Here is a 144,179-nt window from a genome sequence, read left to right as displayed (position 1 = left end):
CATAAAACCTTCTCTCATAAAATGCCTGAATAACTTTCCAAGTGGTGAGAAAGAAGAAAAAAAAATAAGACTTTATGACAAAAATTATAAAGGAGGTTCTGCTTCGAAGGCCTGCCTATACCGGAACACCAATAGCATGCATCAAAGTAGAAACAATCTTGATGAAGCTGCCTATCTAATATTACTGTTCTTTCCTCTTACTTGATTTGTGGCATAGCATCCACACAGATGTGGGTTTCCCAACATCATTTTCGACATGATTATAGGCTTTTGTGTCTTGGCTCTAAATCATTATAGTTACTGGACAACTCATAGAACAGATTATTTTACACATAAAGTTTTTTATGATTTTAATTTATATTTTAGCCCTTAAAATGATATACTCAAATATCAAACATATGTTAAAACAAAGATACAATAATTAACATGCATTTTATCGGTAAATAGAAATGCTATGATAAGTAACTGATATTATTCTATGTGGGTTTACAATAGGATTTCTCAACCTGGGTTCCTGGTTTAGGTGCGGTATGTTTGTGGGTAGTGTGAATGGTCACATACAAAAAGGAAATATTTTTGCACCTTGTGTGAGATCTTAGCCCTCACAGTGATGGAGCAGCCCCATTATCAGATTGTTCAGAGGTTTTTTTCATTCCCAGATAGCAGTGTGCAGAAGCACCGTGCTCATTTGGTTGCGCTCATTCTCAGTTTTGAGGCCACGTAGGAGAGGCTGTTATAATTGATGAGTGCTGATTACACGAAGGGGAGGAGAAGAGGCCAACGATATCAGACTCTCCCTCCCAAATCATTTACCCTAACCTCCTGTTAGGCAGCGCCGGCTGATTTAGGAAAACACGAGAGCAAACATGCTATACCGTCCTAAAAGAAAGTCAGAAAGCTAAGAGTTTCTATATGTTGCAACTGGCCACTCCCTTTCATACTCTGCTATTGTTGCGACTATCGTGTAATGTGGACCGTGTATGTTAGCAGTGAATTGTATCGTGAGGTTTTCGTATTTTATTTTTTGCAATTTTCTCTTTTATTTATGATATACTTTTGTTTTATATCTTATTAGCCTCTTTTTTTTTTTAAAACAAAGATGTCTTAGTGTTAAGTGCAATGGTTTTTGAAGATGAGGTGTGAAAGAGGAGGATTCTATGTCTAAGCCAGTGAACAATTCTGAAAAGGTTGGCGATGAACAATTACAATTTTCTGAATCATTTCAGAAATATAACAAGGACACACACACCAAAAAAGCCTGCTGTTACAATGAAAGTTTCTTATTCTTGGGCTTTTCCTGGGCAAAAAAACATGTTTGCTATTCCACTGTATGGTAAATAAACTAAAAATGCAGGAATGGCTCCAGCAAAATTGAAAATATACTTCTTTACAAGGTAGAGCCTTTAGACACTTAAGGATGCTGATTATTTTAAACAGATATTAGAATCACAAAACTAAAGTTTTCATTTAAAAAAGTCACATTAGTGAAAGCACTCAGGAAGCAAGTTGTTTAGTAACCCAGCTTATTGCCCTGAGAAGGAAAAGTCACACAGTTGGTGAGAACCTAATAATGTCAGTACGTAAAATGAAAGTGATGAAAATGCTACGACAAGGTGAAGTATGAGGATATGGAAATGTTCCACTCTCAAACAGTATAATACACATGTTAATGTCATGCCACAGCATGCTGAAGAAGTTTTGTGTAATAATCTGAAAAACAACAGCTTCTTTACCAGGTTGACGAGTCTTGAGATTTCCCCAGTAAATGTCATGCTATAGCATTTGTAAGATTTGTGAATGATGGTGAGATTCAAGAATTTTTTTTTTTCTACTGCAAAGAGCAGACTGAAGCAAAGGCCAAGATGTTTTTAATGTTTTCCCTCTTATCTGCAAACATAGAGTTTGTTTTGGAGGAAATGTGTTGACATTTGTGCTGATGGTGCCCCAAAAATGCTTGGTTCCACGAGAGCTTTTATATCTCTTTAAATGAAAGAAAATCCTGAGGTAGTCACAACAATGCTTTCTTCATTGAGAAATGCTGGTGACAAAAACACTTGAAGGTGAAATTTTAAAACAGTTTTGAACGATGTTACAAAAATACTTTATTAAACAAAGACCAGTTTTACTTGAGACTTGTTTTAAAAATGGGGGTACAAATGGGTGTCAAAGAGCACATAAATTTGCTGCACACAGAACTCCAGTGGGTGAACAGAGGAGCAGTGCTCAACAAGGTGTTTCAGCAGAGAGGTGAATTGGAGGATGCGCTCAAGAAAACAGTAGACTTGATTCAGTGGAGAATTTCAAGATAAACTATTGCTGCCAAAACTGGTCTGCTTAGCAGATGTCTTCCCACACAAGGACCAGTCTAACAGGTCTTTGTGAGGTCTTGCAGAAAGCGTTCTAAAAGGTAACAGAATCTTTTTTAAAAATGATCTTCAAAAGGAAATTGAAGTGTTTCTACTCCTGCTTGGACTTAAGTACGTGAAAGGGAATCAGTAAGCCTCAGGAGTTGTTGAAAACCCCCTGCAAGACCTATAGGAAAGAACTGAACAGGGTGTGCCTTCTCTTTTGAATACAAGGGTATCAATAAATGAAGGACCATTTTTCTGAATCTTCTGCTCAGGCTGAGATCTCAACTCAGTCAACAGGAAGAATTTTGTGAGCTGCAGTCTGAACATAGACTAAAGGTGAGACTTGCTAGTCTGCCCCTACACAAATTCTGGGATTCTGTCGAAGAAGTGTGTTTGACATTCACAGGAATGAAACGAATCTTTTGCTGTCGTTTTCAACATCTTACATATGTGAACAGGCATTTTCTTGCTTAACAAGCATCACGAGCAAGGAGAAAAATGACCTTATTTCAGTTTTCTGTGCTTAAGTTCTACCTAGAATCAGATATTTGTGGAAAAAAAGAAAAGAAAAGACAGGTTTCATAGTAAAAAGGTAAATTTCATTTTAAAATAATACTTTTTATACATATAGTGACCTATTAAGAAATCAAGAAACCAACTTGTATGCATAATAATTTAGTAGCTGCTACAATTTTATTTGAAACTGATCATGTTACTCAGTAAGAAAATGTTTTTTCAAAGTCTTATATAAATTATGTCTTAGGTTATATTTCTATTGATATTGCCTTGCCTTTGTTTGTTGTTGTAGTTTTACTACTTAACATGTAAATAAAATTTCATGTTGTAAATAAAATTGATTAAAATAAATTCCAGCCTATATTTACATGAAACCTATCAAGTCTATGTTTAGAAAAATATAAGTCCTATTTTGGCTTAAGTATGCTATTTAATTTGTATTATATATATATATATAAAATATAATATTTGTATTATATATTTATATTATTATATATTATAATATTAATATATTATTATATATTATTATAATACTAATACATTATTGTATACTATTATAATATTAATTTATTATATATTATTATAATACTAATATATTATTAGTATTTCCATGAGTTTTTAAAAATTAATTTTATTTTTGGCTGCATTGAGTCTTCGTTGCTGCATGTGGGCTTTGTCTAGTTGCGGCGAGCAGGTGCTACTTTTCGTTGCGGTGCAAGGGCTTCTCATTGCAGTGGCTTCTCTAGGTGCGTGGGCTTCAGTAGTTGTGGCACACGGGCTCAGTAGTTGTGGCTCGTGGGCTCTAGAGCGCAGGCTCAGTAGCTGTGGGGCACGGGCTTAGTTGCTCCGTGGCATGTGGGATCTTCCTGCACCAGGGCTTGAACCCGTGTCCCCTGCATTGGCAGGCAGATTCTCAACCACTGTGCCACCAGGGAAACCCCATGAGTTTTTAAAATTTATGAAAAGAAAGAGTAGTTTCAAGAAAGTGAGCTATGCTTAATTACATTTTTTTTTCTGTAAAGCTTGGCTAAAAATTTATTTTTTAGTTCTAAATAGGGGAAAAAATAGTCTACCACATACTATATACCACATATCCCATACCTTATCACTACCATATACTACATCATCAAAATTTTATAAAGTAGGAATTTGTGACAATACTTTAAGGCCTACTTGGATAAGTTTTAAAAACAAGGAATTCAAGTAGGAAATTAAGAGGAAAAAAAAAAAGAAATTGAAACTAAAGTTTTCTTTCATGGCACTACTGCTATATATATCATGGGGAGGAATAATCATACAAAGAGATAAATCTAACACATTGGCCGAAGTTGTATTTATTTTCTATTGTGGTGTAACACATGACTACAACCTTAGTGGTTTAACAACCATCTATTTATAAGCTCACAGTTCTTTAAGTCAGAAGCCTACTATGGTGGGGCTGGATTTTCTGCTCAGGGTCTTACAAGGCCAAAATTAAGGTGTCTGCGAGACTCTTGTCTATAGGTTCTGGAGAATAATCCTCTTCTAGATTCATTCTTGTTGGCAGAATTCATTTCTGTGAGGCTGCATGTCTGAGGTTTTCATTTCTTGCTAGCTGCTACCCCATCAGCACCTAGAGACAGATCTCCAGTTCTTGCATGTGGCCCTCGCATCTCCAAGTCAGCAACCGTGCACTGACTCCCCCATGTGCTTTGAAGATCTAACTCCCTCTTCTGCTCATGTCTGGAGAAAACGCTTTACTTTTAAAGGGTTCACCTGATTGGGCCAGACCCACCCAAATAGTCTCCATATTCATTTATTTATTTATTTAGGCCTCACCATGTGGCATGCGGGATCTTAGTTCTCCAACCAGGGATCGAACCCATGCCCCCTGCAGTGGAAGCGTGGAGTCTTAACCACTGGACCGCCAGGGAAGTCCAAAGATTGATTTATTTTATTTTTATTTGGGATCTTAGTTCCCCAACCAGGGATTGAACCCAGGCCCTGGGCAGTGAAAGTGTGGAGTCTTAAGTACTGGACCACCAGGGCATTCCCAGCCTCCATATTTTAAATTCAAGTGACTTGACACTTTAATTCCATCTGCAAAATTCTTTCATACCAATAGTTCGATTAGTGTTTGATTGAATAGTCACAGGATGGGAATCTAAAATGTTATATGTGGAATAATAGGTATGAAATTTATGCTTTTAATGTGAGTTATTTGAAATCTGGGTTAAAAAGAGGTCATATTGGCATAGGGTGGACTTATAATATTGTATGACTGATGTCCTTATAAAAGTGAAATTCGGACACACAGACACACAGGAAAGATGCTAATGTGAGCACCAAGGATTTCAGGTCATCACCAGAAGCAAAGAGAGAGGAATGGACCAGATGCTCCCGCAGAGCCCTCAGAAAGAATGAACCCCATTGACACCTTGATTTTGAACTTCTGGCTTTCAGAACTGTGAAAGAATATATTTCTGTTCTTTTAAACCACACAGTTTTTGATATTTTTGTTACAGCAGCTCTAGGAAACTGATACAAATTCAAAATAATCCCACACTTTTTATGATGGGCTTTATGATCTGACCCTACCTTATCTTACTTTGGTTTTCAAATAAACTCAGCCATTTTGCACCTGAAGGCTTCTGATACTCTGCTTTCTCTTCCTAGAAAGTTATTTTTCTCGCTCTCCAAATGGCTAGCTTTTGTTCATGGATTTTATCAATTACTTACTACAATATTAATCTTATTTCAAAGTAATTAAATGTCAGGTCCTATGCTAGGATGAAGACTATTTTAGTTTATGCCAAAGGTCTATTGTTGAAAATTTTACTAAAAACAGGTTTTTATTAGAGGTATAAAGAACATGGAATGATTTAGAGGAAAGCTAAATCTTGAAGGGTAAATGTAATTTGGCTTGAGAGCATTTCCTATTTTATTTTGTGATCTAATAAATAAACTTTCTACTCATTCAAGTACAATGTCTTTGAGGAAAGAACCATTTTTTATTCCCTAGTATGTAGCACATATATGATATATATGCCATATCTTCAGCATATGTTATATTCTCATATATGATTTTTAAAATTGAAAATTACGTAAGTGAATAAATTAATACGTGATAACTGCCTTCTATATATGCATGCTTTTCCTTGTCATTGGGAAATAACATTATTTTAAATAATTATATTAATTTGAATGATATGATTATTTTCATTAAAAACACATAAAAATACCTCAGTTACATGACCAAAAAGCTTTATTAAAATGCGTATTTAATAAGCAAAAACATGTTTAAATGTCTTTAATTATTAAATGCAAATATTCATTTATTTCTGGGCTTAAGAAACATAGGTGATATATTAAATGTTTTATTAATAACTTTGTCAAGTACTACAAATAGTATTCAAATATTCAAACTATCAATCCATGCTACAAATGTAAAAATATAAAACATGAAAATAAGCTACAATTGGCATAGTGATTTCTGCTTCATGTTTCTTTCCCGTGGATTTAGAATGAAATTTGATAATATTTGGAACACTGGCAAAGTTTCCAACAGATCACACGTAATTGAATGATTCTATATATTTTAAAAATTATTTTCCTATTCTTGCAATTTTCTATCACTTGCACTTGCTAAACTTTCTCTAGATATCTGCACTTACCAGCAATTTTTTTGCAAATTGTTGTCATATCTTTGGACAGATCCATCTTTGCTAACTGATGGAACACTAGGTTCTGAAATTTCCAATTATCATATACAAATTGAAGCTCATCTTAACGTCTTCTGAGACATATAGTAGTTTGGCAGCCAGTCAATGTCCTGTATATTGATAAATTGACTAAGGACCACCCTGTACTACGTTTAACTATTTACTTTCTGGCTTGTTAGGAATAACCTGAATGTATTGCTTAAAAGAGATATATTAATTGAAATCAAAACACCTCTTTGGCTCTCTGTATTTCAAAATTAATGAACATTTCAGTAAAGCAACCTCTATCACAACAGTATTTATGTTAGCTTTATTGTTACATTTATTACTTTTCATTGAGAGGCAAATTAACTGCACTAAATATTTATGAAAATTGCATTGTACTTTAGATTTAAATTTAGTATAAATTGATTTGAAATATTTTTAGTAAAGATACATTTGGCAAGCTTTAAAGTACTTTAAAGTACCTAGAATAGTCAAAAGAAAATTAGAAAAAGAAAACAAGTTTGGAGGCTTTATACTATCTGATTCAAGACTTTGTTAAAAAGCTATAGCAATCAAAATGATAAGATACTGACTTGAGAATAGAAAAAAAATTAATAAAACAAATAGAAAATTTGTAAAGAGACCCACACATATGTGATCAAGGGATTTTCAACAAAGGTGCCAAGGTACGTGATGATGGAAAGAAATTCTTTTCAATAAACTGTGCTAGAAAAATGAATATACCAATTGGGAAAATAAAGGGAAAAGACACTGATTCCTGTCTTACACTGCAAATGAAGTTTATTTTGAGATTGATCGAGATTAATCATATATGTAAACAAAAAAGTAAGAACCATTAAAACCTGGGAGAATATCAAATGGTTCAACATCTTTGTGTTTTGGAGGAAGTATTTCCTAGATTGGGACACAAAAAACATGAAGCATAAAAAAAACAAACAAACCATGAAGCATAAAAGGAAATGTCAAGTTTCCGTCCAACATATTAAAAGGAAATCTCAATGTCTTTCACTCACTAAAATTAAATATTATTGCCAATCTTGATATAATCTTTGGGGAATACTGTGTTTACTTTCAGCATTATTTTCAATTAACCATGATACCTTAATTCAGTTTCAATCTGTTTACTGTCTGGATCAACTCAATTTGTTGGAGTAAACAACAAATTGGAGACAGCTATGTGATATATTTTGCATGGATTTTCACATCTTCTTCTACTCAAAAGAGCTTTTCCTATTGACTTCCATAGGAATTCACATTCCTAAACTTTGTCTAAAGTTTGTATTAGTAATGTACTATACATAAATTAAATTAAAAGCTAAAGAATTGTTCTGGGAGAGTCTGGATCACTTCACTTGAGAAAAGATGAAGGAACCTGTATAGGGAAGGAACCATAGGAATACCACAAGTAGTTAATGTGAGAAGAGGTAAATTGCCTACTTTTATCTGTATTTGAGATTGTTTATTCGTTTGTTTCTGCTTTGTTATTTTTTATTGATGTATTAGAGAAGGATTATTTGAGTTTGGGTTTAACAAGATGAGTTTATTTTGTCATTACAAAATTAAAGAGACTGGATAAAATAAAGAAGAATGTAATAGAAGTGTGGGATGGGAACTAGGTGCCTTATGGGGCCAAGGAAAAAAACAAAACAAATTTAAAAAGGGAATCAGGCTGAAGGAAAAAAAAAAAATCTAAAGAGCTGGAAGATGAGGTAAACTGGAGAAACACACACTCTCCCCTAGATGGAGATGATTGTTTACATTGTTTTTGAGCATGCCAAAAGAACCTAGAAATCCACACTTCTGGCTGAATAAATTTGATTTTTTAAAATTAACTCAATTTTTAAAAATTCTGCATGATCTAAAGAAAATATTCCTTGGTGCCCGATCACCTGGCAACATTAGATCTGAATGAAGGCAAAAGAGCACAAAGCATTATTTATATTGAATAAATAACACAGTTGTGTGTATTGCAGTTTTTTCAAATGTTTACAGAAGCTATTGGATTTAATCAAAAACAAATTTATTAAATGTATTATTGAATGCATAAGAGCTCTTGTCAGTGAGTGTCAATCAACTTCCATTAAGTGTGAGTTTCTTTTTTTTTTAATGTAAAAGGGAGAATTTTTCTTATATTCATAGAATTCCATTGTTATGTATATATATATCAATTCCATTGATATATATATAATTTTATATATATATATAAAATTATAAGCCTTTCGAACTGGAAACATTCATGCGTTGATCTTACATCAGAGCAGATTGAGGCCTATTAAAGTTCAGAGAACCAAAGACCTGAATGAGGTCATTTTACAGGTAATTTTACAGAGCTGGGATTAGAAACTGACTTTTCCAACACTTTAGTAAAGGCAGTTTCTTTTGTCTTACCCCAACTTTCCACTGAGTGATAGAGGAAACAGACTATAAGACGACAAAAGACTTATGTGTAGAGTACTTGTGTCGTACGGTCTGTGTAGTCATAAGTTATTAAAGCAAAAGTTATGTTATTAAACTTACAAGTTATTAAAGCAAAAAAATAAGTTATTAAAGCAAAAAAATACTTCCTAGTATCTATATATTATTTAGATAGGTAAGAATTCATATTTGTTTGAATTATTTGTAGCAATTTCAGGATTACTATTCATAATTAACTGCTAAAAATCGAAGAGTGATGAGAGTAGAGGAAGAATGCTTCTAGATTTGTTTTGATACTATTATTCCTATTTATTATGGGACACATACCTACTCGTTTTCCCTTTACATAGAGAAGCCAGGATGAGTTTTGCTTCCTTCAAGCTCAAGTTATTATATAGCTTTTATCCTGGGTAGATATTATGCCCTGCATTTTACACACATAGATTTGCAAAAATATATAGCAATATAAATCGATGTTCCCCGAGTTTCTTAGAAAAGAGGTTTTCAAGATGAATTCCATAAAACAGAAATAGCTATAAGTTGGAATTCTTGTGTTTTCTCCACACATCATGGGAAGTGATGGAAGAAGAATGTATAAATTCTCAAGGACCTGAAAGAGTGAATTCAAGTTCATAATGAGGTACTTGTCCTACCGATCATCACTATAGCTATCAGAGTATTACGTGAGTATCTCAAAAGAAAAAGGAAGGAGGGAAAGAAGGAAGGATGGAAGGAAATTAAAATAAATAGACCCCTTGAATTCTCCAGTATGACTCAGTCCCTCCTCCATCTCTCCATGCAGAGAGACGTGGCAGTATACATATCTTCCCGACATTTGCTCTTTTTACCTCTTCTTATAACTTGAAGTAATAAAAATGGAGAATCTGTATTATATGCACGGGGAACTTGCTCATACATGTTTACAATATTGGCCTTCATTTCTTCTTTTCTTTTTTTCTCATCAGTGGGAGAAATGGCACGGGCTTTAGTTATGCAGTCAAAAGGCGTGTGCTGACTCCGTTAACTTCAGATCCTCTCGGCTCCCTTTCCAGTGTTTCTCAACAGGCTCTATCTCTTTTTTCTTTTTTTAAAAATTTATTTATTTTATTTATTTATTTTTGGCTGCGCTGGGTCTTTCTTGCTGCGCGCAGGCTTTCTCTAGTTGCCGCGAGCGGGGGATTCTCTTGTTGCGGGGCACGGGCTCTAGGCACGCAGGCTTCCGTAGTTGTGGCTCGTGGGCTTCCGTAGTTGTAGCTCACGGGCTCTAGAGCGCAGGCTCAGTAGCTGTGGCGCACGGGCTTAGCTGCTCCGCGGCATGTGGGATCTTCCCAGACCAGGGCTCGAACCCATGTACCCTGCCTTGGCAGGCGGATTCTTAACCACTGCGCCACCAGGGAAGCCCTCAACAGGCTCTATTGACCTTTGGGGCTGCACAAGGCTATCTTATGCAATATTGTAATGAACAATCAAGAATATTTAACCAATATTAAGATAAAAAATGCCACTACACATTTACAAAGCATCTAATTAAGAAGTACTGCTTTGATAATATTACTCTCAAAAAGCCAGAAATTTACCCCAATTCGTTTTCCATTGTTTATTCATCATGTGTCTTTTACTTTCAATATTTAAACAATTTTACAAAGTTATTTTTAACATCGTCTACCTTGAGTTTTAACCATTTTATGCATTTATTACTCTCTGTTGAAAGTAGCACTTTCTTATGCTTATCCTAACGATACATGTTCAACAACTACAACAATGTAACTAGCATTTATTTTCCTCTTCGCCATTACAAAGTGATTTCACCTCATTTTCTCATTTAAGCTTCATTATAACCTGTGAGATAGAGATTTTTTTTATCTCTATTTAATAGATTAAAATGTGCTTCTGGGCTTCCCTGGTGGCGCAGTGGTTGAGAATCTGCCTGCCAATGCAGGGGACACGGGTTCGAGCCCTGGTCTGGGAAGATCCCACATGCCACGGAGCACCTGGGCCCGTGAGCCACAGTTGCTGAGCCTGCGCGTCTGGAGCCTGTGCCCCGCAACGGGAGGGGCCGCGATGGAGAAAGGCCCGCGCACCGCGATGAAGAGCGGTCCCCGCACCGCGATGAAGAGTGGCCCCCACTTGCCGCAACTAGAGAAAGCCCTCGCACGAACCGAAGACCCAGCACAGCCAAAAATAAATAAATAAATAAATAAATAAATAATAAATAAAAATTAAAAAAAAAAAAAAAATGTGCTTCTAAGTTTCAGTTAATTGACAAGATCTCACAGGTATTAATGCAGAAGCTGAATTGGAAAACAAATCCTCCTCTTTAGTGGAGCTTTTCACTGCAAGTGTTACACCCATTCAAAATATTTTAATAGCATAAAATTTAGTTGTCAATTTGTATAAAATTTACATTTTTATTGTCTACTTAACTGTTGAATTGTTAAAAACTGCTGCCATAATCTAAAATACAGGCCATATAATATCACTATTTATCATCCTAAGTACTTTAGACAAGTCACTTCAACTTTAACTTTCACTTTCTTCCCTTGATAAATAAAGAATTTGCGCTTACTCCAAAAGGTGGTAAAGGAGACTAACCTCTAAACATATGCAGGCTAAACATATTCAGACACTGCTAAATACTGATATTATCTCATGCCTTTCAATTAAGAACCTACAGATAATGCAGGGGAAGCAAATGAAACTACATGATGTCTATTACTCTACTAACAAAAAGCTACTCTTTAAATTAATCAATTAACATTTTTTATGGCAAGTATTAGTCTAACAGAACCAGTTCTCTATGTGCAATGTGAAGAAGGGAGCAAGAAATTTCCCATTCCAGAGGGAATGATTTCTCAGCACCTCCCAAGGCAGATTGCTATAATGCCACTTTGTAATGTTGGTGTGACAAACTCTGAATTCCCACAATGCCTAATCTATACCAATTAAAATGTAAAAATAAACATAACAGGTATTTCCTTCAGCCACGAACCTAGAGGTACAATTATGGTACAAATTAATAGCATAGCAATTATTCTGCGCCTCAATCACCCAAATTCTTTCTTTCAGCATTGAAAAGTGGAAGGAGCCACTATTAAGGCTAATTTCGACTAGGTTCTGCCCACCCCTTACTCCCCATAATCCCTGAAGTTATTTCTATTTCCAAGTAGCTGCATTGATTCTTGATTGATTTTGCTGATGTCCCTCAGAGAATTGACATACTTCCCAGACAATTTTTGCAAAGAATCTGTGCCTCCATTGCTAACTGCATTACTACCGTATCTGTATTCAAGGAGGGCCTCTTTCAACTCTGGCCCGGGACCCTGGCACCAGGAAAGAGCCATAATAAGCCAGTACAAGCATTCGCCCTAGGCTCAACCAGGGAGCCTTACTACCACAGGTCTCTTCCTTTGCTGGTGTTCCTCATAGTCACTGAAACCATGACTCACTGACTTTGTGTTATCCAGGCCTTTTCATGGCAGAGCTTCCTTTTGAAACCATTACCATTTTTCTGTGCTAGACACTAATGTGATTTACAATTTCTTTTTCCTTCTTTGCTTTTTTTTCCCCCGCTCCATTCCGTTTACAGACATCAGAATCTAGGTACAATACAGGGTCAAAAACTTTGCTTCCTATGTTGGAGTATTTATTTATTTATTTCTGACTTATAGTTGATGTATAATAATATATAAATTATAGGTGTATAATACAGTGATTCATAATTTTTAAAGGTTATACTCCATTTGTAGTTATTATAAAATATTTGCTATATTCCTCATGTTGTACAATATATCCTTGTAGCCTATTTTATATTTAATAGTTTGCATCTCTTAATCCCTTACCCATATATTGCCCCTCCCACCTTGGAGTATATTTTTAAAAATATCTTATTGATGAATTGCTTTGTCTAAGCGTTAACCTCTGAGCAACTTCTGAGGACTTATCCCATCCCATTTATATTTGTCAAAGAGAAAGATAATTTTCTGGATTACCTTTTATTTTATTTTTAAAGTTGTATATGTATGAATGTGTGTGTGTCTTTGGGTAATGTGTTACATGAAAAATTTTTTTTAAGGTAATTAACATTAAACTTTAAAACAGGATTTCAAACTATATTCAGTTCTATTAAAATTAGTTTTTTCTTTCTTTGAAAAATGTAGAAAATAAGATTGATCTTTGTGTTTACTACTAGTATTTAACTACATGTGTACATGTGCTTTTACAGACAACCTAATACTCTTAACTAGAAGTGGGAGGGACCGGTACAAGGGACACAGACCGTGTTTTTCCTTCTGACTTTGCAGTGTAGCAGTGGAGAAAATGAATGGGTTAAAATTATTTGAGATTAATATCGACAGCATATACACACACGACAAACTTTCTGCAGGAGGGTAGACAGGTGAAACTAGGGCATTGAGGGTGGCTGTGAAGTCACCTGCAAAGAAAGGCATGCAGGCCAGCAAGGAAGAAGTCAATTTCACATAGAGGAAAGTATTTGAATTTGGTTGAAGCCAGGAAAACACTTGCTTTAGTATTTTCCACAACCAGTAATTAGAGGACAGGATAAGGCAGTGAGTTTAGGAAAAAGAGATGAAAAGGGGCTTTGTAAGTTTAGATGAAAGCAATGAACACTAAAATACAGAGAGGGAGACTTTTGAGTAAATGAATATATTGAAAGAGTTTTTTGAGAAAAAAAATAGTTAAACCATATCTGTGTGTAAGGTGCATTGAGTATGAATTCACTAGTGTCTGGAAAGAGCAAGAAAATGATTGCAGTAAATGAAGTGTGATGATGAGAGCTCTGGAGATGGAGAGAGAGTGTGGATATAAAACTTTTCAGAGAAGTAAATAGCAAAACTTAAGAGATACAAAATGGAGATAGTTTTAGGGGAACAGTGAGTCTATGAATTGAAAGCAAAATGTTGTGTATGTGTGCATATATTCCCAAATACATATTTCTATGGGATAAAGATCAATGGATTTTTATCAGGCTCTCAAAGGGATTCATGCCTTTATTATTTGAACATAAAGATGAGTGAAGGAGCAGATGTCAAAGAAGGAAACACTGGAGAAAGCTGGTAACATTGAAAGTGATGATAAAATACGGGAAAGTGTGAATTAGGGGTGAAGTTAATTGAGTTTATCTTTAACATGTGCATTTCATTAAATCCTTTGGCAAACTGAAACTAACAAAAGGAAAAGAAAGGGGGGCAATTCTGAGAATATGTGAAAATTTTGTAATATAATAGCTAAATTATTTTAACTATTATTGCATACTGAAACCTTCAATATTTCAAGTTAATCATATTCACAGAAGCACCATAAGTATCATTTTTTTCCATCATAAGTTTTTGTATTCTCCCCACCTGTTTAAGTGACCTTTTTAAACAAGGCATTGTATTTGGGATTTATTTTTGCAAATACACAGCATTTGAGTAACTAGTAATCAAATTTTGGTGTAAGTGGGGAGATAATGGAGTAGGGAAAATTGAACCTAGGACAGTTAAGCAAATTGTAATTGTCAGGGATGAGGTGGTAACTGACCATTTCAAGAGGGATTCAGAAGCTGACCACTCTTTGGTTGATTCATCAAATTATAGATTCAGAAAAAATAATTTATCAGTTTAATCACTTCAGATTCAAAGGCCCTAATTACAAAACATGAATGATAATTAATTGCTGTACCTAAAATATACCTGGCATGATCATTGAAAATACTCTTCTAAAGTGGGTAAATGTGTAAAACTTGTTTAAGAGATCAATTTATAGGCCAAAAGTAATTAGGTGGATGTGTTAGAATTCTAAGATTTCCCCAAAGACCTCCTGCTCTTTCTGGTATATATGTCCTGAATAATCCCCTCGCTGAATATGATGGATTTTTCTCCCAGGATTAGGCTATGTTCTATGACACAGTTGACTTTAAGATAGAGAGATTTTTCTTGGTAGGCCTGATCTGATCATATCAGCCTTTAAAAGGAGAGTTTTTCTCGAATAGTTGCAGAAGAGCAAGTCAGAGATTTGAAGCATGAAGCATGATTCATTGAGCTGTTGCTGGCTTGGAGTTGGAAGGGACCATGAGAAAAGGAACTTAGAGTTGCCTCTAGAAGCTTAGAATGACCTCCAGCCTGCAGTCAGCAAGAAAACGGGATTTGCATTGTGTAACCACAAAGAAATGAATTCTGTCAACACACAGGAATGATTTGTGAGCAGATTTTTCCCAGGAGACTCCAGAGGAAAAGTCAGCCTGGTCAACACTTGATTTTGATTTCAGTCATGTGTTATTCTAAGCAGAATGGCAAACTAGACTTCAGACTACAGAAGAGGGAGGGGTTAAAAACCAAGACTACAGTCCCAAAATGGAATCGCTTATGTTAAACCCTACATCACCAAACTGAGATTTAACTTAATTACAGTTTCAGCTTTCCCAGACATGGAATCTTAAACAGTCAGTCAGGAATTGCCTGATCAGCACTAGTTAGATAATCTGCCTGATAGACTCTTGCCATTAAAGAAAAGTAACTTTGCAATAACCAACCCACTTTTTTTGCCTCGTTCCTTGTTCCCTCTTCCTTTTGCTTATAAAAGTCTTTCATTTTGTATAAGTCCTCAGAGCTCTTTTCTGTCTGCTAGCTTGGATGCTGCCCGATTGGAATCGATTTTTGCTCAAACTCTTAAAAATTTTAATATGCCTTAGTATATCTTTTAACAGAGATAGTAAATAGGTGTTGTTTTAGGCTACAAAATTGCTGGTGAGAAGGTAGACAAAGAATCAGGATAAACAGTTTCTGTTCTTTAAATGTTAACGTTGTTTCATTCAGTGAATATTTGCAGATTTAAGTGACAAACGTCAACTTCCCACCAATCCCCATCTTTTGGAAGGCAGCACAAGTTTTGTTTGGGAAACTATCTTTCCTTACCATTTAAAGATACTTTAATTTGCAAGCAACTGATCAAACCCCAGCTCTAAGGTTGAAGGCATAATGAATGTAAATGGTATTAATCTTGTCCAGTGCAGTTATTTCAGATTCTTGCACACGTCCTAGGTGAATCTCAGGGCAAGCATCAGGACTTCTCCTGAAAGTCTTTGAAAACAAATGACCCCTTTTTAGCTGTACACGAACACAGAAACGTATTGCCTTAGTGGCGGCTCATAACCTTTTTAATAATAGGAGGAAAGATCTTGTCCAGTGGAAGTGAAACCATGGAACTCAGATTGGAACTTGAACCCATGGTCCTTTAATTGATACCACACACCTGGTCTCAGGACTTAATGAAACAGGTTCTTGATGTCTTGTCCCAGAAAGAATTCAGTGAGAGACAAAGTGACAGGTCAGAAGTGCATTTACTTAGAGAGAAACAAACTCCACAGACAGAGTGTGGGCCATCTCAGAAGGCGAGAGGCCCCAAAATATGGCGTGGTTAGTTTTTATGGGCTGGGTAATTTCATAGGCTAATGAGTGGGAGGATTATTCCAACTATTTCGTGGAAGGGGTGGAGATTTCCAGGAATTGGGCCACCACCCACTTTTTGATCTTTGATGGTGGGCCTCGGAACTGTCAAGGCGCTGATAGGTGTGTCACTTAGCATGCCAGTGTATTACAGTGAATGTATAATGAGGCTCAAGGTCCACTGGAAGTCAAATCTTCCTCCATCTTGGATCTAGTTGGTTCTAACCAGTTTTTGTCATGTCCTATGGCTATGTCATTCTTTTAAAGGTTGTGCCCTGCCCCCTTCCCTCCTGTTTCAGAAGTAAACCCAGGAAGTAGGGGAAGTAAATGGAGGTTAAGGAAAATTTTTTAAATCACAGACAAACCCTTGCCAAGAACACTGCTAGGCAATTACTTTAGCCAATAATTCCCTTTATTAAGTCCACTTGGCTCTCCTTTCTGCTATTTACAACCCAAATCCTCCTACAATAGTCAATGACCTTCACTCTGACACTCTTTCTATCTAACTTACAATGCATACTCCCGAGAATTTTCCCTAAAGTGACACTGATTTTTTCCTCTTCGTTTCCTCTTTCTTGGTTTCAATCACCAAATGCTTCTGTCATTCAGCATTACCTTATCTTAAAACTGTGAGTATGAGTTCATTTTATAGAAAGAGCATTTTAGATTGATTTCTTCCTGATGAATCAAGAAGAGACATTTCATCCTCGATATATTTTAAAAGTGTGTCTTAGAATGGACACTAGAAGGATCCCCACAGGTGACAATTTCTTTCATTTATTTTCACTGTTGTAATCCCAGACAGAAAATATTTTATTACAAAGCAAATAATCTGCAAAATCTCAGCTTGAATTGTGGACCGTTGTCTCCTAGGCTATATTGCAAGTAGTGTTAGTTTGATAAGTACAAAACAATCTAAGTGCACAAGCAGTTATATAGTCGTTTGAAGTTGCAGTGTATCCCTTTAGTATCAACTGGGATGGAGGATCCCAATCTCCAAAGAAACATGACTTATTCCCATATTCTGATTTATTGTTTTTCATGCAGCTATTTTTTTCTTTTAAACTTGTCTTGCTATTTCTTTTTTCATCTGGTTTTAGATCATAACAAAGAGAATGCCAAACCTCTGCTCCTTACTGACACCTAGAAAATAAACTCCCACAAAGCAATAAGCTTTAAAATATACAGAATATACTTATTCAAGCAAAGATACATGGGAAAGTCAATCGACTTGTAATTGACAGATTTAATGGCCATGAATTTGAGAAAGGGAGGTCTGAGCAGGCTGCGTATTATTTGCTTATCTACATTTGGAACATTGTATTGCATTTGTTTTTCTGAATTTGCAGCAAAGTTAAACAGGAAGGATTTTCCTATTCACCATATACACCTGAGCTGTGAACCACAGCTGTAGCTGTAAATCCCCTACATATGAACGAGTTCTATTCTGAGAGCGCGTTCGTAAGTCCAGTTTGTTCGTGTAAGTCCAACAAAGTTAGCCTAGGTACGGTACCCAACTAACACAATCAGCTATATGGTACTGTACTGTAATAGGTTTATAACACTTCTCACACAAGTAATACATAAAAAACAAACACAAAAAATAAACATTTTTAATCTTACAGTACAATACTTTGAAAAGTACAGTACAGTACCAGCTACATCACCACTGCTTTTACGCTTGCTTCCAGACATCCTGGGCTTGAAATAAAGATACTGTACTACTGTACTCTATACAGTACTGTACAGTAAAGTACACAAAAGCACAGCCACTTGTAGAGGACACATGCACGTGACAATGTACACCAGACACGTGAACTAACTTACATGATTGGACATGCAAACGGACATTCACATCTTTGAGAGTTCGTGACTTGAAGGTTCATATGTAGGAGACTCACTGTATAGTAAAATGAAAAATTATCTCTATTATTTATGATTCTGAGTGAAAATGATAAATCAACTTCATGTACCCTTTGCAATATTATTTATAAAATTAACTGGAATCCATGAGAACCTGCGTGTGTTTGAACCAAATAAAATAAAGTTGGAAAGGGTACAGTTTTACCTTTGCCTCTATCACAAATGTATCCTAGTACTATATGAGACACTGGATGAAAGATCTAGGATTGAGGTGAGAAGGATATATGCCCCAAAGGCTTAGATCACCTCTTGAGGTATGGCTTGCTTATCTGGCAAAGACCCTGGGTAGTATACTGCACCGTGCAACTCATTTGTGAGTTGCAGAAGCACTTTCACCTAACAGACAAGTTTTGAAAACGTAAATTGCTCCTATAGATACACTCTCCACTAACCCCTGAAGAAGCCTTTAGCCATTTATGCTGATAGCAACAGACATTGCTTCCTCCCGTTCCCGCTATGTATTACATTTATACTGCCAACATAAAAGAGTGGGAATAAATTTTGTTTAAAAACATAAAACTTTAACAGAGTTTTTAGCTTCTTCACATGCCTGAAAATTCTCAGCTAAACCAACTACAAGGAAATATATTTATTAGTATTTACTACATATAGGATTTAGTACATTTTTGTGATTACTAAAAATTAGTAGTATTGATCAACATAAATCCACACATGTTCTGGTAGTTTCTGTGCTGAACATATGGTTAAGGCTGTTCTCTGCTCACTGGTTTTTGTGTGCATAGTTCAGCATATATCTGGAAAAAATATTGCCAAAGACAGAAAATCAAATTATCTTAATTATTTTTACGTTCTACTGGTAAATCCAAAGCCATGTAATATGGTTATCTTTTTCCTGGATTTGTTATGTTAATCCCTTTAATTAAACCTTAAAGCCACAATATGCTGGCATTTAAAAAGCTGCTGACTGAATCAAAGCCAAAGAATTTACAGAGAACAGATGATACTATTCCCCCCAGGCCAGTCTCAACATCCAAACCTCAGCTTTAAGAGGCCAAGGCAACTGAAGTGGTTATAGGCCCCCTCATCTAGGAGCTCAATGCTGCCAGGCTTTGACTGTCCCCCTAGGAGATCTTTCCATTTAACAATGCTTCCCACTGACCCTGGGAGGCAAAGACCAGCAGGGTTGGGTTGCTATTCTCTATGACACACTGGGATACTTGGACAAGGATATAATCTTGTTTTTAGCTAATGTGTATATCGATTTTTTTAAATTGAAATATAGTTGATGTCCAATATTATGTTAGTTTCAGGTATACTACATAATGATTTGATGTTTGCATATACTGTGAAATGATCACTGTAAGTCTAGTAACCATCTCTCTCATACAAAGTTATTACATTATTATTGACAATATTCTTTATGCTATGTCTATATCTATGCATATAAACATATATATACTCATGACTTAATATATAACTGAAGGTTTCTACCTCTTAATCTCTGTCACCTTTTTTGCCTACCCTCCTCAAACCCCCTCTCTCTGGCAACTACCAGTTTGTTCTGTCTATGAGCCTGCTTTCCTTTGGTTTTGTTTGTTTTGTTTCTTAGATTTAACATATAAGTGAGATCATATGGTATTTGTCTTTGTATAATTTCACTTAGCATAATACCCTCTAGATCCATTCACGCTGTCAAAAAATGGCAAGATTTCATTTTTTTAATGGCTGAGTAAAATTCCATTTTGTGTGTGTATATGTATATACATATGTATATATATATATATGTGTATATACATATACATATACACATGACATCTTCTTTATCCATTTGTCTGTCGCTGGACACTTAGGTTCCTTCTGTATCTTGGCTATTGTAAATAATGCTACAATAAACATTGGAAAGCATATGTCTTATCCAATGAGTGTTTTTTGTTTTTTTGGATAAATACTGAGAAGTAGAATTGCTAGATCATATGGTAGTTCTATTTTTAATTTTTTGAGGAAACTTCATACTGTTTTCCATAGAGGCTGCGCCAATTATATTCCCACCAACAGTGCAAGAGAGTACTCCCTTTTCTCCACATCCTCGTCAACACTTATTTGTCATCTTTTTGATGGTAGCCATTCTGACAGGTGTGAGGTGGTATCTCACTGAAATTTTGATTTGCATTTCCCTGAAGATTAGTGATCAGAAAACTGAACATCTTTTCATGTGCCTGTTGACCATCTGTAGGTGTTCTTGAGAAAAATGTCTATCCAGTTCCTCTCCCCATTTTTTAACTGGGTTGTTTGTTTTTATGATGTTGAGTTGTATAACTTATTTGTATATGTTGGATATTAACCTCTTATTGGCTATATTGTTTGCAAATATATTGTTGGTCTTTTCATCAGCCAACTGAATGTTGATAGTTTCCTTTGCTGTGCAAAAGCTTTTTAGTTTGATTTAGTCCCATTGATTTGTTTTTGTTTTTGTTTTTCTTGCCCATGTAGACATATCCAAAAAAATATTGCTAAGACTAATGTCAAAGAGCATACTGCCCCTGTTTTCATTTAAGAGTTTTATGGTTTCAGGTCTTACATCTTAAGTCTTTAATCCATTTTGAGGTTACAAGGTGTAAGAAAGTAGTCCAGGTTGATTCTTTTGCATGTAGTTGACTAGTTTTTCCAGTGCCATTTACTAAAAAGGCTGTCTTTTCCCCATTGTATATTCTTGCCTCCTTTGTCATAGATTAATTGACTGTATAAGTGTGGGTTTATTTCTGGGCTCTCTATTCTCTTCTGTTGGTCTATGTGTCTGTTTTTGTGCTCATACCATACTGTTTTAATTACTATAACTTCATAGTATAGTTTAAAATCAGGGAGTGTGATACCTTCAGCTTTGTTCTTCTCTCTTAAGATAATTTGGCTATTTGGGGTCTTCTGTGTTTCCATACAAATTTTAGAATTACTTGTTCTAGTTCTGTGAAAAATACCTCTGGTATTTTTTTTTTAAAAGATTTATTTTTTTTTATTGATTGATTGATTGATGGATTGATTGCTATGTTGGGTCTTCGTTTCTGTGCTAGGGCTTTCTCTAGTTGTGGCAAGCGGGGGCCACTCTTCATCACGGTGCACGGGCCTCTCACTATCGTGGCCTCTCTCGCTGCGGAGCACAGGCTCCAGACGCGCAGGCTCAGTAATTGTGGCTCACGGGCCCAGTTGCTCTGCGGCATGTGGGATCTTCCCAGACCAGGGCGCGAACCTGTGTCGCCTGCATTAGCAGGCATACTCTCAACCACTGCACCACCAGGGAAGCCCACCTCTGGTATTTTGATAGGGGTCACATTGAATCTTTAGATTGCCTCAGGTAGTATGATCATTTTAACAGTATTAATTCTTCCAATCCATGAGCATGGTATATCTTGCCATTTGTTTGTATTATCTTCAGTTTCTGTCATCAATGTCTTATAGTTTTCTGAGTCCAGGTCTTCACCTCTTTGGTTAGATTTATTCCTAGGTATTATATTCTTTTTGATGTAATTGTGAATGGGATTATTTTCTTAATTCTCTTTCTGATAGTTATTAGTGTATAAAAATGCAACACATTTCTGTATATTAGTTTTTTACCCTGCAATGTTACTGAATTCATATTTTACTTCTAATAGATTTTTTGGTGGCAGATTTAAGATTTTCTCCGTATAGATTCATGTCCTCTGACCTACAGTGACAATTTTACCTCTTCCTTTCCAATTGAATTCTTTTTATTTCTTTTTATTATCTGATTGTGTGGCTAGGACTTTTAATACTATATTGAGTAAAAGTGGTGAATGTGGGCATCCTTGTCTTGTTCTTGATCTGTCCCTTTCTCTCTTCTCCTTCTCATACCCCTATAATGTGAATGTTAGTATGCTTGCTGTCCTGGAAGTCTCTTAAACCAACCACATTTAAAAAATTTTTTTATCTTTTCTGTTCAGCTTCAGTGATTTCCACTACTCTGTCTTTCAGTTCACTGATCCATTCCTCTGTATCATCAAATCAACTGTTGATTCCTTCTAGTGTAATTTTAATTTTAGTTATTAAATTTGTATTCTTCAGCTGTTTGGTTCTTCTTTATATTTTCTAATACTTTGTTAAAATTCTCACTGTTGTCATCTGCTTTTCTCCTGAGTTCATTGAGCATCTTTGTGATCATTACCTTGAACTCTTTATTGGGTAGATTGTTTATCTCCACTTTGGTTTTTTTTTCCTGAGGATTTTTTTCTTGTCCCTTTGTTTGGAATATATTCCTCTGTCTCCTCCTTTTGCCTAATTCTCTGTATTTATTTCTATATATTAGGTAAGATGGTCATGTTTCCCAATCTTAGAGAAGTGGCCTTATGTAGGAGATGTCCTATGGGTCCAAGCAGCTCACTCCCCTCTGTTTATCATAACTGTGTTTTAGGGGTTCCCCCTATGTGAGCTGTGTGGGCCCTTCTGTTGTGGTGGGGCCAACAATTGTGGGTATGCTCGTAGACAGGGCTGCCCCGGCCCTGTGTGATCCCTGGACCAGCCTTGTGCAACGGCTGCTGACCCACTGGTGGGTGGGGCCAGGTCCTGGAGCAGCTGGCTGCAAAGTCAAGGGGGTCCTGAGGCTGGGACAGGCCCTCTGTTGAGCAGGACCAGGTCCTGTTTGCTGCTGGCTGTGGGGCTCATGGGGGTCCCAAGGCTGGTGCTGGTTTTTGGTGGGTAGGTAAGCCTTGGATAATAGACTAAAGGGAGGACACCAAAATGTCATTTGCTGGCACCAGTCTTTTTGGGGTACATCCAGCTTCCAAAAATGGCTGCCATCAGCATCTGTGTCCCCTGGGGGAGTCTCAGTTGCCTACTGCAGGGAGACTCTCCAAGATCAACAGTTGGGTCTGAATCAAGCTCCTTTCAAATTACTGCCTCTGCACGCACCCTTAAGAGAAGACTCCCTGTTTTCTACAGCCCAATGGCTTTCCCATATGCAAGCTTCTCTGGCCTTCAATGCCAGACGTTCTGGTGGCTTGTCTTCCTGGTGCAGGATCCCCGGGCTGGGAAGCCTGATGTGGGGGGCAGATCCCTTGCTTCTTGGGGAGAACATCTGCAATTGTGATTATCTTCCCATTTGTGGGTCACTTACCTAGGAGTGTGGGTCTTGACTATACTGTGTCTCCACCTCTCCTATTCATCTTTTTGTGGTTCCTTCTTTATATCTTTATAAAGACTTCGTAGAAAATCTTTTTTGCTAGTCTTCAGATCATTCCCATAGATAGTTGCTCTGTAAATAGAGCAATTTCAGTGTGCCCATGGGAGGCGGTGAACTCTTTCTTCTCCACAATCTTGGCCACATCCTCCATTGATTTTTATTTGCTCATCTCAAATAGAGAGCCAAAAAAGAATTCTTAGTAGGAAGAAAATTTTTTCTGTATACACACACACACACACACACACACACACACACACAGTTATAGAAAGAATTGTGTGTTCCCCCAAATTCCTATGTTGAAGCCATAACACCCAGTGTTTAGAGATGGGGCCTTTGAGAGATAATTAGGTTTAGTTGAGGTCATGAGGTTTTGATGATAGGATTAAGGCTCTTACAAGAAAAGACACCAGACAACTTGCTTTCTCTGCTGTTTTTTCATGGGTCAGACCAGTGAAATTAATGGCTGGGGATCGCCACACTACATCCTTTAGATTTATAGGGATATCCCTAATTTTAACATTCATCCCAGTATGCAATATTGTTTTTTATTTATGACCTCAACCAGGGAATATCACTATCAGAGGCTTCCACCCTATGATTTGTCTTACCTCACAGGCCAAGGTCCTAGTGAACTGACCTCACTTTTAGGCAGAAGCTTCCAGGTTCCAAACTGGATCTTATCTGGAAACTTGGCAAGAAATCATGACTTATGTTTTGATAACTTCTTTCAACTTCCTGAGGATCTATTCTTAATTTCCTTTGATTGTGCAGAATAAATGCTTTTGCTGCCTGCCTATCTAGTCTGTCCCTAATGTCATCATGTTATGCTAACCTTCTCATACCTTTTTGCAGGTCAAGTTTCTCCTGGCTGCCTCTCTGATCTTACTATACATTATAATATTTGTCTTCCCTTGACTCTCAAAGACCTTTATTTTTATCAATTTCTATTATCATGATTGCTGTCAATCAGTCCAGTTCTTTAATACCATCTTCTATACCAGGAGTATTGGCCTGCTAGACCTTTCATAATCACTCCCTTACATTAGTAGTAACCTCATATTTTTTTTTATCCCTCAAATGTATTTTCTTCATTAAATACGTTCATAATTTACAGTTCTCTGAATATGATGATTAAATTGACTTATATTTCTTCTCACATGGTGTGCCCTTTATCTATATTGTTCTTCCACTGTCAACAAAAGGCTAAATTCTACACCTTTCCCTAGCATGCCTTCTTTTGGAAATCTATTGTTGATACCTCACTCCAAATACTTTTATTCCATCTCTCTTCCTTTCTGAGTTAGATGTCTTTTCTATGAATTCCTATAGTTTGCAATATTATGATCTTATTATTTACTTGTGTTCTTCCCTATATGTTTACAGCCATAGAATTAGAGACCTAGTCATGTTTGGCCTTGCACCTAACTTGTTGTAGTTGCTTAGCACATGTTTCTTGAATAAAAGACAGTAACTATAATAATTAAAGATAATGTGCCAGCCATTGACTTAACAAATAACCACTTTCCGAAGCCAAAAGATTTGATTGAATTGTGTTGCAATATGCTAACTCAATGTGGCACAAAATTAGGGAAACTGTGTCGTTAAGAAGAATTCTACATTTTTTTAACGTGCATAGTACTAACTATATTTTATGCCAGAAACAGCTGTCAAATGCATGGACACAGTCTGAGAAGATTGTTCAGACATGCATTAGCATAGTAAACTTGTTCTAGATCACAGTTTCTCCACTTTGGCACTATTGACATTTTGTGCTTGTAATTCTTAGCGGGGAATCTGTCCTGTTCATTATAGAATGTTTTGTAGTATCCCTAAACTCTACCCAATAGATACCAGTGGCACTGCTTCAATTATGACAACCTAAAATGTTTACAAATTTTGGTACATATCCCTTAGAGGATAAAATCAGCCTGGTGAAGAGTCACTGGTCAAGAAGTATTTACACAAATTTTTCAAGTGAGCCAAAGTAGGAACTTATTTTTATTCGAATCTATCATTGTGCCTTTATCATATCTAACATACAGTAATAAGCTACAGAAGGAGAGAGCTTCTCAGGGGGAAAATGGCAAAAAATATCCATGGAGATTAGATTTCTCATTCCAGAAGGGAATAGCACTCTGTTTTCTGAAAACATTTAAATTATTTTAACTCTTGGTCATTCATTACATGTTACCCACTATCTATTTCTCTACGGAGACTTGTTGACTACCCTTTAACCTTGAAAAACTGTATAAAATATTTTATTTAAAAAATGGAAAATGCCTGTGTGTTGGTTCAGATCCTCTGAGTAGCATTTGCCAAGATGGGTTTAGATGTGCAAGGGCTTTGTAGGGTGAAAAGCCTGCGAAGAAAAAAGAGGAGGGAGTTGGAATTTTTAAAGAGAACCGTAAGACTAAGATACAGATCTGACTACTGTGAAGGGGAGAAGAAATAAAGGACAGTTGATAGGCAGATTCTCAAACAATAGTATAGGCCTAAGAAGGTTTCTGCCAGGCCAAGGGTGTCTCCTCAAGTCAAAGTCATCCTTCAGAGGCATCTTGCATCTTGCAGAAATGGACCCACCTCAGTATCCCTATTATGCACATTCACTGGCTGACAGTAGCGTTTGGGAAGAGTGGGCTCCGCACCACTTGGCGGTGGATTCAGGACGCAGCACCAGGCGCCATCGTCAGTTGTGCTCCCTGCAGCAGCTGTACCTCACACTGTTGGTCAGTTTTTCTCTTCAGATCCTCAAAGCAGGAGATCTCAGTATTACATTTTTCCTGCCAAAGTCTGTTTTGAGGGCAAAGAGGAACAGAAGAGTTGAGGAACTAAATATGTATTTTATTATTATACAGGTAAATGCCTCCAGTTTCACTGTCCAATGCATTAGACACTAGTGACATGTGGTAAGTTAAATTAATTAGAATTAAATATGATTAAAAATGCAGTTCTGTAGTTGCAGTAGCCATATATCAAATGCTGAGCAACTACATGTGGCTAGTGGATACTGTATTGGAAAGTGATGATTTATAATATTTCCACCATGGTAGAATGTTCTATTGGATAGCAATGGTCTAGAGAAAGGGAAACAAGAATAGATGGGCTCTTTGTATGGCCTATTAGGCTTTCTCTTTCATAAAAATTTCATTAAAAGTAAACATAAGTTAATATAAATTTGGAACTGACAGTAGAAATTTAAGTGTGAATTGTTCATTATCACTTTGGGGAGAATCTCCCTAAAAGCCATAGCGTTAAGATTCTTATATCTATTTACTAACAGTTTAAACATATTTTTAACTTTGCTGATTATAAGAAGAATGTTCAAAAACAGGATTTAAAAAAATCTATACAGTAATCTACACTAAAACACATTAGGTGGAAGATGAGGTACTTATAGAGATAATTTAGAAAAGTCATCACATTTGCCCCAATTATCATATAGCTTCAAGGAAATTATTAATTGTACATAATAATTTTCAAGTGTTCTATTTTCTAATGTATTTGTGTTCAATGAAAGTATAACATTTGTTGAGAAAAAATTGTGTGTTTTCACATTGTGTTCTAAATGCCCATTGGAGGAATTCTGTTCTGTAATTATAGCATTCACCAATCATACTATGATATGCTATCTATATTTTGGTGTCATCTACACCTTAACTCAGTAACCCTTGGATAGGGTCCAGAGCTTCTCACAGTGCCAGGCACATAATAAACAAAATGCAAATATTTATTGACCACAGTTGAACTAAGCAAATGAAGTGCTTGTGATTTCCAATTGTACGTTAGTAAATACAATTTCTCAATTATGTCTTTTCATGTCAGAAATATTTATGCTTGTCTTACTCAAATTTGCTACCTAGTCAAAACCAGAGACCTGAATTGATTCTTGAACATTCGAAACATAACTGAAGCTACGTACGATTTTTAGAGATCTATACCTATCTTAAAACTATCTATCCATCCATCTTTCTATGCTAATCTCCAATCTTTTGGGGTCATCCGAAATTAGATTCTAGAATTGGATAGATTGGAAATCTGCATTAATGTGTTGTTTGCATATTACACATTAGGGAGCAAGGAATAAAGCAACCTAACAGTGCAAACTCTGACACTTAATAAACTGAAGCCTGTGGAATTGCATTTAAGACGGGGTGACCCAAATTCACTTCTGTTTTGAATATGGTGGCAAAAACTCTGATTGAAGTTACACAGACATCTCACTTAGGCAAAAAGTCCTTTTCAGACAAAGCAGATGAGGATACCTTCATAATTGAATGAATATTAAAAATGCAAACATCCTGCTGGTATACTACTTAATTAAATTCACCTGAATTATTCAATAAATTATATTCAGGATAGAATTAAATACTATAAGCTTGACTTTTAAAAATATTTGTGGCACAACAGAATATTCAGATGTCACATAACAATGGCCTTTAAAATCAGATAAATTTTTCACATAACAAAGAGACAGTAACATTTCTTTTACAAACAGTCATTTTATAAAGTATTGTAGAGTATAATTATGGAGACATCTACTTTTTAATTTAATTTTACCAGCTGTCACCGATGGCATGAATCTTTCAACATCATTCTAAAGGAGTACGGGTTCTGGAAGACAACAGAATAAAAATTTGGGACATGAATATTGAGTGTTACACTATAAGGAAAGGTTGTCAAGTTTTAGTGGGACAATGAAATGAGCTGGATGCAACAGAGATAGACACAATGAGAACAGAAACATGATATTCTGGCCATTAAATGAAAAAGTAAAATCAAGAAGAAAGAGAGCGGTAAATTAGACATGACTTTAAAACATGAATAAATGATAATGAAGTTAGAAATTTAGAAAAAGAGGAGCACAAAAGGGATTAAAATACAGAGAAATAATGTAAATAATGTGTGAAGTATAAGGATTTATTTTAAAATGCTGAAATAATAATCAAGATGGGCGAATTGTGCCCACTTTCATTACAATAATATCACAAGTTAGAAATCACATAAAAATACTTTCTATCAATATCTAGAAGGGAGGAAATGTGCTTTCTTTAATGAGGAGGAAAACAACTTCATGAAAAGTATTACTTCAGGAAGTGTGCAAAAATGTCTAGGTTCAAAAACTTGATGTAGATATCTTTTAAGGCATAGAGGGAGGAAATCAGAACTTATTACTTCATAGGAGGGTTTGCTATGGGAAAGATCCATTCTAAAACTCTATTAAATGATATAGCTCAAGTTCATTTAGAAAACAATGAAACACCTATTGAAGAAAAATATTTTCAAGAAGCAAAATTACATAATTATTTTGGTTTAAGTAAAAAAAGAATCATGCAAATATTTTGCTTTCTCTAATTTTATATTTATGCAGAAGTTAGAAAAATGGTCCTTATAAAAAAGCATTTACCGATCATAAATCTTTGAGTTTAAAATACAGGGAAATTTTACCTTTATGACTGCATTTAAAGTGCTTAAGAAAAATGTAGTGAATAAATAAATGAAATAATTTATTTTTCTAATTACAAATTATTAAGCTCCCAGTAAGGCAAAACTTTATATTAGGAACTTATGGTATATATTGAAATAATTAAACCTTAGGCCCTGGCCTCCAGTAATGTGAGACCCATAATTACAAAATAAAATGAAATAAATGCCATTTAACTTCTAAGAAGGCTTTCATGGTGAGAGAGGAAAAATTACAGATAGGTTAATTTTATTTATTTTTAATTGAATTATAATTAGCATATAATATTATATTAGTTTCAGGTGTATAACATAGTGGCTAGATATTTTTATACATTATGAAATAACCTTTGCAGTAAGTCTACTCACCATCTGTCACCAAAATTGTTACAATATTATTCACTATATTCCCTATGGTGTATATTATATCCCCATAACTTATTTATTTTTTAGCTGGAAGTTTGTACTTCTTACTCTCCTTCACTTACTTTGTCTGTCTCCCCACCCCCTCACTTCTGTCGACCACCAGTTTGTTCTCTATTTATGAGTCTGTTCCTGTTCTGTTCTATTTGTTCATTTGTTTTTTAGATTCCACATGAAGTGAAATCATTCAGTATTTCTTTTTTCTCTGTCTGACTTATTTCACATAGCATAATACCCTCCAGGTCCATCCATGTTGCCACAGATGGCAAGATTTGATTCCTTTTTTTTATGGCTGAGTAATAATCAGTTGTGCATAAATACCACATCTTCTTTATCTATTCATCTATTGATGGATAGGTAACTTCCATAACTTGGCAATTGTAAATAATGCTGCTATGAATATTGGGGTGCATATATCTTTTTTGAATTAGTGTTTTTGTTATCTTCAGATAAATACCCAGAAGTGCAATTTCTGGATTGTATGGTAGTTCTAGTTTTGGTTTTTGAGGAACCTTCATGCTGTTTTCTGTAGTAGCTGCACCAATTTACATTCCCAACAACAGTACACTAGGGTTCCCTTTTCTCCCAACACTTGTTGTTTCTTGTCTTTTTGATAGTAGCCATTCTGGCAATTGTGAGGTGGTATCTCGTTGAAATTTTGATTTGCATTTTCCTAATGATTTAGTGATGATGAACGTCTCTTCATGTGCTGTTGGCCATCTGTATGTCTTCTTTGGAAAAATGTCTATTCATTTCCTCTGCCCATTAATCAAATAGTTTCTTTTTTTGATATTGAGTTGCATGAGTTCTTTATATATTTTGGATATCAATCCCTTATTGGATATATCACTTGCAAATATCTTCTCCCATTCTGTAGGTTGCCTTTTCATTTTGTTAGTTGTTTCCTTCACTGTGTAAAAGCTTTTAAGTTTGACGTAGTCCCATTTGTTTATTTTTGCTTTTGTTGCCTTTGCCTGAAGAGACATATCCAAAAAAACACTGCTAAGACTGACATCAAAGAGGGTACTGCCTATGTGTTCTTCTAGTTTTATTGTTTCAGGATTTACCTTTAAGTCTTTATTCCATTTGAGTTTATTTTTGTATATGGTGTAAGAAAATGGTCCAGTTTAATTCTTTTTTTTTTTTTAATGGGAATTATTTATTTATTTATTTATTTATTTATTTATTTATTTATTTATGGCTGTGTTGGGTCTTCGTTTCTGTGTGAGGGCTTTCTCTATTTGTGGCAAGCGGGGGCCACTCTTCATCACGGTGCGCGGGCCTCTCACTATCGCGGCCTCTCTTGTTGCAGAGCACAGGCTCCAGATGTGCAGACTCAGTAATTGTGGCCCACGGGCCCAGCCGCTCCGCGGCATGTGGGATCCTCCCAGACCAGGACTCGATCGAACCCGTGTCCCCTGCATTGGCAGGCAGATTCTCAACCACTGCGCCACCAGGTAAGCCCACAGTTTAATTCTTTTGCATATAGCTGTCCCGTTTTCCCAGCATTATTTATTGAAGAGACTTTTTTCCCATTGTATATTCTTGCCTCCTTTGTTGTAGATTAATTGACCATATGAGCATGGGTTTAGTTCTGGGCTTTCTATTCTGTTCCATTGATCTATGTGTCTGTTTTTGTGCCAGTGCCCTGCTATTTTGATTACTGTACCTTTGTAGTATTGTTTCAAGTTGGGAGCATGATTTATCCATCTTTGTTATCATTTCTTAAGGTTGCCTTGGCTATTTGGGGTCTTTTATGTTTCCATACAAAGTTTAGTATTATTTGTTCTAGTTCTGGGGAAAATGCCCTGGGTATTCTGAGAGGGATTACATTGAATCTGTAGATTACTTTGTGTAGAATGTAAATTTTAATGATATTGATTCTGCTAAACATATATGAGCACCATATATGTTTTCATTTATTGTGTCATCTTCCATTTCTTTCCTCAATGCCTTACAGTTTTTCAAGGATAGGTCTTTCACCTCCTTGGTTAAATTTATTCTGTGAATTTTGTTATTTTTGATGCAACTGTAAATGGAGTTGTTTTCTTAATTTATCTTCCTGATAGTTCGTTATTAGTGTATAGAAATGGAACAGATTTCTGTATATAAATTTTGTGCCCTGTAACTTTACTGAATTCATTTTTTAGTTCTAAATAGTTATATCATAGAGTCTTTGGTGGGGGGTGGTTCTAAACAGTATTATGTCATCTGCAAATGGTGACAGTTTTACTTCTTCCATTCCAAGTTGGATCCCTTTCAATTATTTAATTTTTTCATGCCTAATTGCTGTGGCTAAGACTTTTAATACTATGCTGAATAAACATAGTGAGAGTGGGTATTCTTGTTTTATTCTGAATCTTGGAGGAAAAGCTTTCAACTTTTCACCGCTGAGTATGATGTTAGCTGGGGGTTAGTCATATATGGCTGATCCACTGCTTTTACCCTATATTTGCCTTTATCATGGAGAATTTTTCATTCATATATATTCTTATTTTTAGCTGTGGCCTTTTCTTTTTTGCCGAAAGAAGGCCCTTTAACATTTCTTGTAAGGCCTGTTTAGTGGTGATGAACTCCTTCGCTTTTGCTTGTCTGGAAAACTATCTTTCCTTCAATTCTGAATAACAACCTTGCCAGACAGAGTATTCTATGTTGTAATTTTTTTCTTTCAGCACTTTAAATATATTCTTCCACTCCCTTCTGGCCTGTCAAGTGTCCTCTGAAGAGTCAGCTGATAGACTTATAGGGTTTTTATTGCATGTGATTAGTTGTTTTTCTCTTGCTGGCTTTAAGATTCTCTCTTTATCTTTAACTCATGTCATTTTAATTATAATATGTCATGGTGTATATCTCTTTGGATTCATCTTGTTTGGGTCTCTCTGTGCTTCCTGGACCTAGATGTCTGTTTCCTTACCCAGGCTAAGGAAATTTTCAACAATTATTTCTTCAAATAAGTTTTCTGTCTTTTTCTCTCTCTTCTCCTTCTGGAACCCCTGTAATGAGAATGTTGGTTTGTTTGATGTTGTATCAGAAATCCCTGAAACTATCCTCATTTTTTTTTAATTCTTTTTTTCTTTTTGTTGTTCTGATTGTGTGATTTTTCACTATTCTAGTTTCCAGATCGCTTATCTGTTTTTCTGCATAATTTAATCTGCTGTTGATTTCCTTTAGTGTATTTTTCATTTCATTTATTGTTTTCTTCAGCTCTAATTGGCTCCTTCTTACATTTTCTGTTTGTTGAAGTTCTTACTTAGTTCATCCATTCTTCTCCCAAGTTCAGTGAGCACATTTATTACCATTGTTTTGAATTCTTTATCAGGTAAATTACTTATCTCCATTTCATTAGGATTTTTTCCTGGTGTTTTATCTTGTTCTTCATTTAGAACATATTTCTCTGTTTCTTCATTTTGTTTGACTTTGTGTTTGTTTCTATAAATTAGGCAAAACAGCTCTCTCTCCTGGTCTTGAAGGAGTGATGTTGTGTGTAAACATTCCCTGTATAGACTTCATGCACTGAGTGGGTGGCTTTGGCAGGCTGGCTGGAGCAGGAGCAGGCATGACCAGGGGGAACTCTATGGTACTCCTCACCAGGGCTGCCTTGGTCGGATGGCTGGAGCTGGAGCTGACTCAGGCAAGGTGGAGTCCTGGAGCAAGCTGTGCCTGAGACAACCTTGGCATGTCAGCTGGAGGCTGGAGTGGTTGCAAGCTGGGGAGAGTCCCAGGGGGACTCATACGTTTTTTTAATTAGCTGACAAATAAAATCCAGAAATGGGAAATTTTTTTAATGAAAAAAATCAGAATATATGGCAACAGTGACTGGATTTTAACATGACAAAAACTAGCTAGAGTCAAGCTGTCACTAGTTCAGTTAAATGAGGCATGCACTTGCCAGTTTGTCATGGTCCCTCCACTAGCTGTTGTCTCATAACAACAACAAACCACCTACTTTACACAGCAGTGTTAATGGCCTGGCTCTATGCACACTTAATGCCAGAGAGAGATATATTTTAGTAGCTTAATTGAAATTTTTTTTGTTCAGGTTTTTGACATCATAAACAAAAATATCCAAAGAGTTTTCAAAAAAACTGTTTCTTTCTCATAAAATAATTTAGAAAAAGATCTATCAACAAAAATGAAATAATATAAAATTTAATTCATAATACTGTAACCTAGAAATAGACATCAGAGAGAATCCTGGATCCACCAGTTCCTAGTTTTGTAACCACAGGTAATTTAATTTACTTTTCTTATTCTTTATTTCCTCCCCTACAAAAGGATTCTTTAATAATGTCAACCACATACATTTGTTCTCCATATTAAATGAAAGAAGTGCTTAGCTTTTTGCCTGGCAAACATTAAACATTTGCATTAGAGCACTATTAAGTAACTCTTTTTTAAAAATGTTTCTGTTAATTTGTGTATCATATTTCCAAGAACTTTAGCAGTAAATTGAAAACAGTTAGGGCAGCCCTGACTGTTAATGGTATCTTACCTCTAGGGATATTTTCTCATCCTCTTCGAAGAACTGAGGCACATGTTACTCAGTGTGAGACCATTGACATTCCACACTTTTTGTTAAATGGAAGAAGGACATTCCAATGAGCAGATGCTTCACTCTGAAAAGAAAAACAAAGACCATTCTCTTTGATCTTTCTAAGAGCATTTCAGGAGGAAATAAATAGATTTCTTGATGGAAGGAAAATGTTAAACTTTTAGATCATAAAGAGATTATTTTAAATCCCTCTTATATATAGCACAGTAGAGTCTTTAGTGTGAAGACATAGGACCTAGTGGCAGAATCTCACAGTTTGTGCAGAAATTATGGGAGAGGTTCTGTGGGATCTCTGTTCACTAGAATTGGGCAGTAAATTCATTGCTGTATGAAACAGACTACCTCTGTGAACTTAATATGGCAAATTCTGGGATTATACATGAAGGGGAGAAACTTTGATAGCTCTGGTTATCTTGCAACACAGGGTCTTGCCAGTGCTTCATTGAGCTCATACAGGGACCAAAACATATACACACCAAGCAAAAATCTTAATTTTGAAGAAAAACATAATTTAAAAATTAAGTGGGAAGTAATTACTCCAGAAAAGAACTTGGTTGGACTTCTTTGTACTAGTATTGGAGTTGATCTTATTTTTTAATATGTGGAAGTAACAGAGCATTAGAATGCTTTCAGCTTTGTATCCAGCCCTCTGTTGTCCCTGGGGATATCAGATCTCTGACTTTATGAATCTTAGCCCTAGTCTTCACTCTGGTACTCTCAGATCTCTCCAGGACTTTATGCAAACAACCTCAGCTTGAGCGTGTTTTCCAATTTGAGCGTGTTTACTGTATCAACTGAGGCTGCTTCTGATTTCTACCAGAGATCTCTGCCTACCCAACTAGAGCAGAATAAACTAATGCTGCTTGGTATTTTCTCCCAACTGTCTCCATAAGTGAGTCACTGGTAAATCATTCCACTGTTTTACTGGGGAACTGCTTCTGGATAATGGAGTATACAGCAAAATCATGAAAACCCGTAGGTACAAAGCCACTTTTTTGCATTCTTTTGCAGTGAAACAAGCTTCTTGGTGCAAAGTAACCATTCTTAGGTGAATAAGAACCTAAGAATGTTAAGGCTGGTAGGAGTTCTATAAGCAAGGAAAACAAATTCATATATAGGAGAGTGGTGTATTCCATGGATACCCACAGATGGGCCATCTTACCCATATGATTATTGAGACCCCTCTCAAGTGGGAGAACTTTTGTGAGTATTTATATGGAACAGAAAAATTCTCTTGATCCACGCACATATTAAGAAGTCTGTCCGTGTGTGTCTCCCTCAAGCATTGTTGTCATCAGTATTTGAATATTTTCTTTCTAAACTCTTATTTGATGCCATAAATCAGAGTACATCTGTACCACAGGCCATCATGTCTTCCAGGAAAAGTCAATATCAAATAGACAAGTAGAAGCTCAGCCCAGTGTGAGGATTTTCACAGTTTTGCTCCAGAATCCTGGAGCGAGGCATTGTAATTTCCCTATTTTGCCAGAGGCTCCATAAGGCATCTTTACATGCAACAAACATGTCGATCCTCAGTTGATACACAAGACCCAAGTGTCAGAGTGGCTTGAACTTTAGCCAGACTGCAACATAGCCTTTTATTTGTGAATCCTGATAAAAGCTAGCAGCTTCACATTTTCTCAATCAGTGGATTTTAGAGGCAACTTTTATCACCAATACAAAGAGATGCATCACACTTTTGGCTTCATTCTTATTGGTAGACTGCGCAAGGGGTAGTCATTTACTTTTGCCTGCCCCAGACCACTGGACACTTGCAATGTAGCAGGCCCTGATTTTTTCAGAGTTTTTCACTAACATTCTGTCATGTATATATGTACTTACTGAGCCATCTAAAGTACCTGCTACTTTTTTCCTCTTTAAGTTATTAAGCTTGATATCATCAAGATGAACCAGAATGATGCGCTGTGGAATTCAAGACTATCCGTGTCCCTGGGCACTGTATTATAATAGACAACTGAAAGTTGCCACAGAGCTTAGTTAAGACAGTGGTCTGTACTGCTACACTGCCAGGTAAAGGTAAACTCCTTCTTATTTTTCTTATTCATTAGTAGAAAGGTTTAGCAGTATCCAGATCAATAGCTACATAGCAGACAACACAGTGTACAGAAGTTTGCTCCAAAATGTCTGGTTTGGGAAATGCAGTTCACTTATCATCTGATGGCAATTATGAAAATTCACAATCATTCTTCAAGAGCTTCTGGTTTTTGCACAAAGAAAACATTCAAGGTAAATAACCATGTGATAGGAATCACCGCTGCCTACCTCGTTTAAGTATTTGAGAGTGATAGTAATCTCTCTAATTCCCACAGGGATCAGAGATTGGGTATTGCTTCTGTTTTTTTTTTAAATTAATTTATTATTTTTTTATATATATGCTTCTGCTTTTTAAAATTTGGATGTCAGAGCAGTCATAAAGCTTTCATTTGTCCATTCTCATCATAACAACCTTTACTACACAGCTCAGGAGCCAGTTCAGGAATTCTGCCAGTTGCCAAATATGTATTACAATTATGTATTTTGAAATTGGGGAAATATACTTAAGGTGAAACCACAGATACACTGATCTCAGTGTATGACAGATTTTGCAATAATCTTTATTTAGCACCTGACATAATCCTCATTCCCTACGCAAGGGCCACAGTGCTGAATTGGATCTCCAGAGATTATCTTCAAAACATTAATACTATCTAATAGTCACTGGAATATCATAATATTTTCCTTTCCCTAGAGCACAGTCACCCTGGTAAGTGGCCTCAAGTTCCACTTGAGAAGAAGGCTTATAAGGTGCCTTATAGTATATACTTGTGGCATTATTGAAGGGTATTTATTCAAGGGAATCCAATTTCCTTGGGCAAGAGGCTCTGTCAAGTGTGTCTTGGAATTGAGTTTGCACTTTCACATTACGGAGATTTAAGCTAAATTTCTTCTCAATAGCTGTAGAGTTTTCCCAGTTATATAGATCAAATAATATTTTACTAACCTAAGGATTATTTTATATCTAAATATCCAGTAATCAATTAACCACCATTAAAGATGCTTGAATGTCAAAACATCCTATTTGTCAATCCACCCCAGCTGCTGAATTGACAAGCACTTTTATTTTGATGATTAAATTTTAGTACCTGGGCTGTGTCACCTCAGGATCCCATCAGTCCCCTGGAAATCAATGAGTTCGTTTCAGTGGAGGCATTTTCCAACATTAACCACCCGAGAGATTTCACAGATGCTGGTGTCTCCCTCTTTAAGACAGTTAATGATGCTTTGGTAAAGGAACTGTAATTTGGGTCTTCCCAGTGTAGTTAGTGTTAGTCATCATAAATCTATTCTAACATTTATATCTCTTAAATCTTTGGATTTCTTCTTCCTCCTCCTGCCCAGGACCTTCTGGCACCTCAGTCTGTGCCAGAAAATTGAATGTGGTTGAATGTGGTCCACTTCTGTGTATAGCTTTTAGTGAATTAATCAAACAGTGTCAGAGCCACTTGCAGCTGCTGAAAACTAGCACATTGAAGTAAATCTTAAGAAAATACACACATATGGATAAATTTGACTCAATCCGTGTTACAGAGTGCCTGACACACTTAAGATCTATTTCTACTTATGTCCTTCAGGTTCCTGCCACAATAAATGATCAAATCTTGCAATTCTTTTTGTGTATATGACATATGATCTGGGATCAGACTTGGCCTTATTTCCCAGAGGCATGCTGAGGTGTGTCCTGTTCCGGGCCTGGGGGCAAAGAGGAGTGATGAGGGTGGGTCCTGAGAAGAATAGATATCCCATTGCAAAGTGAGATTATTACAGGGGCTTGAAGAAGGGAGAGATGTCTCCTCAGAAAAGGAAGGAAGAAGCTTCTTCCACTGGTAGCCAGGGGAGGCTCAGGGGAACATAATGGCTCAAGTTTCTCAGAGTCTTCTGAGAATAACCACCATTGGTGATAGTTTAAGTAATAATGATGTAAGTTTATGCCATGGGTATTTAGTATCCCTTTTCCCACTGGCAGTGAAATCATCACTATGTTTTAGCTCAAATAGGTGTGTAATACAATTCCAGAATCCCAATGTAAGGTCTGTTTCTTGAGACCACTTCTACTAATAAGAACTGTATTTAGCCAGGTTCATGTTGGGAAAATAGAATCTATACTAGATAATTCAATATAGTGAGTGTAGTATAGGGAACTAGTTAGAGAGTCACACAAAGAGCTGAGAAAAGGGGAATATGAGGCAACTAGAAAGCCCCTTAGTGCAGGAGGGACTGGAGAAAATGATAATGTTACCAGGGTCCAGGAGCCATGAACACCAGGCAGGATATGAACCTACAAGACGGAGAGTCTCCCAAGCTGGCCTGTAGGAGCTGGGTCGTGGAGGCAGGGGGCGCGCAAGGTAAAAGTTGAACTATGAGCCCTTGCTGGAGATGATCACTGGAGGCTGGAGAGGAGTTGCCCTGGCTTTTCTCTTCTTCCTGTTCACTAGTCACCCCCACTGACTGCACCTAACAAACCAGTGGGTACAGAGCATCAGGAATATCATTTGCAGGTGTCGACCCCCCCGCGGAGTAGGGGTGGATCTGAGAGCAAACAGGGAAGTGACTGGCAAAACATTCCCATGCATTCATGTCCAAAATATGTCATGGGTTCTAAATGGAAAACAAATTTTAATTCGTAACAGTTGTATTTAAGCTACTTACCTAATATTTGGGAAAAGATAAGAAAGAGGCATTCTTTTTCTCAGGTTACTTACCAGGCTAGATAAAGAGACTCTCTCCAGCATAACAAAGAACACACATTCTACTTTTAGTTTTCTATTGCTGCTATAACAAATTAACACAAATTTAGCATTTACAATGCACATTTAACCCTGGGTGAGGCTAATTTTTTTTTTTACCATTGTTTCTTTACCCTGCCTTGAGCAGTGTTTTATTGTTACATGGCAAATAATCACAAATTTAGCGGCTTAAAACCAGATTCATTTATTACGTCACAATTCCGTAAGTGAGAAGAAGTTGGAGCCAGTCGGTTGGCTCACAGGCCTGGGTGTCTCCTAGGTTGGACTCTGGGGAATAATCTACTACCAGCCTCATTCGCTGTTGGCTGAATTCATTTCCTTGTCATTGTAGGTGCTTATTTTCTTGCCATCTTTCAGGTGGAGGCGTCCCCTTTCCTTGACACATGGTTCTTTCCATATTCAGGCTATCAGTATGGCGTATCAAACCCGTCTCGAACTTTGAATCTCTTCCCCTTCTGTTACCGGAGAAAAGTCTCTGCTTTTAAGGGCTCGTATGATTAGATCAGGCTCATCTAGTTAATCTCCCTATCTTACTGTCAATTGTGTCATATAATATAACGTAATTAAAGAAGTGACATCTCATTATAGTCATAGGTTCCAGGGATTAGGGTGAGACATCACTTTGGAGGGGGGAGTGGATTTCAGCAATTCTGCCCGGCACCGTGGCACACGACAATAAGGGGTAGTGACAAAGCGCATTCTTATGTCAACATCTGCTTTGTGCCTCAAGAGTAATAGCCTTGATTACCTTTGACACTTGATAATAATAGAAGAAATATTTTAAAATAATATGGGAATTTTTATTTGAGGACAACATTTTAAATTAGTCCCTGAAATAGAAGAACACTGACATTTGTGAAAATATGAGAAAAGTTCTGTCTGTTTATAGTAAAAAAAATATTTCCTCTTTTTGAACAAAGATGATTTTTTGAAGCTGTATAAAAAAAGAAATAGGATTATAAAAATATCTAAGTCCCAAGGTTCCAATAGATTCTGCTAGGTGTGTGACTTTCTGGATAGTTTCCTTTTTCCTAAGAAAGGAGCCATTTGAGCATCATGTAACTTTCCACCATTAATTCTCTTGGAGCACGGAATTGTCGCCTCTGTGTATCCTCTGCACTGCATACAGGGCAACCACACTCACATATTAAGGTAGCAGGCCCAGCATTTATCTATGAATTTAGAGCCTTTCTTACTGTGAAAACATCATGGACTAATAAAAAGCATCTAGGAGTTGTTATGAGTTGCCTGAGAGACTTCCCCATAAATTTTTAAATTATTACTTAATTTTGACATTTCTTTCTTTGGAAATAGATTCTCTGTTGATTTTACAAGAAACCATAAATTCTTAAGGAGTGATCAGCCAACTATTAGCTTTGCACTATTTCAAGCAAACGACAATATTACGTGGTAGTAAAGTAGTGAACTTCTTAAATTAGACATGTGCATTAAAACAAACCCTTCCTGGTTGGAAACCCAAGTGATTGTCATTAGCCACTTCAGTATCACAGCAGGTTACACAAATTATTATTACATTTAATTAGCATTCTGACAAGTTGAGGAATTCTTTACCGGCATTCAGATTACACACAGAAAATGATTTGAAAGCATTTCCTGCCTTGAAAACACCAAAGCAAATCAAAGAAATCAGCTCCAATCTTATCTTTATTATCAAATACTTGGGGATCATTAAACCAAATGACAGAAGACAAAATGCCAATTATAAATGTTGTTTTAAGGTGACATTTGGTTTTCCATGTAAGGAGATTATTATAAGCAGAATGATATAATTCAACAAAACTATTTTACTGTGATATAATGCTAATGCTACCATTCTTCACCTCCTTTTCTTAGTTAAAGAAATGATGTAAAATATAACATCGTTTAATATTTAGAGCAACATTCAACTTCTATTTAATTCTACTCCAGTTATAATACATGTTAAATAATTAGTTTTGAATTATTGACTATCATATTAAAACTTTTAGCAAAACTGAGAGTTTCAGTGGCAGAAGAACATATAGATTTATATACTTGAAAAAGTTTCTGTGCTAAAATATCAATACAATGCTCTAAGATGAAACAGACTAATAAAAAATAGTAAGAGTATGAAAATACATTTAATGTAACACTAAATAAAATTATTTTCATAATTTGAAATATTTACAAATGATATTACTATTTATTAATGATGATTTACTAATGATATTTAGAAGAACTTTCTCACACTCAACTACTTTCTTTGTGCAAAATCTCTAATGCGATGAAAAGAGTAAAACCTGCATGAGAATATATTCATTTCGAAAAATTTCTCCTTTTTGTTACATTGGAACTAAAATCAAATGTGTCTATACAGTAAGTATAGTTTTATTTCCCATAAAAATGTCCATTTCAAATATGAAGTTTCCCAGAAAAACTACAGGAATAATAAATAGATAAGCCTATAAAAAATGGAAACTGTTATCTAGACTTGGATAGCTCAAAGATGCAGTATACTTTGACATGTTGAAATTCACAGTAGATATTCTTTTCTATTGGAATGATGTAAGACAACATTTTTCTACACCTTACTTTAAGTTATATGTGTAAATAGCATTGATGATTTCCCATATAATGGGAGAAACAGGAATTGTTACTGAGAAATCCAGAACATTGAATTCAATATTAGAAAATCTTCTCCTTTAACTCATCATAAATGGGTATTACTTCTTAGTATGATTACAGAATTCTATAAAAGGGAATTGTTTTTCTTTTTTGAGGGAAAAAATACATGAACTAAGGAGATTTTTATATAAGGTCCCTAGAGATTATTCCAAGTCTATTGAACATTAAACCCTACTAATCATGAAGATTTTAGAATTTATTATCTAGTTTATATAAAAATAAATGTTATTTACCAGAAATCCCATATTTTTTTTTCTTATATTATCTTGGCTATCTACATACTACCCAGTCTGTAGTCAGTCACTTAGGTACAGATTATTCCATCTGAAAGCTAGGTGATATTGGGCAACTTAATTGATCTGGTTGTGACCAAGTTTTCCCATCTCTAAAGTGGGGATAAATAGTAGTATTTATATCATGAATTGTTTTGAGGATCAGATGAGTAGTACAAGTAAAGATAATAGAAAAAAATGGTATCCCATAAAACAAGCCCTCAATAAATATCAGACAACATTATAAATAAAACAATACATGTAACACACCATTGTAAAGCAATTATACTCCAATAAAGATGTTAAAAAGAAAACAAAAAAAACATACATGGATTAAACAAAATAAAATTCTCAAAGACCTTTCCTGTATTATCAGTTTATAGAGTCTGGACATTTTTTCACACTTCACCCATTTTGCCTACAAAAAGTAAATTACCAACAATAGGAGTATGGCAGCAACCTAGAAAAAAAATCTTTTCAGTTTTTCTTATAATAGCCATACAGAGCAATTAGAAGGATAATCAAAACCTGCCATATTTTACATCTTTAGAAAAACCTGAAGACAGACAAAAACTGCCAAGCTCAAAATGACTTGTACATAATAGGGGGAAAATGCACAGAATAAAAACAAAATGTTTGCAGAATCATGCCAGTTGCTGAAAAAGAATAGGGAAGGCCAAGCAGTCAGGCCTGTAGTTGATCCCAGGGAAAATAACAGCAATAAAGTACTAGCAGGTATTTACCCCAGAAGGCAAGAGGCTCTACCTCATGTGCAAAATGTTGTGATTTCTGATAATAAACAGTGCAGGGCACTGTGTTGGGGGTAAAGGAAATAAAGCATGGGCAGTGCAAGGAAACGGAGGTGGCAGCACTGTATTTTAAAGAAACTACTCAACCTTGTAGCAAGAGAAAAGAGAGACTTTGACTGGAGAAACCAGAAAAACTATCCTTACACTTCCCCACTTTCTTCATCAGATCATTCTACTATTAGTTGGACCAGGAAAATTCCATCCATTCAATATCAATAATAAGAAAGGAAAATGGCCATGCCAATAAAATGAGATTATAATTGAAGCACACACTAGCACAAACACAGGAAACCAAAGGGCAGGAGAAAGGATATGAAGTAGAAACTGACAGAAATCAGGAAATAAATGGAAGAAAAAATCGTTTCAGAAACTCAGACTAACTTACAAATAGCAAAAGGGAGAAAAGAGACTAGAGGAAACAAGGAAAGTAAGAGACATAGTGGATAAAAGTAAAAAAGAAATGAGAATTTAACGGATATAGAGCAAGAAATGAAATTAAAAAGGAATGTAGAGGACAGGTAAAGAACAGACTAGCATACCTATAATTAGAGGCCCAAAAGATGAAACATGAACTAGTAAAAAATAAAAAAGCTAAGATAAGGTGAGAAAATAATACATGATACATGAAATTCTGATTATTTTAGATGTAGTAATGATACTTTGGCTATCTATGAAAACGATCTTATTTTTTAAAGATGTATATTAAAGTTTTAGGTATATAATATTCCAATGTCTGTAATTAAAAATACTGTTAAGACATTGAACACTGGTATTCTCCTACTCATTAATCCATATGTCTCAAAGGGAGGCTTTTATGTTGGATTCAGATAGGCCTGAGTCCACCTCCTAGGTATAAAAATTTGTCAATATTACTGAACCTTGGTTTATATGTCTAAACCAAAAATATATTTTATGTATTATGATGAGACACATGCACACACACACACACACACACACACACACACGTCAAAATATCTGGCACCTAATAACTCAAAAGCGACCTCTATTATTCTTCATTTCTGGGACTGTCTACTACCCACAATTTGGAAATTCCTAAACCATGAATATGAACCTAGAGAGGACAAAGAAATATATGTTAATTGATTAGTAAACAGTTCAAAAAATAGCAGAGTCTCTCCTACCTCACCTTCTTCCCCATAAAAGAACTAGCTGTTACAAATTTCTGTTTTCAGTATTAAAACTTTTCTGATTCAAATTTCTGTGTTTGACCATATTCAAATCAACAGATAGGAAAAATCTGGTCACAAACAATAACCTGTCTTCACTGATAAATTTTAATTTTCTTTTCTGTTATTATTATAATCTGGGGAATAATCTACTACCAACCCCAGAAGGTAGACTTCTGTCCAAAGGCTGATTTCTCCCCACTGACAATCAGTGGGCAAGAGCTTTTATAGGTAAAGGGAGGGGGCTACGTGCAGAAACAGCACAATCAGCTCTGAGTCATCTTGAAATTGGTCATCGGTGGTCTGACCAGCGTCATCTTGATTGTTTTAAGTACAGTTAACCTTCGGTTCCAGGGTCAGTTTTTTCCCATTTCCTTGAGGCCAGTTCTCGGAATCGTGGCAGTGTATGCCATGGCTACAGTCTGGTCATCATGTAGTTAACTTCTTCCACCTGTTGGGCATTTCAGTCTCTATAAGACAGCTCACAGGGCATGGCTCAGAATATTGTCTATAGCCCTTGAGAAGGAACTAAAAGTCCTTGACTTTGCTTACTGACTAAACTATTATTGTTTTATCCTGCTTGACTGCTTTTCTTTGCTTCTGTGTCTTCTTACTTCTCTGGTTAAACTTATTTTTTGGCTAAAGTTTTGCCACAGACAAAAAGCAAGCTGAGGACATGGAGGGGCAAAGACCATAGGGTCCTGCTCCATTTCAGGATCTGCTCCAACTGGTCATATCAATAACGAGATACTGAGTGGTTTTTCAGAAACAACAGAACAAAACCCCAAGTCATGCACCTGAAACATGCACAAAGGAGAAAATTTTGACCTCAGATAACACCTAGAACAAAAGTTCCTACCCCCGCATAACCAAAGGACCAGGGCATGACTGCAACCTGAACACTGGAAACCCTTTCAGAAGTGAAGGGTCCGCTGTCCAGGAATACCAGGTGCTGAAGCCCCCTTTACCATACTTTACCATAAAAGGCCAAGTTCCACAGCCCTTCAGTTAAATTGAAACCTGCCCCGCCAGCGCTTCTTCTGCATACCATCCCTCCTCCCCTAACTCATAAGAGTTTGACTCAACTGCAGGTTGGAGACAAATCTGAGCCTTGCCTCCAGTCTCCTAGCCAGTCTACCTCACAATAAAGCTTTTTCTTTTCTCAAAAGCCAGTGCTATAGTATTGGCTTCTACGCACATCAGGCAGCCAGCCCTGGTTTGGTAACACCTACACATGCCTTTTTTCCCCCAATTTTCAATTGAGACATTACAAAAATGCTTTACTCTTTGTGGAATTTACATTGATATCTTACCAAATTTTCTTGCACCTTGTTTATTTCACTAGCTTTTTATTTTCATTTTGTCAATTTAATTTTTTTTTTTTTTTCTGTACATAAAAAGAGACTCCATTAACTTTGAAGAAGGAAAAGCAGGAATTTGAATTAGGGCTCTTTCCTTCAGTATTCTTTCTGGGCCTTTATTTCCTTACATATAATTTAAAATAATGATTAAAAATAGCATCAACCAGTGTTGATTATGTGCTTATTTTGTGGTGGGCACAGTGTAGTAAGAACTTTACATATGATGTAGGGCCTTGTAGGTCGCTGTTAGGTGTTTGACTTTTACTCTGGTTGAGATGGGAAGCCCTTAGAGGATTTTAAGCAGAGGAATGCCATAACAAGACACTGGCTTCTGGGGGGCAAATTGATCAAAGGAGCCAAGAACAAAAGCAGGAAGACCATTAGGGTAGGAGGTGATTTCAGAAAATCTTTGTGAGTGAAGATTGTAGTTTGGACTTGGGGCTGGCAATAAAGGTGGGGAGAACGGTTCAGATTCTGGATATATTCTGAAGATATAGCCTTTGGTATTTGATCATAAATTGGGTATACGATATAAAAATCGTGAAATCAATGAAGGATTCTGTGGTTTTGAATTGAAGGATAGCAAAAATAGACTTATTTATTGTGATGGGGGATTTTAAGAGAAACTCATTTTGGTGAAAATACAAGGAGTTTGGTTATTGTCATGTTATTTTGAAAGACCTATTAGAATATAAGTGTGTAAGTATAAATGTATACACCTGTGTATGTATATATAATATATCTTTAAAAAACATTTATTCTGTAGTTAAATAAATGCCAAGTTGGTGTGTAAGACTGGAGAACCAAACTCTAAATATTTCACTATGTTAATAAGTGGAGAGTTTTTGACATACACAGAGATTGCTTAAAGGAATAAAAATGTTTATTCACTGCAACAAAGTAAGCAGAGTGTAAAGGTCTTTTATTAAAGAAATGCCACTCTTATGGGCAGGATTCAGCCAAGAAAACTTTGGTAAAAGTCAAGAAAATTATAAAATGTCTTCCATAGAACGGATGCATAGAAAAGGTATATTTTACCAGTTATTTTTTCGGAATATTTATTTTCTAAAATATTATGACTCTGCAGAGAGGTGCCTTGAAGCTGAAATAGCTAGAGTTCTAGAAATAAGTATTTTAAAGGATAAGATTTGAACAGCTGCAGATAGAGAATATGAGAATACAACACTATAATTATTTAACCATGTTAGTAAGGCCTCTGACATTTTTACGTGTAAAAAAACCCAACTCTGACTAGCTGAAGAGACCATCTAGTTTATAAAGAAGATTCATAGTGATTCATGAAGCCAGAGCAAGATGGGAGCTGTATCTCAAGAGGCACTAGAGCTTCTCTTAGTGCACTTACTTCATTCATCTCTTTTTCTCCCCATAGACAACTTTTTCTTCTCTTTCTCTTTCATGGAACAATAGTGTTCTGTTATTTCATAGTTTCATCTCTTACAAAGATTGGCCCCTTCTCTGTCCTAATTGCAAATTATTAGGAGAAAAGCTATGATCAGCCCTATTTCAGAAAAGTATCCATTCACTTAGATTAGGAGGAGTGTAGTAAAACACAACTGCCAGGAACACTCATCATGCATTGTGTTGGAGTCATTCACAGAGAAAGGCATTCAGCAAATTATGCACTTTTAAGAAGAATGGGCAAGTATGGTGAGGACCTAAGTAGGAAATGGACCTGCAGTGAAAAGAGAAGCCAATCAGCAGATGGTGTAGAAGCAAGATTAAGACAAGAAAAAAAACAGAGAGAGAGAGATAATATATGAATCTGGCTATTCTTGGCTAAGAGACTCACCAGTAATAAAATGGGAGGCATTTGGCACTAAAACTTGGAACTACACTATAATTTTCTCTCTATATATAATTTTCAGATTTAAACATTTATATGCATGTATATACATTAATAGATTTTTATACATAATATGTTTATTTATATATCTATCATTTCTATAGATATACATGTAAAAATATAGACATATTTAAATAAAGTTGTCTTTTCAGAGAGTAATTCCATTGTCATGTTAAAAAAATCTGAGTTAATTGTAGCGGTTTAGATGAATATCTAAGCCCAGTGGAATTAACCAATTTGAGAAGTCAAAAGCTCGATGCCCAGAGTTTTGAGCAGACAAGATAAGCATCACTATTTGCGTAATAGGGACTAATCAGGTCTTATTTTACTTGATAATGACTATCCACAAGATTTGTATTTCCTTTTATCAAGTAGCTCCTGGTGGTTGTGAATAGCATTTCCACAGTAAGAATATTTTTGGCGGAGTGAAACTTTTCTGAATCCTTATTCCTCAAGACGCAGAAAATTACTTTGGATTTCTCACTCATTGATAATCTTTTAATAATCTTTTCCACAGGTTTCTCTAATTTTATTATTTTTTAAAAATCTATTTTCTGTCTTCAATGAGCAGGAAATGGAGAGGTTAAAAAAAAAAAACTTGTTTTGTTATCTGATTATACCAGACAATAGTCTAGTAAAGTGCTCGTGAATGATATCCTGCACTCAAGATTTACTGAAATACAACTTATTCAGAATATACCAGTTTGAATGAGTAGTACCATTTTATTATTATGTATATTTTATTAGACTATTTTAAAACTATCCTATTATACTTAGAAGACGTATTTTATTAAATTGCATTTTTAAATGGGCAATTGAAGTAGACATATGATTAACTTTTACTCTGTCATAGGCTACAGTGATAAAAATTTTGCACTGATGGTGGTGAAACATATTCGACGGTTAAACCCTTGTATCTCTAGTACTATATATGGATGTGTTATTGCTCACTGTAACCCATATGTTTGCATAAAGTGAACTGGGTAACAGAAAAAGAGATATTAATTTTTGAGAAGTAAAAAGGCTCTTATGTGGTTAAAAAATAAATTATTTGCTATTCTGAATTGGATATGCATATGAACAGCTTTCATTATTATTGCCATTCAGGCCTTATATACTATTCATTTCCAACTGCCTAAAGCCTTTTCTTGATCTAAAAATGCAAAACTACTTTTGAGATTCTCTATGTGTCTGATTGCCTTAAAAATTATGAGGGGTTCTTTAGAATGTAAGACCTGAATCATTAAAGAGTTTATTTTGCATCTTATGCATTCAAAAGGTTTGGAATTCATTTTGAAATGTTGCAAAGCACACTAGTATCTCATGGGTTTTTACTCCCCATACTCACATTCTCAGTAAATGATTTCTCACTCAACACTCTACCTGGGCATGAGGTATACAAGGTAAAAGATGAGCAAATTCCCTCCGAGTATAACTTTAAATCACATTAGGGAAGAAGCCAATATTTATGTTTAAAAAACTGATACAAAAGTTCATAGATATATGCTTTAATAGAGAGTGTGTTAACTTAGCTCTTGTTCTGGTATCAAGTTTTACCTGAATCTTTTCCATGTTGCTTTAAGTCTAGAAAAATATCTTGCAGACTTGTACACAATAATTAACTTCTAAAATTTATACTAGTGTACTGAACCATGAGCTTCTAGAAGTCAGAATAATTTGTTGTTTATTAAAACTATTTCACAAGGACCAAGTAGAGTCTAAGGCACATGAGAGATGCCCAATAATTTTTTTGTTGAAAGAATGAATACAGGGCATTAAAAAAAAACTTCTTTTTTTAGTCATAGAACTAGCAGTTATTTGAAATATGTATGAACAAATTGTGATTCTAAGTTCAAATTATTCCACTTGAGTTTTGTCTTGGAAAATTCCAAACTAACTAAAAATCTAAAGCAGTTCTATCCCTGGTTTCTTTATATAAATTTTATTTGAAATTGTTGAATATTTACTTTATAAACTTTTCCATATTGCTTCTAACGGTGGTATTATTATTCCGTTGAATTTCCAAATAGTTTCTTTTTTCATTTATGTTGAAATAAGAAAATAACCACCTTTGGAAAACAATTGCTGCGAACTAAATGATATGTTAATGTACTGAAACTTAATAAAAAGAAACAGCTCAAATTCAGGCTTAGAAATTTAAGTTTGAAATACCAATATAAACAGAGAATCTGATTATCAGGATGGATGCAGTCTTTCCAATTCTCCTTTAAAATTCCAGGGGAAAGACAGGAAAAGATGACAATTGGAAACATGAGAGAAAATTAAGATTGATGTCCAGTCCCATGTAAGAAGGGATTTCTAGTTCCTGTAAGCCCCGTGGAGTTGAACTGAAAATTCCAGTCAATGGCAAGATGCCTGTTGGCATGGAACATACAGCGTAGTGCTAACCAGCTAGAGAGATCTATTGAATTAGGGAAGGACAGCCTTGCAAGAATGACATTTGCATATTGGTATGTAATCCAATCTAACATAGTGTTGTAGGTCCATCATCCTTCAAAAACAAACAGACAAACTCAGAAAAAGAGACCAGGTTTGTGGTTACCAGAGGTGGGAGGTGGGGGGAAGGGGAAGTGGATGAAAGTAGAGAAATTTAAAAAAAAACAACAAAAAAAACAGAACCTGCACACACAGAGATTAGTTGGCAGAGTTCAATTTTAGGTATATATGTGCTCCTTAGAGGATGACTAATGAGGAAGAAAATAAAGTTGGACCCATGGAAGTATACTACAGTCTGATAAAGAGGAAACCCTATCTTGAAAATGAAAGGAAAAGTGTACCTTTTAAAAGTGATTTATTGTAGTAATATTTTAGAAATCTGTTTGGTATTTTAATAAGATTCAAGAAGGCTCTGTGAAATAGTACCACAGAGAAATAGGAAAGAACAATGTGCAATAAAAAAATAAAAAGACCACAGACCTTGTAAGTACAGAAACTAGCTAAAAGAAAAGAACCAGTAGGCTGCAGAAATTTAAGGGTCCAAGGAGAAGCTGTAAGTGAACAAACAAACAAAAACATTCCCAAGAAAGGAACAAATCACAGCATCAGGAGTTGGGAACTTGTCATTAGGTCTGTTCTAGAAATATGATTCAGCCACTCAATCTCTAGCTCCTTAGATCACATCCTGAATCAATAATTAGATGGACACCTTCAAGTATATGATTTTATCTCCCTTTTGGCATATGGTCTCTCTGATTCAATCAGTTATGGCTGAAGTGAATGTGACCCTGTGGATTGCCAGAAGCTAGAGGCACTGACAAATGATCTTAAAAGATGTTGACTGAAAGGAAAGAGCAGTTGTCCTAGTACATCCCAATTCCTTGGCAATCAGACTAGCTATAGACAACAAAGAGTAGAATTAGTCTCAGTGACATGGAGGAGTGATATACTGTGATGAAAGGACATAATTTTTTAAAAAGATAAAAATAATGAAGACCATGAAAAATGGTGATAGAGGTCTACCCAAAGAATGTTATATATTCCTGAGAAAGAAAAAGTAATTAGAACAGTAGCAATAATAAAATACATGCCTAAAGAGACCTCTACTAAGCTTAAATAAAAAACAACAATCCAATGAACTTATCATATTAGGAAAAATTAATGAAAATAGACTTGTATCCAGAAACAATTGGGTAATTTTTTTTCTTTTAATGTTAAGGATAAGGAATAAAATAATACCTATGTAAATCTAGGCAGGAAGAAGAGACAACATAGGAAGGAAAAAAATCCACTATCATCTTTCTTCTTCAATGCAATTTTAATAGCCTGAACTCAATAGAGGAAAAAAAAAAAACAAACTGTGTGACTTTTGAACGACAAAGTTCTTGACTCTAGACTTATGCCCAGCAACTGGTCTTGTTTGCCAAGATCACATTGCACAAATACATAAAAAGGGAAGCATACATTGCAAAAATTATAAAGCAATATGATGAATGTAAAACCAAAAATGTCAGTTATGACAATGAATATAAATGTTTTAGCTTCTTTATTGAAAGGTAAAGATTCCCAGATTGTGTTAAAATCCTAAATAGACAAATGCAAATTAATTTGTAACACACTTAAAAGTAAAACAAAATAATTTGAAGTATAGATGTGGTGAATCAATTAAAAACTGACCTGCAAGTTGCCTACTCCATCCCCTATCATGTCTGGACAATTTTAATTGGCAAATAAACCCTATGGGAAAACTCTTTACCCTGTTATACACAGTAAAATCACTTCCCCTGAAAAACCTTCATGTTCCTTCTTACCACTTCCACCAAAGTCTGATTTAGATTTATATTTAACATCTTTAGTTTTACATGGTGTCTTCTGTTGCATTTATTATAAACAGCATTTCATTCTCTTTTGTAGTGACCATCTGTAGTATCTTTCCTCTCATCCCTATGGTTATAGAAGTGGTTTCAATAGCAGCTTTATTCATGCAGTAAGACCAGTCTCCTGGTCATGACTGAAGAGACTTTTCTGAAAACATTGGTTTGGTAGCAGAAAGATATATAGTTTCTTAGGGAAGTTGAATCTGTGGGAACCTTGGTGGCTGTTTTTCTCTTCCTAATGAACCAAGTTGGGTGGGTTGAAAACTCTGGAAAGAGACAAAGAGAAACAGAGAGGGGTGAGGAAAGGACTTGGATGATGTTGTTATCTGTTTCTCATCTCTCTTCTGACTCAGCTGCCTCATTGCTTTTGGGTTCTGTGAGACCTACTTTACCCTTATAACAAATCCCACTGTTTACTTAGGTGTTCAAGATTTTTTGTTTCTTAAGTAACCATTATGTTGAGTAAATCAAATCCTGGATTATTTTTTATAATATATAGATAGTTTTGCATCCACTGTTCTTTTAAATCAGCTCTTGGAGCTTTGTCTTTACCCTGCATTTGGATGAAATCTAGAGCAACTGTCATCACTCTTCCAGTTACTCATAGATAATAAAAAGTCGTATGACTACTCTAAGTAACAAAATTCACTTTCAGTTAGGTTAATTAAAATACCCAGTCCCACACAACAGTAAAACATCCACAGTTACTGTGAATGTGAGGCTTTCTTTTCCAACAGCTGAGTCTTGCTTTAGGCAGAAACCCACAGTTGAGGAGTGGAATGAGGACTATAGTGAACTTTTTCTCTCTTTCTTCACCTGAAATCTTTTCTCCTCCTCCTTCTGTTAACCACAGTTGTGACTATTCTCGGATGAAGGAGAGAATTGTGAGCAGAAACACTATTTTTATGAATCCAGCATGGCTAACTATGGTACTAATTGGAACTGGCAGATACTTAAATATGCTTGTCCTATGAACTCTTATGAGTTATTTAGAGATTTTCCTCTCTTTGAATCTTTCATCAGTAGTTCCCATAATAAAGCCACTCCATCCTTTATTCATCTCTAGATGTGTGGTGATACCTCATATTCCTTCTTCTGATTTCTAAATTTCCTTCCAGGCAGCTCTTTTGAACATGACCTAAGACGAGTCCAAGGCAGCTTTCTTTTGTATGTCATTCACATATTGTTCATAGGAAACGTACAGACATCTCTTTCACCTAGACAAATGTGTAAACTGATTCCAAAGAAGTCACCTGCCCGTAGTTTCACTGTCAGCTCAAGCAGTCATCCAATACCTACCTCTTTAAACTTTCTGAGCTGGTCCACCCTGTCTTCCAAATGTTGGAAACATACGATATTCTGTTAAGTTCCATTCGAATTCCTTGTGCTTAGCTTGGTATAAGGAACAGGCATATAGTCCTAGAACCCATCTTTGTTGTATGTGGCTGGGGGGAAGAGGTATGATGCAAAACATAGCTTGTTCTGTAAAAATCCCCCTCCAAAATCTTCCTCCAATTTCTCATGCTTTTTATGAAATCAAGGGGGATGAGTGATTTAATACTCACAAACACAGTTTGCCCTCTCCTTCCATTTCTTGTAAGTCCAACGTGAAGGATATGGTACCTGATTTTGGAATGTAGGCCTAAATGTTCAAAAATGTATTTGAAAATGTATTTGAAAATCTGATTACTTTAAAACAAATATAACTTTAACCAATATTTATTTACAATATATATGCTCCATGAGTCATGACAAGGGAAAGACCCAAATCTTTGGGTTAACTTGTGTATTCTCAGCAGCTAGTAACATGCCCTATATACAATATGAGCTAAATAAATATATTTTTAGAAATAATGATTAAGATCATGTGAAATTTTAATTTACAAAAGTATCCAAATGATAGAATAATGGTTGACTTTGAGAACTGGATTATATAAGATTGTCAGAATGAAATCTGTTCATGCTTGGGGATAATAGTGTAGGGGACAGATTTTAAGAAAGACCCCTAGGTGACCACAGGAAGAAGGACTCCCAGTTTTGAATCATCTTTGAGAGAGACTGTTCTTCAGTTCAGCCTGTGGACTTTGGAGAACCAACTTGAGGAAAATGATCACAAAGAGATATTGACTTCAGAACAAGTGATATTAATTTTGCTCATTTACAATCTTTACTCAAGATTGTAGCATTTGGGAGAGCATATAAGAAAGGAAGTTTCTCAAAAAGAGAAAGAATGAATTTGTGGACAATAAAGCCATAACTAATGAACACAGATTTCTGTTTTTCCTTTTTCTTAAAATCAAAACCACAAAACTTGCATGTTCATAGCATATTTATCTAGTAGTTTGGGGTTCAAGATTTTCAGATCTTTATAATTGGTCTTATAGTTTTATTTTTCCTTTATTTTTTCCTTGAAAAAACATAGATTCTTATATAAGAACTATATCTGCCAACACCAAGTTATGGAATCTTTGAATTTAGGTGTTTATCTCTGTTAGGTTTTTCAGATAAATTTTAGAAGTACTAGACAGTCCTTGTTAAAGCTCTGTATTGTTTCAGAAATACTTTCCTTAGCACTTCTCTTTTGACATGTGTTTTGAGTGCTGTATTGCTCTGACACTCCAGGCAAATAAAAAATATCTTACTGACAGATTGGATTGTTTGTTGTCTTTTTTCTAACTATGAAGTTCATGTAAAATTTGGTACGTAATTTAAGAATAGATGCATGATTGATGCGGGAACAATTTTCCATAGACATTTTGCATTTTGCTTCTTGTCAGTTTAGAAGCAGTCTACTCCAGTCTCAGCTATACCCCTAAATAGATAATATAAGCAGTATAGGACCAAGCTTCAAACAAAACGTAGAGTGTTATAAACTACAGTAGAGAATAAGTGGTGGTTTGGAAAAAAAATATTTTTTATGTTTTGCTCTTATGCCAGATAGTATTATAGAAACTTCATAAGATTATTTCCTTTAAACTTCCTAGTAACTGTGAGTTAGGCACTATACATGTATTTAATGGGTGAGCACACTGAACTTGGAGAGTTAAAACTGTTCACTATAGAGCTCTCAACTAATAAGTAGTATGTTCAAAACTCAAACCAATATTTCTTTAATTGCAAAGTGCATGAGTTTGCCTCTTTGATAAGAAAATTAAGTAAATTTCAGTCTACATTTTTCTAAACGTGCCAATTTCACAAGCATATTTTCTTGATATGTATGTTTGTTAGACATCTAGTAGCGCCTGAAAGGAAATATTTGATGCATAATATAATTCACTGGTTTTGATTTTTATTTAAATATTATAGGTATTAAAATCAAATAAATAAAATGGATGTTATTTAAATTAAGGATAAAAATTAAAGCATGTCTGAGAAGTGATAATTACCAAGACTTCAAACTTTTTGATGCTATTAATAATTGGATTGCTTATCTCTCTGTTAAAAATGATGAGAAAATGCATACAATTATTATTAGTTTAGTAGTATTGCTCAAATTACTATTGCCTTATCTCATTAGGAGAATGAACTCTGTTAACCAAGCGTATTTCATTAATATAGTGTTATAGAAATGTCTTGGTTGCTAGTCTTTAAAAGTATTAACTTCTAAACATACACCAATGACTATAGCTAAGTTATTTATTTTTGAGTAAATATTTTGGAACATTGATTAACATAATACCTCTTTAAATATTAATAAAGAATCAACTGCTCAGGATAAACCATATAATATTATCACTTAAAAATAATTATTGTACATCTACATTTTAGATTTATTCTTTCCTTCACTAATTTCTTCAAATATATATATATTGCATAGTTCCATTTTGAACTTTCTATGCTATATGCTAGAGTATAATGGAGAGTGAGATAAAGTGATGCAACCCCTGCCCTCAGGTGGCTTATGTTCTAATAGGGTGAGATAAATTGAAGAAGTACTCTAAGTGGATATAGAGGATGCTCTTCAAGGGCATAACAAAGAGGAATCTGATCAAGATTTTAGAAAACATTCTTGAGTAAGTGGTGATTAATTTGAGGTCTAAAGGATAGCTGTACAGTATATTTGTTAAGAAAAAGGTTGTAGACAGATGAATGGATAAAGAAGATGTGGCACATGTATACAATGGAATATTACTCAGCCATATAAAGAAACGAAATTGAGTTGTTTGTAGTGAGGTGGATGGACCTACAGTCTGTCATACAGAGTGAAGTAAGTCAGAAAGAGAAAAACAAATACCGTATGCTAACACATATATATGGAATCTAAGAAGAAAAAAAAAAGGTCATGAAGAACCTAGGGGCAAGAAGGGAATAAAGACACAGAACTAATGGGCTTGAGGATATGGGGAGGGGGAAGGGTAAGCTGTGAGAAAGTGAGAGAGTGGCATGGACATATATACACTACCAAACGTAAAATAGATAGCTAGTGGGAAGCAGCCGCATAGCACAGGGAGATCAGCTCGGTGCTTTGTGACCACCTAGAGGGGTGGGATAGGGAGGGTTGGGGGGGAGGGAGATGCAAGAGGGAAGAGATATGGGAACATATGTATATGTATAACTGATTCACTTTGTTATAAAGCAGAAACTAGCACACCATTGTAAAGCAATTATACTTCAATAAAGATGTTAAAAAAAAAAGAAAAGAAAAAGGTTGTAGAAAGAGACTATTCGAGACAGGGGGAACACAAAGGAGAGAGTGTAGTGAGCCAGAGGAAGGGAAGGAAAGTGAGAGTGATGAAATACAGAGACAAGTGGTCCAGCTTCCCTATGAGGCTGGAGAAGACATTTTGCAAACCAGTAGGCCTTGCAGGTCATGTGAAAGGTCTTATCCCACAAGCAATGGGAAGTTCTTGAAGAGTGTGCCATTATTAGACTAAATATTGACAAGATTCAACTGGCTGTATGTTAAAGAATGATTTATAAGACAGCTACATTGACAGAGGGAGACAATTATCAGGCTGATACAGTAGACAAGGCCAAAGATGAAGGTAGTATTGACAAAGCTAATGGAAGTAGAGAAGGAGGGTTGTGGACAGATTAAGAAATATTGAAAATGTAAAAGAACTTGATAGTGGATTTTTTGTTTATTAGAGTAAAGCATTTTACAAGCTACTGAGAAATACAAAAAAGAAAATAATATGTAGTTTTTGCACTTAAAATAACACGATACATTTTGGATCATAAGACATTCACTTAAGCATCACTGTAGCTGTACAAAAGGCTAGTAGGTACATGAAAACATGGTCAACAGCATTAGTCATTTACTTCTCCTGATCCTGAGATACTTGGGTTTTGAAAAAAGAAACCTTCTTTTAATATAGCTGCAAGGGGAGCAAATATCCTCGTGGGAAATGCCCCACTTTAGAGAGAAAGAGGGAATATTTGAAGAAATATTTGAGAATATAGGTTAGGTTCTTAATCATGGAATAAGATTTCAGATTTTACAGTGAGAGAAATTCTACAAGAGAAAGAAATAAAGACCATCGAAGTGAAAAATGGTATTGAAACAAGGATTGAGTATATGATTGATTATCCCAATGGTGCTTACATCAGGTGTTAAAAAGGAAATCAGTAATGTGGATTAAGTCCCATTAATCACTTGGGTAAGGATGTGCATGTCCTTGAGCCTAACAGCACCCAGGGTACAGCTATATCCTGTAAGTAAAGCCCAAATTCTTTGGCTTAAGTAGTTAATCCATTATTTTGTTTTTAGTTGGTGTTGGGAGGTGAAGCGAGTTCAGTAGTAGCTTGAACCACAGAGCAAGCGAGTTGGAGCCACATGACCTCACAGTAGGATATTTTCAATGATTTGAGGCACTTCTGTGCTATATATTATGTTGGAATGACCATTGATTATGTAGTTCCTCCATTTCATGACAATAGCCTTGTGGAGGATCTTCTTTTATACTCACCTCTTCTTATTCACAATCTAGAGGATTAATGAGAACATTCTATCAACCATTGGTTTATGAATCATGCCCTTGTGTTTCTCAAGCAATAACCCTAGCAAGAGAGTATAAATTCAGATATCATCTCTTGAGGTGATTTCTTAAAGCAAAGACCAAGTTTTTGTTGCTTGTAGCATTGCTACATGGTTGTGAGCCATAAAATGGTGGCTTTTGTTCCTTCTTGGACCCACTTTCTCAATTCAGCTGCCTAATGGAATGCCATATTTGTCATAAGAACCAGGAATAAATCACTCTTCTTTAATCTGATTTTTGAAAATTAGAAGATAAAATAAAAACCTAGCAGCCATTTATCACAGGTAGAAATATTTTCTTTGATTTTTTTCTTTTATGCACTTAAATATTTATATATTTTATAGAATATAAATATATTATGGAGCAGAATGCAGAATTTATAAGACATGACACATAATGTACATTTTGTGCTTGAAATAGAGTGCTTTCATTATCCAATGCTATGGTGGATGTTTCAGTGGGGAATTATGTAGTAGGACTGTAGATGGAATTATTACAAATACAACTTCATGTCTTTTAGACTAGTCTGGTTAGGTAATAGTTGATATTTTTCATTCAGATTTCCCTAAATGGTGTTTTAATGATTTTTCTCCCATATCTCATCTTCCTTATCTTCCTTTCCTGCTCCAGAATCTACACACATATCCAAGGGAAGTAAAGGTAAAGAAATGAAGAAGAAGATAGCAGACGTACAGATAAGACAGAAAAACAAAATTTGTGTTGCAAGATAGCAAGTCCAAACAGGGATGTGATAAATCCATTCTGTTTCTAGGCAGGCAAAAAACACCAGGAGTATCTTTAACTGGAGTATTCAGTACTATTACAATCTAATTATCTTTGATGTTCCACAAAACTCTGGAATATCTTGTAGAACTTAATTTAAAGCATGGTATTTGGGGGAAGGAGGAGATGTTTCCCATGCCAGAGGCTTGTCTTCACTCCACACTAAAGTCAACCTATCTGCTCCTGTGCCCAGTGATGCCAGGTGATGCAGTGAACGACTCAACTGTCAATCTGTGGCATTGACTTGTTTCTTAATCTGGTCCCTGGTGTGCCTTTCTGAAATGTAACTCTGTTTTTATTCACATCCTACAGGTATTGTTCAAACAAAATATGTGGAATTTGACATAAGGACCCTTGCTGACCTGCTCTTTGGGACATTCTGATGCCATACCAGGTCACGATTCCTGAGAGAGGTAGGAAAATGTCTCCAGTCCTCTTGTGTCTACACATAAACACCACTGTTCTACTCTACAACTACCACCTAATGACAGCAAGAGTCTTCTTTACTAATCTTGCTTGTTTCCTGAACTTCACCTAGTGTCTGAGGCATGGGCTCTGACTACTGTAGTTCCTTAAAAATAAAAGTGGAATAAACTTTCTCCCCAGAACCTATTTCCAGGAAGTGGGAGAAGGGTGAAGTGTCCCCTGTAATATGAAATGGTCCTTTTTCTTTGATTTCCCAAGTCTTTGTTATTCGTAGTTATGTGGGTCTTAATGCATTTAGGAAAAGAGAGAGCAGCAATTATAGTAAGAGTTTTCACTATTTGGTTTATTTCTTAAATATATCAGACTTAAATCTACATCCACGGCTTTTTCCACCCAGAAGTTAAATATTTCTCACATATGTCCTCAGGTCCCTCTCCAACAGCTTCCATTGGCTCATGCTTCATGACAAAAATGAAAAGTGATAGACAGATGGGTGGTGTTGGAGAAAAGAATGCTTCAGTTAACACATCACCATATTATCCTACCATACAGTATTTATTTTTTCTTCTGTGTAAGATACAACATGTGGAAGGGCATGAATTCACAGGCCGTGTTTTCTGAAAATGATTGATGCAATAACTAGAATTATTAATAAAACTTACCAAAAGACCAACCCATTTTGAACGTTTTGTAGCTATGGGGAGCAGCATTTCAGTTTCTCTGATAAACTTTTCAATGACATTCTGCTAACTTCTCATGGCAAAAGACTAGCTCTTGGCCGAAAAAGAAGATCCCAAGGGAAACAAGGATTTGTGTGCCTGTGGGTACCCAGCAGGAAGTTCTGCGGAAGCAATTTGAGGGCTGATCAGCATCTCTGCACACATATTGGGCTGGAGAGTAAGGTCAGAGAAGAAAGGGATGGTTAGGATCTCTCCGCAGATTTCACAGAGGATTTCAAGCCAAGAGGACACTGCCGGGCCCCTCAGTGTCAAGAGCACAATTGTGAATGGTGTCCGCTTAGCATGTTCAGTAATTTTAGCTCTAACCACACAGTTGTATTGCACTTTAGAACTTGTAGTACTATTTTCTTTCTTTTATTCCAGTTAGCATTCTATGCCCTAGTTTATTCTCTTATTATTTGAATTCATTAAAAATTTTTTTGCATATTTATCTTTTCCTTTTAATCTTTTAGTCCTTTTGTTTTTATAATCTCACAGTTAATTGTTCTTAGTTGATTCATCTTTTCTCACTCTTTTGTAAGACTTTTATCTCATGTTTACTTTGTTCTTATATTACTTATTTACCTAGTTTCTTCTTATCACCTTTAGGCTTTGTTTTAATTATTTCCTTTTTATGTTATCTATTTTTCATTGTAGTTTTATATTTTTTATTATCTTCTTTTCTCTTTCTTATCTTTATTTTAGTTTATCTTAATAAAACAAGCATAGAGCAGTAAAACATGTGGGGAGAGAAGTGAGCAGAGCCTCTCTCTGCCCCAAGGCAAGGGAGATTGATTGCTCCCTTTTCCCCTGTCCATTTGGTTGGTCCTATCTCTTCCAGGGGATGAGCATCTATTCTCAAACTTCCCATCTTGAAAGCCTCATTTTTGAAAGGCAGTGTAGTACAGTAGTTAAGGTCTCCGTCTCGGGAATAAAGCAAAACTTGATTCACATTAGAACTGTTCTCTCAAGAATGTTACCTAGCCTGTACCACTTAAGGTTTTCTCTTCTATAGTCATAACAGTAACTTTTGGATGGTGTGTAGATTAATCCACTTGAAGCATGTTTTCAATTTCTAATTTCCCTACTCCACTAATAAAAGGACTAGGATATGAATAACACTTAGTCATGTTTCCAGAAGGGCAGCAACCACTGTTTGTTTCTGTATTACCCCTTAAAAACCAAAATCTATCCTGCATTATTAGTCAACTGATGTTGATCTCCGTTTCTGTCATTTCTGGGCCAAATAGACTATCATGGATGGTTTCATTCTTTCATTAACCTTCTGATTTTTTTTCTCTGACTCCTGTAACTGTTTCCTCACTTTGTCAAGGGAGAGTCTTGTCCTTTAAACAAGGTCTGAAACTCTGAATTTCTGTTAAAATAGCCTAAAACAGCCAAAATGCTGCCTAATGGCTGGTTCCTTTATTCTTGAAATACTTGTCCACTTAGATTGTTCACTGATTCCAACTAGTGCTCATTGAGAGCCATATTCCACTGACAGATTTTAACAATATCCTACATTAACTGACTGTGCTTTCTGCTTGGTCTCAGATTTCTTTGCTGGAAAGCTGTGGAATAAAATATTGAGGAAAATCTCCAACCTGTAATTTTAGAAGTTAATGTCCAGCTCTTACCTTTGGGCAGCATAATTATTAGGATAGTAGATAATATTGTGTGTGAGTTTAACTTGGTTTCCCATGGAAAATGAGGCTGGCATGAGTTCACTGGTATCTATCTCAGCGCACCAATTCTCAAAGTAAAAATATGGATACTATAAATATAGACTGAGCAAATTAATATAAATTATTTTTAGATCATTTAGTCCCAATATGAGCTTGTTTCAACATATGTTTCTTATCCCCATTAAAATAGAAGCTCTATCTTAATGTCTTTTACTTCAAGATATATTCATATTACCTAAAATGTGATTCTCTGGAAAAGGCATTAAGCCGTATTAATGTAGCTTGGGAAAGTACCTTTTACAACATTCAACAGATCATTTGCTTGCACAGGTCACATGCATTGTTAATTAACATATTCTAAATAGCACTGCTTTACTTTATTAATTTGAATCTTTTTTTTCCCCTTTGCCAAATAATTCTTAAGAAGAGTACAGATATTTTGCATACAATAATATTTGTAATTGTAAACTAGTATTTGGATTTTTCATATAAAGATGATATCCAGTTGGTTTTCCTCCAGATGCTGAGGTATGAGAACAATAATGTCTGAATATCAAGTAATCTGCTCCATAAACGATGCACATTCTTCAATGAATCATGATCAGGTTTCTTACATGAAGTGGAATTCAAGATCTTAGATGTCACAGTCAAATCCAGCTCTTGTATCTTAGTGCTTAGTCTCAGATATTGAATAGAATTTCTAATAGTCAAGTGACATAGATACTTTCCGCTAACTGCTTTCCAAAAGTATTTGTCATTCTTCATTAGATTTTTTAAAAATTATTTTAATATATTATCCTCTTTGTCTTTTGACTTCTCAACATTCAAAACTGTTCAAAACAATTATTTCTGCATCTGTAGCACTATTCGTCACATCAACTCTCTTGTCATTTAGAACCTACTATATGTGACAACTTTTCAGGGATGCATGCTAACACATTTTTGAAACTTTAGAATTAAAGCTTTCAAATTATTTTTTCTTTTGGAAAACATTGTTCTGTAACTACAATATGAGAACATAGTTTTCCATTCTCATGAACTGAATTCCAGATATAAATGATATTAAAATGTCTTCTTTTAAGCACTTAGAGTATATCTCTAGTACTATCATGATGAATTAACTTTCTTGAGCTATTTTTATTCTAAGTATATTTCTTAAACTTAATATGCTCCCTTCAACTGATTAAATGAAATGAGTATGAGGTACAAAAAATAGAAAAAGCATTCCTAGACACAATTCTGCTTATTGAGGTTGAACACTATAATTGCCCAACATGTGAGCAACTTTGAAACTTTTGTATATTTTGGATCCTTTTGGAATCTTTGGGATCTTTTTACACCAAGTGTAAAACCAAGATGGAATCAACCAAAAGATTTCTTTGTTCATTCTTGAATTATCCTAGCTTTGTAGGAGATAGATAAATAACACTTGGAAAAACCTGTATTACAGTGATGTTTTCCATTAATGGATAACATTGTTTTTTTGATATGTGAGTTTATAGTTGACTAAAAAGTAAGATTAATTTAGCTTACTTTCAATTTTGTAAACATGGCAAAACAGATCAGACTCATTAGCATTTTCAAATCACTCACAGCATTGTTCATATTTAGTAATTCAGACTTTAGTAGTACCCACATTTGAGAATGCAACTTGATTAAATAATTGTTTTTTCTTCACATTTAATTCCATGTCAAAATTTGAAATGAGAAAGACACCATTCAGTAAGACATAATGCTCATTAAGCTTTATTTCTTCATAAAATCATTTACCTTTCTCATTTGCTTTGGGCTAGAAGACATGTTTATTGTGTTGAACATCATTAATTTACAAGTAATATGATCTCATTGTCTTTATTTAGGCAGATCCTGACCATAGAACTATTCAACAAAATTATTTCAATTTGAATGACAAAACTTTTCAGCTGCAATTCTTTTAGAAATTGTGAGACACATAAATAGAGCAGCTGATTATTGTTCTCTTTAAAAAAGAAACTTTAGAGTAACAGAGGCGGGATCAACATGGTGGAGTAGGAAGACCCTGAGCTCACCTCCTCCCATGAACACATCAAAACTACAGCTACATATAAAGCAATTCTTGCTGAGAATGACCTGACGACTAACAGCATGGCTTTTCTACAACCAAAGCTGTAAAAAAATTTAAAAAGAAAAGGACCACACAGAGTCTGGGAGGAGGGGAGGAAAAGTGATCTAGTCCAGACCTGCACCCTTAGCAGGTGACCCAGAAGAAGAGTGGGATATCACCGGCTTGGGGGTCTCCCTAAGGAGCAAGGGGTTCAAGCATTATATCGGGCACCCCAGTCCTGGGGTCAAGCACCAGGAAGATGAGTCCCCTTTGATGGTTTGAAAACCAGTGGAGGTTCCCAGAGGGCTGTAAGAAACTGAGACTCTGCTCTTGAAGAGCATGCACACAGACTTGCTTGATCCCAGTTCCAGAATAGAGGCAGCAGATTGAAAACTGCCTGCTGCTTTGGTCAGCCTGCCAGGACTGCCCTAGCACAGTTCCCAGCCCTTACCAAGCTCCTGCCCCGGCCCATTCTGCTCCAGGATTGCTCTTTGCTAAGGCAGAGACTGCCGTTGCGATCATGTGCACTCTCACACTGGGAAAAAGTGGGACCAATTCAAAAGTTCAGCTCAAAGCCCTTGGGCCATGGCCCTGCCTCCAACCAAATCTGAGATCACCATCGCCATCATGTGCATGCACTGGGGAAAAGCAGAGCCAGCTCAGAAGTGCAGCTCCAAACCCTCAGGACACCAACCCTACCTCTGACCAAGGTGGAGACCACTGCCACGGTTGCATGCACATAGTTGCAACAGAGAAAAAGTGGAGCCAGCTCAGTAATGCGACTCCAACCCCCCAGGCCACAGCACCACCTCTGACCAAGGCAAAGACCAACATTGCCATTGCACATGGCTGCACTGGGGAAAAGCAAAGCCAGCTCAGAAGTGCTGCTCCAGCTCCTTGATCCCTGGCTATGCCCCAACCAAGGTGGAGATTTCCAGAGTCTGGGAGAAGCCCCAGCTTGCACCTGGCTCTGGCTCTCATCCCTATGACACCAGCACTACCTTCCACCAAGGGGCAGCTGGCAAGGGCTCACATCAGGTCCAGCTCTCCCACAAAAGCCATCAGGCACATACAGACTGCATAGGCATATTCCCACCCAATGACATGCCTTCAAGAGTGGGATAGGTAACCGTTTTACCTACTTTCACAGAGACAGAGAAAGTAGAAGAAAATGTGAAGACAGAGGAATATGTTTCAAATGAAAGAGCAAAATAAAACCCCAGGGGGGAAAAAAAACTGATGAAATGAAGATAAATAATTTACGTGATAAAAAGTTCAAAGAAACAGTAATAAAAATGCTTACAGAACTCAGGAAAAGAATAGAGGAACAAAGTGAGAACTTTAAAAAAGAACTAGAAAATATTAAAAACAACCAATTGGAGCTGAAGAACACAATAATTGAAATGAAAAATACACTGGAAGGAATTAACAGCAGATTGATACAGAAAAATGTATGTGACATGGATGATAGAATAGTGGAAATCACCCAATCAGAACAGCAAAAAGAAAAACAAAATTTTTTAAATGAAGATAGTTTAAGAGACCTCTGGTACAACATCAAGTGTACTAACATTCACATCATAGGGGTCACAGAAGGAGACGAGAGAGAGAAAGGGACAGGAAATGTATTAGTTGAAGTTGTGGCTGAAAACTTCCCTAACCTAAAGAAAGAAACAGATATCCAGGTCCAGGAAGCACAGAGATTTCCAAACAAGATACACCCAAAGATATCCGCACCAAGATATATAATTAAAATGGCAAAATTTAAGGGGAGAATTTGAAAGGCAGCAAGAGAAAAACAATGAGTCACATACAAGGAAACTGTATAAGGCTATCAGCTGATTTTTCAGCAGAAACTTTGCAGGCCAGAAGGGAGTGGCACAATATATTTAAAGTGCCAAAAGAAAAACAAAAACCTACAACCTAGTATACTCTACCCAGCAAGGTTATCATTCAGAATTGAAGGAGAGAGAAAGAATTTCCCAGACAAGCAAGAACTAAATATTCTTTACCACTAAACTGACCTTACAAAAAAATGTTAAAGGGTCTTCTTTAAGTGAAAAAGAAAAGCTATTTCAAGAAACAAGAAAATATATGGAGGGAGAAAAATCACTCTTATAAAGGCAAATATTTAGTGAAGGCAGTGAATCAGCCACTTAAATAAGCTAGTACAAAGGTTAAAGACAAAAAAAATGTAAAATCAACTGTAATTACAATAAAGAGTAAAAGGATAGACATAAAGATGTAAAATATATAAAACCAGAACATGGGGGGAGGGAAAAGTGTAGATCTTTTAGGATGAGTTTGAACTTAAATGACTATCAGTTTAAAACAAGTTGATAAGTTATTTGTCAGTATATATGAACTTCATGGTAAACACAAATCAAAAACCTACAATATATTTTTTTTAAAAAAGGAAAGGAACCCAAACACAACACTAAAAAAAGTCATCAAACCACAAGGGAAGAGACTAAAAGAAGAAAAGAACAGAGAAGAACTACAAAAACAGCCAGAAGACAAGTAACAATTACATACAATGGACTAAATGCTCCAATCAAAAGTCAGCATATATATGGGTCTTTTTTTGTTGTTGGATAAAAAAATATTTTTAAAAAAGACCCATATATATGCTCACTACAAGAGACTTACTTCAAAGCTAAAGACACAAACTGAAAACATGCAGCTAATGTAAGAGCACCTAAATATACAAAGCAAGTACTAACAAATATAAAGTGAGAAATTGATGGTAATACAATAATAGTATGGGACCTTAACACCCCATTTCCTTCAATGAATAGATCATCCAGACAGAAAATCAGTAAGGAAACAGTGGCCTTAAATGACACATTAGACCAGATGGACTTAATAGATATCCACAGGACATTCCTTCCCAAAACAGCAGAATATACGTTCTTTTCAAGTGCACATGGAACTTTCTCCAGAAGAAATCACATGCTAGGCCATAAAACAAGTTTCAGTGAATTAAGAAGATTGAAATTACATGAAGCATCTTTTCAGACCACAACAGTATGAAACTAGAAATCAATTACTGAGAGAAAACTGGAAAAGACACAAATATGTGTAGACTAAACAACTTACTACGAAAAGACCAATGGGTAAATGAAGAAATAAAAAAAAACACACACATGAAAAGATGCTCAACATCACTAATCCTCAGGGAAATGCAAAGCAAAACCACAATGAGATATCACCTCACACCTAACAGAATGGCTACCATCGAAAGAAACACAAATAACAAATGTTGGTGAGGATGTGGAGAAAAGGGAACCTTATACACTGTTGGTGGGAATGAAAATTGGTACAGAGGTTAAGGAAAAGAGTATGGAGGTTCCTGTGATCCTGCAATTCCACTCCTGGGTATATATCCAAAATAAATGAAAACATTAATTCAAAAAATATATGCACCCCATTGTTCATAGCAGCATTATTTATAATAGCCAAGATATGGAAGCAACCTAACTGTCCATCAACAGGTAACTTGGTTCAGAAGAATTGGTATACATAATACAATGGAATATTACTCAGTCATAAAAAGAATGAAATTTTGCCATTTAAATGGACCTCGAAGTCCATTATGCTTAGTGAAATAATCTGGATAGAGAAAGACAAATTCTGCATGTGTTCACTTATGTGTGAAATCTAAAAAATAAAACCAAAAAACAAATATAGCAAAACAGACTTAGAGATACATAGAACAAACTAGTGACCACCAGAGAGGAAAGGGGTGGAGAGAGGGACAAGACAGGTGAAAGGGATTAAGAGGTAAAAACTACTGAGTATAAAATAAAAATGTTACAAGGATATAATGTACAACACAGGGAATATAGCCAATATTTTTAAATAACTTTATATGCAGTATAAACTATAAATATATCAAATCACTGTTGTATACTTGCTGCTAATATAATACTGTAAGTCAACTATACTTCAATTAAAAAAGGTAAAAAAATATGAAAATTTATTTTTGCCTTCTTTGTGTAATAAATACAAAAGTTAATTTTAATTTTCATTTATATTTATATATATATTTTTTGAATTTTATTTTATTTATTTTTTTATACAGCACGTTGTTATTAGTTATCCATTTTATACATATTAGTGTATATATGTCAATCCCAATCTCCCAATTCATCACACTACCCACCCCCCTGCCACTTTCCCCCCTTGGTGTCCATACGTTTGTTCTCTACATCTTTGTCGCTATTTCTGCCTTGCAAACTGGCTCACCTGTACCATTTTTCTAGGTTCCACATACATGCATTAATATACGATATTTGTTTTTCTCTTTCTGAATTACTTCACTCTGTATGACAGTCTCTAGATCCATCCACATCTCTACAAATGACCCAATTTCATTCCTTTTTATGGCTGAGTAATATTCCATTGTATATATGTACCACTACTTCTTTATCCATTCGTCTGTCCATGGGCATTTAGGTTGCTTCCATGACCTGGCTATTGTAAATAGTGCTGCAATGAACATTGGGGAGCATGTGTCTTTTTGAATTATGGTTTTCACTGGGTATATGCCCAGTAGTGGGATTGCTGGGTCATATGGTAATTCTATTTTTAGTTTTTTAAGGAACCTCCATACTGTTCATAGTGGCTGTATCAATGTACATGCCCACCAACAGTGCAAGAGGGTTCCCTTTTCTCCACACCCTCTCCAGCATTTGTTGTTTGTAGATTTTCTGATGATACCCACTCTAACTGGTGTGAGGTGATACCTCATTGTAGTTTTGATTTGCATTTCTCTAATAATTAGTGATGTTGAGCAGCTATTCATGTGCTTCTTGGCCATCTGTATCTCTTCTTTGGAAAAATGTCTATTTAGGTCTTCTGCCCATTTTTGGATTGGGTTGTTTGTTTTTTTAATATTGAGCTGCACAAGCTGTTTATATATTTTGGAGATTAATCCTTTGTCCGTTGATTCATTTGAAATATTTTCTCCCATTCTGAGGGTTGTCTTTTCATCTAGTTTATGGTTTTCTTTGCTGTGCAAAAGCTTTTGTTTCATTACGTCCCATTTGTTTATCTTTGTTTTTATTTCCATTACTCTAGGAGGCGGATCAAAAAAGATCTTGCTGTCATTTATGTCAAAGAGTGTTCCTCCTATGTTTTTCTCTAAGAGTTTTATAGTGTCCAGTCTTACATTTAGATCTCTAATCCATTTTGAGTTTATTTTTGTGTATGATGTTAGGGAGTGTTCTAATTTCATTCTTTTACATGTAACTGTCCAGTTTTCCCAGCACCACTTATTGAGAAGACTGTCTTTTCTCCATTGTATATCCTTGCCTCCTTTGTCATAGATTAGTTGACCATAGGTGTGTGGGGTTATCTCTGGGCTTTCTATCCTGTTCCATTGATCTATATTTCTGTTTTTGTGCCAGTACCGTACTGTCTTGATTACTGTAGTTTGTAGTGTAGCCTGAAGTCAGGGAGTCTGATTCCTCCAGCTCCGCTTTTTTCCCTCAAGACTGCTTTGGCTATTCGGGGTCTTTGGTGCCTCCAAACAAATTGTAAGATATTTTGTTCTAATTCTGTAAAACATGCCATTGGTAATTTGATAGGGATTGCATTGAATCTGTAGATTGCTTTGGGTAGTATAGTCATTTTCACGATGTTGATTTTTTCCAATCCAGAAACATGGTCTATCTCTCCATCTGTTTGTATTATCTTTATTTCCTCAGTGCTTTATAGTTTTCTGCATACAGGTCTTTTTTCTCCCTAGGTAGGTTTATTCCTAGGTATTTTATTCTTTTTGTTGCAATGGTAAGTGGGAGTGTTTCCTTAATTTCTCTTTCAGATTTTTCATAATTAGTGTATAGGAATGCAAGAGATTTCTGTGCGTTAACTTTGTATCCTGCAACTTTACCAAATTCATTGATTAGCTCTAGTAGTTTTCTGGTGGCTTCTTTAGGATTCTTTATGTATAGTGTCATGTCATGTGCAAAGAGTGACAGTTTTACTTCTTCGTTTCCAGTTTGTATTCCTTTTATTTCTTTTTCTTCTCTGATTGCTGTGGCTAGGACTTCCAAAACTATGTTGAATAATAGTGGTGAGAGTGGACATCCTTGTCTTATTCCTGATCTTAGAGGAAATGCTTTCAGGTTTTCACCATTGAGAATGATGTTTGCTGTGGGTTTTTTTGTATATGGCCTTCATTATGTTGAGGTAGGTTCCCTCTATGCCCACTTTCTGGAGAATTTTTATCATAAATGGGTGTTGAATTTTGTCAAAAGTTTTTTCTGCATCTATTGAGATATCATATGGTTTTTATTCTTTAATTTGTTGATATGGTGTATCACATTGATTGATTTGCATATATTGAAGAATCCTTGCATCTGTGGGATAAATCCCACTTGATCATGGTGTATGATCCTTTTAAAGTGTTGTTGGATTCTGTTTGCTGGTATTTTGTTGAGGATTTTTGCATCTTTATTCATCAGTGATATTGGTCTGTAATTTTTTTTTTTTGTAGTATCTTTGTCTGGTTTTGGTATCAGGGTGATGGTGGCCTCATAGAATGAGTTTGGGAGTGTTCCTTCCTCTGCAATTTTTTGGAAGAGTTTGAGAAGGATGGGTGTTAGCTCTTCTCTAAATGTTTGATAGAATTCACCTGTGAAGCCATCTGGTCCTGGACTTTTGTTTGTTGGAAGATTTTTAATCACAGTTTCAATTTCAGTGCTTGTGATTGGTCTGTTCATATTTTCTATATCTTCCTGGTTCAGTCTTGGAAGGTTATACCTTTCTAAGAATTTGTCCATTTCTTCCAGGTTGTCCATTTTATTGGCATAAAGTTGCTTGTAGTAGTCTATTAGGATGCTTTGTATTTCTGCGGTGTCTTGTAACTTCTCCTTTTTCATTTCTAATTTTATTGATTTGAGTCCTCTCCCTCTTTTTCTTGTTGAGTCTGGCTAGTGGTTAATCAATTTTGTTTATCTTCTCAAAGAACCAGCTTTTAGTTTTATTGATCTTTGCTATTGTTTTCTTTGTTTCTATTTCATTTATTTCTGCTCTGATCTTTATGATTTCTTTCCTTCTACTAACTTTGGGTTTTGTTTGTTCTTCTTTCTCTAGTTCCTTCAGGTGTAAGGTTGGATTGTTTATTTGAGATTTTTCTTGTTTCTTGAAGTAGGTTTGTATTGCTATAAACCTCCCTCTTAGAAATGCTTTTGCTGCATCCCATAGGCTTTGGATCATTGTGTTTTTGTTGTAATTTTTCTCTAGGTATTTTTTGATTTCCTTTTAATTTCTTCAGTGATCTCTTGGTTATTTAGTAACGTATTGTTTTGCCTCCAAATGTTTGTATTTTTTACTTTTTTCCCCTTGTAATTGATTTCTAATCTCATAGCATTGTGGTCAGAAAAGATGCTTGATATGATTTCAATTTTCTTAAATTTACTGAGGCTTGATTTATGACCCAAGATGTGATCTATCCTGGAGAATGTTCCATGTGCACTTGAGAAGAAAGTGTAATCTACTCTTTTTGGGTGGAATGTCCTATAAATATCAATTAAATCTCTCTGGTCTATTGTGTCATTTAAAGCTTGTATTTCCTTATTAATTTTCTGTTTGGATGATCTGTCCATTGGTGTAAGTGAGGTGTTAAAGTCCCCCACTATTATTGTGCTACTGTCAGTTTCCTCTTTTATAGCTGTTAGCAGTTGCCTTATGTATTGAGGTGCTCCTATGTTGGGTGCATATATATTTATAATTGTTATATCTTCTTCTAGGATTGATCCCTTGATCATTATGTAGTGTCCTTCCTTGTCTCTTGTAACATTCTTTATTTTAAAGTCTATTTTATCTGATATGAGTATTGCTACTCCAGCTTTCTGTTGGTTTCCATTTTCATGGAGTATCTTTTTCCATCCCCTTGCTTGTAGTCTGTATGTGTCCCTAGGTTTGAAGTGGGTCTCTCATAGACAGCATATATATGGGTCTTGTTTTTGGATCCATTCAGCGAGCCTGTGTCTTTTGGTTGGAGCATATAATCCATTCACGTTTAAGGTAATTATTGATATGTATGTTCCTATTACCATTTTCTTAATTGTTATCGGTTTGTTTTCGTAGGTCCTTTTCTTCTCCTCTGTTTCCCACTTAGAGAAGTTCCTTTAGCATTTGTTGTAGAGCTGGTTTGTTAGTGCTGAATTCTCTTAGCTTTTGTTTGTCTGTAAAGGTTTTGATTTCTCCATCGAATGTGAATGAGATCCTTGGCAGGTTGAGTAATCTTGGTTGTAGGTTCTTCCCTTTCATCACTTTAAATATGTCATGCCACTCCCTTCTGGCTTGTAAAGTTTCTGCTGAGAAATCAGCTGTTATCCTCATGGGGGTTCCCTCGTATGTTATTTGTCATTTTTCCCTTGTTGCTTTCAATAATTTTTCTTTGTCTTTAATTTTTGTCAATTTGATTACTATGTGTCTCGGCGTGTTACTCGTTGGGTTTATCCTGCCTGGTACTCCCTGCGCTTCTTGGACTTGGGTGGCTATTTCGTTTCCCTTTTTAAGGAAGTTTTCAACTCTAATCTCTTCAAATATTTTCTCGGATCCTTTCTCTCTCTCTTCTCCTTCTGGGACCCCTATAATGCAAGTGTTGTTGCATTTAATGTTGTTCCAGCCGTCTCTTAGGCTGTTTTCATTTCTTTTCATTCTTTTTTCTTTATTCTGTTCTGCGGCAGTGAATTCACCATTCTGTCTTCCAGGTCACTTATCCGTTCTTCTGCCTCAGTTATTCTGCTATTGATTCCTTCTAGTGTATTTTTCATTTCAGTTATTGTATTGTTCATCTCTGTTTGTTTGTTCTTTAATTCTTCTGGGTGTTTGTTCTTTAATTCTTCTAGGTCTTTGTTAAACATTTCTTGCATCTTCTTGATCTTTGCCTCCATTCTTTTTCTGAGGTCCTGGATCATCTTCACTATCATTATTCTGAATTCTTTTTCTGGAAGGTTGCCTATCTCCACTTCATTTAGTTGTTTTTTTCTGGAGTTTTATCTTGTTCCTTCATCTGCTACAAAGTCCTCTGCTTTTTCATTTTGTCTATCTTTTTGTGAATGTGGTTTTCCTTCCACAGGCTGCAGAATTGAATTCTTCTTTATATATATATTTTTTTTTAAATAAATTTATTTATTTATTTATTTTAGCTGTGTTGGGTCTTCATTTCTGTGCGAGGGCCTCCTCCAGCTGCGGCAAGAGGGGGTCACTCATCACCGCGGTGCACGGGCCTCTCACCATCGCGGCCTCTCCCGTTGCGGAGCACAGGCTCCAGACGCGCAGGCTCAGCAGTTGTGGCTCACGGGCCCAGTTGCTCCCCAGCATGCGGGATCTTCCCAGACCAGGGCTCGAACCTGTGTCCCCTGCATTGGCAGGCAGATCCTCAACCACTGCACCACCAGGGAAGCCCTATATTTTTATTTTTGATTATGCATCTGTTTTCTTCCTCCCTTTGTATTTTTTTGTAGACATTTGGGAAGCTCATGTAAAGTGGCTCACACTGTTGTTAAAAAGAAAAAAATATTATACTTCTATATCAAGGTGAAGATTTTTTATTTTCTTGCATCATCTCAATTTCCTTGTATTACATCAGGTAACATCTGTCCCATTTTCCTTCAGTCTGAGCCTTTTTTGTCCTTCACTTTTCTTTTCCTGTTTTCATCTACCCAGCCTTTCTAGTATTAGAAGCAAAGAATTTCTTATTTTGTTGCTATGGCAACTGGTTCTATTTGATAAGACTAAATTTGGCTGTGAGTAAATAGAAATGATAGTTTTAAACCAATAACTAATTTTATTATTTACACATTATAAGGCTAGAGATATTCAGACTGGGTCTGGAATAGCAGCACCAAATTATCATTGAGAATGCAGACTGTCCCTGTCTTTCCACTTAGCCATTGAAGCATATGACTTTGACCTCATGCTCAACACTTCATGGTAACTAGTTGGTTGTTTCACTTACGGCATCAAATCCGAATTTTAGGTAAGAAGACATAAGTTAAAGAAGATCCAAGCTTCTTTGTTTATAGAGCTTTATGGGTAAATTCTGTTTATATCTACTCGGCCCAAAGCTATTCAGATGACCACTCCTAACTCCAGTAGAATCAGGGAAATACAATTTCTTAAATGAGCACATTGACATCAGAAACAGCATCTAGTTTCTGCTAAGAAAGAAGGAGAAAAATGCCCACAGTGGAGCATATTTTAGTAATTTGGCTCTTTTAAATGTATAACTTTGCTTAAAGTGCTTTAAATACCTCCCTGCCAAGAGTGAATACATTTTGTTTGTTTCAGTTATTCTAAGATTAAATAGACTCATAATTTGCATAAAACTTCTGTAAATATGTTCACCCTGGATTTTTTTTTTAAACCAAAACACCAACATTAAAAAAAAGAATGTAAATCTCTATATTTGTAGGTTTTCATCATGAAATGACTCTTTACAGAAAGTAAAAATAACTTTATACAGTGGTCACAATATAATTTCCACCAGCCTCTCACAAGAAACAGCTCTTCCCTAAAATTTTCATTATCATCAGACTAAAATACATTTTAATTTAGTACAATAAAGAAATTTACATATGTCTAAAATTAAAGACCAAAAATACAAAGTAAACAAAACATAATTTTAAAAAGTAAAGAAGAATAAAAATCTATTGCTGAAAATTATGCTCAAAACTCAAATTAAATGATAAAGCCAGTGCTAAAATTAAATGAGTAATATCTGATATAGGGATGCTTCAACTTTTTTTTTAACACTTTGACAATGGGAATCCAAATTTTCCAATTTTGTGAATGTTCATTCTTCTGTGCCAATAGAAGAAATTAATACAGGCCAGCCCTAAAACTATGTAACCATTCCTTAGAACAACCATAAAAACAAAAGTTATGAAAGAAAAAAACATGAAAACCAAACTGCATATTCATAACCAATATTTTTTTAACATCTTTATTGGAGTATAATTGCTTTACAATGGTGTGTTAGTTTCTGCTTTATAACAAAGTGAATCAGCTATACATATACATATATCCCCATATCTCCTCCCTCTTGCATCTCCCTCTCACCCTCCCTATCCCACCCTCCCTATCCCACCCTCCCTATCACACCCCTCTTGGTGGACATAAAGCATCGAGCTGATCTCCCTGTGCTATGCGGCTGCTTCCCACTAGCTATCTATTTTACATTTGTTAGTGTATATATGCCCATGCCACTCTCTATGGTTAAAATGTAAATTATGTCTTTGGAATCAATAGCAAAAGTTATTTTAGGCACCCCGTAAGTTTTCAAAAGTCTCTTCAAGGATCTTTTGCTTTGATATCACATTATTTTTGAGTAAACATTACTCTCCTAGGAGTTGTGGGCACATTTTATTGATGAAACAAAACAAATTTCTTTCCACATAAACAGCAGATACATATTTGCCCATAATCTTTCTGTTTCCTTTGCTATATTCCTCATGTCATCTCCTATGTGGCCAAGAAAGTAGAGTACTACATAGAAGATTTTTAAAAAGTGACAACAGGCCCCAAATAGAGTCACTTGTCCTAAGGCCCATGTCATGAAACCAAGCCTTAATACTTAAACTAATTACATTTAGCCTCTCTCAAGAACGTAATCTTGCACAGTCAGTCTGGAATTTCCTGGTCAAGACTAGCAAGGAATTCTGCTTGATAGACCCCCACTGTCCCCCAAAGGAAGGTAACCTAGTCTGAAACCATCGATTCTTTGCTAGAATAACTTCCTTGATCTGCCTCTTTTTGCCTAAAAGAGTCTTCCATTTTGTTTGGCTCCTTGGAGCTCCTTTCTGTTTGCTAGATGGAATGCTGCCTGATTCATGAATCATTGAATAAAGCCAATTAGATCTTTAAATTTACTCAGTTGAGTTTTGTTTTTTTAAGGTAAGGCCTCCCTTGGTTTCTGGATTAATTTACTTACTCCAGATTTTTGGAGAAATGACACATAATTGTTCAAAGTTATGTCCCACTAGAAGTTCTCCTTTGCAGTCATTTTGGGATTCAAGTTCCTTCCATTTCTGTAGCTCCTTTATCACCTAGTGCCTTGGAGTGCTCTGAATTTAGCCAGAAGAATAAAAAATAAAAAGAGAAAGAAAGAAAGAAAAAGAGAGAGAGAGAGTATAGAGGAGCCACAGCTAGCTAAAATAAGCTAACTAAGGTGTGATAGAGATCACTTCTACTCCCATGGGGTAACCTGACACAGAATGGGAGAATAGATTGAGAAGTCAGGCATGTGCCCAAGGAGTCCTTGGAGAAGGAGCATTGCTTAACATGGGTATCAAATAATCATGAAATAGCCTGAGGTGGTGGCTCTGATGGTGACCAAGAGCAACAGTTAATTGTTGGAATCACAGTATCTGCCTTCTCAATCTTGAATGGTCTACTCATTAAAAAAAAAAAAAATTCTTTTAAAGTAAATAATCAAACACATAAATGAGAGGATTACATAAATAATAGCGATTGCATCGGTGTTGTGTTCATAGAAACAGCTCCTTTCCTAGTTTAATCATGGACTTAGGGGCATTAGATTTCTTGTGATTTTACAACAAACAGCAGAGCAGCACAGAGTATTGAAGTCTAGGTCCCAGACTAATATCTTCAATATTTGCAAAACTGACTAATAAAGTGGTATTTTCACACTTATGAAGACTGTATAATGCATCAGTTTTTGTTATTCTTAAGCTATTTTTACCAAATTAGAGTTTTAGCTTAGATTATAATAAAATTGCGTTTGATAAACTATGCTGTTTTATCTCTCACAGGCTGTTCTAAGAAATTGTCTTACATAATCACCTTCTATTGATCTTCCCTTAAAGACAGTTAAGGTACTAGAATTGAAACCTTTTTAGGATTCCAAGAGCCTTGAGTGAGTTCAGTATTGAGAAGGAGTTGTTTCCAGATTTTGTACAGTTGAACCAAGGGAAATCAGAAAGACACATCTAGGGCTGAAAGTCCACCAAGAATCAAGAGACAATTTCAAAAAAGTATCCATCCAAATGGGTCAGGCCAAAAGGAAAAGCCCAGGTATGATGGATGGACCTGTAAGATGAAAGAATCTGGTTTAGGAGAAAAATAAGTTAGATTTCATAAAATACTAGAATATGAAGGGAGATGTGACTTTATAAGTAAATTGAGGTCTCCCTTATGAGAGAAATGATGCAGTTGTGAGTCACAGGCCAGCTTGGAAAATTACTGAGTTATATGTAAAAAATATTGTTGAGGGTTATGACAACTACTATTTGACTAAAAAGCAAAATTTATCAATAAGTGTTTCCTTATAACCGGGTAAAGAATACCCCAGCATTACTTCTAAAGTCAGTTCATCAAGGTGGAAGTCAAGGTGACAATTGCTCCTCTGACAATCCACAGTATTTTGATATTAACTTAAAATTTTGACAAAAACAAATTTTTAATAAACTTAAGTAGTTTACCATTTCACTAGTGAAAAAGCACAATGTGTGAAATTGAGGAAATGGCTAAATTACTCCAACAAAATGAGAAATAATGTTTATAATAAATTAATTCTTCAGTAAATTGGAGAAGTATGATTATAAGTAATGAATTATCCTTTTTCTCATTAGATTTTGATCATCATCAGATATCCTGACAATAAAATTTTATTTACTCATGCTTTTCTTGTTTCATTAATAGAAATGTTAACTATTAAAAAGAAAATATGAGATAAAATAAAATAGGAATAGAAAATCAAGACCAGAGAAAAGTGAATCTCATTTATGTTCCTGAGAAAGGCTATCATGATATATTTGAGGTTTAAATTGCTCTCAACTGAACAGCAAGCCTTTAGAGACTAATAATCTCTTCCCTATTTCAAAGTATCTGAAATAAGGAGACATATCTATTCTCTGTGGGGAAGAAGAAGCTTTTCCCAAAACTACATTTTTTTTATTTTTATTTTTATAAATTTATTTATTTGTATTTGGCTGTTTTGGGTCTTCGTTGCTGTGTGTGGGCTTTCTCTAGTTGCGGTGAGCAGGGGCTACTCTTCGCTGTGGTGCACGGGCTTCTCATTGCGGTGGCTTCTCTTGTTGCAGAGCACAGGCTCTAGGCACATGGGCTTCAGTAGTTGTGGCGCACGGGCTTAGTTGCTCTGCGGCATATGGGATCTTCCCGGACCAGAGCACGAACCTGTGTCCCCTGCATTGGCAGGCAGATTTCCAACCAGTGCGCCACCAGGGAAGTCCCCAAAACTACATTTTAAAATAAATATATATATTCTTAGTTAAATATGTGTGTACTGTGTAGTGTGCGATGTCCTCAACATTTGTATAGTAAAAAAAGAACCAGAAGTAGAAATTTCATTTAATCAGAACATTATTTTGGGGGCTATAGGATGCTAAGGTGTGTATAATGTGTATGACAAGTTGAATACATCTGCTGTGTATTTCTCTGCCTTCTCATTTTGCTTAACTTACTGTGTTCGGGGTCTCCTTTTCACAGGCTGCAGGTTCGTAGTTCCCGTTGTTTTTGGTGTCTGCCCCCAGTGGCTAAGGTTGGTTCAGTGGGTTGTGTAGGCTGCCTGGTAGAAGGGACTGGTGCCTGTGTTCTGTTGGATGAGGATGGATTGTGTCTTTCTGGTGGGCAGGACCGTCTCCAGTGCTGTGTTTTGGGGGTGTCTGTGACCTTATTATGATTTTAGGCAGCCTCTCTGCTAATGCATGGGATTGTGTTCCTGTCTTTCTAGTTGTTTGGCGTGTGGTGTGCTGCACTGTAGCTTCCTGGTCGTTGAGTGGAGCTGGGTCTTAGCATTGATGTGGAGATCTCTGGGAGAGCTTTCGCTGTTTGATATTATGTGGAGCTGGGAGGTCTCCGGTGGACCAATGTCCTGAACTCAGCTCTCCCACCTCAGAGGCTCAGGCCTGACACCTGGCCGGAGCACCAAGACCCTGTCAGCCACACAGCTCAGAAGAAAAGGGAGAAACAAAGAAAGAGCAAAAAAAGAAATAAAATAAAATAAAGTAAAGTTGTTAAAATAAAAAATAAAGAATAATTATTAAGAATAAAAAAATTAAAAAGTAAGAAAAAAAGAAAAAAAAAAGAAGAGAGCAACCAAAACAAAAAACAAATCCACCAAGGATAACAAGCACTAAAAACTATACAAAAAAAAAAAAAAAAGGACAGACAGAACCCTAGTACAAATGGTAAAACCAAAGCTATACAGACAAAATCACACACAGAAGCATACATATACACACTCACAAAAAGAGAAAAAATAAAAATATATATATATCGTTGCTCCCAAAGTCCACTGCCTCAATTTTGGGATGATTCATTGTCTATTCAGGTATTCTACAGATGCAGGGTACATCAAGTTGATTGTGCAGCTTTAATCCACTGCTTCTGAGGCTGCTGGGAGAGATTTCCCTTTCTCTTCTTTGTTCGCACAGCTCCTGGTGTTCAGGTTTGGACTGGCCCTGCCTCTGCGTGTAGGTCATCTGAGGGCATCTGTTCTTCACTCAGACAGGCCGGGGTTAAAAGAGCAGCTGATTAGGGGGCTCTGGCTCACTCAGGCCGGGGGGAGGGAGGGGTACGGATGTGGGGCGAGCCTGTGGCGGCAGAGGCCGGCGTGACGTTGCACCAGCCTGAGGCACCATGTGTTCTCCCAGGGAAGTTGTCCCTGGATCACGGGACCCTGGCAGTGGCGGGCTGCACAGGCTCCCGGCAGGGGAGGTGTGGATAGTGACCTGTGCTTGCACACAGGCTTCTTGGTGGCAGCAGCAGCCTTAGCGTTTCATGCCCTTCTCTGGTGTCCGCGCTGATAGCCGCGGCTCGCGCCCGCCTCTGGGGCTCGTTTAGGCGGTGCTCTGGATCCCCTCTCCTCGTGCACCACTTGCCTCTTAAGCAGGTCCAGACTCTTTCCGGGACTCCCTCCTGGCTAGTTGTGGCGCACTAGCCCCCTTCAGGCTGTGTTCACACAGCCAACCCCAGTCCTCTCCCTGGGATCTGACCTCCGAAGCCCGAGCCTCAGCTCCCAGCCCCCGCCCGCCCCCGCGGATGAGCAGACAAGCCTCTCCGGCTGGTGAGTGCTGGTTGGTGCTGAGCCTCTGTGCGGGAATCTCTCCGCTTTGCCCTCCGCACCCCTGTAGCTGCGCTCTCCTCCGTGGCTCCGAAGCTCCCCCCTCTGCCACCCGCAGTCTCCACGAAGGGGCTTCCTAGTGTGTGGAAACCTTTCCTCCTTCACGGCTCCCTCCCACTGGTGCAGGTCCTGTCCCTATTCTTTTGTTTCTGTTATTTCTTTTTTCTTTTGCCCTACCCAAGTACGTGGGGAGTTTCTTGCCTTTTGGGAGGTCTGAGGTCTTCTGCCAGCGTTCAGTGGGTGTTCTGTAGGAGTTGTTCCACATGTAGATGTATTTCTGATGTATTTATGGGGAGGAAGATGATCTCCATGTCTTACTCTTCCGCCTTCTTGAAGGTCTCCACGCATATCCTTATACAGTGTAACACAGCAGCAATATTAGTAAAGCAGAAATCACAGATGAACATAGAAACATCCTAAACATACAGCAATGAGTTGAAACATGTAATATTTTAATTAATATATCAATGTCAAAAATTGTTCTTTGACAAACATCAACCAGCCAGAAAAACTCCTAACTCACGTAATCAAGAAAAAAAAGAAAAAGTGGGAACTAAATATGAAATAATAGGGAAATGGTCATAGAAACAAGAAATTATAAGAATCAAATAAAACATTTGCCTTAAAATGTGCAAATAAAGTTGAAAACCTGTGTAAGATACATAAATTCTAAGAAAATAAATTTCCTAAAACTGACCCAAGAAGAAAATAAGTGTTTACATAATGATTCCTATAGAGAATATTGACCCAAAACAATGAAATAATACAAAAACTAAATGAAACAAACCGAATCAAACCTCAGGGGATCAGACAGTTTTCTGGGATAATTTTAGTAAACCTCTAAAAAGCAGATAACTGAAATGCTATGAAAATATTTCCAGAGTACATAAAAAGAGAGCTTCCAAATTCATATTATGAATTGAGTACATATTAATACTAATGTATGACAATAATTTTACATAAAATAAAATCACAAAAAATATCACTTATGAATATTGACCTAAAAATCAGAAATAAACAGATTTTAACAACACAAAGAAATAAATGCAACATGACCTAATAGGGTTTATTCCAGGAATTCAAGGATGTTTCAATATTGTTAACTTGATAGACATTTATTAAATCAATACTCCTAGAAAAATATCGGATAAATTTTTCACATGTAACAAAAAGTATTTGACTAAATTAAACAGTCAGTTTTTGAAAATAAGAATTCAAGAAAATAAGAAATAATGAAAATTTTCTTGGAATGGTAGAAGAGATCTATCGCAACCTCAGTTCCCCTCTTAAAAGGGTAAGATTTGTACTTGAGTTTCAATTGAAACAAATTAAAAAGGTAAATAAATTGCATGAAGTATAAAAAGTAGAAAAAACAAGGAAAATAGAATTATGTGTTTGTAAATGATATAACTGCATGTGTGTAAAATGTAACAGAATCAACTGAAATCAATCCCCAACACTAAGATAAATCAGTAATATTTTAAGCAATCAAATGTATGAACAGAAATAACCAGTGGTCCTTATACAGTCAGTTACAATTTAGAATTTCTAACTATGTAAGGGAACCTATTTCAAACAGCACAAAAATCAAATATACCTATGAGTTACATTAAATAGGAAATACCTAAAATCCATAGGAAGAAAAATTTAAGAAGCTATTGAAGGAAACAAATTGATGCTCTTACAAATGAAAATTATATCACATTCTTGGATATTACAATGACTTTAATTTTCTGCCAAGTGAACTTATTATTATAATGCCATTTTCAAAAAGTTCACATGAAAAATGAGCAGACAAGTATAAAGAAGAAAACTCCAATTCAGAGTGGACACTAGCACTGCTAGACACTGAACATATCATAGTGTCAACAATAAAGCAGTTTACTATATTAACTGCATAAAAAGACAGATGAATAGAATATGAGAGAAAGTCCAGAAGTAGACTGGGTACGAGTTTTTAGGTGTAAAGGAGCCACCTCAAATCAGGGAGAAAAAATGGACTATCCAGGAAATGCTGTTCTGACTACCGTAGCCATCTGGGGAAAAAAAGATACACTAAAAAAGTGCCAAATTGATCAAATATTTTAATGCAGAAAATAAGACCATACCAATACTAGAAGAAGACATAGAAGCATTTCCTAATAAGCCAAGAGTGGGAAAGACCTATGTCAACGTGATATAATTCAGAGGCAAAAAGAGAAATAATTGTTAAATTAGACCTTGAGTTATGAGATTTTCCAGGCAGAATGATGAAAGTTTCAGCAGTTCTTATTTATTGTGCATGAGTTACTACAAGAAAGATATGAGCTGAAAAAATACTTGGCCCAATGCTGATAAGCAGAATTGAGAGGAAATTTAAAAAGGGCCCAAAATATATGTTGACTGTTGTTTGCCACTAAGGTTTTGTGGTTGTTACCAGCATTATTATGTAACAAATAATTAATGCAAGATGTTTCTATCGAGGGTGTTCAGTGTGACAAAAATAGCTATTTGGGACCATGGTCAAAATGTGTTTGAAGCTGTATTCTCCCAAATACTTCTTTAAAAGTTTGGACAAGTTACCAAACTTGTTTAAGCCCAAGACTTCTTGTCATGAGAATGAGGACAGTGGCTAGCAATAGTATCTATCTCATAAGGGTTGTTTTAAGACTTAAATGTGAAAATATATCAAACTGCAGAGCAGCGGTAGTTAGCACATGGTAAGTGCTAAATATATTCTAGTTATTATTCTTATTTTCCTATTCTTTTGAAACAATTTATAAAGTGTTTCTGTATAATTATAAAATAATTTTTAAATGAATTGAAGTTTGACATTAAAAATTATATGACATAAACACATGGCGGGTGTTATAATTGAATATTTTAAAAAATTCTTAAGTAAATGAAAAAACAGCCTCCATAAAATACTGTAATTTCTGTAAGAGCAAAGATAAAGTTCCATTCAATTATTTTATTTCTATCACTTAGCACATTTACAGCCAGATCGTGGGTGCTTAGTATTTGTTGGATCGAACCTGTACATAATAACCTGGCACAAGGACTTCCTTTTTTGCTGCCATCATATTGAAAATACAATGAATGTAAGCTAAAAATTAATTTTAATTAAATAACCACATTACCTTACACATAGTGGCCTCTCACAAAGAATTTGTTGAATTGACTATGAAATCAAATAGAAAAATACACAAAGGTCATGGAAATTAGGTAATTAGCTTTTGAGAGGTGAATAGGGCAAAGTGAATCATTCAGCACCATTCCTGTATTTCTGAATAATTGTTAATAAATGATTTATCAAATGTCAGCAAGACAACACCACTCAAATATGTAAGTAAACACTACTAACAGTGATCTCAGTTAGCCAATAATTTAAAGATTATGTAACAAACATAAAAATATATACTTATTTTCTTAATATGATTTTTTTCAGGGAAAAAAAAATTAAAATTTTGTTGAGTGCCAGGCATTTTACTACATGATAAAGAAAGAAAACAAGTTGAAAAGCAAAAAATTTATTTGGAGAAGTCACAACCTAATGAGAGAGACAAATCCTTAATCAAATAATTATAATTCTGAGAAAGAGATGCAATATGATATGCCCAAAGGAAATGGAAGCACACGGATTGCAATGACTGTGTCAAAGGGATGGGGGTGGTAAACAAAGGACTTTCTTCACTTAGCAGGCAATGCTTATCATGTAGAAGAGAGAGGAGAAGAAACCATATCAAAAAATACTATTATGAGTTAGTAAACGCACTTGGTGATATTTAATTGCAATTTCATCTAGACTATAATAAGACTGAAAGATAGATGTTATTATCTTTATGTGACTAAAATATTTAAAAGAAATTAAAATTTATATATGTTAAAGGATCGGGAATTAAATCCAGGGTCTTCAGGCTTTAAGGGCAATTCACATTCCACCATCCTAGGCAAGAGAATATATAGGAAGGCATAAAAGTGTGGAACAGCACTATTGAAGGTGGCTGGAATAGAGAATGTGTATTGCAGGCAGGAGGTATGCGGAGATGGCAACCAGTAAGACTGTAAATAAATGTAAGCACATATTTGGACACAAAGAACATCTATGCCATTCTAGCAGGATTGGACTTTCTTTCTAGATGTGACAGAGAATACTACTGAAGAAATGCAGAAAGGAATATATATAATCAACCTGTATGTCAGAAAGAGCTTCTGATGAGAGTTTGAAACATTTGAGGAAGGAAACTCAAAAAGACATGACTGGGAGTATCAGTTAGGTAACTAATAAATAGTTAAAGTTTCAAGCAACTGACAAAGGATTAATCTCTAAAACATACAAGCAGCTCATACAGCTCAATATCAAAAAAACAAACAACCCAATCCAAAAATGGGCAGAAGACCTAAATAGACATTTCTCCAAGGAAGATACACAGATGGCCAACAAACATATGAAAGGTTGCTCAACATCACTAATCATTAGAGAAATGCAAATCAAAACCACAATGAGGTATCACCTCGCACCTGTCAGAATGGCCATCATCAAAAAAATCTACAAACAATAAATGCTGGAGAGGGTGTGGAGAAAAGGGAACCCTCTTGCACTGTTGGTGGGAATGTAAATTGATACAGCCACTATGGAGAACAGTATGGAGGTTCCTTAAAAAACTAAAAATAGAACTACCATACGACCCAGTAATCCTACTACTGGGCACATACCGTGAGAAAACCATAATTCAAAAGGAGTCATTTACCACAATGTTCATTGCAGCTCTATTTACAATAGCCAGGACATGGAAGCAACCTAACTGTCCATCGACAGATGAATGGATAAGGAAGATGTGGCACATATATACAATGGAATATTACTCAGCCATAAAAAGAAACGAAATTGAGTTATTTGTAGTGAGGTGGATGGACCTAGAGTCTGTCATACAGAGTGAAGTAAGTCAGAAAGAAAAACAAATACCGTATGCTAATACATATATATGGAATCTAAAAAAAGAAAAAAAATGGTTCTGAAGAACCTAGCGGCAGGACAGGAATAAAGACACAGATGTAGAGAATGGTCTTGAGCACGCGGGGAGGGGGAAGGGTAAGCTGGGACGAAGTGAGAGAGTGGCGTGGATTTATGTATGCTACCAATTGTAAAATAGATAGCTAGTGGGAAGCAGCTGCATAGCGCAGGGAGATCAGCTTGGTGCTTTGTGACCACCAAGCGGGGTGGGATAGGGAAGGTGAGAGGGAGACGCAAAAGGGAGGAGCTATGGGGATATATGTATACGTATAGCTGATTCAGTTTGTTATACAGCAGAAACTAACACACCATTGTAAAGCAATTATACTCCAATTAAGATGTTTAAAAAGATTTTTTTAATAAAATTTATTTGAATAAAAAGAAAAAAGATGGGTTACTGTTTTGTATAAAGATATGCGTAACTGTTTGTCTTCTGTGTGAACTTCAGACTTCAGCATCATGAGGCACTCTTTGACCTTGTGTAGTGGCCACTGGCCTGAATCCTACCTTATTTGATATTAAGGTTATAGTCATACTTCTTTTTTGCTTGCACTTATGTGATGCCCATGTTTCAGCTTTATGAATCACTTTTTACATATGTCTCTTCTATAAAGCATAGGTTTGATATTAAGGTTATAATCCTACTTCTTTTTTGCTTGCACTTACATGATGCCCATTTTTCATCTTTATGAATCACTTTTTACATATGTCTTTTCTATAAAGCATAGGTTTGTGTTTGCTTAGATCTCAAGTCAAGCTATTTTTTTAAAGATGGGTTAACTCTATTAGCCTTTATTGATATTGCATTTTGTTATGAAGTTTTGTCCTAATTTTGTTATTTTTCTGTTAACATGCCTTCATCTCTCCTATACGATCTGTTTTCATTGATCCTTTGCTGGTTTTTTCTGGTATCTCAGGCTCTGCACTGCCTGCCTCTCTTCATTTAGTGATTTAAATGTTTCCTTCTCTCATTTAAAATGGAGTATGCCTGTGTGATTTCAGAATGTGGAATGGAAAGTGATTCTTGCCAGAATTCCCCAGTAATTCTTGACAGCACACAGGTCAAGTTTTTTTATCTTATTATTACAGTGAAGGATCAGATAAAAATATATGGCTGGCCAGGTTTTCAGGGCCACCACACTAGAGAGCTAGAACTGGAACCAGTGCTTTTTCTCTTTATCCTAAGAAGTTGTTCTGAAAGGTGCTTCAGTTAAATAAGATTATCTCTCAGCTGTGCCTGTACAAGCTTATGTTCTTTTTTATTCATAACAAAATAAGTATTTGCAACAACAAACAATTACCAATAATATGACGTCTAGCCATGTCTGTGATCTAACTCTCTAAGACTAAGATTTTCTTGATTGAGTTAACTTGTCTGAAACTTGGGTACATCCATAATTTTTTCCCGTTTTTCATTAGTTCAGGGAAAACCAAAGCTCTGCTTAGTTGCATTGCACATATATTCAATTGATGATCTCTTAAACACATATTTATAATAATGTGTTAATTGTACACCACATTGTACATGGAATGTGAAATCCTCGTCCCCATTTTGAGCAGCCATGATTATCTTCCAGGGTTTTGCTGAAAAAGATGGTCCAAAAATGAGAGAGGCATGCTCAAAAATGTGGCATAGTTTGGTGCTTAGGTATAGTGGTGCAGGTGTTCTGATAACCTTCTGAGGGGGTTAGTAGCAAAACAGATCTCACATGGAAGACATTTAGGGAATGCAGAGTTCAGGCAGGCAGAACACCTATAGAGAAACACGTTTCTGCTTTGAGAAGCTCACATCTCCACAGTTGATCAGTGATAATCTGTTTGGAGGAACAACTCCAAAGCCAAACAGGCCAGGGATGGGCACGTTCTATGCTTATGTGCCATATGTCTTCTCTATGCGTTTCTATGTTTTGACGTAGGAAAAAGATTTAAATACAAACACTCTTAACTTCCTCAAAAGTTTTCCTCTTGGAATGAAATCACACATATGGCAGATTTTTTTTTTGAAGACTCTGGAATACAGCCATTAACATTTTGACTTTGAATCACTAGACTGCATTAAGGCACCTGAGAATGTACACAATAAATTTCTAGAATGATATTAGCAAGGGATTGAATTCAAGTAGCATTATATATTTTAAAAAATCAAAGAAATTGTGCTCATTTGTCCACAGGCTGATTCATAACTTTGGGGTTCATATTTTCACATAAATTATTTAATTTGTGTCTAAAATTCATATACTGTCCATTATCCTAAGTTGCAGATCACTGACTTAAAATTAGAATGTGACATTTTAAATAATGTCCCAAAAGTGTTATAGTAAGTAAACTAATATGTCTTTATTAGTCCTTGAGAATCAATTTCAAAAGCTTTTAGATTCTGATGAATATTATGCAAATTCCAGCATACTATTATCCTTACAGTTTATGTTAATTTGATATTAATGTTAGCTGCCTATCTCACTAACAATAATCCATCTGAACTAAATGTCTGGAATACCAATTACCGAAATGAGTGGAGCTCATCCTTGAAGTTTCTTTTCTCTGTTGCAAGTAGACATATGTCAGCACACAGGGAATAGCACAGATGTATCAAAGTCTTTCAAGTAACCAGGCATCTTTGTGTAATGGAGCAGGCTGTGGTTGACATACTAAATCTTAAAAAGAAGAAGTCACTTTGTATTGAGAACAAAAAGAGCTGAAAAAGAGAAAAACTGATGTGAAGATACCTATGTATTTTAGAGTCATTATCAGAGAATGTTGACCAAGTAGGATCTCTGTTTTACAGTGGATTAGTTATGTATTTTGTTGAATTTGTTTGTGAAGAGTTCAGGATACTAATTGGTTTTTTAAATGAGGGTTTTTTCCTGCCTCTTGATTCTGGCTGCTGAGCATGAATTACCTCAATTTGGCTTATAATGAAAGTAAAAGTTTTTAAAAAGGAAAATGACTTTTGCCATTCAAAACACATTGTTATTTGTCTTCAAAGGAAGAGTTAGCTGTAATCTATAAATTTTTGTGCATGTCTTTTCTTATAGTGATGGTATTTTTTTTTTTTTTTAAACTATGTTAAGGAAGGGCTCTCTTTGTAAATTTGCTTTTCCTTCTTTTTTTTTTTTTAAGGATTTTCTTTTATTTATTTATTTATTTATTTATTTTTGGCTGTGTTGGGTCTTCGGTTCGTGCGAGGGCTTTCTCCAGTTGCGGCAAGCGGGCGCCACTCTTCATCGCGGTGCGGGGACCGCTCTTCATCGCGGTGCGCGGGCCTTTCTCTATCGCGGCCCCTCCCGTTGCGGGGCACAGGCTCCAGACGCGCAGGCTCAGCAATTGTGGCTCACGGGCCCAGCTGCTCCGTGGCATGTGGGATCTTCCCAGGCCAGGGCTCGAACCCGTGTCCCCTGCATTAGCAGGCAGATTCTCAACCACTGCGCCACCAGGGAAGCCCCGTGATGGTATTTTTTTTATGTTGGACTAAATTGAATGACTTGGAAGCTCCTTGAATAATTCCCCCAATTTTTCTTCCTCCATGTATTTGGGGAATACTAATGCAAATGATTCAAATAATATATGCCAAATATGAAGTCTCTTTGTAATCACTATGCTACCTGTTTTATGATAGTTAAGAGGTTATTGAAACATTATCCATTTGATATATTTACACATTGCACTGAATCATTAGCTAAGTTTTTATGTGCATGTTTATGTGCATGTTTCTTTATTTTTCCAAATTGATTATAAGATTAAGATTTAAGACAAAGTTTAATTCTTTTTTTCCTTCCACTGTGCTTGCGGCAGTAAAAATTTAAGTATTTCCTATACTAACGTGCCACATTATATAAGAGGGCAAGGAACAGTTAAATACATCCGCCACAAAGATGCAGTAACACGTAGACAACTATTCTCACAACTGTATATAAAAAGTAGATGATTGTGACAGAGAAAAGAAAGAGTATAATGACAATTTAGAGGATACAGTTCAAATATCTGGACTGAAAAATTGATCTTGCTATAATTAAAGGTTAGAAAGAAGCTACCAATTAGGAACAGATCTACCAAATGGTAAAAAGGCTCCTGGGATAAGGAATATTCTTGCCATCACACACATTTTTCTCTCCAGTGACTGAATTTTACAGAGACGCTCAGTGATTGCACAAGAATGGGGATTAATTTCAAATTTATGTTGTGAATTATTTTGAATATAGAGAACATAGAGAATCATATAGTGAATATGCATATACCTTCCACCTAGCTACACAACTGTTTGCATTTGCCAAATTGCTTGAGGTATTTTTCGGTGAAGTATTTTAGCATAATTACAGACATCATGATAATTTATTCCTAAATATTTCAGTATGCATCACTAAAATTAAGGACATTTTCTGGTATAACAACAAGGCCATTTGCACAGTAGCAAAATAAATAATGATTCTCTATATTATCTACTATTCCACCTATATCCAAATTTCAGAATGGAGATTTTAGTACAATTGCATCTTGATGTGTACTATGGAGAGTCGTGTTCAACCATTTTTCTTTCTGTTTATGAGGAGAGCAAGCCTGTGTTTCTGACGGATGGCCCTGATAGTACTTTCTTAAAGAGCTGACCTGATGTATCATATACTTGAAAGCTGCCAAGAGAGCAGATCATAAATGTTCTTACCATAAAAAAGAGATAGTAATCATGTGACATGATAGAGGTGTCGGCCAGCTCTGGTGGTAACCACATTGCTCTCTCTCTTTCTGTGTGTGTGTGTGTGTGTGTGTGTGTGTGTGTGTGTGTGTGTGTGTGTGTGTATCATATTAACAGTACACCTTAAACTTACACAATATTACATGTCAATTGTATTTCAGTAGGCTGGGGAAAAAAGAGCTGACTTGGCAGGGAGGGTTGAAAGGCCTTAAGATGAAACCACTGATGATATGAATGCACCTGCCCCCTCAGTAAGTGATGCCGGAAAACAGGCTGTAGCCTCTACTGCCCAGTTCTGGGGCTTCCAACATGACCGGGTGATCCCTGCTGACATTCGTTTCCCCTATAAATTTACAAAGTGGCAGAAAATTAAGTTCCTCTTCCTGAAGATAAAGCCAAGCTACCTCTCCATAGGATAATGACAGATGGGAGACTTGGGACAACTTGCCCTTACCAAACTTCTGCCTGTAAGTTTCCCTAGTATATCTGCTTTGGATATGCATCTTCTTTTTTTTTTTTTTTTGATATTTACACATGACTTTTGCTCAAAAATTAAATAGAGATGGGAAGGGGGAGTATAGCGAATAACACACCAGCTGTTATTGAAGGTATTTCTGGGGGTTACGCCAGTAACTGAAGAAATGGGAAAGTTATTGCTCTTCCTACAGATAGTCTTAAAGATAAAACAGAGATTCACGGATTCTTTCCATTTTAAAATTAATTCCAAATGAAAAACAAGAAAAAGCAGAATTTACAGGTTCTGAGATATACTAGGTACAGTCAAAGTGGGTACTGAAATATATAACAAAAAACATTACAAAAGGGATGTATAGGAATTAATGTGTAATTGGTTGTCATTGTTCCCTTGTGAAACAAAGAATGTTTTAAGGAAAGTATTTGCCTTTGTTCTCCCTGAGTAAATGTAAATTTCTTAAAGGAAAGCTCAGCTACAACTCCAATGAACACATTATCCTTTGCTCTTTGTATAAGCTAATGTCATCCTCCAAGTTCCTGAAAGGGATGCATGGGGAAGGGAAAGGATAAGAACATCAATCTTCTACAAAGCATTATTTAAATGGCCTCCTTTCTGGGGAAGAAAGATGAAAGTGTTGAAAACTGTCTGAAGATTTGTTGGTTGTCCTATTTGAGTTAAGATCATACTTGCTCCTTCCTATCTGAGGTGCAGTGAGATGTGCTTAAGAGGAACATTACAGTATATCCGAATTGTTCAGATATAATTAGTCTTAGAATTAGGAACATTTTCTTATATTGCTCTAATTCTCGCCATCTGGTTATTTAGCCCTCACCAACCCCCTCCACCACAACCACTTTTATTTTTTCAGCTCTTAGGAAGGTTGGTGGCTGATGGTTCAAAGTCAATAGACTGAATGTTTGTGTCCCATTCCAAAATTCCCATGTTGAAACCCAACTCCCCAGTGTGATGGTATTACGAGGTGGGGCCTTTGAGAGGCAATTAGGATTAGATGAGGTCATGAGGATGGCTCTCATAAATGAGATTAGTGCCCTTATAAGAGTCGTGAGAGAGCTTGCTTTCCCTCTCTGCTCTCCACCATGGGAGGATACAGTGAGAAGTTGGCACTCTCAACCACAAATAGGACCCTCACCCTGATGTCATATTTCCAGCCTCTAGAACTGTAAGCAATAAATTTCTGCTCTTCATAAGCTACCCAGTCTATGGTACTTTGTTAGATTAGCCCAAAGTGACTAAGACACACTTTATAGAAATTAGTTTTCCCCACAGGGAGCTGACTTGGCCATGGTATGCATCCCCCTGGGGGATTACCCACATCCAATGTTTGGTTGATATGGGGTTCAAAAGTGCAGCCCCCTGTCTCAGGTAAGAAAACTCTTAGGACCATCTTAGTTTCAAAGCTTCCAGTGGGGTTGGCTCCCTATGGCAACACATCACAGGTCAATTTTTTTTTTTTTTTGCATCTTTATTGGAGTATAATTGCTTTACAATGTTGTGTTAGTTTCTGCTGTATAACAGTGAATCAGCTATATGCATACGTATATCCCCTCCCTCTTGCATCTCCCTCCCACCCTCCTTATCCCACTCCTCTAGGTGGTCACAAAGCACCAAGCTAATCTCCCTGTGCTATGCAGCTGCTTCCCACTAGCTATCTATTTTACATTTGGTAGTATATATATGTCCATGCCACTCTCTCACTTCGTCCCAGCTTGCCCTTCCTCCTCCCCATGCCCTCAAGTCCATTCTCTACATCTGTGTCTTTATTCCTCTCCTGCCCCTAGGTTCTTCAGAACCTTTTTTTTTTTTTTTTTAGATTCCATGTATATGTGTTAGCATACGGTATTTGTTTTTGTCTTTCTGACTTATTTCACTCTGTATGACAGTCTCTGGGTCCATCCACCTCACTACAAATAACTCAATTTCGTTTCTTTTTATGGCTGAGTAATATTCCATTGTATATATGTGCCACATCTTCTTTATCCATTCATCTGTCGATGGACACTTAGGTTGCTTCCATGTCCTGGCTATTGTAAATAGTGCTGCAATGAACACTGTGGTACATGACTCTTTTTGAATTATGGTTTTCTCAGGGTATATGCCCAGTAGTGGGATTGCTGGGTCATCTGGTAGTTCTATTTTTAGTTTTTTAAGGAACCTCCATACTGTTCTCCATAGTGACTATATCAATTTACATTCCCACCAACAGTGCAAGAGGGTTTCCTTTTCTCCACACCCTCTCCAAAATTTATTGTTTGTAGATTTTTTAATGATGGCCATTCTGACCGGTGTGAGGTGATACCTCATTGTAGTTTTGATTTGCATTTCTCTAATGATAGTGATGTTGAGCATCTTTTCATGTGTTTGTTGGCAATCTGTGTATCTTCTTTGGAGAAATGTCTATTTAGGTCTTCTGCCCATTTTTGGGTTGAGTTGTTTGTTTTTTTGATATTGAGCTGCATGAGCTGCTTGTATATTTTGGAGATTAATCCTTTGTCAGTTGCTTCATTTGCAAATATTTTCTCCCATTCTGAGCGTTGTCGTTTCCTCTTGTTTATGTTTTCCTTTGCTGTGCAAAAGCTTTTAAGTTTCATTAGGTCCCATTTGTTTATTTTTGTTTTTATTTCCATTTCTGTAGGAGCTGGGTCAAAAATGATCTTGCTGTGATTTATGTCATAGGGTGTTCTGCCTATGTTTTCCTCTAAGAGTTTTATAGTGTCTGGCCTTACATTTAGGTCTGTAAACCATTTTGAGTTTATTTTTGTGTATGGTGTTAGGGCGTGTTCTAATTTCATTCTTTTACATGTAGCTGGCCAGTTTTCCCAGCACCACTTATTGAAGAAGCTGTCTTTTCTCCATTGTATATTCTTGCCTCCTTTATCAAAAATGAGGTGACACAGGTCAATTTTATTCCTGCCCAATCCTTCCTCTCTCCCTTACAGTGGTTGTTTCTGAGGGCACTTCCCAATAACCTCCTCTACCTAAGCACCTTTTTCAGAATTTGTTTCCAGGGAACACAGACTAAGTCATCTCATATTAGGTAAAGAGAGAAATGAAGATATGATTTTTTTCAATTTATTTCATTTAGTGTCAAGTCTATAATAAAGATAATAGAAACTCTCACATACATACATATGCACATGTGCACCACACATGCATAAACATTTATTTATTTTCATTTTGGATGATCTGTCCATTGGTGAAAGTGGGGTGTTAAAGTCCCCTACTATGATTGTGTTACTGTCGATTTCCACTTTTATGGCTGTTAGCATTTTCCTTATGAATTGAGGTTCTCCTATGTTGGGTGCATAAATATTTACAATTGTTATATCTTCTTCTTGGATTGATCCCCTGATCATTATGTAGTATCTTTCTTTGACTCTTGTAATAATCTTTATTTTAAAGTCTATTTTGTCTGATATGGGAATTGCTCCTCCAGCTTTCTTTTGATTTCCATTTGCATGGAATATCTTTTTCCATCCCTTCCCTTTCAGTCTGTATGCATCCCTAGGTCTGAAGTGGGTCTCTTATAGACAGCATATATATGGGTGTTGTTTTTGTATCCATTCAGCCAGTCTGTGTCTTTTGGTTGGAGCATTTAATCCATTTACATTTAAGGTAGTTGTCAATATGGATGTTCCTATTACCATTTCCTTAATTGTTTTTGGTTTGTTATTGTAGGTCTTTTCCTTCTCCTGTGTTTCCTGCCTAGAGAAGTTCCTTTAGCATTTGTTGTAAAGCTGGTTTGGTGGTGCTGAATTCTCTTAGCTTTTGTTTGTCTGTAAAGATTTCAGTTTCTCCATCGAATCTGAATGAGATCCTTGCTGGGTAGAGTAATCTTGGTTGTAGGTTTTTCCATTTCATCACTTTAAATATGTCCTGCCACTCCCTTCTGGTTTGCAGATTTTCTGCTGAAAGATCAGCTGTTAACTTTATGGGCATTCCCTAATATGTTATTTGTTGTTTCTCCCTTGCTGCTTTTATTATTTTTTCTTTGTTTTTAATTTTTGAGAGTTCAATTAATATGTGTTTTGTCATGTTTCTCCTTGGATTTCTTCTTTATGGGACTCTCTGTGCTTCCTGGACTTGATTGACTATTTCCTTTCCCATATTAGGGAAGTTTTCAACTACAATCTCTTCAAATAATTTCTCATTCCCTTTCTTTTTCTCTTCTTCTTTTGCAACCCCTATAATTCGAATGTTGGTGCGTTTAATGTTGTCCCAGTCGTCTCTGAAACTGTCCTCAATTCTTTTCATTCTTTTTTATTTATTCTCCTCTGTGGTAGTTATTTCCACTATTTTATCTTCCAGGTCACTTATCCGTTCTTCTGCCTCAGTTATTCTGCTATTGATTCCTTCTAGAGAATTTTAAATTTCATTTATTGTGTTGTTCATCATTGTTTGTTTGCTCTTTGGTTCTTCTAGGTCCTTGTTAAACGTTTCTTGTATTTTCTCCATTCTATTTCCAAGATTTTGCATCATGTTTACTATCATTACTCTGAATTCTTTTTCAGGTAGACTGCCTATTTCCTCTTCATTTGTTTGGTCTGGTGAGTTTTTACCTTGCTCCTTCATCTGCTGTGTTTTTCTCTGTCTTCTCATTTTGCTTAACTTACTGTGTTTGGGGTCTGCTTTTCGCAGGCTGCAGTTTCATAGTTCCTGTTGTTTTTGGTGTCTGCCTCAGTGGCTAAGGTTGGTTCAGTGGGTTTTGTAGGCTTCCTGGTGGAGGGGACTGGTGCCTCTGTCTGTTGGATGAGGCTGGATCTTGTCTTTCTGGTGGGCAGGACTGCATCTGGTGGTGTGTTTTGGGGGTGCCTGTGACCTTATTATGATTTTAGGCAGCTTCTCTGCTAATGCATGGGATTGTGTTCCTGTCTTGCTAGTTGTTTGGCATATGGTGTGCTGCACTGTAGCTTGATGGTCATTGAGTGGAGCTGGGTCTTAGCCTTGAGATGGAGATCTCTGGGAGAGCTTTCACTGTTTGATATTACATGGAGCTGGGAGTTCTCTGGTGGACCAGTATCCTGAACTCGGCTCTCCCACCTCAGAGGCACAAGCCTGACAACCAGCCAGAGCACCAAGACCCTGTCAGCCACGTGGCTTTGGGAAGTCTGAGGTCTTCTGCCAGTATTCAGTAGGTGTTCTGTAGGAGTTGTTCCACATGTAGATGTATTTCTGATGTATTTGTGGGGAGGAAGTTGATCTCCATGTCTTGCTCCTCCGCCATCTTGAAGGTCTCCCCACTTATTTATTTTATAACTGGAAGTTTGTGCCTCTTAACCTCCTTCACCTATTCCATCCATCCCCACACTTCTCTCAACTCTGGCAACCACTTGTTTGTTCTCTGTATCTATATGTCTATTTCTGTTTTGTTTTATTTGTTCGTTTGTTTTGTCTTTCAGATTCCACATATAAGTGAAACCACATGGTATTTATCTTTCTCTGTCTGAGTTATTTCACTTAGCATAATATCCTCTAGTTCCATCCATGTTGTCACAAATGGCAAGATTTCATTCTTTTTCATATATATATATATATATATATATATATATATATATATATATGTCACTTCTTTATCTATTCATCTATCAATGGACCCTTAGGTTGCTTCCATATCTTGGCTATAGTTAATAATGTTGCTGCGGGCTTCCCTGGTGGCGCAGTGGTTGAGAATCTGCCTGCCAATGCAGGGGACACGGGTTCAAGCCCTGGTCTGGGAAGATCCCACATGCTGCGGAGCAACTGGGCCCGTGAGCCACAACTACTGAGCCTGCGCGTCTGGAGCCTGTGCTCTGCAACAAGAGAAGCTGCGATAGTGAGAGGCCCACGCACCGCGATGAAGAGTGGCCCCCGCTTGCCACAACTAGAGAAAACCCTTGCACAGAAATGAAGACCCAACACAGCCATAAATAAATAAATTAAAAAAATAAAAATAAAAAAAATAATAATGTTGCTGCAATGAACATAGGGCTCCATATATCTTTTAAAATTAGTGTTTTTGTTTTCTTTGGATCAATAATGCTGCTTTTTAGACTCTTTCTTTATCCTTATTACTTACCATTTTAATTATAATGTGTCTAAGTGTTTTTCTCTTTGGGTTCATCTTATTTGAAACTTTCTGGGCTTCCTGGTCTTGTGTGTCTATTTCTTCCCCAGAGTATCAAAGATTTCAGCCATTATTTTTTCAAATAATTTTCCTGGCCCTTTTCTCTCTCTCTTCTCCTTCTGGGACACCTACAATCCTAATGGTATTGCACTTGATGTCACAAAGTTCCCTCAAGGTATCTTCATTTCTTTTAATTCTTTTTTATTTAGCTTCTCTCCCTGGGCGTTCTCCATTGCTTTGTCTTCCAGCTCTCTGATTCATGCTTCCATTTCATTCACTCTATTGTTGAACCCCTCTAGTTTATTTTTCAGTTTAGTTATAACTTATGTATGCTACTTATATTTTCTGCCTCTTTGCTGAAGTTCTTGGTGTGTTCATCCATTCTCCTCCCCAGATTGGTGAGCATCTTTATGACCATTACTTTGAACTTTTTATTGGGTACGTTACTTATCTCCATTTCATTAAGGTCTTTTTCTGAAAGTTTGCCACATTCTTTGGTTTGGAACGTATTCATCTTCATTTATCTATCTCTCCACGTGTCTGTCTACATGTATTAGGTAAAATGGCTCTTTCCCTCATTCTTGAATACGCATTCTTGTGTAGGTGCTGTTCCTTGTGGCCCAGAAGTGCAATTTCCCCTGACCACCAGAGCCAGGCACTCTGTGGGTGTCCTTTATGTGGGATGTGGACACCTGCCAGATGTAATAAGGCTGCAGCTGCTGCACGGGGAGGGCAAGACTCAGGGTACTGGCCTGTTTCGGTTGCAGCTTGTCCATGATGCAGGGAGGGTGGGGCTTGGGGTGGGTGTGGCCCAGTAACAGTATTGGGTGGGCAGAGCCTGACTGCCAGTGCTAGCAAACTAGAGAAAGGACACCAAAAATGGCACCCCCCCCCCCAGCTCTGTCACCAGCAGCTTAAGATGAGACTGCAAAAATATCATCGCCATCACTTCTGTCTCCAGATAAAGTCCCTGAAGATTCCTGCCTCCCCAACAGCTGCTTTAAAATTAAAAGGTGTGTCTCCCTCACTTATTGTCTCGGCATTTTCCATTCTGTTGCTTTTGTGCTAGATCTCAGGGCAGGTAGTTTTGCCTACAAGCTCTTTAATAGCAGGATCTCTATTTCCTCCATTTCTGTGATTCTCCTGGTCTTAATCCCCATTGATTTTCAATGTCAGAAGGTTTGGGATCTTGTCTTTCTGGTTCCAGCTCCCAGTGGTGTGGTACCTGATGTGAGGCTCAACCCCTTCACTCCTCAAGTGGGAGTTCTGTATTTTTGGACTCCCTCCCAGTTGTGGGGGTCATCCTTGTCTCGGTGGGGTCCTGGGTGAGGCCATATCTCTGCCTCTCCCACCTTTCTCAATGCATCTCTTCTGTTTTTTGGTGTGAGGTGCTGTTCATCTAGTTCTCAGGTCCTTTTCAGAAGAAAATTATTCCACATGTAGCTGTAACTTTGTTGTGTCCATGGGAGGAGGTGAGTTCAGGGTCTCCCTTTGCTGCCATCTTGAGCCCCTCTCTGCAATTATGCTCTTTTAATGGCCTTTACATTAGATAGTAATTGTTTCTTAAAGTTGAAAGTCGTGATTTTTGGAGCATATCTATTTCAATGACAGTTAACTGCTCAAAAATTAGCAATGTATGTGATATGACCAGAGTTTCTATTCCCATGACAAAGTCACTTAGTTATAAAAGAATTAATACACTTATGGAAGTTGTTCATGAAAAGTCAGTTTCATCCAAAACAAGATATGGGGAAATGGTTGAAACAATTCTATTAGGTTATAAATGTTCTCACTCAGCTCTAATTCACAATTATTTAAAAAAAAACAAAATAATTTCTGAAAAGAAAGCTAAGAATTCCAGTTCTACTGCTAGCAGAGTGGTACCTGGTTGATAAAAAAGCTGAGATTTTCAGCATCTAAAATTTCACATCTCACATTATACATCTCTCTGCCTTTACATCAAGTTCAAACAACTTTTATTTTTAAAATATCCTCTACTTTTTTCCTCCCACAGCTCTTCTCACATTTCAGCCCACTCCTTATCTCACCCCCTCTGCTTTATGAAAGTATATTTCTTTTCACTGTGTTTTCCCATGATTAAAAGTGAGCATTCTCACTTCATTAACTTATCTTCACGGACACTTCATTTACATGTCTGCCCTGGTAAATACTTTTTTCCGTAAACCTCTCCTCAAATATCTGAATTATTATGACGTTTTGGACTAGTCCCAAACATTAGGATGTATCAGAGTGACTCTCAATTGCACTTAATATTAAACTTCTTTTTAAAATTGGTTATGATAATATGGTCTTAATACCAATGTTTAGTGAGTCAATAATTATAAAAAGTGTGATCAGTGTTTATTAGAGCCTTGTAATTTGCTTATGTAAAATGGAGGTTAAGTCATTAACCTTGATGTTGACTTCAGGATTGTAAATGGGCTTGCTTAGGTTGTGAAGAGAATCAAATGAGATAATGTAGATAAAGATTATTTGTATAATTTTATGTGTATAGTATTAATAATAATCTAAACTATTTAATCAGGTTTTCTAAATGAAAAATAGCTCTCTAGATAGTAAAGAATGCAAAGAAGAAAGGTAATACCAGTCTCAGCATAGCTGTGAATTTGCTTGTTTATTCTGAGTAGCCTTTTTTTTTTAACTTCTTACTAAGGACTTCCTTTTCCAGTCATGGACTCAAGGAACACTCTTGTTCAATTTTCCAGTATGATCTTGCTACTTACTAGCTGCACAGATGATTCCTTCTTCAGTAACTAGGTACATCTTTCTTGCAATTTACCTGGACTTAACATATAAATAAAAGGTATTTGAACCTCACTGCAAGATTGTAACTTTGTATCCTGTACATTCCACTAACTAAAAACCTAATCATGATTTTATATAGGGATCTTTTTAAATTTACATTTTGATTATAAAAGAATTTTGTTAGCTAATCTTTAAGCCAGATGCATTCAGAAGGCACCTTGCCTAGATACATAAAATCATCAACTTGGCATCATTTTAATCAAACCTGGCTTTCTCACAAGTGTCCAATCTTTGATAGAGAACAAATGTAATTTTGTTAAATGGATATATAATCATTTTGAAAAAAAATGTAACAAAGTGGTTTATAAAGGATATATTCTAAGGTAAGAATTGTGTGAAAACTCTTCCATAGAAAAGATTTTTTTAAATTATCTTAACCAACTGGCATTTTGGTAAGAACCTTAAACATTTTTATCAGACTATCATTTGAGTCTTTTTACTGCTTTCCTTGAAATTGAAAGTAGAATGGTAATATATCAACTTAAACTTCATATAAATGCTTATTTTTCATTTGGTATTGTTTGTTTTACAAACATATCATAGCAGTTATAATTAAATTTGCCTAGTATTTGCACAATATTTTAAAACCAGATTTGGACAGTAGTAAAAATGGCTGAATTGTTTTCATTCTCTGGTTTTGACTGGTTTACTGTGGGAAACCAAGAGTATTTTAATTTGGCTAAGATGCCCTTTCACAGTGCTCTACCAGCTAAGTTAAAAAGCCTCAAACATAGTATAAATAAGTTACACTACCCAATATCACTGTTCTTTGAAGAATGCATATGATTTATTCATGCAATAAAGATTCCTTAGTAATTTTTATTTATAAGGGATTGTGCTAGACAATAATAAAATGGTGGGCTGCATAATATTCATCTCTTTATTCCTCATATTTATTGTAGTATCTAACATTCAATAAATGCATAAATGAAAAAATACAATTTAATAAATGAAACACTAAAATAAAATATTAATTATTAAAATGTACTTTAACTTCTCATCATATTTTTGGCATATAGACTAGAAGAAAGTCATATAAACAAATAATTGCCATCCAGGGAGATACATTGTAATAAGTGAATGCATAAATGGTAGTAGGGATGTTGATTAGATCAATGCAACAATTGAGAAGTGAATCCTAACATTAAGTTCAGTTGCAGGTAACAGAAGCCCCAAATTATTAGTGTGTTACATGAGACAGATATTTATTTTTTGTCTCACATCAATAAAGGTCTGGAGGTAGATAGCCCAGGGCTAGCATGTTGGCTCTGTCTCTCTCAGAGCCCTGGGCTCATTCCATCTCTTCATGGTAAGGTGCAACACTGTCTTTCATCCCAGGTCTTTGCTAGGGTACCAGTAATCTCATTCTTGTTGCCAACATCATACTGATGTTCCAGCTATCAAGAAGGCAGAAGGGTCAATAAGGGTACATCAATCATCTTTTAAGAAAGTCTCCCTGAAGCTTCCAAATGACACTTTAGCTTATAGTTCACTCCCCAAACTTCATCTACCAACTACTAGCTTCAAATATATCTGGTAGGAAATACAGTGTCTATATCAGGCTGGCATGTGCCTGGCTTAAAAAAAAAAAAAAAGATTGCACTTCTATGAAAGAAGGAAATGACTGCGAGTCACTGCCAAACAAATAAACAACAACAACAACAACAAAAAATCAAAAAGTTTTTATGGCGCATGTAACATCTGACCTGCATTTTCAAGCAATATGAACTCGAGTAGTCCATCGCTGGGATGGTACAAGAGAGAAGACAGAATAATCTAAACACAGAATTTGCAGAGGTATAGTGGTCAGACACAGTGTGCTATGCTACATTACATTAAATTCTTCTGTACTATTAATTTGAACTTTTAGTGAAAATTTGGAAATACTGATGGATTTTGCAACTGAGTTACATTTGTTTTAAGCAGGCAAGTAATAAAGACACAATGGTGAACTAGCATGAGGAGATGGAAGGTGAGATCATTGAGATACTATTGTAATAATCCAGTTATAAAAAATATTGCCAATTATAATGAGGAGATAAAATATCTGAAAACTATATATATATAGTTTATATATAGCTATAGTTTATATATGTATAGTTTATATATATAGATAGATAGAGAAAGGATTTGATAACAGATTGGGTGTGGGACTAAAAGGGGAGAAGAGTCAAGCATTAGCCAGGAGATTCTAACTTGGGTACTCAGGAAGAATAACTGAGATCAGAAATGCAATGCAATATGATAAGTAGGTTTCACATAATAAATACATCAATTTTGGACTTTTAAGTATAAACTGTCTATGAAGCACATGTATTTGTGAATAAGTGTAGAGTTTAAGGGAAATACATGAACTGATGATACTGTCTATGTAAATATGAAGAATCAAAATAGTCCAATACTATTAAAAATCTCATTTGTACTGTGGTTCTCTTAAAAATTACATACTTCACTACATCAAATATATCTAGAAACCTAGATATAAAATTCTTCTTCTGTGTGACAGGTGGATACTCTGCCTTTCATAGGAATGAGTGGTGTATGAAATAAAAGGTATATGATAACATTCAAATGAAATACTGTGTACCCTAATGTTAGAAGTTCAAAGGTATTTTTAGTTACCATTATTTAACATTTTAAATAGTAAGGGAGAAAAAATTCAATTATGGTATTATCTAGGGTTAATGATGAATGAATATACTTACATATCTAAAATACAGCAATTAAAAACACTCTCATAGATTTAGACTGGTTCTCTTCAGGGTAGTAATAGCTGGTTTAAGAAAAAAAATATTGAAACCCTCTCTGTGAACTATTACTTCTTAGTTGTGTACTTTTCTCAAGATCAAAATATATGAACTGAAGAGAATCTTATAAGGGGAGTTGAGAGAAGATGCTGAGAAATATATTACCCTATTAATGAGTTTGTTAAATAAGAATAAAAAGGCCAAACATAAACTATCAAATAAAAATTAATGTAAATATTATTTTAATAAAGAACTAGTAAATCATATGGCCAAATTGTAGAACAGATGCCATTTATACAACTACTTTAAAATCATCTGACTTAACACTTCCTTTCATGTCTCCAGAGCATATTTCTAAAATATCTACCGTCTTTGACTTCAAACTTGTAACATTTCTGTCCTGAGAGGTAGATATTTATAGACCCTTATAAAGCATAAATGAATTCCCTTATTTTGAAGTTTGTATTAAAATTTCTGAAAATGTAAAATTTCTTAATTTAGTATAAGTCCTTTTTGCTTCTACTCTTCCTTTGGCTAAAAAACTTTCCATTTTTGATTGTTGACCTCACTGTATCCCTGTTAGCCAGTGGAAAGAATGTTATATAAAAGTGAAATTATTTGCTTAAAGTTATTCAGCACATCTGAAAAAATAAGTATGATAAATCACATTTTCATAAGTAGAAACAATTCAGTTCATAACAAAATGGCTCTGGAGATCTAATAGTTTTATATTTGGGGAACTTTGTAACCTATAAAATTACTTATTTGGTATGCAGACATATAAGAACTTGCTTCAGTATTAAAATCTTCATTTTTTACTCTTCTTAGGACACTTTCACTTCGTTCCCATAAGAGAGAAAAATGAAGATTTTCATACACAGGTATATTTTGTTTTATTGCTCTTGGCTTTATCGTGCTTCACAAATATTGTGTTTTTTTACAAATTAAAGGTTTGTGACAGCCCTTCATCAAGCAAGTCTATCCACACCATTTTTTCTAACAGCATTTGCTCACTTCATGTCTCTGTGTCAAATTTTGATAATTCTCACAATATTTCAGACTTTTTCATTATTATTGTATTTGTCATGGTGATCTGTAATCAGTGGTCCTTGATGTTACTATTGAAATTGTTTTGGCATCTTTTAGCAATGAAGTATTTCTAAATTAAGGTATGTACATTATTTTTTAGACATAATGCTACTGCTAATAAACTACATTATAGTGTGAACATAACTTTTATATTCACTAAGAAACCGAAAAACTTGTGTGACTCACTTTATTTTGATATTGACTTTATTGTGTTCTGGAACCAAACCTGCAGTATCTTCAAGGTATGACTGTATTGGCAAATGCTTGTTCTTTTTCCAAAAAATGGCAAAATGCAAATTGTAAAAACAAATAAAAGTTATCTCTTGGGCCGTTTCCTCTTATCAGTAATAAATAAATCAGTATAAGGACTGACTAATCTTTTACGAAGTTATCAGTTTACTTAAAAAAAGCAGGTTAGTCCAATTTTTGTTTTGCTGTTATTTTTGTGACTATATAAATGTGTTTTATTTTTACTCAATGATACCTGTGAAATCAACTCAGTAGACTTCTTTATAGACCTGCAAACTTACTAATAGCTTTAATAGGAATAACTTCTGAAGAAATCCCCATAAATGAAAGGCACATTTTAAGAAATATACTAAGCTTTATGTTCAGCTGTTTTCAGGTTAATGTTCACGATAAAATTGGAAGAAGATAGTATGGATTTCCTTGAACATACAGATTGTGGCAATATTCCCATAATGTTAATAATTTTTCAATTAAATTAATAAAATGACATATAATGAGTAAGGGGGAAACCTTAAGAAATCTATTAAAATTAAAATTCCAGTTTTTAAAAAATGGGTTCTCTCTTAAAATTTAAGATATCTGTCTCTTAAAGACTGTTAAAACTTTCTCTTCTGCTATTCAAGTTATAGACACACATAAAGTTGTTTTTTGGCTTTCTGCTCAAACTGAATCCATTTGTATACATCTCCTCCTTCCAAAATATTATATTGATATGATAAAAGTAATATTCAAATAAAAATAGCTCCCTGACAGCTCTAGGAAACAGAAAAGTTTCATAGACTAGAAACATTTAGGAAGTTTTGCAAGATGGAGCAGATAGGTGGAGGGGACTGGGGTGTGGAATTCAGCATCCGTGTCTGCAATTCCATACCTACCATTCACTATCAACTTTTCAAGGTTACTCTCTTCGTTAACTTTGTGGTAGTTTCTTTTGATTTTTCTTTTTAATAAATTTATTTGTTTTATTTATTTATTTTTGGCTGCATTGTGTCTTCGTTGCTGTGTGCGGGCTTCCTCTAGTTGTGGTGAGCAGGGGCTACTCTTGGTTGCGGTGCACGGGCTTCTCATTACGGTGGTCTCTCTTGTTGCAGAGTATGGGCTCTAAGCACACGTAGGCTCAGCAGTTGTAGCACGCGGGCTTCAGCAGTTGTGGCACGTGAGCTCTAGAGCGCAGGCTCAATAGTTGTGGTACACGGGCCCAGTTGCTCCGCAGCGTGTGGGATCTTCCCAGACCAGGGCTCGAACCTGTGTCCTCTGCATTGGCAGGCAGATTCTTAACCACTGCGCCACCAGGGAAGCCCTCTTTTGATCTTTCAACCTTGTTCATGTTCTCCTTTTGGAAACTGCTGGCATTTCCCAGTGTTATTTTCTCCTCTTAAAGTGGTGCCTGCTTTGTTTCCTTAGATAGTAACTATAAAATATTTGTTAATTTTAGTGGCCTTGACAAGTACAGGTTCTGGGGAGCTAATATAAAAGGCAGATAATGGGTGTGGCATTGGGGACAAATACACTGGATCAGTTAACATTAGCATATCATTTCCTATTCTTAAAAAAAAAAAAAACCTGAAAAACAAAAACAAATATATACACATACACAAAAACTATCACCTCATTCGTGCAGCTCTAATTCATTCCAATAACTGCTAAGGCTATTCTAACTTTTAAGAAATTAGAACTCTTATAGATCTTAGTAACATTTTTAATCTATTCCTTAAAGATTTCATAGATTTTTGCCATTAAGACTTTGTATCCATTATTCTTTACATGTAGTTGAAAACACTTTCAGGATTTTCTCCAAGGCTATTGTCCTAATCATAATTTCTACTCTTCCTTAGGTATTTTGTTAACTCATACATTTTTAGTTAGACATCTACTTTATCAAATATTCAGTTGAATTTATTATATTTTTCCTTATTAATTCAACAAATGCTTTGGAGATTATTTTAGTTTTTCTGGCTTTTTGAAAAAGAAAGTGCTTCATTTGTTTACAAATATTTATTAAAAAGTGCACTTCTGTTGATTCCTTTTTTCCTCTTGTGATTTGGAAAGCTTATATCCTATTTCTAATATATCACTAGTTACACACACACACACACCCCACGTAGAGTAAAATTATAGCTATGGCTTTATCTTTGTGCAAAATATTACTTTAATGATTATTTAGACCTACTATTAATTTGCAGCTTCCTAGCTTCTAAATATTTCTTTAGTACATTGAGGTCCCCAATCTTAAAATCTTTACTTCCTATCATTTTTCCCTGTTTGTCTTAGCTACTTCTACAAGTAATTGTTTTCAGAGGGTTATATGCTCAGCATATATTTTTAGAGTTTTGAGTCTGAAGATAACCATGTAATTGAATGGTAGTTTGGCCGATGGAGATTTCTAGAACCATGGTCCTTTTCTATTTCAAACATATACATCTCTCTTTTAGCACTTAGTTGTTGTTTTTTTTTTAACATCTTTATTGGAGTATAATTGCTTTACAACGGTGTGCTAGTTTCTGCTGTATAACAAAGTGAATCAGCTATACATATACATACATCCCCATATCTCCTCCCTCTTGCATCTCCCTCCCACCCTCCCTATCCCACCCCTCAAGGTGGACACAACGCACCGAGCTGATCTCCCTGTGCTATGCAGCTGTTTCCCACTAGCTATCTATTTTACATTTGGTACCAGCACTTACTTTTGATCAGTGTGATTTTTATTCCATTTTCTGGTGGTTAAAAACATTCTGTCCAGAAACCTGCAGAATTTTAAAATTTAACTTTGAAATAAAACTCTTCATCTGAATTTGTTTCATTATGAATTTTGATTCATAAATTCTTTTTTTATTCTACTGTCTTTATTTTTTAAATTTTTATTTCATATTGGAGTATAGTTGATTAACAATGTTGTGTTAGTTTCAGGTGTACAGCAAAGTGTTCAGTTATACATATACTTGTATCTATTCTTTTTCAAATGCTTTTCCCATTTAGGTTATTACAGAATTTTGAACACAGTTCTCTGTGCTATATAGTAGGTCCTTGTTGGTTATATATTTTAAATATAGCAGAGTGCACATGTTAGTCCCAAACTCCCTAACTATCCCTCCCTACCTTGCCCCCTGCTAACCATAAATTCATTCTCTAAGTCTGTGAGTCTGTTTCTGTCTTGTAAATAAGTTCATTTGTATCATTTTTTTTAGATTTTGCATATCATATGATATTTGTCTTTCTCTGTCTGACTTACTTCACTTAGTATGATAATCTCCAGGTCCATCCATGTTGCTGTAAATGGCATTATTTCATTCTTTTTAATGGCTGAGTAATATTCCATTATATATATGTACCAATACTCTTTATCCATTCATCTGTTGATGGACATTTTGGTTGCTTCCATGTCTTGGCTATTATAAACAGCACTGCAGCGAACACTGAGGCACATGTATCCTTTCAAACTATGTTTTTCTCCAGATATATGCCCAGGAGTGGGATTGCTGGATCATATGGTAGCTCTGTTTTTAGTTTTTTAAGGAACCTCCATACTGTTCTCCATAGTGGCTGTACCAATTTACATTCCCACCAATAGTGTAGAAGGGTTCCCTTTTCTCCACACCCTCTCCAGCATTTATTGTTTGTAGAGTTTTTGATGATGGCCATTCTGACTGACTTTGTTTTGTTGTGAGTTTTCATTCATAAATTCTTTTTGAAAATCAGTGGTCCCATTTAATATGCATATTCTAGTCCCTTCCTTAATTCAGTGAAAGTTTCTAGTATTACTTCTTGGATTATTGCTTCTCCTTCATCCACTTTGTTGTCACTTTCTGGAGTTCTTAACGTATGACGTGTACCAAATCACTGGAAGTGTTCTGATCTCCATAACTTTCCTTTCATAAGTATTTATCCCTTTTAAATGTCTTCTTTGCTTGGCAAAAATTCTTTGACTTAGTTTTCCAAAATGGGTTATTTAAATGTTTGTTTCATTTGCCTGGAATCTTGATAAACCAGATACTTACTTTGGACTGAATATTAGAGCATTTTCATATCCTCTGTAACTATTTTTCCTTCATGCTCTTCCCAGATCCATCAGATTAAAATGTTGAACAAACTGTATTTCTCTCCATTCACAGGATTTCAGGGCAATTGATTGGAGGGGAGTGTATGAGAGAAAACATTTTTTTTTCTCTTTCAAGTTGCCCTATGCAAATACTGCACAATGGGCCCGTGCGTAATCTCACTCTACTTGTACCTGCAGCCTTTACAGCCAAAAGTCTTCACTGTACCAAATGTGTGGGTTGGGCTCATTCTCTAATGTCCAGTGCTATTACAGACTTTTTTCTTAATATATATATATATATATATAATTATATATATATATATAATATACTATATATCATATATATTATATATGGTATATAATATATAAGTATATATATTTAGTAAAAAATGGAGTGTTCAAATATCTGTTCTTAAGTTATTTTTTGTTGAAACAAACTTCCAGACAAAAGAAAATATTGGAATATTAGTCTTACCTAAATTATTTTCACGTATTTTTTTCCTATGATAAATTAAATACCCTGCTTTGGGCAAGTAGCCCTTCCCACATCTTTGTGAGGGATATCTTACAAAGATCGAATGGACCTCTATTCAAAATTTGTTTGAATATTGAGACTGATGACAGCACACATGCTAAGAAGGCATAAAAAAGTTATCACTTACACAAAGGGCCTTCTCTGGGACGGGTAGGAAAGGCCTCTAAGCTGGGCTAAAAATGGCTTGAAAGAGTAGGGAAGGGAGACTGGCTTGGGGTTTTTATTGTGGTTAAGTTGTGGAACTGGTGTGAGAGCTCTCAAACTTCATGAATTTAAGGGAATGTGCATGCAGGGCCTTGTATACCTTGAATCTTCCATTGGCACCAAAGTAGGAAGCACCTGAGTTTTCTTTCAGCTTGTCCAGACGTGAGGCAGAAAGCAAAGATAGAGGGATGTCCTTTCAAAGCTGTCAGCAAGAATCAAAATACTAAGTGAGACTCCTTACTACATCCTTCCTGTGGCTGTTTCTATGTTATTCTTTAACAGTGCATCTGCCACGCAATACTGTTACTACCTACTTGTTTATTTGCCCCGAACTCTCTCTATATTCTAGGTCCCTTGATAGAAAGCACTCTGCCTTGTTCACCATTTTAAACCCTGGACCTATCACAGTTCTCCACATCTGACCTTACTGAAAAAAATAGGGGACATTAAGTATACTTTTAATGCTTATTGCAGTTGGCTAATTTATCTTTTGCTAAAACAGCAAATGGTGAATACAGAAGAATTTTGTTGTACTCCTTATTTAAATTGTCCTTCTTTGATTTTGTCTTAATATTCTGGAACATTTTATGAATTGACAATGAAATAATGTTTTGGGGAGAATTGACAAAGTTGGGTCAAATTGAATTTTCAGGAAGGCAAATCATATCAGATTTTTATAGGTATTAATAAACAGCTTGACCCTTTTTTCCTTCCTTCCTTCCGTCCTTCCTCCCTTCCTTCCTTCCTTCCTTCTTGTATTCTTCATCATTTCCTTTACTTCCCTATGACATTTATTTATTTATTTGTTGTAGGCATTTTGAGAGTGACATTTCAATAATCTACACAGCAATATTTTGTACCCCAATAATTTCACTTATCATGTGTTATAGCAAACTAAACAGAGAGTGCAGTATAATAGTAATAATAACAGTAACAACAACAACAAAGAGTTATAGTCAGACAACCTTGGGATTAAATACTGTCAGTACTACCCTTAGCCATATGAATCTGGGTAGGTAGGCCATGGTTTTGTAATTGTCAAATGAAAAAACACTGTCCTATAGGGTGGTAGAATTAATTAAATAAAATACTATACATAAACCAACCGATATGCTGGAATGGCATCTGGCAAAAACCAGTGAGATGACGTATAAAGATGTATATTTTAGGAGAGCATAGCTGTTCTCTTATTTCTTTGGTATATTTGGACTCAGTACTTTTGAAATGAAAGATACTTTTGGTATCATCTAGCCTCCTGGTTATCAAATGTGGGTACATAGAAAACACACATTTCTGTGCCTTGTGGTCAGTAATGGTAATATGGGATACATCCAGGAATCTGTATTTTTGTGAAGCTTTTCAAGTAATACTGAAGCATAGCTGATTTGAGGAACCACTGATCTTCGTACAACCTGATCATTTTATATCTGAGGAACCGAGGACCAGGAGGCTATTTTCTCAGCGCTATAGAGCTGATTTATGGCTGACCTCATCTTTGCCAGTTCAGGTCTTTGTCCATGGTGACACTTCCACACACACTGTTTATGAACAAGGGCCAGGAGGCTTCATGAATTTAAGAGAGTGTATCTGTGAAGAAGCGGTTCCTAAGACAGCCTTGATGACTGGATGGTAGCTGTGTATACATGGCTAAGGGGGAGTCTCTAAAACAAGAATAATGTGCTTGGGTCTGGGTATCAGAGCCCTGTGGCCTTGAGGCTTTAACCCATTTTTTTAGTCTGGTCATTTTTCAAAGACGATGATATTTAGGGGAAGGAAATGGATTGTTGTCTTGGATTCATCACTAAGAAATATAACTGCCCTATGCTTAATTTTAAAGGCAAGATCATACTGAGAAGAGCAAATTGAATATAGATCTTTGTTTGAACTACAGAGCAGTTATTGACTGTTAGTATTTTATTCTGGAGACATCTTGATATATTTTTTGATGAGTGAAAAATAAGATCACTATTTTATAAGCTTTATAATTTCATATATGATCATCTTAATCTTATCCTCACTCTTAGAATTGACCTTACTCTTATTGTTTAAGTGCACTGAGTGCATTTGGCTGAAAGTTATTACCACACCTTAGGAATCTTTTTTTTCTCATATCTTTCCTTGATGTCAGAGTCTGGGATGCTCTGGGGCTTCTCATTGCTGATTTTGCTATAAAATGACAGCTTGGTCACTTAAAATTGAAGGAAAATTCCAGTGAAAAAATTAAGGAATTATAAACCTAGAAATCTGATGACTAAAACAAAATAATCTGCATTTAATTTTCCCATTAATGCCTTCACCAGAAACTTATACAGTGGTCTTCTTTGATAGAGAGATAATATTAGCAGTTAAAACTGCTCTTTTCATTTTGAAATAAGTATACCATTTTCAGAACAAAAACATCACAACTGAATCTAGAGTATAGATAAAGTAAGAGTTCATTGAAGTCAAACATGTTTTGGATCCAATTTGGATGGTGACTTTTTGATAGAAAAACCCTCACATATCATACATAATATCTCCAGAAAATAAGCCACAGTTTTCATAAATCTAAGGCAGCTCATGTTCTTTTACAAATCTTAAAAGAAACCTTCTTGGCAGGTTCCTTTTTTTGATAGCCTGTCCAGCATTCGAGTACGAAACTACACAAATTACCATTTGTACCGAAGGTTTGTAGTTTTTCTCTTTATTTTCATTTTAAGTAGTAGAGCATTAAAAAAAATTGGGGGATGTTTACAGAAGCTTTTGTAAATGGTCCTATGCTAATAGATACTATTAATACTTAATAGCTATATAATGCTTTCATCTGCAAATCCCAAAGGGATTTTTGAGTGTTACAGTCTCCATTTTCTAAAAGACAAGAAAGAAAATTCTGAGATGACAGAAGTGTAGTTACCCCAAAGCTTTCCGAGCATGTAACTAATAATATACTGGAATTAGAATGGTTGGAAAGAAAACTGTCTACTTATGTCAAGAATTTGTTTTTATGAGAAGAATTGCCCCGTTTGGTTCCAGAGGGAGGAGAAGCTTGTCTTACTGAGACTATTTGGCGTTGGTTTTATTTTGGTTTGATTTTATTCTTCTCTTTACGTCTCCTCTTTCAGGCAAACTGTATCTGCATTTTTTTTTCTCTCATGGTTCCCCTTAACCCACTATTAGATATTAGAGCTCACTTTCCAAAAAAGGTGGATGAGAAATGATTGTATCTATTATTTACTAGCCAAACAAACAAAAAACTCCACTTATGTCACCTGTAGTCATTGTGCTATGGATGTTAATGATTATATCCCAGGTTTAAACAATTTCAAGAGCTGAAACAATTTCAAGCGGCAGACACTGGATAAGAAAATACTTTTGAGCTGAAAGCTTTTTCCTTCATCTCTGAATTGTCTTTACCTTTCTGTTGAAAGCAACATTGATTAAGAAAATTGTCCATACAAGTCAATCTAGAGACTATATTTTCTTTATTTCTCTCCATTATATTGAAACAGTTCTACCATTATCTGTACTATTTACTATACGATTCTTTTTAAAGGACAACATGATTTAAGACAAATAAAAGGTAGATGGCAAGACAAGTTATTTAGTTATTAACTATTTTTACTGTGCCCTTACTGTTGTAGGAGACTTGCAAAATGGAGAGTTATTTTTACTTCTGCAATCTCTACGATTCTGATTTGGGGTCCACTTTCTTCAGGCAGCCTTCAACATCTGTCACGTTTCAGGGCAAAAAATGAGACATCAAAAGGCACTTCAGAGACACTCTATCCGCCTGAGCCCTCTGTTGGGTTAGAAGGTAAAGACACTAGAGAGAAAGGGCAGAGAGGGTGGTTAAGTGCAGGAGGTTGCAGAGGGCTAATCCGAAATGATAGAGTTTACCGAGACCAAGAGGTAAGTGGGTTTTAGGACCGTTTTCTCTGTTTGTGTCCTTATTTGTTTGAGAGTAGCAAATGGATGTCCGGCTCACCCTGTTGTGCTTATGTGCCTGAAGCATGTCCGTGCGCATGAGAACCAGAGAAATTAACTGAGAGAGTGTGTGGGGGGGAGTCTCCCCTCTGTCAGGAGCCCTGCTGTGAGGGCCTCTCGGCTCATCCAGAGCACCTGCGGTCCCCAGCGAGGAAAAGACTCCACTAGGTGGGCTCCACCGTGTGGGAGAAGGAGCAACGCGGATGTGAACCGCAGTGCAAGAGGGCTTGGGTCTACTCCTATGCTTTGGCGACACCTAAACCCTCCGGATTTTCATCTGATCCTGAGAGGGGGAGGAGACCCTGGTACATAAAGGAAATTGAATGTTCACTAGTAGCAAGTGGAGTTGGACCAAACTGAGAACCTGAATTAGGAAAAAGAGTATGAAGTTTATCTCTGCAGAAAAAGCATGTGGGAAAAGCCGTAATTAGTAAAAATATAGGCATTTTTGGAATTAAGATGCATTTGAAATCCAAACTTAAAGTTCTGAGAAAGAATGGCTTATCTAAATTATTTATTTGAATGGAAACAGAATTTATTTTAGCATGGTTTCCTGCCCTTAATTTACCTTTCATATTCCAGAGATTAATCATTTCTTACAACAAATTTATTTTTAAAGAGGTACAATTGAGATTTTCTTTTGAGTTAAGTAATAACAAGAACTCCAGCTACATAAAAATAATATTTCTGGACTTCTGTAACCAGAACGTTTACAATAATCAAACACATGGTGTTTCTTGTTTTGCTGGAGAAGGTCCAGGTCTCCAAAATAAATGACAAATAAATAAATAAATAATTTTTACTAATGCCTGAAATGCTTTTTTTTAAAAATTTATTTTATTTATTTATTATTTTTGGCTGCGTTGGGTCTTCGTTGCTGCGCATGGGCTTTTCTCTAGTTGCGGCGAGCGGGAGCTACTCTTCGTTGCAGTGAGAGAGCTTCTCATTGCGGTGTCTTCTCATTTCGGAGCACAGGCTCTAGGCGCCCGGGCTTCAGTAGTTGTGGCATGTGGGATCAGTAGTTGTGGCGCATGGACCCAGTTGCTCCGCGGCATGTGGGGTCTTCCCGGACCAGGGCTCAAACCCGTGTTCCCTGCATTGGCAGGCAGACTCCCAACCACAGTTCCACCAGGGAAGCCCCTGAAATGCTTTTAATGAAATAGAAATGTCATTTTAGTTTACATCCAAAAAAATAAATTTAAAATTATACACACATTAAACATATATATATATATATACAAATATATGTGTGTGTGTCTGTGTGTGTGTATAAATGATATTTAACTTAATCCATAAAATCCTGAAAATCACAGAGCCATTTAAACTCGAGAGCACAGTTAATTGGGGGAAAGGAGTTGGGGGGAAAAGCTGAATTTAACATGAAAAAATAGAACTACTTGTTAATTTATCTTAAATCATTCTATTACATTAAAATATGTCTTCCTTAAGGCTCTGAAATCAATGTTGTCATTTAAAATTGTATTTTAATAGTGGAGTCCCAAAATCATATTCAGCAATTCTTGCTTGCCTGCAGATACAGGCCACTCTGTTGCCTGTATAATAGCGGCTTTGTTTTATCCATATACAACAGTATGGACTTACAGTAGCATTTTGCCTGGGTAGATTGTAGTGAAAAGGAAATAATCTTTTAAAAATTAATTTAAACAATTGTTTTCTTTGTGACTACTGCTTACCAATCTATTTTATGTTAATGAGGAAGCTACCAATCAAAAACAGAGTAGAAAATTATATTATGCTACTGGTAATTTCTAATAAGTAATAATGTTTATTCAGTGTTTACTATAAGCCAGACTTCATCCTAGACACTTACAGTCTCATGTAATACAGACAGGAACTCTTAGATGTAAATGCTATGGTTATTCCAGTTTTTCCATCCGAAGAAACAGAGTTACAGAGAGCTCAAGTAACTGGCTGAAGATCACACAGCTGGTACAGGGTAGATCAGGAATCAAACTCAAGGCAGCTTGCCTCCAGAGCACATTCTCTTGAGACTATGCCACAGGGCTCTGCTAAGTTAGAAATAGCTTACATTTAATGAGGCCTCTTGTTGTTGTACCAGACGTTTTGCTGTGCCCTTTAAATTGTTACACCATTTACTACTGAAAACACAACTGTGAGACAGAACCATTATTATTCACATTTCAAATATTAGAAAAAATTAAAGACAGTAAGTAACTTGTCTAAGTCAACATGAAAATAAATGTGGATGAAGAATGTAAGCTCAGTTTTTTCTCAGACTCTGAAGTGTGGGAAGTGTTGTTCCACAGACGTGTGCACATAACATTTTAATCACTGTTTTATTGCCAAGGACTTTGGGTAATAACTTTGTACTTCTATCTCATTTTGAATGGCCTGAATCATTAAAATGTCATTTTTGTAACTAGGGAAAAATAACATCCTTAGTTAGCATCAAGAATCTTTAAATAGGTGATGTCTTTAAAATGTTGGTATCAATTGACCTGGTTATTTTTGAATTGGAAATCTGATTGTAAACACAGAAGTGGTTTTATAAATGAAAGCTATTTATTGCATAAATATATAGCAATACCAGCAAAAATTAATAACAACCTAAATACTAAGCAATAAAGAAAGAGTTGAGTAAACTGGAATATTTATTCTTGGTGGAAAATCATGTGTTCATTAAAATATTTCCTAAGAATAGGCAATAACATGGGAAACACTTATGGAGATACATTCAGAATAAAATTTGGATATAAACTCGTTCATATGGTAATGTTAAAATTATGTTTAGTGATTTTTCTTGCTCTCTCACTCTTTTTTTAACTCTTGTGATTTTTTTTTCCAAGTATTTTTGTGGGAAGTAGGAAAAGATCTGAGGAACTGAGATGGTATGATCATAGTGTCAGAATGCATAATTATTCATTTCATTGTGCTTAGGAATTGACCTGAAATTAGAAGAATGTGCTTTGTCTGGCTTATGTGGTATTCAAATAGTTAATTTCCAAGGCTATACCATTAAAGGTCATTTAGTAAAGATGGTCGAGGCGATTAGCAGAGAGCAGTGGTGTTATTTATGTTAGAATGGGATTGCCTGAGAACAGGATGAATAGGATACTTAACTTCGATCATCAGTGCTGAAGTGCACTTTTCTCAGCTGGTTGTAGAGAAAGCAGAAGAAACCTACTCCGATTGCTTTAATTTGATTAATATGGGTATTCCAACTGATACACTGGGCCCCTAATCCATTTGCTTTGGGTATCAGTATGATAGCTTCCCATGGAGAGTATGATATCAGGCTATAAACTAAGAATGCATAAGAACATGTTGGGCAAGCCAAGCCCAGATGGCATGCTCAGGGATAAATGGAATTTGGACTCTAAGTGTAAGTTTCCAGATCTAGGTTTGCATATGCCTTTTTCAGGATAATAAGCCTTCAGCACACAAAACACTATTTGCAGTGTTTAGAATAAACAATTAGTGTCTTCGGTGGCCTGTATAAGGAGTTGGGGGGTGGGGGGAAGCAGAGGAACCTGCAAACATGGGAGATTGAGCCAAGTTGGTGTGGGATCAAATCCTGAGTGCCCTACTTATTATCTGTGCAGTCTTGAGGAATTTACTAAACTACCCTAAATTCCAGTTCCTCATCTATAAAATTGAGTTAATCATAGAGCCTGGCTCATGAGATTGCTGGGAGGGTAAATTAGGTGTGGACTTTTCTGCACAGTGTTCCACACGCAATATATTATTGCCATTACCATTATTAGTAGTAATGTTACAGCCAAAACTCCATGGGGCAAGACATGAGTGCTAAGCAATGACTCTTTACACTTACCAGATATGGAAAAAAGTTTGGGTCATCTCCAGAGTAGGAACTTTCTGTTTTGAAAGAGTAAAGCTGAGAGTAGGAAACTAGAGTACAGAGCGAAGAATTAAGTACAACTCTGGGAGAAGTCAGAAAAAGGAGGACATTTCTTGACACTTTGAGTCTTCTGTTAGGGTGACAGCTTGCTCATAGGGGAAAAAAAAATTAAAAGAGAATCCCAACTTGCACTTCAGGTTCTCTATCTTGAGGGTGAACGGTATGGAGAACTTCTTTAGGCTGTAGCAAACACCAAGGAAACTAATTTAGAGGAAGAACTTTAATCAGAAGAGAATTATGGACTATAAAGTTCAGATTTGGAGATAAAGGAGATGAAGTGAATTGTAGTTTAGAGGATAAATTGAAAATTAAAGTGCCAGGGGTGATGATAAATATTTAAGAAGCAAAGAGACCTGAAAAGGTACCACATACCAGAAGCCTATGAACTGACTTCTTTGATGTACTGTTGTTTCAGTTAATATACTTGTGGATATTTTTTCCTTTAATATCCTTAGAATTACTTAACAACTTTAAGTAAAAGTTTCCTCCCTTGCACAAACTTTTTTCCATCTAAATGAATTAAGCAGACATTAGCCAAAGCTAGACTGTAGTTTATTTGTTTGAGAAATCAATGATTAATTTAAACAAATAGATGAAGTGGAAATCGAACTTTCATTGTGCAAAACTTGGTGGGGGGAGGGAGTTAATGGTTCCAGGCGATTCTTAGGCTCTCTAAATACTTGTAGACACCTACTTTCCTCTCTCCCCTTGACCCAACAAGGCTCCCAGCTCAGGAAGTCTTGGCTTTTTCCTTGCAACATTCTAGGGCATTCATTTAGTCTCTTAACGCTGAACACGGCCCATCAAATTGTAAATGTTCTTCAGCCATTGCTAATCTATGCTTCATGTTCCATATGAGACAAAAGGCTTCCCAATGAGGCTTGTAGAGCCCCGAGCTACCACCTGGCAAGAAGGCAACTCTACCTTTGCTTTTATCACCCATGCCTCCACCCCACCCCCAAATATTCTTATATTGACTTTAGGTGTACAGGTTGGACATCCTCTCCTCACGCACGACAATGGCATCCAAGTTCTCATTATATCATGTTGTTCTGTACTTGCCTTCCTCTGGTAACATTTCATTTTATTGTGATATTAGGGTCAGTCATGATGTCAGTCTCTTCATTATTAGAAAGTCCATCATCAAAATTTTGCTTAATGATTTTACTAGCTGTTGAAGGTCATTACCTAGATCCATTATTTCATTGTATTATAAAAGACTTGATAACAGTAAAAAGATATTATATTTCCTTTTAACTGGGAGGTTTGTACTCCTTTTATTTTCTTCTTTTTATTTTTGATTTCCCTGTGATACTATATTTAAGTGCTGGAGTCCATAGAGATTGCTTTTACTTTTCTATTCTGGGGCCATTTCACCTACTACAAAACTTTGAATTTGTATATTGCTATGATTTCCTGGTCCCCTAAACCATGTCTTCAGGGGTATAGACATTATCATTTGTATTTAGAAAATTTATTTAATGAGCATGTACTACTAATAGACTAAGGGAAAAAAGTATTTTTAGAAACTGGGTAACAGAAACAGAGTAGATCTAGTGCAAACTACTACTGGTAAATAATTAAATATGCCTCCCGTATAAAATCCAAGGAGACCCTTTACTTATAATGATAGTCTGGGGACACATTGATGTATTTTATATAAGCTAGCCTACTTACTAGTACTCTTATGATGAAAGTTTTTTTATGCTATCTTAAAACAAATAAAAGAGATGGCCCTCAAGAGAAGTGTACTATAATTCCTATGGCCCAAAATATAGCATAATGAAATATTATTATCCCTGTTTCAATTATCATAAAGGTTTTCAATAAACTTTTGACATTTTTGAAGGCCTGATTCTCAATAACATCATTATCGAGCAATTGGAATTATGAATCCTCTGTGAGAGCTTTGTTTCTAACCTCCAAACCCAAATTGCCATTTTGCAGATTAGTTTTAGAGGGCATATTTTACTTAACTGGAATACTCACAGTGCAGACCTCTAACAGCCCTTCTAGGGAACTACATCTAATATTTACCGAGGACCCATGGAAGGGTAACACTGTGATTATATTATGTGTGTTATGGAAAGTAAAGGGTGATTTCCAACACAAATGCTAACTTGACACAAGTGAGTGTTCTTGGCATTGGTTTTCAAAAAAAGAGGAAATCTCCATGTTAGATTACCTTCTGATAAATGCAGACTAATAAATATCTGCTGCAGAGAGTTAATTTCATGGTTTGCAATTTTTAAGTACAGGTTATATTTATTCCACAACAGGAAAAAAGGTTTAAGTTCCCTTAGAATTAAATGTAAGAATTGCCACAGCAGTGCAAATTGACTAAAATCAAATGATCCTAAATATATCATCTTTAAAAATTTCAAACCTAGATGCCCCAGGATGGAGCAGTATTTGAAATATTGCTTTCACCATGCCATAACTAAAAACTTCAATTCAGTTCTGCAAATATCTACTTAGTAACTTCTATGTGCAAAAAAAAATGGGAAGGCATGAATGACACAGATTGTGATTTTATTAATAATAAATAAAACCACTTGTGCTCTGTTACAAGTGAAAATTTCAAACATACACCAAGGACAAGCCAGAAAAAGAAAGCCACAAATCTCTCTGAAGATAAGAGGTGGCATTGTTTAGAAGGGGCATTGTGGCAACCTAGGAAGGCATTGATCATTTCTAATGGGTTGGACGGAGAGGGGCAATTGCTTGTCCACTCTATTGAATTGTTGAATACAACCAAGTTTGGCCTGCAGCCCCAGCATGACAAGATCTAATTGTTCAATGGTATTGAAATCCCTATTTTTAGATAAATTATTGGCTCATTTAAAAAACCCTCTATTCTAGCCCAACAAAATACTTTTTTAGAACCTCTGCACTAAACTCTTAGACACATATGTGATAGCTACTTCATATTCTTTGATACACCATTTTCCCCAATGACATTAGTGGAAAAAGGAAGCAAATGCCTATTATTATTAATTTAAACAATTGTATTTAAATGTAAGTTTCTTGTCTAGGAAACGAAAATATAAGACGGTCAGTATCCCTGACCGTCCCCTTCGCCTCCACATACTGGACACCCTGAGGTCTTCAGCACATTTTGACATCCATCCTTCCTCAACCCACTTTGGCTTTTGTTAAGAGTGTATGGAATTTTACTTTCAGGTTTTTATTTTCATTGCTATGAATATTGGCTTTTTATATTTCAAAAATTAATTTTAACGACAGCATTAAACCTCAGTAAGCAATATCAAAACCCTGTTACAATTAAAAAGTTGTGTCATATTTCTTACCATTCTTTCCTGAATACCACAACTTCCTTTCTATGTACCTGCCTTTTTAAATAATACAGTTCTTTCCTTTTCCTTAAAGGAGAAAAACATTAATAATTTGAATTATTCAAAAATCCTGTTAACTCCAGCCATCCTGGGTTTTCATTAGAGTGACTGGTTGAAATGGTGATGCAAATCCACAGCTCATATAGTATCAGTGTGTTAACAATTGTAACTTTTAGTTTCAGTTCTGTGTTTAGATCTGATGTATTTGGGTCTTCTTCTTACCCTTTGGCTAATATGAGCCAACAATGGAAGGTATTGAGAAATAGTTCCACTTGCTAGAAGACTTTTACTCACTGTTGAATTTTGAGTTCGAATTTCCTCTCTGCAGAATAGAAGCCTTCCACATGAAAAACAAACCCATCAAAAGACTGGACGATTGAACATCATTCCCTTCCCTGCTTTGCAATGAATATAAGCTGACTCTGTTTCAGTTTATGCACCTACTCATTTTCTACTTTAGAGCAGCTTTTATGCTAAGAAAATGTCTGAAGAACTCCTTTCTCCTGGGAAGAAAAATGTGTTATATGTCAAAGCTGCAATTGTTAAAAGACTGTAATATTTTCAAAGGCTGGGAATCAAGGTCAAATCAAAAGGCTAAGTCCCTTTACTTTCTTGCATATATTGTTTCTATTTCTCTTTTCTCTGTTAAAATCATGTCTGTTTGCTAAAAGGTTATGCAAAATAAATTAGGCTTTTAGAGCCCTGACAGCTCGGCCATAGAGAAATTCTTTCCTCAATTTTTTTTTTTTTTTTGCACTTTATACGTGAACACCTGCTACACTTCTAATGAGCTTTAAATTATACTTTACACCCATGTAACAAGAATGGATATTGCTCTTTAGTTATACTCAAAGAAAATATCAGGATGACTTGTTTCTAAGAGCAACAGCTTGACAAAAAAATGATACTTCCTCTAGTAACAATATAGATAGATAGGTCCAGCATTGATAGATGGAAAATATGATTCATACTTCATTGAGAGTTATCAATCTTTTAAACTTTCTTGTCTTCCGTGATTTACGAATTTGTCATTGCTCTGTGGCTATGCCTAGATTATTTTCTTTGTTCTTATCTTTGTTCTTTCAGTTTCCTTGCTTCTTATAGGCCAAAGGAAAAGCAAAATTTCCTTATGCTTTTATTTCCGTCTGACACATTAAAATGGATAGACTTTAAATAAGATTCCAAGAGCTCCTTGAAATACCAAAATATAATGTGATATATATTTCTTTTTCGAATTCTGTTTTCCCCTATAATTTGGTTCACTTTTAAATACTTAACCCTATTTAAGTGAGCTTTAGTCATTGTCATCTTTTAAAGGAGTTTAATGTACGACAGAAAAGCAAGCATTAAAAATGAACGTTAGGGCTTCCCTGGTGGCGCAGTGGTTGAGAATCCGCCTGCCAATGCAGGGGACACGGGTTCGAGCCCTGGTCTGGGAGGATCCCACATGCCACGGAGCAACTAGGCCCGTGAGCCACAATTACTGAGCCTGCGCATCTGGAGCCTGTGCTCCGCAACAAGAGAGGCCACGATAGTGAGAGGCCCGCGCACCGCGATGAAGAGTGGCCCCCGCTTGCCACAACTAGAGAAAGCCCTCGCACAGAAACGAAGACCCAAAACAGCCATAAATAAATAAATAAATAAATATTAAAAAAAAAAAAAAATGAACGTTAGCAATTTGGCTCTGTACCATCCTCACATGAGAGATATTAGACATCGTGGCCAACCAGAATTAATTTCTTTTCCACAGTGGTACCAATTTAATGCCACCTACAGAGAAGTGAGATGGTTGAGTGGAAGAAAGGACTATTGTGGAAGTAAATAAGATATAATATAGTGGAGACAGAAAATGGGGCCATGGCAGAGAGACCCTGGCATGAAGATTTTGTCCGATGTCCCAGTCAAGCACTGAGAAAAGCAGGATAATACAATGGAAGAGTTGTGGCCACAGGGGTCACCACCAGAGTCCGTAAAGCACAAGGAGGTTCTTTGTTGGGAGGAATGCCTACCTGTTTCTTTTTTTTTTTTTTTTTTTCCTACCTGTTTCTTGCCATTAGGTTGAGTCATGGGGTGAAGATGTGTCCATAACATTTCCTTGATAGGTACTTTTGGATTCATTGTTTTGTAAGTTTTTCCCTCTACACTGAGAAGTAGGGCTGACCTCCGTGTGACTATTCTGTTTTTAAAACGCCTTTTTCATATGGAGTTGAAATGTAACACAAAAGGAAAGATGAGGAGAAAACAATAGAATGGAACAGGAAAGAGACTATGGAGATTAGTGAAGAAAGATGAAGAAGAGAAAATAAAGAAGCAAGGTAGGAATATTTTAGCATATTTTCCCATGCCGTTTTATAATCCCCATAAGATTTGGAGAGCAATGCACTGCTTCATTGGAAAAATAGTCAACATAGAAAATTCCGTAACTTAAACTTTCAAATTTTTCATTTTTATAAATATTCTTTTAAAGTTTTTGAACTAAAACGAATAAAAATGCAATAAATATCTTTTCTTTCTTCATGTGTTCCATAAAATAATATACCTTTGTCTGTATGAGCACACATTACTATACTCTCCTTTTCAAAAAAAGAAATTTAAATGTCTTATTAAAAAGCAGCGGAAGAAATGTACTTTTCTTCTTATCACCAGTAACAAAAAACTTCAAAAAATGTTTGGTTCCAAAGCTCCTCAATATGCAAGCTATCTATTTATACTAATTATTCAAGCCTTGAGAGACTGAAAACTAGAGATAAAATTCTCATGAGAATAAACAAACTCTGTACATTACATATGATATTTCCTAAAATTCACTGCTTCCATTCAGAGTAGCTTCAGAAAGAATATCATGTTGGTATTTTAATTTAGCTAATAACAATGATAACTGTTTACAATACAATAATAGCAATAATAGTATATTTACAGAGATATTTCTTTCTTTAAATAGGCTATAATTACATTATTAAGTATGCAAAAAATGTCCTTCAAGCATCCTTGCTCATTTTCTCTGAAAGTAACAGACTAGAATACAAAATACTGGAACTAGTGTTTGATTTTTCATGTGACTTTGAAAAAGCACAGAGATAAAATGTATTAAATCCAGTGAACGTGTTCTGCTGTATTCTATAAGACATTTTCCAATTCAGGGAAGTTTTTATGATGTTATCTTACCTTGCTTCTTTCCATTATATCTGTCTCCATGTTCATTAAGTGGTACTCAGTGTTCCCAAAGTGCTAAAGCAGAAGATCAAATACAACTCTTTATCAAGTATCCACTTATATTTAATTGTGTCTATATAAAACTTAAAATCCCACACAATTTGACTCTGGGTCTTGTCTTAATTAAAATATAATAATGTTAGACTTCATTCAGTTATTTAATTGAATCTTTACTATGTACCAACTTAAAGATTCTTTACTATTTAAGTGTAAGCTTGGGAAGTCATCAAACAATTAAATTTGGAAAACAATCTTTTTTTGTATAATTAGAATTGTCTCCTTTCCTGTCATGCATGAAGAACTCGTTTATTTAAAAAGTTTATTAAACATTGGATATGACTTGTGTGTCTGAGTGTTAGGAGAGGGCATTTTAAGTGGAGGTAAAAGTAAACGGCGACTAGAAAGTAAGAGGCCATCATTTGATATTATTGGAACTTATTGAACAAATGGCAGAATTACAAGACTAAGCAGACTTAGTGGACATAAAGATTGAAAATGAGAGAAAAGAATGCCTGTTTTGATCAGTATGGAACCCTGAGTTCCAGAAGACTTCCTAAACATTGGATATGACAGACACATGTTTGTTGAATTACTAAATGGAGGTAACTGATTAGAAAGAGCAGTATCCATTATTCTACCTAATTTGTCTGTTAATTCTAAGCTGTACAGGCCTGTTTGAGTTATGCTTTATTAAAGTTTTCATGTTTCTAAGTTATTTTTGCAAGTGCTGACAATGTTCCAACTCTAGTCTTTCTCATTCCTTTTAATATTATACAAACTAATCTCAGTCCCCATATTGGAGAAACCAACTTCTAACAACAGCTTCTCTCTCCTTTCCCACCCTCCCACCCAACTTACCTCCCTAACTGCATCTTGATTGGTAACATATATAGGCCCACAAAATAATTTTGAATCTTAGCTCCAATATCCCTGTAGTTTTCTGAGCAGTACTCATTAATAGAGTTAACAGGTATACATGAAACTCTCCTAGGTTTTGAGGCCTAGATGGTGTTGCAGAAAAAGAGGGACAAAGACTTCCCCAGGCTGATTTATGGTGGATCACCGTAAAACCTCCTGCACCTAACATTAGTCTGAACTAATGAACCCAAATTACTGATTGTTTTTAGCTAACAAATGGACCCTGGCAGAAATACCCATGTAGGTAGGTTTAGGGACCCCAGAAATGTATATAATGATTTGTAAGACAAAAGGAACAAAGCGAAGACGCATTGGAAGAGACCCTTCAATAAAGTGTTTCACTTTTTGGATGCTTCTTCTTAAGAAGAAGGAAATGTCATATTAGATACGCAATTTTATTTATTCTTTAATTACCTTCAACCTTTTAACACAATCGGGTAAACTCATATATGTCTGTATGGTTTGAAAATTACAGAGACGGGGTTAACATAAGAGTTCTTATCCCTCATTCATTCCCTCAACTTGTCCCTGAGCCACATGATAATATTTTGGCATGCAAACAGATTCACATTATCATATTTTCTTTTGCCCAATAGTTGTCATGTTGCTCCCACATTTCTCTCTCGTTTCTTAACACATTTCAGTCAGTAGATACAGACTTCCATGCTTTTCGTGTCAAGTGTAGAACATCCCAGGAGAATGGGGGGAAAATGAGAAGTATTTTCTTTGCTTTTGGACTTTGATGGTATAGAGCCTCTGTGAGAAACAAAGTTTTCATCTCCACAGAAAACAAAGATTCAGGAGAATTCAAGTGAGGTGTGAGCAGAGTTTCTCACTTCTAACCCCTCCCTATGTGGGGGATTAGAGGCTCAGAGAGGAAGAAGAAAGAGCTAAGACACTGGCTGGAGCCCTGAACCCTGACTTCAAATGCATCATCATGGGAAAGAGAATGGATACAAAAATCCCACATGGATTTGGGGGAGTCTGAATTCAGAGGGACCTTTAACTCCTTTTCTTGGTAAAATTCAAGGAAGCCCAGAACAGATTCCAAACAGAAATTTTTGCAAGATTAGATGACAGGTTGTAAGACCCTTGGAGAGCTACCCCATGCCCTGCATGATCAAGGGCAGTAGAACAATTCTGATGGCACCTAGAACAGCCTGGAAATGGTGAAGTCCCATAGGTGTTGCCAGGAATTTCTCATGTCTGCATCATGATGGAGAAGCGACAGAATGATCACATGCACTAGAGAGGACAATACAATTTGGCTCAATGAGAGTCAAACAGAGAGGCAAAAATGATGACTATTGTGCAAAATTAATGACTGGTGGCTTCCTTAGCAGATTGCAGATGACCACTGGAAGCAAAAGCATCTCATCAGATATCAGGGTGTATTGTTAATGGCTTAGGTCAGATGGCAACCCCTAATCCCTTCAGGGGAACACTAGTCCTATAGGAATGGGGGAAACTTAAACTGTCTGAGATTAATTTTCCTTCACCCTGTAGAATGGATGCTCATACTAGAAAGCCCGTTGGGTTATAGAAAATGTAAAATTACCTTTATTGCACTCCTGAATTGTGTGATTAAATTCAGACTCAGAATCCACAGCTCCCCAGAATCAGCTTCGTGTTCCCCAAGATGGCACAGAGAAGAGGTGAGTCCTTGGAGGTGTGGGTGTAACTGGGAGGAACGTGGGATGCACGCACGCAGCTGCCGGTGGACGATTTAGAGAGACCTCAGAATAGACCCCAACTTTCAGTCTATTCAACGGGAAGGGGAATTTCTGAAGATCTGCTTTTAAACCTTTCAGATGGGTGGGGGGTGTTAAATACTTAACATCACAAACAACACTGTTTACCTTTATAAAGACACATTTATACTGTATTAACAGTTAAAAGAGATCATATATGTAAAGTACTTAGATTAGTTCCCTGCTGCGACGGTTAATCCTATATGTAAACTTGGCTGGGCTATGGGATGCCCAGATAGCTGGTAAAACATTATTTCTGGGTATGTCTTTGAGGGTGTTTCTGGAGGAAATTAGCGTTGGATTCAGTAGACTGAGTAAGGAGATCTGCCCTCATGAGTGTGAGTGAGCCTCATCCAATTCTTTGAGGGCCCGGATCGAAAAAAAAGGCGAAAGAAGAATGAATTCTGTCTCTTCTTCAGCTGGGATGCTTATCTTTTCTCGCCCTTGGACATCAGAGAAGTCCTGGTTCTTGGGCGTTTGGACTCAGAATGAATTATACCACCAGCTTTCCTGGTTCTTCAGCTTGCAGAATGCAGATTGTGGGACTCCTTGTCTTCAATAATCATGTAAACCATTTCCTATAATAAATGTCTATGTGTATACACACACACATATATACATTTAGGGTTGGCCAAAAAGTTCGTTCGGGTTTTTAGTAAGAGGGTATGAAAAACCCGAACGAACTTTTTGGCCAATCCATCTCTCTCTCTCTCTCTCTCTCTATATATATATAGATATATATCTGTATCTATCTATCTATCTATGGAGAGACAGTGTGTGTATTGGTCTGTTTCTTGTGGGACCCCTAATACACCTGCATATAAGCAGGTGTACACATTCTCTCAGTTTCCCTTGTGATTTCCTTCAGAGATGGCTCTAAAGTTAAGCAAAAAGCTTTGTATTTTTGTTTTCTTTTGGTAGTGGGAAGGAGAATGAGAACAGGCAATTGAGGGGTCAGTAAGTCAACCTAAGAATTTTAATTTTAAAGTACTAACTTTGAAAAATAGCTAAAAAGGCAGAATCCATTGAAGAAAACCAACCAAATGTGTATAAAATGCACATATTCTTTATTTTACATATTTCTATTTTTATGTAAGAGAATGTGTTTTCTAATCATTCTCATTTGCCTGCTCATTGAGCTGTTCATTCATTTTAAACCGTTCTGCATTTCCCTCTGCAAGAGATTCTGAGTGGGTAATTTTGATTAGTAGCTCTTTCTACATACACATCTTTTTCTTATTTTCAACTGTTACAGTTTTACTTTTTATTTTAATATGGCTTTTCATTTTATGACTTGAGATTTAGACTAATGTCTTTGATGTGAGTCATTAACGCAGAGATTTGATCATTTTACAGTGACAAAGGTATGAAAATACATTCATTTATTCCTTTAATAAGAAATGTCATACCACAGGGATTTAATAAGTAATCGTACAGGAGAAAATGAAGGTATGTCAGTGTCTTTGTTAAGTAAAAGCAACAAGTCATGTAATTTTTATCTTTGTGAAGAAATAGGTTTTCTTGGAGATAATAGTATAAGAAATATTTAGCAGAAAAGATTTTTAAAGGAAGTGATGGGTAAAATGGGTAGACTCTGGCACACAGTATGACTCCACCATAGCACCCGGCAATCTTGCTCGTCTCCACAGGGACCACGTAGGGAAGACTCACTCAACCATGGGCTCAATCAAGTGTGGGTCGAATGTGCCGTGATTCTCCCGGGAACATGGTGAGACAGAGGCTGTCACAAGGCTCCTATTGTAGGAGTCTGTTAGGAAGCAGTCTCTCATCTGCCTCCCTAGTTCCATCAGGACCGAGAAGTTCTATGTCGCCCTCATTTGGGTACAGCTGCAGACTGTAAAACTGCTTGACGGGGGTTTAGAGTTGGCTCCCTAAAGACAGAGCCTCCACTCTCATGTTTTCTATCATCTGGCTCCTTGTGTTTGCTGTGGGCTGTAGAACTAGGCATGTGGGGAGCTGATATCACTGACCATGGTTTTGCTGTCTGTGAATCGAATAAACTTGCCAACTCCATTTGGGCTCCTTGTCGCCATTTCAGGCGAATCTCTCGAAGTACCGCAAGCCATCCTGACAGCTGCCAACAGGCTGCTTAGGGATTGATGGACTGCTTTGACTGGCACAGAGATTGTAACTAATAATAATCTGCTATCCTGTGTAGATTGTAGAACCCCTCTCTTCATCAGTAGTAATCTTTAGTTATTTTCATATGTTTCCCTCTGTGTATCTCTTCCTTTCTTCAAGCACATGATGTTTTCTTTTGTCTTCCTAGATGGACTGAGATTTCTTCATGTATCTCCTTTCCACATATGAACATGTACACGTTCATGGATATTTACCAAAATGGTAAACAGTATGACTATAAATGTTTAAAATAAAATTCCATGCAGTAAAAGGAGGAACTGCAATACATTCTTTTTTTTTTTAACAGGGTGATGGTGGTGGTGGATATTCTCTTTAATTATTTCTCTATCCTCTACTAATATTCTCTGGTATAAATTAAAAGGGAAAAGAAGTCTGTTTTCCCTTTTAATTTATATTAGAAAATGATCAGCTATTATTTGCCTTCTCTTTCCAATCAGTAAACCCATTCTCTTCTGGAGCTTGTCGCTGTACTTTTACTCTTGACCTCATCTTTGTTTTCTGTTTCTGAGAACAATTAGACTTTTAAAGTCTTGCATTATCTTTTATTTTTAACATTTCCTCCTCTCCTAGGTGTTTTGGACAATAAATAATGATGGTCAGGGGTCATTATCATTATAAAAATAAATAAGAACACAACATTTATCAAACTGGAAAAATCACTTAGCTTAAATCCAATGTCTACCTTTTCTCTCACTACCAAACTTCTTGAAGAGTGAAAAGTATCCTACACTCATTGGTCCCAGGTGTTTGCCTCCCGCTCATTTCTCAACCCCGCTATAATTTGGTGTGTACGCCATGCACCCTATTGAAATAGTGAATAGGTTACAAATGACTAATCACAAATTTCTCAGCCTTCTTAACACATGGATTTGCTTATTCTAGATTTTTATCTTACTGTACATCTACTGTTTCTAAATATGCTCTTTTAGCTTCTTCTCCTTTGATTTTCCCTAAATACAGAACTTTTTCAATTTCTTTACTGTTTTTTATCTTTTCTCCTCTTTGAAGATCTCTAGTTTGCTAGCTTTAATAACATATATGTGTTTGATTATCAAATTTGTATTTACAGTCCATATATTCGTCTGAGCTATATTTCTAGGTATTTATAGGAAATTTTTATTGGGTACCTTACATTTGTAGCCCCTTAAAATTAATATACCCGAATACTGCTCAGCATCTTCAATGCCCACCTGTCTCTCTTATGAATTCGTTATCTCTACAATAAATGTTTCTTTTTTCCAATCCTTTAATTACCAACTATTCACCCATCCATTTGACACTTTCTCTTTATTTTACTTTCCCAATGTCCCTTGAAGCAATCTCATCTTTTCATTCTTCACGTTACTCTCCTAATTTAGGCTTTCATGACAACTCTTTTTTTTTTTTTTAATTTTATAGCTACTTTATTTATTTATTTCTTTATTTTTGGCTGTGTTGGGTCTTCGGTTCATGCGAGGGCTTTCTCTAGTTACGGCAAGTGGGGGCCACTCTTCATCGCGGTGCAGGGACCGCTCTTCATCGCGGTGCGCGGGCCTCTCACTATCGCGGCCCCTCCCGCCGCGGGGCACAGGCTCCAGATGCGCAGGCTCAGTAGTTGTGGCTCACGGGCCCAGCTGCTCCGTGGCATGTGGGATCTTCCCAGACCAGGGCTCGAACCCGTGTCCCCTGCATTAGCAGGCAGATTCTCAACCACTGTGCCACCAGGGAAGCCCTACAACTCTTAAAATAGACCCTTTATCAACCAGCTTATTGCCAATATCCCTTCCTCCCCTGAGTCTTGTACACGTCTATGTCAGATATGCTTGTTTGTATACACACAACCATCACCTTCCTCCCTACTGGGAAAGCCCTGGTGCTGCTTTGGTGTTTACTATTCCTTGTCCCTAGGAATGATAACTTTCTGTAGTCCCATTGTGTTCTTAATAATTGGTCCAAGGCAGTCATGTTTGTTTTATTTCCTTGACATGATTGTTTTTGTCACGGCCTGTGACTCATTCGTAGCAAATTGTACCTGATGGGAAATCTGTAGGCTTCTGGGAAAGGTTTTTACTTATGGATTAAAAGAGATTCAGTGTTGAAAATGCCCGTTTTTAACAGGACGTCAGCTTTCTGCATGTGAAGCTTAGAACTGGTGCAGCTAATTTTCAATCATGAAGGAAAACATCATCAGCACATGTGAGTGACACGACAGACTGATAGAAAGCCTCTGTTGTTGTTTTTTTTTTTTTAAATTGGGGTATAATTGCTTTACAATGTTGTGTTAGTTTCTGCTGTACAGCAAAGTGAATCAGCTATGTGTATATATATATCCCCTCTTTTTTGGGATTTCCTTCCCATTTAGGTCACCACAGAGTATTGAATAGAGTTCCCTGTGTCATACAACAGGTTCTCATTAGTTATCTGTTTTATACATAGTGGTGTGTCTGTGTCAATTCCAATCTCCCAGTTCATCCCACCACCACCCCCATTTCCCCCCTTGGTGTCCATACGTTTGTTCTCTACTCTGTGTCTCTGTCATACAGAGTGAAGTAAGCCAGAAAGAGAAAAGCAAATATCGTATATTAACGCATATATGTGGAATCTAGAACAATGGTACAGATGAACCTGTTTGCAAGGCAGAAAGCCTCTGGTCTTTAATGAAATGACTGAGCTACTGGATCTTCTAGCCCTCTATCTACGCTGTCTCTAGTCACTCTTGTTTCTACTCTCATTCAGGCCCATTTGTAGTCTCGATTCTACCCTTACTAAGTAGCCCTACTTCTTGCGTTTTGGAGCAGCTACTTGGTCCATTTATAAAGTGGATACCTTTATTCCAGTTTGGGTCCTTCAGTTAACTCTTGGTTAGAACACTGGTCAAAAGAATGACTCTTAAACTCTTGAATTTTAACACTCATCTAGTCCCATGATTTAAATACACACTTATATGTTCACTATTAATAACAACAACAACATCTCTAAACCATTTCCCTAAAACTTAAAATTTAGATTTTTATATAAGATACAGAGTTATTCATGTGTTCTGTAGGCATCTAAAAATTATCACGTCCAAGCTTTGCTCATACTCTCTCTCTCACTTTTTTCCCTTCCTGTATACTATACCATGTGGCTGTCCTCAATGTTCACCCACTCACTCAGGTAGGAGACATGGGCTCCTAATCCAGTAACTAAGAAATTCCAGTTAATTCTGCTTCTCTAATGTCTCTTAAATTCTGGTCTTTTCTTTCATCACTACTGTTAGGGAAGCTTGCTTAGATTAGCACACAAACTCTTAACTTCCTTACTTGCCTTCAACGTAACTTCCCTAATTTATTCTCTACACTACTGCCAGTTTGATCTTTCCCCAATGTAAAGCTAATCATAATACTCTACTGTATTGCTCAGGACAGAGTCAACTCTTTTTCTTTCTTTTCCTTTCTCCCTCCCTCTTTCCCATCCTCCCTCCCTTCCTGCCTTCCGTCCTTCCTTTTTTTTTTTTTAATCATAGTGCTACTGACCTGGATTCTTGGGACTCTTTAATCAGTAGAAATTGATAAGAGGCCAGACAAGAAATTCAGGCAAGGCTTTACTGGGACTCATGCTGCGGCATGAGGGAGCAGAAACAAGTAACAGTTCCCCTTGCTCGCTCCCTGAGAGGGGGTGAGCTGGTCCCTTAAATGGGGTGAGGGTCGGGCCAGATGCATGGCTTAGGTGGTCTGTCCACCACCCCCTTGGTGGTGCTGTGTGCAGGGATCATGTGCAGTACCCTGCTTTTGCTCCCAACACCTCAGAAACGGCAGTTGGGTCTTGGTCTTTCTGCATCTTCTTGCTCACAATTTGCGCCAGTTGCACATACACACAGTTAATTTTGTCCCTTCTAGTTTCTTTGTATCTGCTGCTGGAGAAGACGTTTGTCCAGGTGCCAGCTCTGCAGCAGAGAGCCCCAGGTTCCAGGTCCCAGTCTGTCTCAATAGCAAATTAGACACTCAGCCAGCTCCAACTTCTCTTATTCTCTGACATGTACACTATGCTTCAGTTATCTGGAAACATGTACCTTTCATAAAATGAATCATGCTAAGCTTGCCTCGTTGCTTTTTGACATAGTATTTCCTTTGCCTGGAATGCTCTTCCCTCTCCGTGACTTTCTTAATTTTCCTTATATTTCTGGTTCATTCACCCATGTGTTAAGACTTAGTTCATTAGTAAGACCCACCCAAATGTAAAGTTTGAGGGAATGAACACTTTCTTTGGGCTTCCAGAGCTCCTACCATGGGCCTAACAGTATTACAACTCTCCTAGATTTAGACAATCTGCATTTATTATCTGTGTATTAATTGAAGGAAGGCAGTGTACTTAATTCTAGAATTAAGCACAAAGTTGGGCATATTTACTGATAAACATGATAAATGTTTGCTGAGTAAATGAACTAACAGTGCCAAGGAGGTAGTGGAGAAAGCACATACAGTGTTTCTAACAGTCACTATCAAGCTCCCTTCCATTCTTTAATCTAAACAATTTTTTGTATTCTTAAGTAACTACCTTAAAAACAGTTCTCTAGCCCCCAACTATGTCTTCCCCAAAACCACTTGCTACCCCAAACTCTTCTGTATCAGTTATGGGAATTCTGACTTACAGTAACTTTTAAAAATCCCAATTCAAACCAGTTTACAAGTGTAACCAAGCAGGATCTTATGGGGCCTTCCCAGGACACTGGACACTGGGACAGATTCCCCCCCCTCTCCTCCCACCATGTCCTCTGCCTATCTCTTGTTTGTTGAAAAACAGCCTCCTAGGCCTTCCCCGAGTTCCAAATAACAAATTTAATCAGAGAAGTGAGAAAATGCAGAAACAAAGGAAGACAGTCAAGCAAGACAAAATAATAATGGTGTAGCCATTCAACAAAGTCCACAACCTTTAGTCGTTTTGGTGTAACCAAAATCCCTAGGGGATGCATCCTCAAGGTCAGTCAAGGGGATTGTACAGTTCCCAGGACTCATATTTAGACATCACATCGTCCTCAAGGAGAAATGGCCACCTGCTCCACCTTTTTGTTATAGAAAGAGGAAACCTTTCCTTGTGCCTGTCTCCATTTCTATCACCTCAAGATTCATTTGCAAACTTTAGGTAATTTGTGTGTCTTAATTTAGGTCTCTCCAAATGCTGACCCTGAGAAAATAATTTGAATGAAATAATTTATCTGGGAAGCACTGTGAGAAAACAGTAGGAATGCAGCATAGGAAGGAAAACAGAGAGCGAATTACACTCTGGTTAAGGGAGCTCCATCCTGCCAGGGATCCTTTGAGAGACTGTGCAGAACACAAAGAAAGCTGGGAGATTTATTGTTCAAATCTTATCCTTCTCTAGGTTATAGTATTCCCTGGCACTTCCATTAGCCTTGCACATGGTCAAGAACCTCATAGTGGCCAGAGAAACCCTCAGGCAGTTAGATGCAGGCGATTCAGGTAGAAAGTTGATGGTAGATACAGAAACTATTCATTGAAGGTACGTACCGATGATATTTTGGGTGGGCCAAATAGGGCAGGACACCAATAGTGTCTGCTACAAAGCCCATTCCCAAATAACTCACCACCAGGATAAATTTGAAAATAATATTTAGCTTAGGCTTTTCAGTTATGCTGGATAGATATTGATTGGAGTGTCAGCCTTCGTGGCCACTATGACCTCTATAAAGGACTTTTGGGTTTATACTGAGGAAATGAAACTAAGCTAAGTAGGTACAGTTGGTTTTCATTACTATCACTGTATTTAACTTTCCAGGCTAGCGAAGTTAAAAAAAGACAAAATTTAGATAAATCTAGTATTCTAATACCTGATTTATTTCTCCATCTTCACTAAAGTCTCCCATCACCATACTTCATTCCTCTCAGAATTTTGCTTTTTACTATTCTTATTTTTCTGGCTGATAACGCACTTGCCTCCACAATAAAGATATAAAGATGTAAGAATATAATGTCACTCTTACTGCCAATATATTTTTAAAATTGACTTAAAGACAAAACCTAAATCAAAGATTTAATAAGTTTTAACATTCAACTTTATTTGCTTTACCCTTCTATCTGTATCCAAATATGATTTATCTATGGATCTATCTATCTATCTCTCTCTTTATATTATTTGCCAAACAAAGTGAGAGTAAGTTATAGACATCATGACATTTCACTCCTAAATAATTCAGCATGCATTTTCAAAAAACACTGGTAATCCTCTTTATAACCAAAATAATATTATCAAACTCAATAAGTTTAACTTTGATAAAATAATGTTATATAATATAATGTTATGTAAGATCCTTATTCAAATTTTCCATATTTTCACAATAATACCCTTTATAACTCTTAGACTGTTTTGTTAATCTAAGATAAACATAATTATGCATTATAATTAGTTGTCAATTATAATGACAACTCTTTAGACTCCTTAACCTAAAATGTTTTTCTCACTTTCTCAAAAAATTTTTTTGGTTAATCATGGCAGTAAAACTTTTTTCAGGCCTAGGCCAGATTTCTTTAAAACAACAACAACAACAACTTTATTTTGGGATAATTTTAGATTTACTGAAAAGTTGCAAATACATCCAGAGAATTTGCTTACATCGCTCCTCCCCGCCTATTTTTAACATCTTACATACATGATGTGCTTTTCAAAACTGAGAAAGCAGCATGGATGCATTACTATACTCTGAAATCCAGCCTTATCTGAGTTTCATCAGTTTTCCAGTTAAGGTCCTCTTTCCGTTCCTGGGTCTGATCCAGGTGCCACCTTGCAATTATTTGTCTTGTCCCTCAGGTCTCCTCTGGTCTGGGTCAGTTTCTGACTCTTTCATTGTTTTCCATTGTCTTGATAGTTTTGAGGAGTACTGAGTACTGAAGTATTCTGTAGAATGTCTCCAATTTGAGTTTACCCTTTATTTTTTTCAATTAGCTAGGGCAATGGGTTTTTGAAAAGGATACCAGAAGTGAAGAGCCTTTCTCACTGCATCTATCACAGGGGTCTTAATATCCACATGATCTCACTGCTGAGGTTTTAACAGTCATCATTTGGTTAAGGAAGTGTTTGCCAGGCTCCTTCATTGTAACGTTACTATTTTTTCCTTCCTTGTCCTGTTTTTCGAAGCAAGTCACTAAGTGTAGAACACCCTGGGGTGTGGAGGGGTGGAGGGTAGGGTGGATAAAGGGGTGTAGGGGTTGGTGACTGGAATTAAACTCCACCGCCTGTAAGGTAGAATATCTACATACATTGTAATTCTTCTGCATAGGAGATTTGTCCACTGTTTTATTTATTTAATCATTTATTAATATAAGTATGGACTTGTATATATTTCTTTTATAGTTTGGGTTATAATCCAGACTTACCTTATTAATTTTGTTCTAGCTCTGGCCATTGGGAGCTCTTTCAGCAGACCAGTTTCTTTGATAATCATTTTTTATATTCCCCTTGATCTTCATTCTGCCTTTTCCCCAAATCTCATATCTACACTATCTTATAGGATAGAAATTCAACTCAAACCATTGACTTTCAGTATGACATAGAACCAAGAAGAATACTGTTCAGTTCTGTATAATTTTGTAAACCTACTTTCCATCATCTGATTTCTGCAACAAATTAATTTGACATACGGTGCATTATTAAAATATATTTACTATGGTGAAAATTAGAACCAATAGAATATAAAAAATAAGCTATCAAGCCATCTGTTGGAGAAATCTTGATACTTAAAAGGACTTTCCTTTCCCTGGCACTTGTACTTTTCTCCCACCTCTCATATGGTGCTGTAAATATGACAGCTGCCATGGGTGATTAGATTCTTCACCTGCAAAACCTATATTTCACATGCTTAATATATCATCTTATCTAAAATAATATAGTCATAGAAAGGCTACCTATATTTATACTGTACCTGGATATATTTGTATGTTGGCAACTTATATGCCACCACAGTGCTGAGGAAGCCTCAATATGTCAGTTGCATTTGACAGAAGACTTACTTATTGCTTTAATTTTTCAAAAAGGGGATGAATATTTTTATATACTTTTGTCTAATTTTAAGTGGCCTACTCAATGTCAAGTGGCTTTAAAAAAAAACAAACAGGTTGATTTTCCAAAAAATAAAGTTTGATATGGTGGCTATTGGTTGGAATTGAGCAAAGAACAAGTTAACATAAACAAGGCTGAACCTATCCCCATAGCTTATCTGCTTTTTAGATGGTTTTGTATATAGCCTTGTCTATTACATTTGAAGAATACAGATGTAAAGTGGTATAATGAAACGATATAAAGTTTAGAATTCTGACTCCACTACTTAACATTTCCCATCGGTATAAAGCAGAGAAAATAATAATCTTTTTAAAGGTCATTATAGTAATCAAATAAATTTAAATGCAAACTTTGTATTTTTATTTAGTAGTCTGTGGAGCAGTGATAAGTCATATTTCACTTTTTTATATATTAAAACACATGCATTTATTTTCTCTAAAAGTTAGACAAATTATGGTCATTTTAATGAGTACTTTGTAATTATTCCAGACGGTGAGTCAAACCATACATGATCATTCATTGAACAAAATCCTTCCAGGCAAGAATACCCTTTGCCTGGTGATTGAGGATTGTCCTAGCCTTGAACCCACTTGTCAGTTGCCGCCTCCCTGTCCCCTTCCGGAGGATTTAGCACCTGTCCTCTCAATGTTGTTATTGAGCGAGAGAGTCAGGAGAGGTGAAGAAGAAATACAAAATATAACAGGGATACTTACAACCATATTCATTTCCTAGTCCTTCTCCAATAAACTCACACACATTTTTAGTAGGGGAGACTGAAGCCCTTCTGGAACACGTAGACTCAGGCTTATGCCGTAACTTTGCTAATTCTTTTCCTAATTAAGGCTTATCTTGAAATTCATTTTCATCTGCTATTGCTTCTGGAAAGTGATAGGGAGACTGTGGAGAGCATAGTGAACTCGTGCTCTGTGATCTTTAATCCCTAGGTGTAACTGTTTTGCTTTCCCTAGTGTTCCATGCTTGTACGTTGCATCTTTGGAAGCAATATTAATTTATCAGAATTAATGGAATATAAACAGGTAAGAAGTTACCTCTCAATGAATTTGATCATATCAGTGTCTTAGAAAGATAAGTATTGTTTCCATGGGTATATAAAATTACTGAGGCCTATTTTAAACAGTGTGAAAATGCAAAATCATCATAATAACACCCACTGTTGCCCACACACATTTGCTATATTATTTCCTGAACCTTATGAATATGTATACATTTTTTTGCATATCATATGTCCATTCTACCTAAAATACTTTTTAAGTTACTGAAGAAAGTCAAATACTGTGTACAATGTCAGTGGCTAAACAACTTACCACCAGGGTCACGATTTAAGCACTGTGGCAAATATGTACTTACGTAGCCCATAATTAAAGGAAATATCCTTAGCCTTTATATTGGTAATAATTAAATATATAGTTACATTTAAAAAATGAATCCTGAGTTTAAGAAAGGTAATATGCACAAGCTAAATTATAGAATATCAACACGTGTCCCTTTGCTTTATGACATATAACATTTTGTTTTGAATATTAAATATTTCAAAAAGTCTTTTCCCATATATGTGTGTGTGTGTGTATATAGACAATGCGAAAAAGAAAAGAAAAACAGACATCATAGCTAATCTTCACACGTTCCGATAATTTAGTTTGGTACACTTCTACCTAGATCATATACTGTATATAATAGCTTCTTTGGTTTTAATCACAATTTTGTGTGGAGAGAGAAGGTTCTCTCAATAATATCAGAATTATTATAAACAGTTCATAAATAGCAATACACAAAAATCTCATTTCCATTTCTCTGCTCATATTTATAACTATATAACTATAAACATAATTTCATGATAGTTTGCATGTTTTTTATAAAACCTTAAATATTATTAAACACATCAAAAATTAGTAAAGAAAACAGAAGTCAGTTCTATACTCAATATATTAGAATGCAGTTCAAGCTAGATTATATTAATAAAATAATAAGTAAACCGAAGTATGTACTACCCACTTCATTCAAATTGTGTATACAGCACAAATTTTACACCTTTTTAAAAACAAAGACAGTTGTTACACTGACTATACATCCAAGTATAAGACTAAGATTGATCTTCATTTTATTTTCCTCGGTATACCAATAGGAACACTAACACTCGTTATAAATCCATAGATTTTGTGTTTGATATTGAAAACTTGTTCTTATAAAGCCAAAACTAAAGAAATAAGGTATTTACAACTATACGCTCCAATATCACTTTAAATTTATACTAGTATGTGATTATAATAGAAAGTTTTGTTTTAATTCTTCCTCTAAAAGACTTCACCATTTCTCTGGGAAACTAAGACAGCTTCATAAAATGATCTGTAAATGTGGTAAAAATTGGAGTCAAGTGTGTCATCCATCAGCAGGTAATCTAAGAAGGTCAGAGATAAAGTAACCAATGTAGTCTTGTGCTGTGGGTGGGAAAGTAAGACCATCCAGGGTAAAAAAAGATATCATTGCCGGGCAGTAAATTGAGATGAGGTAGAATCAGGGAGACGTAGCCATGTTAAATTTGGCCTGAAATAATAGATTAGAACAGTGATACATTTGAATTTTAAATTTATCAACATGAGCAAAAAGATCAAAGCCTACTTAAATATGAAAGATTAACTAAGATCTGACTTTTTTAAGATGCTAAATTTATTTTAGGAATGCGGTCTAAATGATTTCCAATTCCTAAAAAGCTTGAAGACCATATTAGTAAAAACCTATAGAAAATCTTTCTCAATGCTTATAACTTTTCATTTTTTCCTGTTTTTATTGCAAGTTTTATTTTATAACTGTTCTAAAACTGTTTCTAAAATATATTGCTGTGAAAATGGACTTCTACCTGATGTATTAATTGATTGATTGATTAATTAATGAAAGGAAAATGCTTCGAATACTTGTTGAGCAAAACTTCTTCTAGCATTGGAAATCATAAGAGTTTATTTATTTCAAAAGTAAATTTGCGGGGCTTCCCTGGTGGCGCAGTGGTTGGGAGTCCGCCTGCCAGTGCAAGGGACACAGGTTTGAGCCCTGGTCCGGGAAGATCCCACATGCCGCGGAGCAGCTAAGCCCGTGTGCCACAACTACCGAGCCTGCGCTCTAGAGCTCGCGAGCCACAACTACTGAGCCCGCGTACCACAACTACTGAAGCTCATGGGCCTGGGGCCCATGCTCAGCAACAATGAGCCACCACAAGGAGAAGCCCACGCAACGCAACAAAGAGTAGCCCCCGCTCACCACAACTAGAGAAAGCCCGCGTGCAGCAACGAAGACCCAACGTGGCCAAAATAAATAAATAAATTAATTAAATAAATTTATTAAATATATATATATATATGCTTCTAAAAAAAAAAAAAGTAATTTTGCCACTTTTGAGATCCCTGGAATCTCTGAACAGTAGAAGTTACTTTAAATAATTTCCTCTTAAACAACTATGTGGTTTAACTGATAACTCTCTATTGACTCTATAAAAAATGCTGACTCATGCTTATAGAATGCTCACGCCTTGTGACAAACGGCCTAATATCTAATGCCATGAACCAGTTGATTACTCCCAAAACGCTTTATGCCAAAATTACTTATTTTTATAATAATTTAATAGAAATTATGTAAAATGATGCAGTATGAGAAGAATACACTAGCTCATTATTTTTATAAAAAGGTATTTGTAAAGATTTGATAAAAGTAGATCACTAAAATATTGTTCTCTAGGTTTTTAAAGACTTTAAAATTCCAAAAATGCTAATATCTAAAAGAATTCTGCAAAGAGATTGTTTCTCTACTCTCTATACTAAAGTTCTCTCATTTTACTTTAAGGTAACTATAGTGGGAAAACGTATTTCTGTGATATATGCCAGAAATAAAAGAACTCCATATTTTAGATATTTAAAGAAAAGATCCTAAATCTCATGACAACTGGATAGTGATTTGATAAAAGATAAATTTTAGCATTTTTTTCTTCCCGCTCCAGGATAAATTCCAAATTGATTAGAGAATAAAATGTAAAAAATGGAACTATATATAAACTAGAAGAAAATTGGTGTGAAGTTTTAATCGGAGAATAATGTAGGAAAGTCACAGTAAGCTAAGTCAAAACCAAACAGCAAACTGGAGTGTAATATTTCCAATTTATAAGACCTAGAGTTTATATTCCAATCTACCAAGAGTTCTTAAACGTCGAGGAATGAAGAACAACCAGTAGCATAATGAATAAATGATATAAATTAGACATTCACTGAAAAAGAAAACCTCCTTAAACATAAGAAAAATTGCTCGTTCTCACTTATAATAAGGGGAAAATGAATAAACATTTTTATCTCATCACATTGGTAAAATTCCAAAAGCATGACAAAATATTTTGTTAATGAAGCTGAGGAGAAACGTGTAGCCTTATACACTGCTGATGAGGTTGGGAAAAAAAGCATTACATGTATGGAGGAACAGTTGGCAACATCAGCAAAATTACACAGTGAATGTACCCTTTGATTCCACTTCTAGGAATCTATCACCAAGATACACTGGCAAAAATATGAAATGACGTACTCATGTCAATACTCCTCTTAAAGGGAAATGACTGAAAAAAAACTTAGTGTCTTTCAATAGGGAATCGAATGATTATATTCTGTATATAATGCAGTAGGATACACTGTAGCCATGAGAAAGAATGAGTATTATCTATAGAGAGTGATAAAATGTGATTTCTATGATATACTGGCATACCTCATTTTACTGAACTTTAGAGATTCGGGTGTTTTGTTTGTTTGTTTGTTTACAAACTGAAGATTTGTGGCAACCTTCCACTGAGCAAGTCTATTGGTGCCATTGTTTTTTCCAGCAGCCCTTGCTCACTTTGTGTCTCTGTGTCACATTTTGGTAATTCTTGCAATATTTTATTATTATATTTGTTAAAGTGATCTGTGATCAGTGACTTCTGATGTTTCTACCATGACTCGCTAAAGGCTCAGATAATGGTTAACATTTTTTAGCAATAAAGTAATTTTTAATTGAGGTATGTACATTGATATTTTTACACATAATACTACAGCACACTTAATAGACTGCAGTATAGTATAAAGATAACTTTTATATGTACTGGGAAAGCAAGAAATTCCTGTGATTTGCGTTATTTCAAAATTTGCTTTATTCTGGTGGTCTGGAACCAAACCTGCAATGTCTCTGAGATATGCTTGTACTTATACATGAAAAAGGCACAATATTGAATATTGCATATAATTTTTTTCCAATTATCTGTATGGGAGAAAGAGTCAAAATGGAGGAGACAGGAGTGAAGGCAAGCCTTTACCCAAATACCCTGTTACCTATGTTATAATCTGCAACCGTTTAACAATCTTACATAATCAAAAAAAAAAAAAAGCAGAATCAGAAAGTAAAAAGTTCCTAATTATATATCACGATTGATTTAAAATGTATTTTCTGTGCAGGTTAATCCATAATGTATTCGTTTTTTCTGTAAAAACTTAGAGCAGTATGTTTGAAGGAAAAATTGAGCTGCAAAGAATTCTTGAAACTCATTCAGCTTTATTTTATTAACAATGCTGATGTTATTACATTGAAACAAATTTATTTATAATTGGATAAAGTCAAGAAGTAATAGCATTAACTTTATTTTGGAACCAAAATTTTCAGTAAAAGAGAAATGAACCTAGATTTAAAAGAAAACAGGTTAGATAAATATCCTGCGGTAGAAATTTAAGTTGAAGATATATTATGAACACATACATTTGTTTTGTTTCTAAAGTAATTTTTACTAGCTCTTGAAAAGGCCAAGAGGTGGCCACCACCGAGTGGCATCCAGATTGTGATTTCTCTAAATACCTTTCACTGATAAAAAGAGCAGTAAAAGCTGCAGGAGGAAATATAGACAACTGGCTGAAACATCTTATTGTGCCAAAAAACAAGGAGGCTATGGGAAAAAAAAAAAAAAAAAAGGTTACATCAAAAGAAAACAGAGACAATGGCAATAGATGGGATACTTTGGGTGCTATACAAAAAGTATTTCCAAGAAAAATGTTAAATATCCAAGTAATAGTATTATATAGATATTTCAGATCAACTAAGCAAAAGGGGAACTCAAGGTACTAGTCTGTTGGTCTTCAATCCAGGCCTAACCTACCACCACTACCCTCACCCCCTCACCCCTACCTCCCCATCATCCCCACCCCCATAGCCCCCACCCCCACCCCCACTACCCTCACCCCCCCACCCCACCTCCCCATCATCCCCACCCCCATAGCCCCCACCACCACCCCTACTACCCTCACCCCCCCACCCCACCTCCCCATCATCCCTACCCCCATAGCCCCCACCCCCACCCCCACTATCCTCACCCCCCCACCCCTACCTCCCCATCATCCCCACCCCCATAGCCTCCACCCCACCACCACCACCCTCACCCCCCCACCCCTACCTCCCCATCATCCCCACCCCCATAGCCCCCACCCCCACCCCCACTACCCTCACTCCCCACCCCTACCTCCCCATCATCCCCACCCCCATAACCCCCACCCCCACCCCCACTACCCTCACCCCCCCACCCCTACCTCCCCATCATCCCCACACCCATAGCCCCCACCCCCCCCACACCCACCACTCCTACCCCCACTACTGCCCTCACTACCTCCCTACCCCCTTCACCCCCCCACCACTACCACCACCACCCCTGATCTTAGCCCTTTAGAGCCAGACTATGTCCTGGACAATGATTGTGGGGTACCTTACCAAAACAAAGGTCACTCCCAAAATAAATGTTATTTGGGAAACAGAGTTGGAGAAAAATGCAATTATCACTCTTTTTTGTTCTTTTCTGAAATATTTTATTTATTCCTTCTACATGGGTCTTTCTGTATTTCTACAGGGTTTCCTTCATCAATGCATTTGATTATTAATTCACTCATTATTGCTTTTGATTACTTCTCTCTGGAAACTGAACAAGAATCTTATGCATGACCAATCATTTAAATTTAATAACCAGGAAGTAACTGTCAATAATAGTAGTTAAACATATTCAGCACTTATTATGTGTATTGGTTTAAAGCCTCTAACTTTAATTCTCAGAGAAATTCTATAAGGTAGATACTGTTATGACTCCCATTTTACACATGAAAAAGATTAATTAGAGGTTGGAAGCCTTAACCAGGTTAGAGTCAGTGGCTGAGCCAGGGGATAAACTCAGACAGTAGGGCGCTGGAGCCCATGCCCAGGACCCGTCCTGAGAGCATATTTTTTGTAGTTACCTGATTCCCTCAGCTCTCTTCCAGAAGAGAACTGTTTCAATCACTCCCATATATGCTTCTATTTAACTTAATGAATATTAAAAAATCCGTTTTATATAATTGTCTCATAAAAATAAACAGAGTGTGCTTAAAAAGAATTAATGCATACTTTGTAATCTTAAATTGTAATGATTTGTCACTATTAAAATTTGCTAATCTCTATTAAGGGACCCTTTAATGGTCCTTATACATCCTTTTTAGTCAATTTAGGAATACATGTGTTTTCTCCATATAAAGAGTTTTCAGGTGCTAGTAATTAGTGGGCTCTTATTTTTTTCCCCCAGTTCTCTATTTTAAAAGAAATTAAAACATTCTTTTAATAGATACAGCTGGTAGATATTGCCTCTCTTTACAGTACACGTTAACAATATGTAACATTTACAAAATTTACAGAGCATAAAAATAGCTTTCTCTTATCTTTTGAAAGCTTTCTAATTTATTCTTTTTATTAAATCTTCAAAAGAAAGCTAAAAATCAAAAATGTGAAATTTATAAATTAACTTGTATTAAAGACAACGTTAAATTCTTTGCATTGGAGAGTAGTAGTGTATTAACACATAATTGGAAGGGAATTAAACAGTCTTAAGCAAAACCATTACATAACTATTTATAGAACAATCTTAACAATTACGAGAAGTTAAAGAGCAGTGTAAACAACGTTGAATAAATTTACCTCATTGTGGCCGATGTGTTATTTTAAACAAACTATAAGTGGCAAAAAAAAAAAGCTTTTGGAAAAATGGTCTTTTCTTTTTTAGCTCCAGTGGGAGAATGCACTTTTAAGTAATTTCTATTTAAATTGGCCTATTTGTGATAATTTATTTAAATAAAAATATATGGAGTAATCGATTTTACAATGCGTTTTTAAGGCAACATATTTCCTTATAAATATATTTCACAAGAGACTTTATGTGTATACTTTGATTTTATAGTAGGAAGGGGATGATATATTACTTCTCTTTACTTTTCTGAATCTATGTAATAACAATGAAATACAGCTTGGGTTTATGTTGTATTTTTATTGGACTTTGACAAACATAATTTATGTTACTAAATTATAACATAAACAGGAAAATAATATTATCTTAAAATGCTTATTTTTCTGTATTCATGTGTGCACACACACACTCAGATAAAATGGGGCCACTTGAACACATGAATTTAATTATCTATCATTATTGCTACAATCACCTAACACTAAATTCCCATATGCCATGCATACTTACCCCAGAAGGAAAGTGTTGCTGTTTCCAATTTGTGGCATTTTTAATTTGTCTGATTAACATTTGCCTCCTTTGAATTATAAACAGATTTTAATAATAACCTTATGATTAGTGAATGACTTTTCCTAACTCTAAATGGGAATGAAAAAGAATGTAGATGTCAAGTACATTAGCATATGACCTCTAGCTAATTAAATTAGCTAACATTTTTGAGTAAATTTACAAAGAACTTTCATATACTTTATCTCCTATGATAGTTGCAGAAGCCCTGTGAGTTTGCTATTACTAGTCTCACCTCCATTTTACAGATGGGAAAAGTGAATTTCAGAGAGTGCATGAGTCGTCCAAGGTCATATAGTAGTAACTGGGATTCAGACTAAGTTCAGATTCTATATCCAGTCATTTTCTATTATTCTACTGCAGCTCTTCATTGTAAGTAAATATTTTATTATTGGAAAAATATAAGCTTGATCATTTTTAAAAATATAAGCACTCTCAGCTTGACACCTTTCCTTCAAAAATAGATATGGTGTTTGTTGATAAAAAAAATGTCACTATGTAAAATGTGTTATTGAATTTTTAAACAGAACATCAATCAGTTTTCTTGTACTATGAACATCATTTACGTTTCCTCCAATGTAATTCTGAATCTCTATAGCTGCTGATATACATATTATACATTTAGATAGCTAGAATATATATAAATTAGTAGATATATAAATCATTTATAAATAAGTATATCTATTATATATAATTTGCATAGATACATTTATTATATAATTTATGAACCCTTTAAATTAGGATTTATTTTATACAAACGAGGTGCTGTAGAGGACATGTGATATTTAAGATTCAGCGCTTCCCACATTCCTTTATATCAGTTCTAACACGTAACAGAAGACACTGTCTTTCCTGCATATGAATAAAGCAAAAGAGCTAGTAATTAACCAGTGCAGCTAAACTGGAGAACAACTGTTATGTAAGTGCTGGGAGATATTTTAACTAGTTGTATCTCTCCCTCATTTAAATCCCATATAAGCAATATGAAAAATACACTGCTGGAGTCACCATCCACAACTGCCATGTCCTATGTCCAGGAGAAGCTCAATGCAGTTTGAAATGACTGGGAACTATAATAATCACATGCAAACATCCTCATTCTGTTGTTTATATTTGTAACATGATTGGAAACTGCAAGGTTATGTAAAAAAAGTTGTGTTTTAGACAGAAATATCAAATCATAAAATAAATCAGAGTACTCTAAATCCCTGGGTAAATTTGAAGTCCGATGTGAAAAAAAAAATATCATCAAAACAGGGTTTTTGATATTTGGGAT

The sequence above is a fragment of the Balaenoptera acutorostrata genome, chromosome 5 (assembly GCF_949987535.1).
Source record: "Balaenoptera acutorostrata chromosome 5, mBalAcu1.1, whole genome shotgun sequence".
Taxonomy (NCBI): domain Eukaryota; kingdom Metazoa; phylum Chordata; class Mammalia; order Artiodactyla; family Balaenopteridae; genus Balaenoptera; species Balaenoptera acutorostrata.
The sequence above is the reverse complement of the archived record's forward strand: the minus strand, read 5'-3'. Positions refer to the sequence as shown.